The following is a 123,661-nucleotide window of genomic DNA, read 5'->3' as shown; positions in this document are numbered from 1 at the left end:
AGACTCTGTCTCATAAAAAAAAAAAAAGAAAGAAAGAAAGAAAAGAAAAGAGCTTGATCAAAACTTAATTAGATGTAAAGGTCCAAAGATGTTAAAATCCTTACTGAAAGAAAATCTCCAAACAAAAATTGAATTATGCTATTTGTTTCTGTACTAAGTTTGTATATCCTTACAAAACAATTATCTTACAAACTGTCCTATATTATTTTGGTTAGAAACTAGGCATCTCTTCTTCCAAATAAATGCACAAATTACATTTTTTTAAATTGCCATTTTTTTTTTCCAGAATATAACTTGGGGAAGATTTCACAATTTGATATATAATAATCGATTTTTTGTTAGGTCATTGGAAAATAGTACTTAGAATAGCATTATGTCCCAGGGTAGATATCTTGTTTAATCACAAAAATCCTGTTTTTTATGACAAAATTCACCAAGGTGTATCTAAAATTGAATTAGACTAAGTGAATTCAGCATTTCCGAGAATATTAGACTTTGACAGGGAGTTGTTTCTTCAGTAACAAAACCATGCAGGCAAGGAAGGAGCAATGGCCCTGTGTATTAGCCTTTCCTACTTTCAACATTTTAAAACATATTGACTAAATTAACTGAAAGGGGAAATAATTTGCTAAGGGATTAACTAACTCTTTTTTTCTTTATTGTGAGTAAAGGGACATAAGGAGAGGTTGACCAAGTTGTTGGGTAAAGAACTAAGAGCTGGCACTCCATTTGTGGGAGCCAAAAATTAAAACAATTGAACTAATGGAGATAGAGACTAGAGTGATGGTTACCAGAGGCTGGGAAGGCTAGTGGGGGATGGGGAAGTGGGAATGGTTAATGGGTAGAAAAATATATTTAGATAGAATTAATAACATCTAGTTTTGATAGCACAACAGGATGATTACAGTTAACATTTATTATACATTTTAAACTAAAAGAGAATAATTGGAATGTTTATAACACAAAGAAATAATAAATGCCTGAAGTGATGGATACTTCATTTACCCTGAAAGATTATTATGCATTATATGCCTATATCAAAATATTTCATGTACCCCATAAACATATACACCTACTATATACCCATTAAAATTAAAAAGAATAATACATAAAAATTTTAATAAGAACTGAGAGCTGGAGGGGTCATCTCTTCTCCCTTACTAGAGTCACTTCTTTCCTTCCAGTCAGAGGGAGGCAGTGAATTAGGCTAAGGAAAGATTAACCTCTGAGATACATGTTCAGACAAGATATTTACTGGGTTTTCCTTCACAGAAAAAGACATTTCCTTATGAACTAGGTATTAGGTAGTTATGTATAATAGCTGAAATGTTGACCTAAAATCTCATTTTCAGTGCTGTTTATGCCTCCATGAGTAAGACTAGCATGACTGATAGATAATAAGAGAGTCCAACGCTGTGCTATTTTAGGGCCAGTAGAGCAATTAGTTAATCTCTTGGGTCAGGAAACAGTTCAAGAAAGCAATATGGCACAGATGAAATACTATTAAGCATTTGTTGAAAAGGAAATCCATTTGAAATTCTCAAACCTTAAACAATTTATCTTTACCTATTTCTAAAAATTATTTACTTTCTGGATATTCATAATCTGAACATGCAACACATATATAATATATATTATACATACATTTATGTATATACATATATAATTCTCTTTATTACAAAAATAATTTCTGATGTTTTACAGTTCATAAAACATATATAGTCTCTAATTTGTATTCTATATATATAAACTCCATTTAATCCATCTCTTTCATGGATATTGGTAGGGTACATGAGAATATCACACTTGAGAGCACAGTGATTTGAGAATTATTGATTTTAAAAATTATTCTCATTGTTTCTCAAGATCTTTTCTAAGACGATGTCTCCCCTCTTAAGAAAATTTTAATATTCTCCCATATAAACACACATGAAGTTGAGACGTTTGTGTGGAAATTAGGCCTAAGTATGTTTTTTACTACAGTAACAAAGATTTTTTTCTCCTCTTTCTCTCCTAGTTTGGAATGCAAACTAAATTAACATTCTCTTAGCTTTAATTGCATACTGCCAATAGAAAAAAACTGAAAGAAGGCCGGGCACGGTGGCTCACGCCTGTGATTCCAGCACTTTGGGAGGCCGATGGGGGTGGATCACCTGAGGTCAGGAGTTCGAGACCAGCCTAACCAACATGGCAAAACCTCATCTCTACTAAAAATACGAAAATTAGCTGGGTGTGGTGGTGGGCACCTGCAGTCCCAGCTACTTGAGAGACTGAGGCAGGAGAATCACTTGAACCTGGGAGGCAGAGGTGGCAGTGAGCCTAGATTGTGCCATTGCACTCCAGCCTGGGCAACAGAGTGAGGCTCCATCCCCCCCAAAAAAAGAAAGAAAGAAAGAAAGAAAAGAAAAAGAAAAAACTGAAAGAAGTACCTTGACATTCTTAGTTTTTTACTTAAATGCCATATATTATTGACTTAATTGTCCATATGGCTTCCTGTCTTCTTGAATCCTTCCTCAGCCTTATCTGAAGGCTTGTGCCTAGTCTCAGACACTAGGACCAACTCTTACCCTTGAGAGCAGGGAGAGGTGAATGGTGGGAGTGAAATTTAAGTGGTTAGAGTTAGGTCTTCACCTAAGTGGCTCAATATCAAATCAAATTTCACGTTGATATTTTCCACACTTCAAGTAACTTACTTTCAACCTTCCTTGTACCACGATTCAGGTAACAAAATTTCTGTCTTGATCATTTTCCTCATAGACAATTCTTCATTCTCACAAGTCTCTCACTCCAGATGCTGAAAGCTTGTTCCTGCACTACAACCTCATTATCAGTTGGTAAACTGACCTACCTCCAGCTAAGTCCTATTTGAATCTCTAGTGTCCTTTGCTTCTAGAGTTCTCACTGCCATGCTCCTCCCCTAATATGGCTGTCTCTGGTTGTATGTATTGCAGACCACTTGCCTCGACTGCCAGCTGCTATCTGCATCCTTCTGTGTACCATGTTCTGCCTAACAACATCCTGGCATCACCCCCAGTCAGGTTTACCCTGGCCTTTAACCTGTCCTGTCGCTGCTAACCCTTTTGTGTGTAGCTGTTAGGAGATGTGACGTAAATGAAAGGCAACCTTATCTTGCATACAAAAAAAGCAAGAGCTTAGGAATAAAAGATTTTGGCAATAACTTCCATGACCACTATTATCTGTACATACAGGCTTAAAAAGTCTTAATGGGATGATGGAGTATGCTACTAATATGGCCAGCTATCAAAAAAACTTGCATGAGTTTGACACTCATGTGTCAGTCAGTCTGCTGAATTGAATGCAAACAAATGAAGAGATATGTGATGATTGTCAGAATTAATATGAGTACATAAGAAAGAAGTTTTAAAATTTTAAGAATATGGTCACTTATGAAAGTGAGGATAGTTCTTTGTTTGTGATAAACTCAGTAATGAAGATCATTTAATGCTGAGATGGGTTTTATATTCTAGCACAGAGGTTTGCAAACTTCTATAAAGGGCCAAATAGTACATATTTTAGTCTTTGTTGCATCCACCACTGTGGCTTGAAAGAAGCCATAGACAGAGAGTAAATGAATGGGTGTGACTGTTTTCCAATAAAACTTTATTTATAAACACAAAAATGAGAATTTTATATAATTTTCACAGGACAAAATATTCTTGTTTTGAAGTATTTTCAACCACTTTAAAAATGTAAAAATCATTCCTAGCTTAAGGGTCATATAAAATTAAGTGGCAGGCTAGATTTGGCCCACCAGTTGTAATTTGCCAACTTCTGTTCTAGCTTAATGCATATTTTCCTAAGCTTCTAATTGACTGGAAATGTGTATGTATGTTGGGGGCCAGCTGCTGGTGAACAAAACCGGCTGTAGCTACTGAGCATACTCAGTATGCTCACTTAGAAATCCCCAGAAGTTTCAGAATATATGACACTTCTGTAAGATTTCAGTAGATACCACAAGCAGAAGAGCAAGCAGAAAGGGAGATTTCCGAGAGTTTTAATGAGATGGGGGGCGGGGAGAGTGAAGAGCAAAAAAATGGTTTTTCCATATCCAAAAATATACCCAGCCCTGACTAAAAAAGTGCTCTTGGCTGGGCGTAGTGGCCCACGTCTATAATCGAGCACTTTGGGAGGCTAAGGCAGGTGGATCACTTGAGGCCAGGAGGTTGAGACCAGCCTGGCAAACATGGCAAAATCCATCTCTACTAAAAGTACAGAAATTAGCCAGGTATAGTAGGCGCACCCTTGTAATCCCAGCTACTCGGGCTGCTGAGGCACCAACCTGGGAGGCGGAGGCTGCAGTGAGCCGAGATTGTGCCACTGCACTCCAGCCTGGGTGACAGAGAGAGACTCTGTCTCATAAAAAAAAGCTTTTTACATTTTCAAAAATATGCAGAATTGTCCTTGACTGTTGAACAATTTAAATCCTCCATTATGGTTGTGAATAATTTTAAGACTCTTAGTTTTTATCAAATAACCAAATGGAAATAGGAAGTAGCCAGTAGATTATCTCTACAGCTAAACAAAACAAACAAAACAGAAACTTGCAAAAGACAAAGTATTCTTGAAAAATGAAGTAAGGTCCTAGAGAAGCTATTTCTACCATCCAACACCAGCTGAATTCCCAAATGGTTAAACTTTCACTATAAGTGCTACCCCACTCCAAGTAAAAACTAACACATGGGAGTAGTAAACATGAAACATTGCTCTCATTTATTTAATAGTCGTCACCTTGTAAATAAATATGAGTACATCAGATCTCCAGTTATGGGGCTGGAAGATTTTTAGCATAAGGACAAGTAGGATGCAGGGGAAAAAGGGAGAACGGCTAGAGGCATAGCAAATAATTATTTTCTGTAACACGGAAGACTTTTATCCTATTTATTTACAAGGGAAACCCTCAATTACAACTTGTCTATTAGGTTCTGAGACCTTATGTGAAAATCAGACCCCCAAAAAAGCCGGGGGTTGGGGGACCGAAAAACAGATCCAAGTGTATTTGATATTTGGCATTCTCCAGTGTCCCTCCCACTTGTCACTTTCTTTTCTGATCCGTTTCAGATTCATTCCATATCCTTTTCATATTCATTTTATGTTGATCCTCTTGTCCCTCCTCCCTCATTTCCGTGGTTCCTTCTCCCTCCTCGTCTCATTAAAACTCTTGGAAATCTCCCTTTCTGCTTGCTCTTCTGTTTGCGGTAGCTACTGAAATCTTACCGAAGTGATGTATATTCTGAAACTTCTGCGGGTTTCTAAGTGACATTGAGCATGCTCAGTAGCTAGAGCCGGTTTTGTTCGCTTGGAAATCTCCCTTTCTGCTTGCTCTTCTGTTTGCGGTATCTACTGAAATCTTACCGAAGTGATGTATATTCTGAAACTTCTGTGGGTTTCTAAGTGACACTGAGCATGCTCAGTAGCTAGAGCCGGTTTTGTTCGCCAGCAGATGGCCTGATTCGACCTCTCCAAAAATAGACATTTTAACTCTCTGAACTCCTGTTTAAGGAAGGATGTAATTCGCTTTGCTCTCTCCTCATTTTCAAGGTTCAAAGGGAAGCTGCGAGGATTCCAAGGTCCCACCGCCCTCACAGCCAATGAGGGGCCTGGGAGGGAGGAGCTTGGTGCAGCTTGAGCTTCTGAGAGAATCATTCCCGGTAGATGCAGCGGAGTCTGAGCTCTGCTGCATCTGTCACAGCAGAACATAATTAAAAACACAACAGTGGAAGAGAAACGCTGCAGACTATGGGACGCTGTAGGACTTTCTGAAACATTTGCTGGGGATTTCTGTGAAGCATGATCTTTTAAAACGAATTCTTTTGGAAGCCGGTTTGGGTAACTGGGAAAATGACACATATGCTAAATGCAGCAGCTGATCGAGTGAAATGGACCAGATCGAGTGCTGCTAAGAGGGCTGCCTGCCTGGTGGCTGCGGCATATGCTCTGAAAACCCTCTATCCCATCATTGGCAAGCGTTTAAAGCAATCTGGCCACGGGAAGAAAAAAGAAGCAGCTTACTCTGCTGCAGAGAACACAGAAATACTGCAGTGCACCGAGACCATTTGTGAAAAACCTTCGCCTGGAGTGAATGCAGATTTCTTCAAACAGCTATTAGAACTTCGGAAAATTTTGTTTCCAAAACTTGTGACCACTGAAACAGGGTGGCTCTGCCTGCACTCAGTGGCTCTAATCTCAAGAACCTTTCTTTCTATCTATGTGGCTGGTCTGGATGGAAAAATCGTGAAAAGCATTGTGGAAAAGAAGCCTCGGACTTTCATCATCAAATTAATCAAGTGGCTTATGATTGCCATCCCTGCTACCTTCGTCAACAGTGCAATAAGGTACCTGGAATGCAAATTGGCTTTGGCCTTCAGAACTCGCCTAGTAGACCACGCCTATGAAACCTATTTTACAAATCAGACTTATTATAAAGTGATCAATATGGATGGGAGGCTGGCAAACCCTGACCAATCTCTTACGGAGGATATTATGATGTTCTCCCAATCTGTGGCTCACTTGTATTCCAATCTGACCAAACCTATTTTAGATGTAATCCTGACCTCCTATACACTCATTCAAACTGCTACATCCAGAGGAGCAAGCCCAATTGGGCCCACCCTACTAGCAGGACTTGTGGTATATGCCACTGCTAAAGTGTTAAAAGCCTGTTCTCCCAAATTTGGCAAACTGGTGGCAGAGGAAGCTCATAGAAAAGGCTATTTGCGGTATGTGCACTCCAGAATTATAGCCAATGTAGAAGAAATTGCCTTTTACAGAGGACATAAGGTAAGATAGAAATTAAGGTGATGGGTGAAATGTGAGACTGTTCAAGCTGCCACTGCAGTGCCAGATACCATCTGTTGTCCTGTCGATGGACCCACTTCTTTAGTGTCTTAGATTCCTCTGACATCTAAACCTGAATTAAAATATATGCTTCATTACCCCTTTTAACTGTAACCAGTTAAAGAATTATAGGGTGCAAACTTTTCTAAAGTTTCAGAAGAATAAAATTTGCAACACTCTAAAAAAGTCTACTTAGCCTCAGTTACTCAAATATGCTCAGAATTATTTCTAACGCATTTTCTTAAAACTTAAATCCCAACTTGGTAGGTCGTCCTAAAGCACCTACCAGAAGAAAATATATATTTGGAAACTAAGACTAAACATATTTCCATTCAAATGGAAAATTTAGAATGATATTCTTCGTTGTTCCTTTGTTGTCCAAGAGGGGGGAAAAGCCAGGGTTTCTTATAGAAGACATTTTTAACAATTTTGCATGTCTGATCAATACGGAGCATCCCCATTCCCAAGACACGTAGGAGAGTGTCTCACAAAATGGCATTTCTACTACTCTTGGTTCATGTTCAGCACTGTATTTTGACAAAATGAAAGGAGGAAGTGAAATGAAATTTTGTCTAGCTTTGAACAAAAAAAGCTGAGATTAGAGAAGAAATGAGGAGTACAAAAGGAGTTTCAGAATGTTTTTAATTATTAAAGATTTTCAACATTAAGCAGATCCCTAAAACAATTAGCCCAATTATACATACTCACAGTGCATGAAGGTAACTTCAGAATATGAAATGACAGAAATTTCGAAGGCAATGCAATCTTAATTTAAATGACTTGGTGAATAAAATAAAGTATTCTACTGTTGAAGATGGCATGTCAATCACCAAGCAGAATTATTTAATTTTTAAAGCATCTGTAATTATCAGTGTCTTTAACAGCAGTAGCAACCTGAAAAAGAATATTTAAAGTAAATTTAGGAATCTTACTCCCACTTGAAAATTGACCTCATATATTGTATTATGTCATATTGATTTGTGATTCTTCTTGAACTATTGAATTCAATGATATAAATTATAGTGTGCTTAGACTTCTTGCATAAAAGACAAAATCCAACAAATTGAGTCAGTTCAAAAGTGGAGTCTGTACATATATATGTCATGTGTCCATTTTCAGATATTTTTGGTGTAATCAACAAGGACAAAGCTCTAATAATTTTTTATTCATGTCTTATATAATATCATTTAATTTTAACATCTCATACATAAAATTTAAATATCATAACTATAAATTACTTACATGTATTTTATACCTAACATTATGTCCACTGAGTAGCATAAACTTTTAAAAATAATACACATGTGACCAAAACTAAATAATAACTAATACTGGTATTAATCTGCATTTATTGGTTAAGATGCATAGATAATGCCATACTAAAAAAAAATAATAAGAAGAATATGTATATATCTTTAAAAAAAGTCCTCAACTCTTTTTCCTCTCTATAGGTAGAAATGAAACAACTTCAGAAAAGTTACAAAGCTTTAGCGGATCAGATGAACCTCATTTTATCCAAACGTTTGTGGTACATCATGATAGAACAGTTCCTGATGAAGTATGTTTGGAGCAGCAGTGGACTAATTATGGTGGCTATACCTATTATCACTGCAACTGGCTTTGCAGATGGTGGTAATGACATTTATGCTTAATCTCAAATATATTTTTAACATTATTTCTTTTGAAGTTGTCATTGCTAGTTTTATGTGAGCTAAACTGTGTACATAGTCATATTCTAGTTAACAATGGTCCGAAACAATGGCAGACTTTACAGCGTCCAGTGATAAGACCAGCAGTATGAAATAAGGAAACAGTGATTCAAAGACTTTCCCAGTTCTGAGCTATTTCAGAGATCTCTGATGCAGGGTTTCTGGGAGTTGACCGTGAGCAATTTTAATTATATTGCCTAATATAGGATGATTCTTTAGTTTACACTTAACCTCAGAACAAGTTAGTACCCTCAGAAAGAGTATAACGCAAGCTTTCCTCATGTGTTATAAACAATAGTTCTACACATCCCATACATTTAGTCTATAAATATTCTATAACTGAATTTGCCCTGCTTTGCGATTTCAAAAGTCAATTGACTACAATGGGCAAGCAGGAATATTGCTTCAGAGAATGCTTAAGTGCCATGGAATAAGGGCTCCTCTACTTGTGAATAATACAGATAACCTCTTATGCAGCATGATTTGGTGGTTTTGTAGGAATGGTGGTTGTCAAGCTGCAGCTGGCTAATTCTATCCTACCACTGTCTCAACAGTTTTTAATAACAGTTTTTATTCTTTGGAATAACAAAGAAAGATAAGGGCAAGGAAGAAAAGACAATGTTAAAATGTTGTATCATCCTTGGATGGGAGCTTGGATCTTAATCGGTTGGAACAGAGAAGAATTAACTGAAGAAGTATTTTCTACTCTTTTCCTAAAATAAGACATCCCTCCTTAAAAATCACTGGACTAAAATTGGCCATAAGCATAGGCTTTGTAGTGAAACAGAGTTTTGTCCAACTTTTGGTTCCCCCTCTTCCTACTTGTATCCTCTTAGTCTGTTTAATTAGAGTTGATTAAACTCCCTATACCTTAGTTTCCTCATTTGTAAAATGAGAACCAGAAAGGCTACTTCAGAGAATCGTTGTGAAGATTTAACTGAATAATGTTTATGAAGTACAGAGCATGTTATACTTGATATATGGTGACAATTATTGCCTAGAAAATAAAAGGTGACAATTATTACCTAGAAAACTAAGAATATTGTTACAGAATCTGCACTGTTTTATAGTTATTTTGTACAGAATTAAGGATGAATAGTTATTTGAAGTGATCTAATAAAAACAATAATTATAATATGCCTTAATGTTTTGAAACAGTGCTTCAATGTTTTAACCAATCCTTACAAAAACACTTGTCAACATTGAGTTATTCTTAACATAAATATGTTCATTTCAGTAAGTTAGTATTTGTCAGCCTTTCTTTGTGGCAAGTGCTATACATATATCAATTATACTTCACAACTGAACTGTGTAATAGACAGTATTTGTAGACCACTGAGAAAATTGAATTTTATTTGGTTTTATGTTTCAAAATTTATTAAAAAGAATTTAATTTTAAAAAGTTTATATTGAAAAAGGTATTGTTAGTAATAGTATTTTAGACATAATCCTTTCATAATGAAATAAAATTACTTTTTCAAGAGTATTAGAGAGAATGACACTTTAAAATCTACGGTTTTAATATTAGTTTTACCAAAAAAAGTCAAAATTATCAGATACTCACTTAAAAAGTCATTTCTTAAAATAACAATACTCATTTTAAAAGTTTAATATATAATGTATATTAGAGGCAACTCTATAGACAAGATTATGATGTAGTTTTGTTAGTCGGTGCTTGGACACACTGGTGTTATTAAAAAACCCTGGAGTATTCAGCATAGAACAGCAAAAATGCAGCTATTAAATGGTGACAAATTAACCCCACAGAGACCAGTAAGAAGTAAACAATGTATACAAAGAATCTAACAAGCTTATTTAACAAGATGTAATAATATATTTAAAAATAAATCCCACAAATCTTGAAAATACCATATTAAATTAAAGAAACATTAAAATTTTAGATTGAAATATAATAACCACATTGAGGCAGGTGAAACAAAGTATTTCTTAAAGCTTCTTTCAAAAGAAAATTTTTATATAGAGAAAAGTAATGTAAGAATTTCATAGACAGAAAAATGAATTCATATGACACTATTAATTGAGAATGTTCTTCAAAATCTGTAATATCAAGGGTTGCTATCTGTGCTTGTAATGTTTGCAGGTATATGTATGTATTTACTAAATATATTTGTCATACAAAGACTTAACACATGAAAATACTGAGTGACTTTACTTAGCCAAAAGAATTTTTTTAAGATAATAGTATATCTTTAAGGTTTTAGTTCTTGGAATTACATACCATGTATTTTAATCTAATCTTCAGTCATAGTTTACACTTATGCCTTTAGTTGTCCCTTATGTTAGAGGTAAAGTGCATGATGCTATATATTTTAAGGCAAAAAAAAAAAAGGTAGAAAAATAGGTGAGTCAGAAAGAAATGGCAAGGGGAAAATGTGAAGTAGAGGGGGAAAAAAGAGGATAGAATGAAGAAAAAAGAAGGCTGCTGTTCAAATGTTGGCTCCGCTATTTGATAGTTATCCTTTCCTGGGAAAGTTACAGACACTTTATGTACATCAGTTTTCCTATCTTAACTATAGGGATAATTATACACATCTTTCAAAATTTTTACGAAGTTACATGTAACATACTTAATGTGCTTTGAAACAGTCCTTGGCTAAGTAAGAACCTAGGTAGAAGCAATTGTTAATATTTATCATATTCTTACCCTGTGGCTCCTGAGTCAGATATCCTGGATCATATGCTGGCTTCTTTGCTTTCTAGACTGTGACCCTGGGCAAATCATGTAACCTTTTGTCCTTCAATTTCCACATTTCCAAAATGAGAGAAATGATAGCAGCGTTGTTACAAGCATTAAATAAGATCAGATATGTAAACCTTAGAACAAGGCCTGGCTCACAGATATTCAATAGATGTTTGCTAACGTGATCACTGCTGTAGCTTAAAGGAGCAAGTTCGAAAGTGATTAGGAATTCAGAGGTGAAAATGGAGAAAGGAAGAACCCGCATAATTTTTGTTGGAAGAGAAAGGAAAAATAATTCTATTGCAGATTTGCTGTACTATCCACCTAAAACTTTAAGTGAAATCTTATGGTAAGGACAGGATTATGTTTGTATTCAAATTCACATAATAAAATTACATATAGAACATGGCATTTTCACATCAAAAGAGGAGCTTAAAGGCCATCTGGTCTACAGCCCCAGCTTTGCCTAAAGTCACACAATTAGTTAGCGGAAGCTCTAAGGATGGAGGGCGTTATATAACTCCAGATGCACTGCTTTTTTCTACTGCATCATGCTGCCACCATATTAGCTACATTGGAACTTATTCTATAAGGAACATGGGTAAGTTTGAGGCAGAGTAATCATGGGACCAAATGGTTGGCAAAGAGGCATTGAAGTGTTAGATATGTAGAGTTTCTATTATATTATTTTTAAAGACTATCACCCCTTTCTTTACTTAGTATTAAGAGAATGAGTGAAATTATGTGAAGAAAATAGTTACCTGAGGTCTACAACCTCAATTCTTTAACATTAGTAGGCTGCCTTTCTTCTCTTGATATCAAAAGCTGTTCCGGGCAAGGAGGCCAGTGAAAGCTACGAGGTTACTCTGTCGATATCTTATCACAGACACCTAACAGGCAGGAAAAAAGAGTGTCTAAGCTACTAGCACTGCCAGTAATGTCCACGTTTGTGATCTGTGAGTCTGAAGCAGAATATCAGGAGTAACTGAAAAACACTGCATGTACTCCAGTAGCATGAGTGATGCTTTTATTCCTAAAATGTACTGCCAATAAGATTATAACCATAGCTTCAGCTTCTGCTGCATTATTGTCTCATATTCCAATGCCAAATTGTTGAAATGTTATTTTATATCGTGGGCCAATTTGGATATAATTGTACTCTTTTTGACCAATGAACATAGCAGTATCATCAATACATATCAAAGGCATACTTTAAAACTCTAATTAGGTATGCATATAAGTGACTATAATTGTTTAAAGTATAGCATATATGTCAATATGGGCATAATCATTAGTGTACCAGTTAATGAGTTGTCACAAAGTATAATGACCTTCTCACTATCAAGTAGTATTTGCTAGTTTGAAAATTACATAAATAGTATTATATAATACATACTCTTTTATGACTAGCTTCTTTGACTCAGTATTATGCTTATGAGCTTCATCAGTGTTACTGAGTATAACCACAGTATATTTATTGACTTTGCTATATAGCATCCCATTGTATGACTATACCATTTTATTTAACCATTCTGTTTTAGCAGACATTAGATTGTATCCAATTTAGTGGGTATTAGTAATAGTGCTGTTAAGAACATTTTTGTCCATATCTTTTAGTGTATATATATACATATCTGTGAGTACTTAACTAGAAGTAGAACTGCTAGATTACAGCCTATGCATAGGTTCAGCTTTAGCAGATTTTGTAAAACAGTTTTCCAAAAAAAGTTCTTTCAATTTACATTCCCAACAGCAATGTGTGAGGGTTCTATTTCCTCCACATCTTTGTCTGGCTTTTTCGTTTTAGACATTCTCATGAGTGTATAGTGGTACTTCACTGTGGTCTTAGTTTGCATTTCTCTAATGACTAATGAGGTTAAGCACTTTTATTTATTCATTGGACGTTTGGATAGCCTTTGTTATGATGTGCCTGTAAGTCTTTTGCTTATTTTTACATTGGTTTATCAGTTTTTTCTTATTGATTTGTAAAAGCTTTTATGTATCATGTAATGAGTCGTTTGTTGGATATATAATATACATGCACACCACACACACACACATACACATAAACACACACACATTTAATCTCAAATATATTTTCCCACCCTACATCTTGCCTTTTCACTCTCTTAATGGTGTCTAATAGAAATTCATACTTTTACTATAGTTTAATTCACCAATAATTTTCTTTATGGTTAGTGGTTTTATGTCCTATTTAAGAAATATCTGCCTAACTCAACATAATAAAGATATTCCTTATTTTATCTTCTATAAATTTCCTTGGTTTTTCATTTCACATTCAGATCTTCAGTCATTTAGAATGGATGTTTATATATGGTGGAGGATAGGCGCAGGTTATAAATTTTGTCAAGATTTGTCAAGATGACAAAGAGAAAGATAAATGAAGAGAAACTCAGATGATAAGCTTGAAAAAAGTAGAAGAATAAACTTACTTTTCATTTTTTAAAAATAATACACCTTATTTCTTTAGGTAAGTTTTAGGTTTACAAAAATTGATCAGAAGGTACAGTGGTCCTAAACACCCTCTCCCGCCATAGTTTCCCCTATGCCTTATATCTTGTATTAGTGTGGAACTTTCATTACAACTGATGAACCAATATCTATTCCTTATTAACCAAAGTTCATAATTTACATTAGGCTTCACTGTTTGTGATGTACATTTGCAAGGGTTATGATAAGTATATAAGGCATAACCTTAAGTTTAAAATTCTTTCCCATCTTTTCTGTGAAATAACAAGACATGTGACCAATTTTCAATATGTACTTGTTACTATCAGAGCTCCAAAGTAGCAGTAAAATGAACAGGTATAGTGTTAAATATGAAATCCTTAAATGAGGAACTTTTGACAAAATAGCTAAAATATTCAGTGAGGACAAAAAGAATGTATTGACCTAGAATAAAAACTGCTTAGTATTTTAGGTCATGGATTTATATCTCTGGCACTAAGGAATCTGGCCCTGTCTTAGAGGTCAGGCAGTTGGCTGTTGTGTGCCTGACAAAATACTACTGGCAATGCTCTCACAGTACCTGCCAAAGAACAACTAGTAGAATAAAAAGCCACATAAAATCTGCAGGAAGCTTTTGTTATTTTATTGCTAAAAACATTAAGAAGACCCAGTAAGCATTAATCTGCCAGAGCAAGACACAAATTATCATGCCGTATGAAACGCCAGTCCATCTGTGCAAATGTTTTTTCCTCTTAACAGAGGCTGTCGATGAAAACTACTATTCGAATCCCTTTTAACCCAAATTCATAAAATTCCATAATTATTTTAGATTGTCAGCCAGATTTTCTATGAGCCAAAACTATTCTTAGCATTTTAACTGATATAAGAATTTACTATTTTGGTACTCTTTTTGTGGCTATCTAAATTGTATCACACATTTACATGTCTTTAAGAATATCTATATTCTGTTCCCAGTCTATTTATGTAACCACATCTTTTGCTTCTCCCTCATACCAATGCTCATCAGCCTTTTTGTTTTCCTTCTTTAGGTAAACTAATTAATTAACTTCAAGGGGACTAACAGTAGTTCTCTAGAGCAGTGATTATCAGTAGGGCTAGGAGAGGACACATTGGACTATGGTAAAACATCTCCATGAACTCATGGTGATTCTGATAGTCCATGAAATCAGTGCTTGACATCAACCCATACAGTAAACTTAACCAGTTTGTCATTCAATTAGCATTACTTGACATGTCCCTTCTCTGTGCTATTGCTTATGCCGTACTTTTAATCTATTAAAATTTTATGCCATCTTCAAGACGTCTCTCAAAATCTACTCCTCCATGAAGCATTTTCTGTCTCTTGCAGCAAGTAATAATTTTTGCCCTCTCCAAACACCTTGCATTAACTCATCCAGGCTTCCCTACATAATTGTTTAGGAATTTGACATCTCTCTTCTACCAAGCTGCAAGCTCCCTCAGGAAAAAAAAAATCTGAAAATCACATTTTTTCCTGTTATATTCCACAGTATCTTGCCTAATTTCTTGCACATCTAGATGTCTAGTAAATACATGCTGGGTGAATTTTACCTTATATTGTGCAGGTATCCATTTCAAATAAGTTAAGCTGTCTATGTGCAAAAAAAGTAAAAATATCTGGTAATTACAGCAAGGCATAAAGTATATATTTGCACTGAAATCCTTTGAGATCAATTAGAGTGAACTAAAAATCAAAATGGGCCTATGGCTATCTATATCACTGCTACTTTCCTCCTTAGCTTATAATATCTAGTTTGGAAATTTGAAGATAATCTATAGAAGGATCTTTTCAAATTGATGAAAAGATTAAAGTAACAACCTGGAGAATGTAATTTTGGATACTAAAACTAAAATTGAGTGGATATACAATAATAGCAACGACAACTAGAAAAAATAATAACTGCTGATATTTAGAGCACTTACTGTGGGCCATGTATTGCACTAACGCTTTATTTGGTTTTCACCAATAACCCTTAGAACCCTAAAAGATAGGGCTGTTTGAGATAGTTATGTACCTCATTTTACAAGTGAGAAAACAGGTGTGGAGAGGTAAGTGTCTTGCCCTACTTACCTTACTACTTGCTTATAAGGAATAAAACCTAGATTCAAACCTAGTCTGATTCCTAACTCTTAACCATAATTTTCCATTGACAGTAATTTAGGATGTTCATCCATCCATCCATCCACTCATCCATCCATTCAATACACATTAAGGAGTACTATGTGTTAGACATTGTGCTGAATACTAGGAATAAAGAATAAAACACACAGTCTGGACCTTCAGAGAAATTATAGTCCACTGAAAGAGACAAGGATTCTTAGGAAAACATTTAGTAAAGTGTTAACTCTTAAAGAAGGAGAAAAAGTTAGGCAAGAAAGAAAGGAAAGTATATTAAAGTCCAGAGAAATCACATACACAAATGCCAGAGATTAACAGAGTATGTCACGTATGGGGTGCTGCTGGAGCGTACAGTGAAGGATGGTTGAGAAAGGTAGACAGAGGCTAGATTATGAGAATCAGCTAATTTGCATTTCTATTAAAGAAACCACACCATAAACGTTTGTTTATTAGTTAGTAGTATTAATATTTAATTACCAGATCAATACTATTTTATTGCCCAGTAGGTATTTTATTTTATTTTATCTTATTTTATTTTATTTTATTTGAGGCAGGGTCTCACTCTGTCACCCAGGCTGCAGTGTAGTGGTGTGATCTCCACTCACTGCAACCTTCACCTCCTGGGTTCAAGCGATTCTTATGCCTCAGCCTCCCAAGTAGCTGGGATTGCAGGAATCTGCCATCATGCCCAGCTAATTTTCGTTTTTTTTTTGGTAGAGATGGGTTTTCACCATGTTGGCCAGGCTGGTCTCAAACTCCTGGTCTCAAGTGATCTGCCTGCCTCAGCCTCCCAGAGTGGCAGGACTACAGGCATGAGCCACCACACCCGGCCACCCAGTAGTACATTATTGCTCCCTCCTAAGGGCAGGGAGTCCAATATGGAAAGGGTTGAAAGAATGCTAAATGAAAATAGTTTTAGTTCCTTTTGATTTATTTGTCCCAACTCTCATTTTGGAAAAAATAATAAAACAAGAGGAACTTTAAACAAAATCTGATACAAACACTTATTTCTCTCCTCTCCTCTCTCTTCTTTTCTTCTTTTTTTCCTTTCCTTTCTTCTTTTGAGAAGCGGTCTCACTCTGTGGCCCAGGCTGGAGTCCAGTGGCATGATCTCTGTTCACTGCAACCTCCACCTCCCAGGTTCAAGTGATCCTGCTGCCTCAGCCTCCCAAGGAGATGGGACTACAAGCACGCGCCACCACATCTGGCTTATTTTTGTGTTTTTAGTAGCGGCAAGGTTTCACCATACTGACCAAGCCAGTCTCAAATTCCTGACCTCAAGTGATCCGCCTGCCTAGGCCTCTCAAAGTGCTGGGATTATAGGCGTGAGCCACTGCATCCAGCCCAAACACTGAATTTTCAATGATTCGTTATATTTCTAGAAAATTGCTACTACTAATGAAAAATTAATATGTGGTTGTTTTAGCCACAATTTAGTTTGTATAATATAAAACATTAAGTTACTAAAAAAAAAAAACTCAGTAGTTTTGTAATTTGTTTTTATATCTAGAGGATGGCCAAAAGCAAGTTATGGTTAGTGAACGGACAGAAGCCTTTACCACTGCTCGAAATTTACTAGCCTCTGGAGCTGATGCTATTGAAAGGATTATGTCTTCATACAAAGAGGTACTTGCATTTCTTATTGTCAATTCAATTAAAATAAAATTTATGAAAATCAAGCAAAATGTCAATTACCAAGTATACTTAGTATTTTGGAAACATATCTTTTCTCTGCCAAAAATTGCTGAGTATAATCAAGATTAAGGGCAGCAACTCACAAGTGTAATGCTGCTAATATCCTTTGTTTTATAATACTATCAATTGTTACTTCTCTTTTTCTCTCTATAGTGTGATATCTTTGTTTTCACATTTTAAAGAAACCCTTAGGCATGAACTCTGGAGCCAGAGTGCCTAAATTTTCATTTTATGAATTTACAAATTATGTGACCTTGGGTCAAGGTCGCTAATGGGTCTGTGTCTCTGTTTCTTCATCTATAAAATGGGGATAATGATAACACTGACTTGTGGGGTTGTTGTGAGTTGATACATGTAGAATATTTAAAACAGCACATATTAAAGACTCAATAAATGTTAGCTAATAACATTCCTTATATATCTTGCAAACTTTTACCTTTCCTTCATTAAATGGGTAATACCTTCTTACCATTGGGCATTCTTCCTGCAGAGTTTGGGTCTTCCTGTTTTGTGTCCATCTCAGTGTATGTCTGATGTTTTACCATATTATAACTGTCTACATTGCCCGCATCACGCCACTTAGCTCCTTGAAGCAGGAACTGCCTTACTCATCTTTACATTTCTAATATCCATTTTCATACTTGGAATACTGTATGTGGTTAATAAATATTTGTTGACAAAATAGTAATAAGACCTGCAGATACCACAGGGCCAAGGTTAAAATTACTTAATTTAATTCAGATATTACACAATGTTCCCATAAAAGTTATTCTCACTACCAGTTACTCTTATGGCTATCATATCAATATAAATTCTAGAGCATCATTGTAAATTTAGCTGCATATTAAGTCAGCCTTGAATAAACTATATAAAAGAGTTACAAAGGGCTAGCAATCAACTCAATTTTTTTAAAAAGTTCAAATAGTAATTTTGATAATCTGGAGACACAGTCTTTGGGATAGATTTGTTGATGTAGTAAATTACTTAAAATTGAATGACAAATCAAAATTTTATTTATCTCACATTAAAATATTGTGCTATCTAGGTTAGAGAAATGATACCAATTAGTTTTTCTAAACTGTCTCCAACTCAACAAATGATTGCATTTTGCTTTATTTTGCCTGAATTTACTTTTAATCATAAAATGTTCACTTCTAAAAATTCTTGTACTGCTGTGACGGCACATGAAAGCACCCACCATGCCTTCTCTGCTAGCACCAGAGGGACCAAGTTTCCTTTGCGGAGTTAGGGTTCTAAGACAAATTCTCTGTCTTGTACCCCAAAGTAATTTGTCTACCGGCACATTCTTAGTTTTTGTCAGACACTTCCTGCCATCTTCACACTCCACCCTGGTCCACTGACTCATTGCCTCCTGCCTTTCTTGAATTGACCTCTACTTGTGGTTTCGGAATTTTTTTCTATGCAAATATTTATATTTGCCCAGGTTTCACTTGAATCCCTATTTTGTTAATCTTTAAATTTGTTTTCCTCTACTTGGCAACTCAAGAGGTTCTTCTAGATACCATTAGAAATCATCATTTAAATAGCTATAATATTAATGTATAGAAATGAAATAACAGTGTAATTACAGATCTCTCAGTAGAGATGTGTTGTAGAAGGCTTTTAATAATAATACCTACTTATTTACTGCTTATGTTTTCCATACAGAGAAATTTTACACAAATGTCAGCATTGTTGTATTTTTCCGCAATTTATTAAGAAACATTTATTTCTGAGATGCCTTGCTTATTCTTGTGCATTCTTGTGCAAGAACTATCCTTAGTTCTTGTGCATTCTCTTTCATTGAGAAACATGTTCTTGATAGGAAATGAGTCACCTTTCACAGTACGCTGATAGCAAGGTGTTCTCTTAATAGAAAAACAGCAGGAGGTTAACCAAAATGAACAGCTGACAGAATAGGAACAAGGCACCATTCCATTGAGCTTTGTGGACTAAATTAGATATTTAGCTCATCTTATAATCTTACCTAGAAAAAAATAATATATTTAATGTTTTTCTTTGGGCATATAAGTCATGTTTGGCTTCAAAAGAAGCTGGATTGTGGGAATTATACTGAAAAGGATTTGAAGCTTTTCATTTAGCTTGCTCTCAATATTGGTATCCTGCCAAATACAGGAATTTTGACAATCAATTTGGCTCGGAAACATTCATTTCATAATAGGACAAAAAGGTACTTTTCTCCTACTGAAAACTTCCTATTTTAAATAGAAAAAAGATACCAAAAATAAAAGATTATAATTTCATTGAATGACCTTAAGCTTTCCACAAAATTTATAATTTATTGGAAATGAATTTCATCATGTAAACAGAGGTCAAATCAGAAATTTGACTGAAAGATTCTTAAGTCTCATTAATATTCTGAAATCTGTATATTATGTTTTATATTTTCAATCAAACATATTATTGTGTTATAGTGCTCTTTTGTACTGTCATGTGTTTTAGTTTTCAGATGTATTATATATCTCTCATGTATAATACAATAGGATCTTTAACATTAAGTCAAGAAGCTTATCTGATTACATATTTATTTAAAATCTTGTCTTGGGTATAGTAACTCTATTTTATATCTCTGCGTTGCTTTTAGGTCACTGAATTAGCAGGCTACACTGCTCGAGTGTACAATATGTTTTGGGTCTTTGATGAAGTAAAAAGAGGCATTTATAAGAGAACTGCTGTCATTCAAGAGTCTGAAAGCCATAGCAAGAATGGAGCTAATGTAGAATTACCTCTCAGTGACACATTGGCAATTAAAGGTATTAAGCTCAAGTTCTTTTATATTTTCCTATATTTAAATGTCTATCAACAGAACCAAAGCTTAAGAAGGTAGCTTTTAGTAGTTACAAAGTACTACTAAATAGTAGTAGTAACTTTAAATAACCAACATTATTTAAACAGCAATCCCTAATATTAGTATTGCAATTTGAGAGGTGGTGACTAACATTACCATAAAAACACAGTGTTATGCTACTTTTATTTAGGACACAATTTTCCAAATTATTTTTGGAAACTGCACATATGGCATAATGAATCGTTTGCTTTTAAAATTCATCTAACAAATAGAATTCAAGCTAATGTCATGTTGTTCTTCATTATACTGTTTCTAAACTTAAATTTGGTTACATATTTTTTAAAATTGCATTATTCTACGTCTTATTTCCCTTTTTTGCAGCACTGTGTTTTTTTTTCTATAGGAAATGTTAATTTAGGGAAATAGAGTAGTTGTAAAAATTAAGGCTGGGTTATTTCAGATTGTATAGATTTGCTATTGTAATGATGTTGACATTCAATTATTATAAAATGTTTCTCAGAAAGATTTTCCAAGTATATGTGTCAATATGTACAAATTTGCATTACATTAAACTTTGCTTCAGGTCTGGATATCTATATTTACATTTGTTTCTGTGATTTATTACTGTGAATTATCTTTATAATTGAAATTACCTGTTATACTGCATAATAATTTAAGTTATTTAATCAGAAACCTGTGATAATGTTTGTATCTTACACTTTTTCTTAATTACAGGAAAAGTTATTGATGTGGATCATGGAATTATTTGTGAAAATGTTCCTATAATTACACCAGCAGGAGAAGTGGTGGCTTCCAGGCTAAACTTCAAAGTAAGATGATATTCAAGAATCTTCTGATTGTTGCCATCACACTAATACAAAACAACTCAGAATTCATGTACCTTATGTTAAATACTTGGAGGAGCATTTGGAAAGGGGAAATCAAGAAAGGTATGCACAGTGGCTCAATTACAGAAGCGGTTATTCCTCAGAAAGCAGAGAGAAAAGAGAAATTTGATTTCTACTGCTTTATTGCCAGGTTGAAAATCAAAATTATAGTGTACAAGGTAATTTTGGGGAACAATAGGAAATTTCGTCAGAAATTTGCACCTGGAAATATATTTTAATTTTTTGCCTTATAGAAATTACTTTTTGAAAAGCCAATACTGTAATATATTTACTAAAATATGAATAGAGGACATTAGCAAGTTTAATTTTGTCAATATACATAATTTGTTATTTAATATCTTATGTATTAATTACAAAAACTAAAACGTAAAAGTATGTAATAAACCTGAGTCTCTGACTTAAGGCATTATAAAATTCAAACACACATTTTGGGATTCAAGTACAAAATAATTTGCTGACAAGCATTAATGACACAATATAGCAAGTTGAGCTTAGTTCAAACAAAGAAATGGTTTGACTTGATAAAAGAATTACAAACATGATAACACATATGCTAATTAATGATTTTAGTATGGACTTTAGTCAAGGTTTAATTATTAAAGATGTATTTGCAAATATTTTGGGTTACAGAGAGTTGAAAGGAGAGGATGAGTAGCATTGAACAGGGTAAAATCCTGTGTCAGTAAATTTAAAGAAATTGTATTTTTAGCTGCAATTTGGTCAGACTTTATTTTTCCATGTATAGACCTATAGGATGATCTAATTACTAGGATCTGACCACAAGCACCAATTAGGTACTCATGGCACACACAGAGTATTTAACTATTTATTAATGGTTTCACAATTTATAATTTATCATTTTATAGAGAGGGTTTTTTGGTCTGGATACATTTTATAATATCGACTCTTGTTGCTCTATTTATTTAATAAATAGTGTACATGTCTTGAGCTTTGCTTACTAACTACATTAGTGTGGGCATATCACACTCTTTCTGCAGAAAAATTTAGAGCCATTTCTTTTACACAGAATAAACGAAACTAAAAATACTCAATCTAGTGAAAGTATCTTAGAAGGTCTGAAGTTGTACAAAGATATGCATTAGTAAAGTACACTTTCTTCATAATTATTCATTTCTAACTCAGACAGAGAACTATATTTAAATTCTCAGGTCCCTAAAATATAATAGGAAGTTCTGTTTCCTCTGCATAGATTGAAAAATAAGTTTCTAGAGGAAAGGATCTCATACCTTTGTTAGCCTTCAGGATTAAAAAACCATTTGCAGGCCGGGCGTGGTGGCTCACGCCTGTAATCTCAGCGCTTTGAGAGGCTGAGGTGGGCAGATCACCTGAGGTCAGGAGTTCGAGACCAGCCTGGCCAACGTGGTGAAACCCTGTCTCTACTAAAAAATACAAAAATTAGCCGGGCATTGCGGCGGGCACCTGTAATCCCAGTTACTCGGGAGTCTGAGGCACAAGAATCACTTGAACCCAGGAAGCAGAGGTTGTAGTGAGCCAAGATCATGCCACTGCACTCCAACCTGAGACAGAATAAGACTCAGTATAAAAAATAAATAAATAAATAAAATGCTTAAAAAATTAAAAATTATTTGCAGAAGAAAAGTTAGTGTGAGACAAAAAGAATTCTAAGCATCAGAGAACTTTATGCTGAGAAAAATATTAATATTAATGTAGAAAGTCTCCAATTACCCCTCAAAATGTGTTAAATTTCTGAGAATTCCTAATAGAGAATGGCCCTATTAAAATATTTTGCCAATGTGCTTTTCACCATGATATATATGTTATTTAAAAAATCATTTGGAAAATATTTATGCTTCTACAAAATTAAACCCTTAGCCTTTTCTCTAGTGAAAGAGCACAAGCAGATAACAAATTAATTTTTTCTAGCTTCTTCCTAAGATTTTCTTGGTATGCTAGCAATATAATAATACTCTTTCATCTTTGAGGTCCAGTATGATGTATTCTACATTATTGATACTTGAATATTGGTGTCCTTTCTATACAAAGCTAGATCTACAGACATCCTGTAAATTTCTGATATTTATTTTTTGGGTATCACTGATTATAAAATTTCATTTGCTCTAGGTAGAAGTAGATAAAAATTGTAAATGGTGTTTCTGTTGCTTGTTCTTCACAATACCCTTTAAATACCATAATAAGACAACTTCTTCATCCTATTGTGTGGAATGGGAACTCAAGAAATTTAACAGTTTAAATGTCAATAATAAGATAGAAAATAAAGGGAAGCATCCAATAGATAATAAATAAATAACCTGTTTTATTTATGAATATTATATATATATTATTCACATACATGTAATATTCTATGTGTGTGTGTGTTTTAATTCATCCCTAGACATGAGACTAAAACACAATCCTCTTGCTTTCCTCTATCCTTGGTTTGTTAAACATATTTTCTCCATCTGTGAATAAAGCAGAATTTGAATCATCTTCTCTCTCTGATTATGGGCTTTTGTGATTTTTGTAGCATTTCAGACTGCTGAAGTGTAAAATTAAACAGCCCAGCTGACTCCTTGGATAACTGTGCTTTGTAGCTATTAACTGCAGTTAATTTTCAGTTGTATTTGAATTCAATGTAAATTTAATCCAATATTAATATCAAAATATAATGTAATATATTTTTACTTAAATTTTTATGATTTGTCTTATTTCCCAGGCAGTTGTTTTTCTCTATGTGTATGTGGTATCTGATAACAAATTACAATTTTGGAAAGCCAGTGCCCATTTCAAGAAGATCCATTTTCTTTGGAATTGAATTATTTTATGGTGCTTTTAGCTTCAGAGAATAGTCAAAAGCCAAATTTGTTCTCAACCCTGAAATATTTTTCCTTGATCTCTTGCCCATCCTAGGTTATCATGTGTTTGAACATTTTTAAAAAATAATTTACTTTTAGGTGCTGCCAAAATAAATCATTTTAAACTATTGCAGTTTGTAATTTTATTTCTTACTTTAGGTAGAAGAAGGAATGCATCTTTTGATAACTGGTCCCAATGGTTGTGGGAAAAGTTCTCTCTTCAGAATTCTAAGTGGGCTCTGGCCTGTGTATGAAGGAGTCCTCTATAAACCACCTCCTCAACATATGTTTTATATTCCACAAAGGTAAGTATATCTTTTTATATTACAAGAAACAATTTCCTTTTGCTCTTGAATTGTCTTGATTCCTCAAGCTCCTCAGTTTATATATCTTTAAGAATGTTTTTATTAAGAGAAACTATTAAGGAAATAAAAATTCACTTAGCCCAAAATATTTTATTACTGCTTTGATTGTAATACTCTCCAGGACAATACCACTTCTTTTCATTTTCACATCTGTCTACATGTAATAAATACTCAAAGACTGCAGATGTTAGTCTCAAGGAATAACAAGCAGCCTGTTCCAGAGAATGATTAGATTGCCTGAGATGTCAGATTATCTCTTCTCACAGAAAAATAATAACACCTGGATAAGTATACAGCTCTCTCCATCAAGCTGCATACATTCATATATTCTAAAATTGTTCATTTATATTTGAGCCTCCATAAAATAGACTTTACAATTATGCTATATGATTATTTAGTGATGTGTAACTTTCTTAAGTAAATTTTTTTACTGTAAGAATGAGTATCATGTAAACATAGAAAAAGAACATTATTTCTTCAGAGCTCTTTACCTATTATCTTCCCTGAGAACAATTAGAAATGTCTAAAATTCAAAGTTATACACTAAGAATTTGTAATATTCATTGTGGATAAGAGAAGATGAAGTTTGAAGAACTTCCTCATGTTAATTGGACCCAGTAATTTTTCCATCTGTCATCATCCTGGATACATAGACATCCCATAGAGGACTCCTACTATGTCAGAGGACTGTTTTGTGGAATCTAACAAGTGCCTAGGCTGGAAGTATAGTACAAGTACAAACATAAAAGTCACATCAAGTATGGTGCTCTCATATGTCCCTTTTGTCCCTTTGCCTTTGCCTGAATGTACTGTACAATCCTGTCTACTGGCCTAATTTTTAGACCAGACATAGTAGTTAGGCAGATGAGGTTTTGTGGGTTTTTTTCTTTAAAGTAAGACATACAGTGGTAGTAGGAAGCTGCCTGGAATATAGGAGAATGAAGAACTGCATTGGCTGAAAATGCTGGACATGAGCAATGACATAGATATTTGTGTTTAACACAAAATAGATAACATTTTGTGACACCAGAAGCATTGTCCCTTTCTGTCTATGCTTTCAATTCCTTTGGGAAACATTCTGATTCTGAAAGCTAAATTATACTGCCAAAAGTTTCTGTTTTAGACATTAATGTGTTTAGTAGGTTGATTTTACTTTTTTATTTAGGTTAGAAGGCATAGAATTATAAAGAAAATTTTCTATTATATCATAGAATTCTATTCTCTTGATGCAAGTAAAATCACATAAATAAATTTTATATTTTTAGCTACAGTTGTTGAATATAACTTTGACCTGAACAATATAAAACATTTCCAGAGAATAAGAAAGTGAAGAAATTCTAGCCTTTGCCTGCAGAGATACTTGACTCTGTTACTTTGCAACAAACAAAAATCACTAGGAAACTTTTTCTTAGTTATGAAATTTACTGTTGCCTAAGCAAAAAAACCAACTGCAATCTAGTTAAGGAGAAAAATAACAATGAGAACTCTATTTTTCAGGCTAAAATGTATTTTAATAATTACTGTTAAAAGTCATTTACCTTGATTATATGGCTTTTAGAAACATGAACATTTGGGTATATGTTAGAAGTTTTATAGGACCATTATCCTTGCAAAAACCATAGAATTTATTTAAATCCATATGTAAACTGAGAATCTAAATGTAGTGTTTCTTACATTCTAAAAGCTATTTTTTCGAGTAAATTTAAAAAATAATCATACGTGTTTTTATGATGTAAAAGAAAGCTGCTATGCAACCTATTTCAAAATATTTATTAGTAGGTAACTGCCTTATGATATTCTCATTAGTAAATATAATCTGGCTGGGTGGGGTGGCTCATGCCTGTAATCCCAGCACTTTGGGAGGCTGAGGCAGGCAGATCACCTGAGGTCAGGAGTTCGAGACCAGCCTGACCAACATGGAGAAACCCTGTCTCTACTAAGAATACAAAATTAGCCAGGTATAGTGGTGCGTGCCTGTAATCCCAGCTACTCAAGAGACCGAGGAAGGAGAATCTCTTGAACCTGGGAGGCGGAGGTCACGGTGAGCCGAGATCGCGCCATTGCACTCCAGCCCGGGCAACAAGAGCAAAACTCCACCTCAAAAAATGTATATATAATCTAATTTATTGTATTAATTCATAATAATCAAATATAAGTTAACTACTAGTTTAGCAGCAAAAAAAAATGAAATTTCATTATAGAATTGACACTTACGTATGAACTTCACAAGTCATAAGACAGAGCTTTACAATAATCCCCCTGTATTCACTTTTTGTGATTGAAAGACTTCTGGGTAGAGGATGAGTCTCTTTAGGGATTGATCAGAATGTACATTAATTGTTACTTGCATGCGAGAAAAATAGAGTATATTTTGTAAAAGTGGATTTATAATGATGTCATGTAGTATACAGAAGAAAGAAGTGAACTACTAAGGAAAAATTATAATTAACTATATTAGGCCATTCATTTTTTTAACCAAATCTTCACAAAGAATGCTGCTATAGCTCAGTTCATAAGCTTGGAAAGCTGAATTCCTAATAAATTATGAAACCACCTCAATGTTTTCCCAGCTAGTGTTATCTAGTACTTTAGCAGTGTTAATAATGAGAACCAGATAAAAGAAAATCTCGGCTTCAGTTCAAGAATACACACACAAAAAAATGTTGGTAGATAAATTAGTTTCAAAACAGCTTCCCCTTATCCTATCTTCATTAATGATGACATATGATCATTAGTGGAGCATCAAATACGTTTTTGGAAAGAAATGTTTCATCAAAATGTAGATTAACCATTCTAAATCTATGGAATGGTGTATGTTAAATTGCTTAGTATTGCTCAGGTAATACTTTAAAACGGTATTCTGGAAATTTTAGGCTGTTTGAGTTTCTGAGCCATGTGAATGTACTCCTTAAGCTGATGATTGAAACTCACTGCTCTCTCCTATATTAGCCATCCTGACCTCAGGAAAAGTCTTTCATTTGGACATAGATCCTGAATTTCTTCTGTCAATTCTTGTTGCAGTTTATCTGTCTTCCCAAGTCCCTAAGGACAGATTTGTGATCCCCTGCTCTCACTTTCACAAATCCACTAATTTATAGCCTATTTGTTACCTCCTAATCCCCTGGTAAGTTTCTGTCTTCATCCATGAAAGCCCCTAAACCCACCCTTTTATTTGTTTATTTTGTTCACCTGCTAACAAAATTTTATAGTATGCTAGCAATCATCAAAATAATAAATTGGAATATTTAGTGGGAGTTGGGGGTAGAGGGAGAGTGGGAGAGAAGCAATAGGGGAAGGGAAAGAAGGAAGAAAGACAGATGATAATAGATATTTGCTGACAAAATATATTTTGCTCAGAGCAAAATCGTGCTTTCTTTTGTACTAGTTTTTAAAAATAATACTCCAGAAGATCATTTGCATACATCACATTACAGTCAGGCCTCTGTATCTGCAGCTTCCACAACCTTGGATTCAACCCACCATGAATAAAAAATATTTTTAAAATAAACACTAAAAACAACATAACCATAAAAAATCATACAAACAAAAAACCAATGCATAGTATTTGTATTGTGTTAGGTATTACAAGTAATCTAAAGATGATTTAAGGTATATAGGGGGATGTGTGTCGGTTATATGCAAATACTATGGCCATTTTATATAAAGGCATCTGCGGATTTTGGTGTTTTCTGGGGTCCTGGAACCAATTCCACCCTGGGCACCAACCCCTCATGTAATTCTAACATGTCTGCTCTTACTACCTACCCTTCCTTGGCAGAAATACCTTGAAAAAGAAATTTTAATTGTAATTTTCTTACTATTCAAACTTACTATGCAGGCCCAAATACTAAGGCCCACAAGATCTGAAATCGATTCAGGCTTCCCACAATGGTGTACAAAAAGGCAACTTGTATAAACTTCTGCCCATCCATGACTTTGGAGTCTGAGAAACAAAAGGTTCAGAAAGTGAAAGAAGGATTATATATAAGTATAGAATTAAATCTGATCAAATACTTTTTTTACAGAAAGAAAAAGAAAAAAAGGGAGAAATAGCTGGAGTATTGTGTTTCATGTCAGGGAAATACAATTTTTTTTTCATTTAGTCTTTTTAGGATAGACAATAATTAGGATATAATCTCATTATGATGTTTATGTATCATTTAGTTATAAATAAAAATATTCAACTAACTGAAATAAAAACCAGAAATAAGTGCCTCAAAAAGGCAAGAAATGCTATGGATGTTCAAAATGAGGAAAAAAATTGAACAGTGTGTCATTTGACCTGAGTTTTGAAAGTAACTCAGGATTTGAACAGTTGCCATGGATTGCATCACTTTCTCCAATTTCTAAATAGGTAAGAAATACCACAGATTCAAATAAGCAGAAGTTTTTGTTTTTTGGACACTTTTGGATAGCATAATGTTCTTTCCTACTCTCCTCTAACACACTATGCTGAGAAAAGAAAGCATTTCTTAGACTCATCTTCACTAATAAGAAGTCATCAGTACATACTGGAAATAATAGTGCTCATCCTCTCGGTCCTTACTCGTTGCTGCACTGCACTGTTTCTTTTAGCTGAAGTTCTTTAATTTAATTTTTTAAGGTTTTTTAGTACTTTGGATGTTTGCCATTTTCCCAGTCTCTAGCTAAGGAGCTCAATCTGCTCTCTATAAGTAAGTGACACAATTTTATATGTTAAATTGCTTCTCAAAAAGCATAATAAAAGATGACGGTAGCTTGCTTCCACAACACTCATTACTTTTTGTTTCCTGTTTTCAGAAGATATTCTGAAATTATGAGTAACATTTTACTTATCAGCCCAATATTTGTTTATTTCTAACTATTAACTACTACTTCATTTACAGGGTTGTGTGCACAAGTACCATGTTACTTAATCTCCTAGATTAAATATAAATACTACTTAATAAATAAAGTTATGAATCACATTTTAAAATTAAATGCAACATAAAAGTCTTAAATTTGATTGTAAGCAGGAATGGTAACATCACTAATTAGATTGTACAGGAAATTAAATATAGATAATAACTTTATTTCTATCTTGTTACGCATGAATAATACATATTAATTATGTTCTGTATAAGTTATGCTAAATAGAGTACTTTCAAGTAATTAAATTGAATTTCAAAGGGACTACAGACTTTACTTAGCGTTATATGGAATTTCAAAGCCAGAGTTAGACTATACCAAGTCTTTGAATACAAATCTTCTGTACTCACTGCCTCTCATTTTCAGATTAATAACATTATCACATTTAAGCATTTTCTTATGATGAAAAAAATCCTACTGTTTTTGATCTTGAATATTTTCTCAGATAATCATAATACAGTCTGTATTACTTTCCCAACTTACTGAGGAATAACAAAATATCATTCTTTATAATTTGTCTTCACTTTTCAAAAATGTCTGTATTCTTCAACTGTCTTCTTTTTTCTTTTTCTTGTTTTGAAACAGAGTGTCACTCTGTCACCCAGGCTGGAGTGCAGTGGCACAATCTCGGCTCACTGCAGCCTCTGCCTCCTGGGTTCACCATGGTACCACCATGCATGGCTAATTTTTTATTATTTGTATTGACAGGGTTTTCCTACGTTGCCAGGGCTAATCTTGAACTCCTGGCCTCAAGTGATCATCCCACCTCAGCTTCCCAAGTAACTGGGATTACAGGTGCCCACCACCAAACCCAGATAATTTTTGTATTTTTAGTGGAGTCGGGGTTTCATCACGTTGGCCAGGCCAGTCTCCAACTCCTGGCCTCAAGTGATCCACCCGCCTTGGCCTCCCAAAGTGCTGGGATTAAACGCATGAGCCACTCTACCTGTCCATTGTATTCTTCAACTGTTTTTCTAAGGAAGAAGAGCTTATGACATGAAATCTCAGCCTTTACAAGTACTAGTATATTTATGTTTTCTTTGGTATCTTTAATTGATATCTATATTTTCTTTGATGGCATTTCCACTTCTTCCCCTTAATGATACAGTGTGTGTGTTTTAAAAAATTATGTGAATTAAAACTGATTTTATCCTGAGAATGTTGTGACCTCTTGAGATAACTGATGGGTCCTAGGCATCCTGAACCAGGATTGAGCATCTCTAGGGTATTGTTATTTTTTGTAATTAACAATGTGTCCAACAATTAGTGTGTGCTAGTCACAATTCTACATATAAGTTTCTTATTTTTCTGTATGACAACCTATAAAGTTGGTATTAGTATCCCTATTTTGTGAGAAAACTTAAAGAGGTTTAAGTCCTCCAGTAGATAAATGCTGGAGCTAGAATTTGAACTCAGATGTGCCTTACCCTAAAGTCATTTTGCCTTATTGGTATCAACAGGGGCATGTGTATGAAAAATTACTACCCTTTATCCTGATCTTGCAAGTATCGCCAGCTAAGGTTGTTTTCTTGGTGTGCTGATCTGTACTAATATCAAGCTGTGGTTTGGAGGCAGAGGTCCTCATAATCCTGGATGTACAGGGCAATTAAGTCAATTTTAACATACATTTTAGCATAGGTACTTGGCCATCATTCAGATATGTTAAGGCGAAGGAAGCTATATTCTCATATGAAAGTGAAATTTTAAAAAATTTATTGGTGTTCAATTCATTTTCAAATTAAATTATATTCTCTACTCTTCCCTATTCTTCTAAAATTCATTTCTCTATAAATTTTAAAGAATTTTTCAAAAATAGTCCCTTAATTTTAAATCAGAATTCTTGTTGAGATATAAAACAAACCAACCTTAATTTTCAGGATGCAATATGGCATAAAAAGATCATGACTTACCCTTTATGTCATCAAAAGAAGAGATTGTCTCTTGCAACAGTGAAGACGGTGTTTTGTTTCAGGAAGTTCTGCAGAAAGGGCTTGAAGGACGATAATACCAACATTGGTACTAAGAAGTACTTGCACCAAATAAGCTTTATGGATATCTTAAAATATGAAGTTCTGGGCTGGGCCCGGTGGCTCACGACTGTAATCCCAGCACTTTAGGAGGCTGAGGTTGGATAATCACTTGAGGCCAGGAGTTTAAGATTAGCCCTGGCAACATAGGGGGACCCTGTCAATACAAATAATAAAAAACTAGGCTTGCATGGTGGTACTTGCCTGTAGTCCCAGCTACTTAAGAGGCTGAGGTGGGAGAGCTGCTTGAGTCCGGGAAGTTGAGGCTGCAGTGAGCCATGATTGCACCACTGCACTCTGGCCTGCGTAACAAGAGTGAGATGCTATCTCAACAGAATAAAAATAAAAATAAACCAAAAAAATAAAAGCTATGAAGTTCCATTTTCTATTGTTTCTATATGAATGACTTCCAAATCCAAGATTTCTTCTTTTTAGGGATCAGGGAATTCTGTGTTATGTATCAACATTGTTTAACCCACACATATAAAACCAGATGATGACTATTAACTAGAAAGCGTACGAGATCAGGTCAGAAGAACTGATTTGCCTCTTTTCTCTATGGAGGACAGAAAGGGTGCTGTTAAAGTATTCTCAGTGAGATCCTTGCTTTTTTTCTTTTTATCCAAGATCTCAGATTTTAAAAATGAGGATGTGGTCTGGAAAAGGATCTAAGCAAGAATCTGGGGTATGCTGTTTTAAATATCTTAATCTCAATTTTCCTATAGGTCTCTAGCTTTTGGACCTGTTGATTCTTAATGAATATCTAGCTGCCAAAAGGCAAACAGGGTGCACCTCTTGAGGACAAGGAGTGTGTTTATTTAAGAAAGAGGCAGACTAGCAGGCCACTGCTTGAGTGGAATATGGGTCTGTAAAAGCCACTGGAATAAAGGAGGAATGTGATGTGGCTTAATCCAGAGCTCCTCACAGAACTCTGTACCTATGTACTGTGCCAATGTGTATGTAGGTTACATATCTATTGTCCTGCTGCCCTCAAAGCAAAGAAATCTGGCTTTGGGAATAGGGGTTGTGCTGGAACAGACTTTGCCCATGTTGAGTCACTGTTGAACAAACTTTTATAGATTAAAAGCTAGAAAAGGCATACACATGTCTCTGTACAGCACTGGCAGGATCCTAGTAAATATATTGTAATTGTGCAATAAATATCTGATAAGTGATTGACTGAATGAATGAACATCTCCACAGATTTGGTTTCTACTGCCAAGTCAATCTGGTACCTTACACTAATTATGAGCAATCTATTTATTTTGCTGCTTGCAGTAGGTATGTTGCAAAATCCTCTTTATGATGGGGATAAATATCTGTCATTTAACATGTCCTTTTTTAGAAAATTATTTTAACCACAAGGAAGGCTTAGTAGCATTGCTGTAGCAAATTGACTTCTATTCCTTGCTTTCTGACTGTTAGACTTACAGCCAAGTAATCTTTGTATAAACATCTTTGGGCAGTCAGTTGACAGAAATATAAGTTGCACATTTTAGTTCCACCTGTGTATAGTAGTTGGTACAGTTCAGTTTTTTTAAATATCTTTTAAAGAGATCTATAAATGTAAACACAATTTTCTATAGCTTTCTATGGCTTGGAAGAATGCTAAAGATACTTTTTAAAATCTTTAACTTTTCTAAGGGCTCATTTATAAAAGTAATAATGAAAAAAACTCCCTTCTCACTCAAAAGTTTTTCTCATTTTATGAGTACTATTACATTAAACCATACGGAACTGCAATTTTTATAGGTCAAATATCAGCAATTTAAATGGTAATCTGATATAATGACAAACACTCTTAAAGTTGACTTTTAGAGAAATTTGCATTTTTAACAGCTTAGCAATACTTTAATTCTTCCACTAATAATATATTTATTTATTTATTTATTTACTTATTGAGACAGTGTCTCACTCTATTGCCCAGGCTGGAGTGCAGTGACACAATCTTGGCTCACTGCAACCTCTGTCTCCAAGGTTCAAGAGATTCTTCTGCCTCAGCCTCCCAAGTAGCTGGGATTACAGGTGTGTGCCACCACATCTGGCTAATTTTTGCATTTTTAGTAGAGATGGGGTTTCACCATGTTGAGCAGGCTGGTCTCAAACTTCCGACCTCAGGTAATTCACCCAGCTTGGCTTCCCAAAGTATGGGGATTACAGGCGTGAGCCACTGCACCTGGCCTAATATTATTTTTATTACTTGGAAATAAACCTTATCCCTGCTCTTAAGAGGCTATTCTCATCTCTGTTTTGGAATCTAGAAATATCTTATCCAAAAGATATAATTTCAGTAATAGTAAATATCTATTTTCACTTGAATATTTCTTATTATCACACATTTTTTAAGAATACTATAAATGACTCAAATCCATTTCTTTCTATGCATGAAAAACCCGATGCCGTGATTGGTTCCAGCATGTATAGTTATATGAATTATTGATAGTTAAATTTTATGCCTTTCAGATCTTCTTATTGCTACGACAACACAGCAGTACTTAGTGGTACATTATTCTTAAACTTAACACATCTCATGCCTTAAGTACAGTTAACATTGCTGCAAAATTGTTATCAATATTGTTCCAATTAAATTTTATATGATTACTTTAAAAATTTGTTTTCTCTGCATATAGGCCTTTCATGTTACACTTTTTTTTCTCCTCTGGATTTGAATTGGTTTTTTGCTCTCAATTTAGGAAATATTTAGAATTTTGTGTCATTCAGAAGCTCCAAGCACATAGATACAGCTAACACTTCTCAATGTTTTCCCGTTCTTTCTAGCTTTGTCTCAGAGAATAATAAAAAATAACTCTAACGAACATCAATACATTTTACCAAAAAAAAAAAAATCACTGTCAGATTATTTTGATGTTAATGCAGAAAAGTGGGAATATAATGCAAAGTATAAAAGCACCTTGAGACATTAGTAACAAAACTATAAAAAGCCATAATTATGGGGAATGAATTTTATCTCAAATAATTTTACTATTATAATTGAATTTTAACTATATATACACATTTGAAAGAATTGTAGATTCCCAAGAAAAACAATTATTATAATTATTATAATTGTTTAAATAAGGATTATTTGTTAAATGATCTGTGACACCTATGGATTTATTTTGCTATCTTTTCCAAAACATATAGAGACGATTCTGGGTTTTACTTATAGAAAGTAAATTAAAACTAGTTAATGTTTCTTTTTTGATAGCTACTAGTTAGGAGCAATCTGACCATTTCTTTTGTTGCTTATATTAGATATGTTGCATGATCTCCTTTATAATGAGCCAGAGCAAGTGAGCCAGTAATGTTCTAACATGGTAATTGATCTACCTGAAATATTTAGAAGACACTACCTGAATAGGTCTATATATCTAGAATATTTAGAAATATATATATCTATATATCTAGAAATATTTAGAAGACCTACCTGAATAGGTCTATATATCTAGAAAGGAAAGTTTAGTAAAGGGTACTTTGAGTGCTCATCTATTATGTATAATTTTGGTAGGACTACAGAAACTTGAACTGACTCAAAATGTTAAATTCCAGACCTTTGAGCTGGAAAGAGAATCACATGCAAACTAATTATATAAACGTTGGCTATAGGGTCCTCCATTTCCTTGTGCTTTCAGATTGAGTAAATGTCATCCCGAATTTTCTTGACACAGTCTTTCCAGAGAATTCAGTGGTGGCTTTAACATTTTAATAATATTTTAAAATCATCATTTTAATAAAAACCTAAGTGGCATTAGTTGCTAAGTACATCAAACATATAGAGAATGTATTATTTTTACCATTTCACGTGATCATAAAACAATAATTGACAAAAAATTGAACTTTAATAAAACAATATTTGATGAGTCCTCAATAAATATACAAGCTTATGAATACTTTTATATATATTCATCAACATTCTCATTCACATCAGTTTTCAAAGTCAGCAATTTTTATACTTCGTTACATCATTTAAATAACAATAGCTCAGATAGGGCTGGGTGCGTTGGCTCACACCTGTAATCCCAGCACTATAGGAGGCCGAGGTGGGCGGAACACGAGGTCAGGAGGTCGAGACCATCCTGGCTAACACGGTAAAACCCCGTCTCTACTAAAAATACAAAAAGTTAGCCAGGAGTGGGGACAGGCGCCTGTAGTCCCAGCTACTTGGGAGGCTGACAAGAGAACAGCGAGAACCCGGGAGGCGGAGCTTGCAGTGAGCCACCGAGATTGAGCCACTGCACTCCAGCCTGGGCAACAGAGCAAGACTCTAGCTCAAAAAAAAAAAAAAAAAAAAAAAAAAACTCAGATAGCAAATAATGTGAGCACATTTGCAGTTCTTTTAGCATCATATTATGACTTGGTGTTTTATTGAAATCTTGTCCTGATTAAATTTTTTTAAAAGGTAGCTAAATTTTTTTTTCTTTTTTTTGGTTTTGGTTTGATTTTTTTAATTACAGGAGTATATATTTTAGATATTATTATTAGGCTTTTATAATTTCAATAAGAAATTAAGCATTGCAAAACCATAATTTAATTATTTTGCTTTGCCTTATAATTAAAATCCCTTATGAGAAAAATGTCCATATCTGTTCATTAAAGAAAATTGTCTGATTTCAAAAGGCCTAAGGAAATTAAAAATAGTATTAAACTAGACTTTTGAAGAAATTACACAGTTTTGCTTCTCCAAATTCCTGTTACAAAGAAAACACTTGGCATCCTGGGACATTTTGATACTTTCAAGGCCCCAAAAATTGCTCCAGTAAACTATTAATACATGGTGTTCCAAGTATTTTTTTTAAATGCTTCTAGGTGAACGAGGTATTCTCATGAGTACTTAACAGAATATAATCTAAAATCTACATATCTAGGTACTTAATTCTTAATCATGTCAAGAACAATAAAAATTTACTATGGAATAAAAACCACCAGTCTCTTGTCTGGCTAAATAGAAATCTTTTTTATTCATTCTTTTTTAAGATGTTACATTTTTGCTTAAGTAGAGAACATAAGCATAAGTAGAAATGAACTTCTTTGTCTTCATAATGTCATTTATTGAGTGCCTACCATGTGCCTGTACTATAATAAGTGATCTGAGTACATTGCTTCACTTAGCTTCATAAAAACCCACTGCTTCATTTAGTACTTATAACGAATGAAATTATTAAAATAAGTTATTTTACAAATGAGGTACCTTTAGCTTGGAATTTGAGTGATATTACAATGATTCCCCAGAATCATTTCTCCAAAACCGTTTATCACAATCATGATTTTATAGTGCCTACCTTTTCTGAAATATAGATATAAAACCAAATTTCATTATCAAATATTGCCAATTAATCAAGTTTTCTGGTAGAATCCTGTAGAAACACTTGTGAAATGAATGCACTGATGTATTTTTATCACTGTGGTCTCAGTTGTGTATTGTGTCATGGCTACTCTTTGGACCTAATTACACAGGGGTTTTATGCTAAGGGGGGAGAATATCTGTGCTTCTGATTTATATTAAATTGGAGCTGATGTCACCTTGGAAGGCAGTAAAAGAACTCTCTCCTGAGATTCTATGTTATTTCTTCTTCTGAGTAGTCTCAGAGTACCTAATTAAAACTGCTCATTGGCTCTGATGACTAATTTCTATTTTATGCTATTATTATTTGATATTAATTTAAGATAATGTCATATTGTATGAGTGCTTATGACAATCTACACAAACAACTATGTATCCTGTTTTTTTTTAATATAGTTAGACTGGAGAGGGAAAAATAAAGAACAGGGCAGGAGGGAAAGCCTTAGAGAGAGATACCATACAAGAAATGTGACCAGAAATGGTATAGCCACTTCGTAAAAACAGTCTGGCAATTTCTCTAAAAATTATATGCTTCCGTATTTTCATTCTTTGGCATATATCCATTATTCATAACACAAAAAAGTGAAAACAACTAAAATATCCATCAACCGATGAGTGGATTAATCAAATATGGCCTACAGTGAAATATTATTCAGCCAAAAAAAGGAACTGTTACATGCTACAGCATGGATGAACCTGAAAACATTATACTAATGGAAAGAAGGCAATCACAAGGGACCGCACATTGTATGATTTCATATGTTTGAGATGTGCACAACAGGCAAATCCATGGAGACAGAAAACAGATTAATTGTTGCCAGGGGTTGAGATGAAGGAGGAATAGGAAATGCCTGCTATTGGGTATGAGATTTTTTCTGGAGGGAAGAAAATGATCTGGAATTAGTCGTGACGCTTACATTAACCTTGCAAATACACTAAAAACCACTGAATTGTGTGCTTTAAAAGGGTGAATTTTATGATATGTGAACCATATCGCAGTTTAAAAACATGACCAGGACGGGCGCAGTGGCTCACACCTGTAATCCCAGTACTTTGGGAGGCCGAGGCGGGAGGATGACAAGGTTAGGAGATCAAGGCCATCCTGGCTAACATGGTGAAACCCCGTCTCTACTAAAAATACAAAAAATTAGCCAGGCGTGGTGGCGGGCGGCTGTAGTCCCAGCTACTCGGGAGGCTGAGGCAGGAGAATGGCGTGAACCCTGGAGGCGGAGCTTGCAGTGAGCCGAGATCGCGCCACTGCACTCCAGCCTGGGCTACAGAGCGAGACTCCGTCTCAAAAAAAAAAAAAAAACCAAGACCAAAGATTCCTTATATTTGTAATAATTTCATTGCAAAGTCTTCTTATATGAACATACACATGTACAAGTAAAATATAAACATTTTGAATTCAAATAATAATTAAATATATTATAAAATAAGCTTGTGCTGTCTATCCTTCAACCTAATGGCTTGTGTACCATGGGAAAATAGGTAGATAATTCATCCACAAAACACATTTTGTATTTGAAAATCTCACCTTCTCTTTCTTTCTCTCTCCAGGCATACACAAACAATATACACCTTGTATTTTTTAATCAAGTTGTAGTAATCATAAATCTTTACCCCTAACTAATTTAGGGTATATTTTCAAAGAACAGGGATATTCTCTTAGGTAACTACAGTATACTTATCAAATTCAGGAAATCTGACATTGATATATTAGTATCTAAAATACAGTCCATATTTAAATTTCCGCAATTGTCATAACACTGTACTTTATAGAGCAACTTGTTTTTCCCAATCCATTGTCATGCACTGCACTTAGCTGCCATATTATAGTTTCTGTTATTCGAAAGAGTTTCTCAGCATTTCTTTATTTTATATGACATTGATATTTTTAAAGAGTGCAAGACTATTGCTTTTTTTTTTTTTTTAAGAGAATACCTCAATTTGGGTTTGTCTGATAGTTTCTCCGTGATGTGATTCAGGTTATAAACTTTTTACAGAAATACTACTTGTATTAGTTTCTAAGGGCTACAAATTACCAAACACTTGGTGGTTTGAACAACAGAAATTTATTTTCTCACATTCCTGAACACCGGAAGTCAGAGTATTGGCAATCCACGCCCTCTGAAGGCTCTTGGGGAGAATTATTTCCTGTCTCTTTTCCAGCTTCTGGTGGTGCCAAGCATTCCTTCGTTTGTGGCGGAATAACTCCCATCTCTGTCTCCTTCTTCACGTGGCTTTCTTTTCTTTCCTGCGTTTCTTCTTATTTGATAAGAGCATTTATTGGATTTAGGGCTCATCTGGTTAATCCAGGATGATCTCGTCTCAAGAACCTTAATTAAATCTGCAAAGACTCTGTTTCTAAATAAGATTTCATTTACAGATATGGGAGGTCTGGATTAAGATGGATCTTTTTGGGTCCACAATTGAATTTATGCATTACCGAAATGATGTTGTGTGCTTCTCAACGGATAATATTAGACTGTTCCAGATGTAGATAGGGCTAGAAATTTTACTATTAAAAAACATAAATTCATACTGATACTCAAATTAAAATTAGTTTTTCTCTTGCCTTCCCACACAGCATGTTTGTATCTTTCTTCTTTCACAGTGAGAACCCTTACTCCTAACATTACCAAACCATTTACTTACTTAACCAATCCTACAATATACATAAAATAGTTTCAGAATTGCTACCCTTATATCATTACCAAAAATAAACTTGCAAGTAAAGTTCAAAATTTCCGCCTGATTCTTTCTGTCTTTGACTGAAATTATATAGCCAAGTTCAAAAGTTACATGGCTTAATTCATCCCCACCTCCATCCCCTTTGCTGTGTGATTACTTTATCCTTTGGACATACTGTTCAGTTAAATTGTTTCTATTTGTATTCAATTTTAAGGTTTCTTCCTTCATTCTTGTTGGTTTAATTTTATTTATTTATTGAATAGTAACACTTTGAGGGATTCCAAAAGTAAAAACTTTATTAATAGAAAGGATACTTAGGCCTTTTCCTGCCTATCCATTCCACTTTGTTCCTCCCACCTCCTGTAGCTAACCAACTTCACTAGTTTCAGGTTTACTCTTCCTGTGTTTCCTTTTTTAAATATAAATGGGTATGTCTATATTTCATTTTGCTTTCTTTTTACATAGAAATGATTCTCAACTGGGAAGATTTTGTCCCCCAGGGACATTTGGCATTATCTGGAGACAATTATTTTTGTTCACTACAGGAAGGGGTGCTACTGACATCTAGTGGGTAGACATCAGGCATAATGCTAAACATCCTACTATACACAGGGTAGCCCTCGACAACAAAGAATTATCTGGTTCAATAAGCCAAAGTGCCGTTGTTGAGAAACCCTGCTATAAGTCTACTTTTGCATTTTGCTTTTCAACTTAACAATATATCATGGAAATCACTCTATATCAGTTTATAGAGGTCTTCCTCATCCTTTTTTTACAGCTGCATAGTGGATGTACTATATTCTGTCAGTCTTCTTTGTATGGGTATTTATGTTGTATTTCAGTATTTTGCTATTACAAAGAAGCTGTAATGAATAACCTCGTGCATCTTTTTTTGTATTTTTAGAAGTATATTTTCAGCGTGAATTCCCAGAAGGAGGTCAAAGGGCAAATGCTCTGTCAGTTTGCCAAATGCCCTCTGTAAGAGTTGTACCATTCTGCATTTTCACTGTAGTATGAGAACATTCCTTTACCCATAGGCCTGCCAGTGGAGTGAGTTACCAAGTTGTTGAATTTTTGCCAATCTGATAAGTAAGAAACTCAATGTAGTTTTAATTTGTGTTTTTCTTACTATGAATTAAATTTTTTTGTTTTGTTTGTTCACATTGCTGGGTCGAAACCCAAATTGTATAATACATAACCCAAATAATTATAGATGAATTACAGAAGCAATCTTTATCAAATACAGTGAAACAAAGTATATACAGTATTTCTCTGCTGAAAATGTTAAATGTGGCTGGGTTCTGTGGCTCACAACAGTAATCCCAGTGCTTTGGGAGGCCAAGTTAGGAGGAATCACTTGAGGCAGGTGTTTGAGACTAGCCTGGGAAAACATATCAAGACCCTGTCCCTACAAAATACAAAATAAAATATAATTTTTTAGAAAAAGAAAATGTCAGATGATTTCCTGGAGAAGCTTTTCTTGCGTCCATGTGTCAGTAAGCTTTTATGTAAACATAACGGTATTGTTTAGCAGTGCCTGAGGGAGAAGTACTCATCGCCAGGTAACAAATATCATCCTGGAAATGTAGTGTTTAAAGTCTTTGCTGATGTTTTCAGACTACCAAGATGTCACACTGAGTAAGTTATCATGACTTTCCACTAGGATTCTTGTGTGCTTGGTGTTTTACAGGCCATATATGTCTCTTGGAAGTCTTCGGGATCAAGTCATTTACCCTGATTCAGTGGATGATATGCATGATAAAGGTTATACAGACCAAGATCTGGAATGTATCCTACACAATGTCCATCTCTATCACATAGTTCAAAGAGAAGGCGGTAAAGTCTATCATTCTTTTTTAATGCATTTAACTTCACTTTTAAAAAGTAAGCTTGGGTATATATTTAGTCTGTGGTTTAATTTGAATATATGCTATAATCAGAAATAAGCACATAAGTGTAAAGATGGAGTTTTATTGCTGTTCCATTATTTACATTTCTTTTTCTGCTTGTGTTGTGTTTAATGCAACACACTAAGTTTTTATTAAGTCTCCATGTCAGTGCAGCTAACATTTAAAAACAGTTTTTTTCTTTTATATTCGAATGTACAAAGTCCCTGAGGCCATTGTCAGTCTAGATGTATGTAAAGTCTATGACAGAAATATTTGCCTTACAAGCTCTCAGCTCACATTAAATTAAATAATTTGAGAAGTAGATACCACAAAACTTCTTTTTTTGTTTTCAGACCCACAATCTGACCAGTATCTTTTTTTGCTCTCAAGCAGCACACAGGTAATTAAAGTTAGAAACTTCTATATTGTGGTTTTTCAGCATAAAACATTTTTGAAAGAGTATAAATAACATTTGTACATATAAGCTTAAAATAGAATTATTGTCTAATAATACTCTTTCTGTGTTTAGTGATACTTTCAAATAATTTAATAATAATAATCACACTTTAACTAGATAAGCCAGGCAAGAGAAAGAAATAAAGGGCATTCATATAGGAAGAGAGGAAGTCAAACTATCCCTGCTTGCAGACACATGATTCTATATCTAGAAAACCCCATAGTCTCACCTCAAAAGCTCCTTCAGCTGATAAACAACTTCAGCAAAGTTGCAGTGTACAAAATCAACATACAAAAATCACTAACATTGCTATACACCAACAACAGCCAAGCGAACAGCCAAATCAGGAAGGCAAACCCCTTCACAACTGCCACAAAAAGAATGAAATACCTAGGAATACAGCTAACCAGGAAGGTGAAAGATCTCTACAATGGGAATTACAAAACACTGCTCAAAGAAATCAGAGAAGACACAAATGGAAAACCATCCCATGTTCATGGATAGGAAGAATCAATATCATTAAAATGCCTATGCTGCCCAAAGCAATTTACATATTCAATGCTATTCCTATCAAACTACCAATGACATTCTTCACAGAACTAAGAAAAAAACTATTTTAAAATTTATTTGGAACCAAGAAAGGGCCTGAATAGCCAAGGTAATCCTAAGCAAAAGGAACAAAGCTGGAGGCATCATGCTGCCCCACTTCAAACTATACTACAAGTCTACAGTAACCAAAACAGCATAGTACTGCTACAAAAACAGGCACAGAGACCAATGAAACAGAATGGAGAGCACAGAAATAAGGCCGCACATCTACAACCATCTAATCTTCAACAAAGCTGACAAAAACAAGCAATGGGGAAAAGATTCCCTATTCAATAAATGGTGCTGTGATAACTGGCTGGCCATATGCAGAAGACTGAAGCTGGACCCCTTCTTTATACCATATACAAAAATCAACACAAGATGGATTAGGGACTTAAATGTAAAACCCCAAACTATAAAAACCCTGGAAGACAACCTAGGCAAAACTATCCTGGACATGGAAACACAAAGACTTCATGACAAAGATACCAAAAACAATCACAATGAAAGCAAAAATTGACAAGTGAGATCTAATTAAATTTAAGAGCTTCTGCACAGCAAAAGAAACTATCAACAGAGCAAACAGACAACCTACACAATGGGAGAAAATATTTGCAAACTATGCATCTGACAAAGGTCTAATATCCAGCATCTATAAGGTACTTAAACAAATTTACAAGAGAAAAACAAACAACACCATTACAAAGTGGGAAAATGACATGAACAGACACTTCTCAAAAGAAGACATATATGCAGCCAACAAGCATATGAGAAAAGCTCAGTATCACTGATCATTAGAGAAATGCACATCAAAACCACAATGAGGTACCATCTCACACCAGTCAAAATGACTATTAATAAAAAGTCAAAAAATAACAGATGTTGACAAGGTTGTGGGAAAAAGGGAACACTTATACACTGTTGGTGGGAGTGTAAATCAGTTCAACCACAGTGTGGCAATTCCTCAAAGAGCTAAAAATAGAACTACCATTTCACCCAACAATCTCATTACTGGGTTTATACTCAGAGGAATATAAAATCATCTGCCACAAAGACACACGCACACAAATGTTCATCACAGCACTATTCACAATAGCAAAAACATGGAATCAATGTAAATGCCCATCAATGACAGATTAGATAAAGAAAGTGTGGTAGACGTCCACCATGGAATATTATGCAGCTAGAAAAAAAGAATGAGATCACATATCTTGTAAGAACATGAATGGAGCTGGAGGCAATCATCCTTAGCAAACTAATGCAGGAACAGAAAACCATATACTTACTGCATGTTCTCACTTTTAAGTAGGAGCTAAATGATGAGAACTTACAAGCACAAAGAAGGAAACAACAGAGACTCAGGTCTACTTGAGGATTGGAGGGTGGGAGGAGGGAGAGGAGCAGAAAAGAAAATTATTGGGTACTGGGCTTAATACCTGGATGATGAAATAATATGTACAACAAATCCCCATGAAACGTGTTTACCTATGTAAGAAACCTTCACATGTGCCCCCAAGCCTAAAAGTTAAAAAATAAAATAAAATAAAACAAAAAATTATATTCACACTTTCAAATAATTTAATAATTCATATAATTTGATAGTTTAGAAAAATGACTGAAATAACAAATGAGACACCAATTTTAAATGTATTTTATGTTCTATTTTACAGCCCACTTACATTATTGGAAGTAGAGTAGTAGTACAGTGATTGAGAATATGGACTTTTAACTCAGAGTTCCGGAATCAAATCTTGATTAGCCCTGTTCTCTGTATCTTCAACTGTAAAATGGGATAAATATCTACCTTATAAGTTTTTTGTGAAGATTAAATAAGACTGTATGTAAAACATTAGCACAGTGGCATATGAGTACACAAGAATTAGTAGCTGCCCCGTCTGGCAGCTAACACCTGTAATCCCAGCACTTTGGGAGGCCGAGGAGGGTAAATAGCTTGAACCTAGGAGGTTGAAACCAGCCAGGACAACATGGTGAAACCACTTCTCTACAAAACATACAAAAATTATCCGGGAATGGTGGCACACCCCTGTAGTCTCAGCTATTTGGGAGTCTGAGGTGGGAGAATCACCTGAGCCCGCAAAGTCAAGGTTGGAGTGAGCTGTGATTGCATCACTGCACTCCAGCCTAGGCAACAAGAGTGAGACCCTGTCTAAAAAAAAAAAAAAAAAAAAAATTATTAGCTAATGGTAATATTAGTAGTTGTAATATTGATACTATACTTTGTGTGATAATGCTTGAAGTTTTATATAAAAGTATCACATACATTATTTCATTTGATCCTTACAATAAACAAATAAGGCAGGCAAGAAAAACACTTTTAATTTTTGGTATCTGTAATTCCTACTATATATGGAAAGCAGATTGGTTTTTTGTTTCATGTGGTCAACTCCTTGGAGTTTCAGAAGGCTGTGGTAGAATAAATGCTACATGTTTATCTTGGGCAAGTTATTTTGAGGACGTTTGAAATCTAATGATCCAAATGGAAATTTAGAATAAACATGAAATATTCTATTCTTCTAGAAGTCATCAAGAAGGTCTAGAACTCTTTCCAAGAATTTTCCAAACTTAAAAATGTAATCGTAATTGTTATGGGTTATTGAGTGCTTACTATGTGGAATTTACATATATCATCTTATTTAATATCCATAATAGTCCAATGATGTAGGTTTTACTATCTTCATCTTAAAGATTAATTTCAGAAATTTAGTAACTTACTCAGAGTCTCATGGCAAGTTGGGGGACAGGGATTCAAGCACAGATCTGACTTGAAAGTCAGTGTTCTATGCTAGGGTATGCCACTATAGTAAGGTAACTCCTAGCTTTTTAAACAATTAAAAAAAAAAAAAAAAAAAAGAAACCTAGTAGCTCTTGCAGGCAACTGTCTACCCTTCTCATTTTCAATCCTGTTCTCCAGAAGGTTCTTAATAAATTTATTCAGACTACGACTATAGTAAGGAAATTTAAAAAAAAAACTATAATAAAAACTATTATATCCTTGCACATAAAAAAAAACTTCAAGGAAACCTGTTTTACTTGCTTAATTCTTAAACCTGAAATGTTTAAGCAAGGCAGGAAAACACTTAAATTTGCAAGTACATTATTTAATTTGAAAGAAGCCTACTGAAGTTCCATTTAGACTAGCTAATCCTTTGGTTGGTATAATAAAAATGGAATTAAAAACTACATTCCATTCCATCAACTAGGTTACAAAACAGGAAAGCAGAAAAGGGTTAACAAGTGGACATGAACTAAAGAAGTGTATACATCTCTAGGAAGCAGGAAAATCATTCTCTTCTTTGCTGACTTTGTCTCACTAAATCAGGGTCGGAGGCAACATTATGACTCAGAGTTTTGATTTACGTGTTCCGTGATCATGCAATATTGCCTGCCTACAAAAACCTTTGGGTTTAGTAGAACAAAGAACATGATTTATTAAAATATGTAAAAGTTAAAGTGTCCTTTGACCCAAATACTTTTTTCTTGTGCCATGTTTTCAGGGGGCAGGGAAAAAAAAAAGGTAAGCCCAGAATATTTCTCCACTGCATAGTAATCCAAGTCTATTTTTCAAATCGTCACTTATATTTCATAAATACTATGAAATTCAATCACAGGGAAAGTTTTATTTCAACAGTTTTCCCTAGAAGCAAGAACTCTAAATCAGAATATATTTTAAGATTATTTTTCCTAACATAAAATTTTAAAGATTTGTCTATTTCCTATGTGTATTTTCTTATTTAAAAAATGACAATTTCTGGAAGTTTACCCAAGAAAATGAACAGTGATTCCTTCTGGAGAGTGAGATTTCAGGTGTCATTGAGAAATAGGGAAAGTCTCCTTCTCACTCCAGATATTTTTTATTGATAATTTTTCATATATTTTATTACCTTTATTGTATGTCTTTGCTTATTTAATTTTTGGAGTAACAATTTCACATAAGTCATAAATGAAAGAGCATTTTTAAATGTACTCTAAAAAATTCTTCCAATTCCTGTTTCCTTCCATCCAGTTGTGACCTATCCCCATCACACAACCATTGTTTTTAGTTTCTTTTTTATGCTTTTATACATTTTTTAATGCAATGTACTTTGTAGTGGTAATTTTAAAGGAAGAAGATGGTAAGAAACATAAAGATGTATTTTATGTTTAACAATTAATGTATGTTATTTCATCAAAGCCTCTGAACTTCTGGATTTCAAAAACAAGTCCAAATTTTTCTTCTCACCAGCAAAAGAATCAAATAATCATTTTTGATAATTTGACTTTTCAGATACACAGTACACATAAAGCAATGAGGGCTATTTTCTTTCCTATTGACCAAGATTATTTCAAAATTTTAGTGGTAAAAATTTCAAAATCTTAATGGTAAAAATTCAGCTGAGCAAGTAAAAAGATGACAGAGAACATGGATTTTTTCCAAAGATGAGAGTTAATCCCTGAACACTTAGGATTTAGAAATTTTGCTGTAAATATCTGTTAGGTTTTGGCATCATTTTCTTCTTTGAAAATCAGACTCTCCAGTAGTGGAAGTATGGTTTTATTTTTAAGTAATATTTTAAAAATCTAATTAAAAAATTAAGGTAGGCTTATTATAAAATTTTAGAATTTCATAAAAATGGATAACTTAGGAAATGAATCTAATTCTGTTCCTGGAAGTATATGTGTATGTGTTTATTTACAGAAAGACAATGATGATATATACAATTCTGAAACTTGATTTTTAATGTACAGATATTCTGGGCACATTTTCATATTAATATACAAGACCTACTCTATTTGTAAGAAAAATAGAATGCTTGTTTTTTGAATAAATATCAAACAGAAAGTCAACAGTTAAGATGTTTTAAGAGATAGCATGCATGGAAAAACTATAAAAGCATCAGATAGACCTAAATATAAATCCCAGTTCTGACATCTCAAGATGTCACAAGAATTAGTAGCTGGCCCCATCCGACAGCTCACACCTGTAGTCCCAGCACTTTGGGAGGCTTAGGAGGGTAAATAGCTCGAACCTAGGAAGTTGAAAACAGACATGTGTAAACCTAGACATGTCAATTACTCCATGAACTGTAGGTTGCTCATTTATAAAATGCAAGAAATAAAATCTGTCTTACAAAACTGTGAAATATATGATGAGAGAACTCACATAAAGTGCTAGGCACAGGGGAGCCACCTAAATTCGTTCCTTTCTTACCCTTTGTAGACTTTGTAATTGACATACGAAAATTTGTTGGGTCTTTTCTCCCATCTCCCTCCAAGATAAGTATAAGCCTATCAACCCACTGGAGACACTGAGAAACAAACACAGTTTTTAAAGTGTCAGTGTTTAGAATTCTTGTAAGATCATTTGTCAGTATAAGAAGTTATTACCATCAAAAGAATATCAAATCTAAAACAAAATGTTTATACATGAGGCTCTGTAGTTTATCCAAGCATATATTCTATAAAATACCAAGTTCTTCATGTTGACAATTTGAATTTGTCAGGAATCACTTGTCTAGGGTAGAAATAGTAACAATTAAACAAATGATTTATAAAAATGTATATTTTTTTATTTTCTTAAGGATGGGATGCTGTTATGGACTGGAAAGATGTCCTGTCAGGAGGGGAAAAGCAAAGAATGGGCATGGCTCGTATGTTTTATCATAAGTAAGTATACTAAATTCAGGTAACTACAAGTCCATTGTTGCAACCAAACCAAGCAAGAACCAGAACAACAAAAGTTTGGACAGGATTTATTGTCTTCATCTTTAGCTTAAAAATATCTTACTACAAAATTAGTGCATAGAGTTCACAGTTGGTTTTTTTGTTTGTTTGTTTGTTTGTTTTTGAGACAGAGTCTTGCTCTGTCAGCCAGGCTGGAGTGCAGTGGCACGATCTTGGCTCACTGCAACCTCCGTCTCCCAGGCCCAAGCAATTCTCCTGTCTCAGCCTCCCAAGTAGCTGGAATTACAGGCGTGTGCCACCACTTCCGGCTAATTTTTGTGTTTTTAGTAGAGACAGGGTTTCACCATGTTGGCCAGGCTGGTCTTGAACTCCTGACTTCACGTGATCCACCCGCCTTGGCCTCCCAAAGTGCTGGGATTATAGGCGTGAGCCACCGTGACTGGCCAAATTATTTTTTCTTATAGTAGAATCTCCAAGTATTTGTTTTTCTATTTCTTTCATGTTGAGTAATGTTAGATGAAATAATGTGTACAAAGGACTAAATTAAATTTTTATGTATCCTAAGTTTGAAATAATGATTATTAATTTTAAAATATGAAGACTATACAATCACACGATACTTGTGTAAATCCAATAGGTAGACATTCAATAAAACTTTCTGAATTAAATTATTAAATTCAAGGTAAGTCAACTTTTTAACCATTCAGCAGCCTATTAAATCAGTAATGCTCTCCCCCTTGAAATTCAAAGCTATAGCCAATGGAAAGGGACCATTCTGCGTAGGTTTCAATGGATTGAGAAAAATTAAGAGGCAGGAAATAATTGCTTCTGATAAAACATTTTTAATTGTAAACAGCTTCACAGCCTTTTGAGTTTAAGGATATCAAGCACAAGACATGGGAAGGAAATATCAAAGCCCTTCTGATTCTCCTGATTCATTCCATTCCCCCTCCCAACCCCCTTGGATCTCTGGCAATGAGAACCTGAGTTGTGCAGCACAGAAGGTTGTCAGAAACTATGTTACTCACTTTTTTTTTTTTTTTTTGAGACGGAGTCTTGCTCTGTCGCCCAGGCTAGAGTGCAGTGGCACCATCTCGGCTCACTGCAAGCTCCGCCTCCTGGGTTTACGCCATTCTCCTGCGTCAGCATCCTGAGTAGCTGGAACTACAGGCGCCCGCCACCAAGCCCGGTTATTTTTCGTATTTTTAGTAGAGACGGGGTTTCACCGTGTTAGCCAGGATGGTCTCCATCTCCTGACCTCATGATCCACCCGCCTCGGCCTCCCAAAGTGTTGGGATTACAGGCGTAAGCCACCGCACCTGGCCCTCACTTTTAATAATTAAGTCTTGGGCAAAAAGGACCAAATAGTTATGTACATGAATTCATGAATGGGCCATAAATGATGGCAGATGCAGCACTCTTGTGTGAGTTGCTGTGAAAGTAGTAACATTTTATAGAGAACTTTAAAAATTATGTCAAGTATGTATTATCGAACACCTAGCAATTAGTTGGCCCACACTAAACACTCAGTTGGCTATTCATTTTTTTAAAAGCCTTTAATTATGGAAAAAAAGTCAAACTTCATCAAAAAAGAAATTGTTGTAAGAACCCCATATTCTCATTACACTGATTTAACAAGTCTAATGTTTTGTTACACTTGATTTATCTACTCATTTTTTAAATTTCTAAAGTATTTTAAAGCAAATCACAGGTATTATGATATTTTTCCCTAAATACTTTGAGAACAGTCTCTGAAATATTAGGATATATTCTTACATAATAACATGTCACAATAATACCTAATTAAATTGGTAATAATTATTTAAAGTTATTTAATATATGGTTCATGTTCAAAGTTTCCCTAATTGTCTCAAAAATATCTTTTTACACTTGATTTGTTCAAACCTGGATCTAAACAAGTTTCACACATTGCATTTTATTGTTACATCTCTTAATTCCTTTTTAATCTAAAGAGTCTCTCCTCCTCCCAGGCCCCACCTACCTTTTATACCTTTGACTTGCTGAAGGAATTGGGTTAATTGTCCTGTAGAATGTTGCCTATTCTAGATTTACCTCATTGCTACCTTATCAGGTAAATCTAGGTAGGGGTCCTTTATCTTGTTCCCCAATCTCCCATTTTTTTCTGTAAACTGGAAATTAGAGCAAAGAGCTTGATGAGATTTAGGTTCAGCCTTTTGAATAAGAACATAGCATAAAAAATGATTTAAATAATTTTATTAAAATATAATATGTTCATTTTATAAAAGTAGAAAATGTATGTAAGTAAAAAGAAGAAAAAATCTGATATCTCATTAGAGATCATCTCATTAGCTGTTATCTTATTAGCACAGTTAAAATTTTGGACATTTTAAATTATTCAAATTTTAAATTACTGTAACATTTAAACACTATTAAAATTTTGGGATTTTTTTCCCAGTCTTGGTAATATGCAAAAATTGGTTGTTATTTTTATTATTTTCATGTAGCTATTTTCATAAAGCATATTATAATTTATACCATTCTTTTTATTTCATATGTAATTATGTGCTTTTCTGTATTACTATATAGTAGTTAACCAGGGCTTATTGTTATTGTACTAAAGTTTATATATCAAATACACATAATTTTAGGTATACAATTGGATGACTTTTATAAATGTTTCTACATTATGTAACCAATACCCCAATCAAGATAAAAAACATTTCTGTTACCCTGGGAAGTTTACTCATCCTCCTTTCCAATCCAGTCCATTCTAGACATTTCTGTTCTGATTTCTGTCACCATAAATTGGTTTTGCTTGTTGTATAACTTCAGGTAGATTAAATCACACACTAAATATTATTTTTGTGTTTAGCTGGGATTTTTAGTGAGAAAAATTATTAGTTGTGTTCATAACATGTTATTTATAATAAAGTATATTTAAGAATATGGCTAGCTAAAAATATAAACTAAATTTTGCTAATTTGGGATTTTTAGTGACGTGTATTTTGGGATACCCCTTTCTCAGAAGAGGTAGTGAAATTCAAGAGTAAACTTTACAGCTTGAGCCCGGGCGCGGTGGATCACGCCTATAATCCCAGCACTTCGGGAGGGCGAGGCGGGTGGATCATGAGGACAGGAGATCCAGACCATCCTGGCCAACATGGTGAAACCCCGTCTCTACAAAAATTAAAAAAATTAGCCAGGCATGGTGGCGGGCACCTATAGACCCAGCTACTCGGGAGGCTGAGGCAGCTGAATCACTTGAACCCAGGAGGCGGAGATTGCAGTGAGCCAAGATGGTGCCACTGCACTCCAACCTGGCAATAGGGTGAGATTCTATCTCAAAAACAACAACAACAACAACAAAAACTTTACAGCTTGGCATTTATGACCAGCTGTTACCCACTATCACCCTGAATCTGTTTGGGTCTAGGCCGTAAGTACCCAGTAATATGATCACCAGCACAGAAATATAATATGGTGGAATGTAAAATTTAGCCATAAATTTCTCACTGTATCAGTGTGTTAATAAAATAAACCTTGTAATAAATAGCAAGTGGCATTAATAAATGTTGTTAACCCAAAGAGATTTCACATATCTGTAACCTGAAATAAATACTTGGTGTTTGTGTAACTAAAATATTTTGGATATAATGTGATAATGAGTGAAGATAAGTCACAAGTATATCAGTGGAAAGAAAATTTAGTGAGCCATATAAAGATCAATGAAGAAGAGCAAGTAGTTGAAAAGCACAATCTTTTGACAAAAGATAAAAGGAATTTTAGGTATTCAATCTAGTGAAGAGAAAGTTTAACAATAGGAAACTGCCTTCCCTCATTCTCAAAGGATTTAAAGTTTGAATTGTGATGTGAAAGACTTGAGCTGTCAAAAATCAAGAACTTTAGCAGGAAGTGCTAAGCATCACAATAGTATTCTCTTTTGGAGAGGATTTTAAATGTTTTAATAGCTCAAGAATGATTGAAAAAGTCCTGTCTTAAGGGGGATAGATTAAATCCTTCAGAAAGCCCATTCTGCTGATGATACACAAAGCAAAAAGGAAAGGAAATCTGAGAAACAATATTACCTAATGCTTTTTTTTACTTATATCAGTATCAGATTCTAGCTATTGCTTGATATATTCAAGTACACACACACACACACACACACACACACACACCAGTTCTGCCAAGGAAACGAAAACATGTGATCTTACATCTGCTAGACTAGAGGTTGCTATGACAACAGAGTGTAAGATGCATAATTTTTCTAATTCTAAAATGGTATATTTTCTCTGTTTCGATCAAGACACTCTGAAAAATAAGCCAAAATGCAATAAACATGTTAATCACTGGAAAGAGCATTACACAAAAGGAAAATTTTACTCAACCTTTCACTTTTATACTTCCTTTACTTCTTCCTCTTGTTCACTTAAAAATATCATTCATCCACAAAACAGAAAATAACTCTGAGACAAAGAAGTAATGCTTAATATTTAAACCAGAACAGTAACCAAACGTCAAGCAGTGACACTACTTCCGTTGATGTTGTCATGAAGAACATGCACTGATCCTTTATTCTTTGCATAGAGAGCAGTTTTAGAGTCTTTGACGCCTGTATCTATTAGCCCTGACTACCTGACCTGTGGTAGGTAACTGGATTCTATTAATAAGCAAATCCATTTTACGACAGTAACTTACAGGGCAAATAATGATTTATTCTGATAAGAAATTACTGATTTTCATTTTTTTAAACTTTTTTGTCATTTTATTTTTTAAAATCAGAATATTTTTTGTAAAGGAAATTGTCCTGGCAAATACTTGATACTGATTTTCAACTCCAAATTGAATAGTAAATGACAGTATAAGAGTTGACTTTGTTCCCATTAACTAAGCTAAGTCATGCTAAGTACCAACAGTCCAGAGAGACTTGAAAGAAGAAAGGGAAAGGACAAAGAAAAGTAAGAGCAGGGGGTGAGATGAGAGGGAGAAAGGATAAGCAGAGGGAAACAATGGCAAGTGATAAGATGCCTCTGATAACAGACAGGCATTATCAAAGTAAAAAATAAGCTTAAAAAATTGTCCAATATACTTAGAAAAATATTTACTTTTTCTCCTAAGAATTTGATTCTAGAGTATGGTTCCAATATTATGAGGTTAAATATGTGCTATAAATTTGTAAGATGAGCCACATTCACTCTCGCAGTCTTATAGTGATGAAATTCCATTAGTAATGCCTAGGTATTCATATTGCTGATAAAATAATCTTCTCATTAAATCTTTGCTAACAGGGCCGTGGCCTGTTTGATAATTAGCTATTGCAGTGTATTTTTCATGTAGTTAGTCAGACCCTTCTCACCAAGAATGAACCTGCTTTCTGCAGGAAAATGTACTCAGTGACCTGCCTCATCTTTCCTATGTCTCATATTTATGATTCATTCATCTACAAGACAATAAAGCTTATTGTATTATTAGAAAGCATCAGAAAATCTATTTAAATGTATTAAAAATGTGATATTGTAGTCTAAAGAGGGGGACAACTACTTTTTTGCTTTATCATTTATTGCCTTTAATAATGTCATATTCTTTTTTGCTCCTTTAAAATTGTTAGCAATGTAACTCATATTGTCCAAAGAAAAACTTATAATTCATATAGCAAAATAATTAATTTTTGTGTGTACTTTTTAAAAGACCAAAATATGCCTTGCTGGATGAATGTACCAGTGCTGTCAGCATTGATGTCGAAGGAAAGATATTTCAGGCTGCAAAAGGGGCTGGAATTTCCTTACTGTCTATAACACACAGGCCTTCTCTTTGGTAAGTGTTTCTAGTGCTAATTTGTGGTAGATGGTTTTTCCTTAAATTTCTCAAAAAATAACTTTGCTAAATGTTTCACAGTACAGGGTAGGGTATTTCACTTATTTTCTACCCATATTTCTCTTAAGTTGCACATTAGTAGCTTAGATACTCCCTACCTAATATCATTAACATATTATTTGAATTATCATCACTTTCCAGTAATTCTTAAAAGACATGGAAAAATCCAGTGATTTATTTTAATGGAAAATATTTATCATTACCCAGTCACATGTACTGGGAAAAATATATTTATATATTTGTACATCATTCTTTTAGTCCTTTCTTTCAAACCCAGGAAAGTAAAATCTGGGGAAAAAATATATGTACACACAACTTGATATTCCCCCAAAGGATTAAGTGGAGAAAACACAGGTGGTGGTGGGGAAGGGGGAAGGGTTTATTTTTATTTGGTTTAAAGAAAAATCAGCTAAATTTTTTTAGAAATAATATCTCATAAAACCATATAGAATTTCCCCTTCAAATAAAGATGCTAATTTTACAATTCCCCTACGTTTCCACTGATTCATCATCATCATAATAGTTGAGCACTTATTCTGTTCCAGGTACATCTTATTTAAGCCTTACAACAGCCCTATGGAATTTAGGAAATCTAATCTTCCTATTTTACAGATGAAGAAACTGAGAACTAGAAAAGTGAGATACTTCCATGATCACATACTCTGTACTACAGCACATGGCTCTCATTATAAGGAACTCAAAGTGTATCTCATTTACTAACCATAAATACTACATTCTCTACTTTTGCATTTCTATTTAATCAATGAAAATTTTTTCTTTTGACTTCTTGGTAACTATAACTGTCTCTATATATGCTTTGGCCTCCTGTTTTCTAAAGGACTGCACAGGATTCCTCCTCTCTCTCTTTCTGGCTACAGCATTCTGTGGCAGGTGGCTGATCAGATTTCATGCCAAAGTTGTCATCATGTACATGGCTTCAAATCTAGCCTAGTAGCAAACATTATTGGAATTAATCCTTGAAGCCCTTCTAGACCTTTGACCTTATAAAGCATGTTTACATTAAAATTGTTAGCAAACAGTATCATCTAATCAGGCTTTTATTGTTCAAAATTCTTTGACTCTGAGTTTCATTAATATTGAAAAGATTATCTATTTTCACACTCAATTTAAACATTCAGATTTTTCAGAATTTTTTAAAAATATACTTTCTGGATCTAGTCCAGCATGAGTTAGGATCCATGCCAATGAATATGCTTCCTCTGACTTTTATCCTGAAGAAGACCAACAGGACCTAGGTCTTTAAGACAATAATGACATTTGCCTGTAAATCCTCTGAATCAAGGACAACACAAAGCTAGGCCAGAACCCTTGAGCCCTTTTTGGTATGAACCTTAATTTCCAGACTTTCTCCCAAATTAATCACATGTTGGGACATATTAGGCTTGGAGTTTTTCTGACCTGTGTTAATGGATTTATTATGCTATCCTGCCATTCAGTTCCTTACTCAAGTAGCCTTAGGAGGCATTGAAAGCACATATAGCCATTGTTTCCTCAATTGAGGGAACAAATATTCTTTTAAGTAAATAACAAAATCTGTAAGGCTATGCCTTTTGACAAGAAACACATTTTTAATTGCAGCTACCCAAGTACATTTCTCCACAAAACAAAACAATATGTTAGTTCTGATTTTTTTATTTAGCTTTGCCATTTTAGGTTGTCATTTCTGATTATTCTTTCTCTCAGGGAAAATAAAAATTTCATTTTCCCTGAATAGATTTCAGAAGTGGGGAAAGATGTGTCATATTTTTCCTATAACAACAAATGAGTAATTGTTGATTGTAAAGATTAAAATCAATACTAGTGTCTGAAGAAGTAAAAATTTATAGAAGCTTATTAAAATTTCTGATTCCTGGGTAGAATTATAGCTGTATAACCATCACTTTCCTAAGCTTTTTCCTATTTGTGAAGGAAGTTTAAAGATTATCTCAAATGAGTTTCAGTTAAAATAGATAAACCCTGAAATATTATCTCAGCTTGTAATATAGAACATGCCTTTGAATCTCAGGGTATGAAACACCTACACAGTTGGTTCCTCCCATGTAGAAATCAAATAATGTTGTAAGACCAGAGTGATGAGCCAAACCATCATTATACATTGAAGGTGGGGTTTGCCCAATATATGAATGACCATGTATGAGTGAGATCATGTGGTATTTGTCTTTCTGTGCCTAGCTTATTTCACTTACTGTAATGTCCTCCAGGTTCTTCCATATTTTCGTAAGTGGCGGGATTTTATTCTTTTTTACAGTGGAGTAATATTCCATCATGTATATATATAACATTCTTTACCTTTTCATCCATTGATGGACACTAGGGTTGATTCCATATGTTGGCTGTAAAAATAGTCCTGCAATAAACATGCGAGTGCATGTTTATTGATATACTGAGATCATTTCCTTTGCATATATTCCCAGTGGGGGATTGCTGGATCATTTTGTAGTTCTATTTTTAATATTTTGAGAAACCTCCTTACTGTTTTCCATGATGGCTGTACTAATTTATATTCCCACCAAAGGTTTGTAAGAGTTCCCTTTTTTCCACATCCTCACCAACACTTTCTGTCATTTTCTTAATAGCCATTCTAACAAGAGTGAGGGGATTTGAATTTACCTAATGATTAGTGTTGTTGAGCATTTTTTGATATGCCTGTTTGTCATTTGTCTATATCTTCTTTTGAGAAATGTTCATTCAGATCTTCTGTCCATTTTGTAATCAGGTTATTCATTTTCTTGCTATCTAGTTGTTCGAATTTCTTATATATGTTGGCTGTTATCAGATATATAGTTTCCAAATATTTTCTCCAATTTGATAGGTATCTCTTCATTCTGTTGATTGTTTTCTTTGTTGCACAGAAGCTTTTGAGTTTGATGTAATCCCATTTGTCTGTTTTTACTTTTGTTGCCTATGCTCTTGAGGTCATATCCAAAACTCATTGCCCAAATTTCATTGTCATTTCAAACTTATATCCAAATTTCATTGTCATGAAATTTTTGCCCTATGTATTCTTCTAATAATTTCAGGTCTTGCATTGAAGTCTTTAATCCATTTTGAGTTGGTTTTGTATATGGTGAGCAATAAGGGTCAAATTTCATTCTTCTACCTGTGGATATACAGTTTGCCACAATTTATTGAGGATACTGCCCTTTCCCAATAGTGTGTTCTTGGCAACTTTGTTGAAAATCAGGTGACTATAAATACAAGGATTTATTTCTGGGTTCTCTATTCTGTTCCTTAAGTCTGTGTGTCTGTTTTTGTGTCAGTGCCATGCTTTTGAGTTGCTACAGTTTTGTAGTATATTTTGACACCAGGTAGTGTGATGGCTCCAGCTTTGTACTTTATGCTCAAGAATTTTTTCATTATTCTGGGTGTTTTGCAGTTGCACACAAATTTTAGAATTTTTTTTCTATTTCTCTGAAGAGTATCATTGGCATTTTCATAGGGATTGAATTGAATATGTAGATCACATCGGGTAGTATTGACATTTTAACAATATTAATTCTTCCAATTCATAAACATGAGATATCATTTTATTTATGTATGTGTGTCCTCTTTGATTCCTTACATTAATGTTTTATAGTTTCATTGTGGAGACCTTACACCTCCTTGCTTATATTTATACCTAAGTGTTTAACTTTTTCTAGCTATTGTAAATGGGATTATTTCCTTGATTTTTTTTCACATAATTTGCTGTCAGTGTAGAGAAATGCTACTGATTTTTACATACTGATTTAGTATCTTGCAACTTTACTGAATTCATTTATAAATCTAATGTTTTTTGATGGAGTCTTTACGGCTTTCTATATATAAATGTGGTACATAACATTAACAAAATGAAGGATAAGAACATGTTATCTGGGGGAGTGGAGCCAAGACAGCCGAATAGGAACAGCTCCAGTCTACAGATCCCAGCGTCAGCGACGCAGAAGACAGGTGATTTTTCATTTCCAACTGAGGTACCGGGTTCATCTCACTGGGGAGTGTCGGAAAGTGGGTGCAGGACAGTGGGTGCAGACCACCACACGTGAGACGAAGCAGGGTGAGGCATTGCCTCACCCAGTAGGCACAAGGGGTCAGGGAATTCCCTTTCCTACTCAAAGAAAGGGGAGACAGATGGCACCTGGAAAATCGGGTCACTCCCACCCTAATACTGTGCTTTTCCAACAGTCTTAGCAAATGGCACACCAGGAGATTATATCCCGTGCCTGGCTTGGAGGGTCCTACACCCACGGAGCTTCGCTCATGGCTAGCACAGCAGTCTGAGATCAAACTGCAAGGTGGCAGCGAGGCTGGGGGAGGGGTGTCTGCCATTGCCGAGGCTTGAGTAGCTAAACAAAGTGGCAGGGAAGCTCGAACTGGGTGGAGCCCACCACAGCTCAAGGAGGCCTGCTTGCCTCTGTAGACTCAACCTCTGGGGGTAGGGCATAGACAAACGAAAGGCAACAGAATCCTCTGCACACTTAAATGTCCCTGTCTGATAGCTTTGAAGAGAGTAGTGGTTCTCCCAGCACGCAGCTGGAGATCTGAGAACTGACAGACTGCCTCCTCAAGTGGGTCCCTGACCCCCGAGTAGTCTAACTGGGATGCACCCCCTAGTAGGGGCAGACTGACACCTCGCACGGCCAGGTACTCCTCTGAGAAAAAACTTCCAGAGGAACGAACAGGCAGCAACATTTGCTGTTTAGGAATATTCACTGTTCTGCAGCCTCCACTGCTGATACCCAGGCAAACAGGGTCTGGAGTGGACCTCCAGCAAACTCCAACAGACCTGCAGCTGAGGGTCCTGACTGTTAGCAGGAAAACTAACAAACAGAAAGGACATCCACAACAAAACCCCATCTGTACATCACCAACATCAAAGAACAAAGGTAGATAAAACCACAAAGATGGGGAAAAAACAGAGCAGAAAAACTGGAAACTCTAAAAATCAGAGCACCTCTCCTACTCCAAAGGAATGCAGCTCCTCACCAGCAACGGAACAAAGCTGGGTGGAGAATGACTTTGATGAGTTGAGAGAAGAAGGCTTCAGACGATCAAACTACTCCAAGCTAAAGGAGGATGTTCGAACCCAGGGCAAAGAAGTAAAAAACTTGAAAAAAAATTATACGAATGGCTAACTAGAATAACCAATGCAGAGAAGTCCTTAAAGGACCTGAAGTAGCTGAAAACCACAGCACAAGAACTACGTGACGAACGCACAAGCCTCAGTAGCCGATTCGATCAACTGGAAGAAAGAGTATCAGCGACGGAAGATCAAATGAATGAAATGAAGCAAGAAGAGAAGTTTAGAGAAAAAAGAATAGAAAGAAACAAACAAAGCCTCCAAGAAATATGGGACTATGTGAAAAGACAAAATCTACGTCTGATTGGTGTACCTCAAAGTGACAGGGAGAATGGAACCCAGTTGGAAAACACTCTGCAGGATATTATCCAGAACTTCCTCAATCTAGCAAGGCAGGCCAACATGCAAATTCAGGAAATACAGAGAATGCCACAAAGATACTCCTTGAGAAGAGCAACTCCAAGACACATAATTGTCAGATTCACCAAAGTTAAAATGAAGGAAAAAATGTTAAGGGCAGCCAGAGAGAAAGGTCGGGTTACCCACAAAGGGAAGCCCATCAGACTAACAGCTGACCTCTCGGCAGAAACGCTACAAGTCAGAAGAGAGTGGGAGCCAATATTCAACATTCTTAAAGAAAAGAATTTTCAACCCAGAATTTCATATCCAGCCAAACTAAGCTTCATAAGTGAAGGAGAAATAAAATCCTTTACAGACAAGCAAATGCTGAGAAATTTTGTCACCACCAGGCCTGCCCTAAAAGAGCTCCTGAAGGAAGCACTAAACATGGAAAGGAACAACCGGTACCAGCCACTGCAAAAACATGCCAAATTGTAAAGACCATCGAGGCTAGGAAGAAACTGCATCAACTAACGAGCAAAATAACCGGCTAACAAATAATGACAGGATCAAATTCACACATAACAATATTACCCTTAAATGTAAATGGGCTAAATGCCCCAATTAAAAGACAGAAACTGGCAAATTGGATAAAGAGTCAAGACCCATCAGTGTGCTGTATTCAGGAGACCCATCACACGTTCAGAGACACACATAGGCTCTAAATAAAGGGATGGAGGAAGATCTACCAAGCAAATGGAAAACAAAAAAAGGCAGGGGTTGCAATCCTAGTCTCTGATAAAACAGACTTTAAACCAACAAAGATCAAAAGAGACAAAGAAGGCCATTACATAATGGTAAAGGGATCAATTTAACAAGAAGAGCTAACTATCCTAAATATATATGCATCCAATACAGGAGCACCAGATTCATAAAGCAAGTCCTCAGAGACCTAGAAAGAGACTTAGACTCCCACACAATAATAATGGGAGAGATTAACACCCCACTGTCACATTAGACAGATCAAGGAGACAGAAAGTTAACAAGGATATGAAAGAATTTAACTCAGCTCTGCACCAAGCAGACCTAATACACATCCACAGAACTCCCCACCCCAAATCAACAGAATATACATTCTTCTCAGCACCACACCACACCTATTCCAAAATTGACCACATAGTTGGAAGTAAAGCACTCCTCAGCAAATGTAAAAGAACAGAAATTATAACAAACTGTCTCTCAGACCACAGTGCAATCAAACTAGAACTCAGGATTAAGAAACTCACTCAAAACCACTCAACTACACGGAAACTGAACAACCTGCTCCTGAAGGACTACTGGGTACATAACGAAATGAAGGCAGAAATAAAGATGTTCTTTGAAACCAGCGAGAACAAAGACACAACATACAAGAATCTCTGGGATGCATTCAAAGCAGTGTGTAGAAGAAAATTTATAGCACTAAATACCCACAAAAGAAAGCAGGAAAGATCTAAAATTGACACCCTAACATCACAATTAAAAGAACTAGAGAAGCAAGAGCAAACACATTCAAAAGCTAGCAGAAGGCAAGAAATAACTAAGATCAGAGCAGAACTGAAAGAAATAGAGACACAAAAAACCCTTCAAAATATCAATGAATCCAGGAGCTGGCTTTTTGAAAAGATCGAAAAAATTGATAGACTGCTAGCAAGACTAATAAAGAAAAGAGAAAAGAATCAAATAGATGCAAGAAAAAATGATAAAGGGGATATCACCACCAATCCCACAGAAATACAAACTACCATCAGAGAATACTATAAACACCTCCATGCAAATAAACTAGAAAATCTAGAAGAAATGGATAAATTCCTCGACACATACACTCTCCCAAGACTAAACCAGGAAGAAGTTGAATCTCTGAATAAATCAATAACAGGAGCTGAAATTGTGGCAATAATCAACAGCTTACCAACCAAAAAAAGTCCAGGATCAGATGGATTCACAGCCAAATTCTACCAGAGGTACAAGGAGGAGCTGGTACCATTCCTTCTGAAACTATTCCAATCAATAGAAAAAGAGGGAATTCTCCCTAACTCATTTTATGAGGCCAGCGTCATCCTGATACCAAAGCCTGGCAGAGACACAACAAAAAAAGAGCATTTTAGACCAATATCCCTGATGAACATTGATGAAAAAATCCTCAATAAAATACTGGAAACCCAAATCCAGCAGCACATCAAAAAGCTTATCCACCATGATCAAGTTGGCTTCATCCCTGGGATGCAAGGCTGGTTCAACATATGTAAATCAATAAATGTAATCCAGCATATAAACAGAACCAAGGACAAAAACCATATGATTATCTCAATAGATGCAGAAAAGGCCTTTGACAAAATTCAACAACCCTTCATGCTAAAAACTCTCAATCAATTAGGTATTGATGGGATGCATCTCAAAATAATAAGAGCTATCTATGACAAACCCACAGCCAATATCATACTGAGTGGACAAAAACTGGAAGCATTCCCTTTGAAAATGGGCACAAGACAGGGATGCCGTCTCTCACCACTCCTATTCAACATAGTGTTGGAAGTTCTGGCCAGGGCAATTAGGCAGGAGAAGGAAATAAAGGGTATTCTACTAGTAAAAGAGGAAGTCACGTTGTCCCTGTTTACAGATGACATGATTGTATATCTAGAAAACCCCAGCGTCTCAGCCTAAAATCTCCTTAAGCTGATAGGCAACTTCAGCAAAGTCTCAGGATACAAAATCAGTGTGCAAAAATCACAAGCATTCTTATACACCAATAACAGACAAACAGAGAGCCAAATCATGAGTGAACTCCCATTCACAATTGCTTCAAAGAGAATAAAATACCTAGGAATCCAACTTACAAGGGATGTGAAGGACCTCTTCAAGGAGAACTACAAACCACTGCTCAATAAAATAAAAGAGGATTCAAAGAAATGGAAGAACATTCCATGCTCATGGGTAGGAAGAATCAACATCGTGAAAATGGCCATACTGCCCAAGGTAATTTATAGATTCAATGCCATCCCCATCAAGCTACCAATGACTTTCTTCACAGAATTGGAAAAACTACTTTAAAGTTCATATGGAACCAAAAAAGAGCCCGCATCGGCAAGTCAATCCTAAGCCAAAAGAACAAAGCTGGAGGCATCACACTACCTCACTTCAAACTATACTACAAGGCTACAGTATCCAAAACAGCATGGTACTGATACCAAAACAGAGATATAGACCAATGGAACAGAACAGAGCCCTCAGAAATAATGCCGCATATCTACAACCATCTGATCTTTGACAAACCTGACAAAAACAAGAAATGGGGAAACGATTCCCTATTTAATAAATGGTGCTGGGAAAGCTGGCTAGCCATATGTAGAAAGCTGAAACTGGATCCCTTCCTTACACCTTATACAAAAATTAATTCAAGATGGATTAAAGACTTAAATGTTAGACCTAAAACCATAAAAACCCTAGAAGAAAACCTAGGCAATACCATTCAGGACATAGGCATGGACAAGGACTTCATGTCTAAAACACCAAAAGCAATGGTAACAAAAGCCAAAATTGACAAATGGTATCTAATTAAACTAAAGAGCTCCTGCACAGCAAAAGAAACTACCATCAGAGTGAACAGGCAACCTACAAAATGGGAGAGAAAATTTTTGCAATGTACTCATCTGACAAAGGGCTAATATCCAGAATCTAGAATGAACTCCAACAAATTTACAAGAAAAAAACAAACAACCCCATCAAAAAGTGGGCGAAGGATATGAACAGACACTTCTCAAAAGAAGACATTTATGCAGCCAAAAGACACACGAAAAAATGCTCATCATCACTGGCCATCAGAGCAATACAAATCAAAACCACAGGGAGATACCATCTCACACCTGTTAGAATGGTGATTATTAAAAAGTCAGGAAACAACAGATGCTGGAGAGGATGTGGAGAAATAGGAACACTTTTACACTGTTGGTGGGACTGTAAACTCTTTCAACCATTGTGAAAGTCAGTATGGCAATTCCTCAGGGATCTAGAACTAGAAATACCATTTGACCCAGCAATCCCATTACTGGGTATATACCCAAAGGATTATAAATCATGCTGCTATACAGACACATGCACATATATGTTTATTGTGGCACTATTCACAATAGCAAAGACTTGGAATCAAGCCAAATGTCCAACAATGATAGACTGGATTAAGCAAATGTGGCATATATACACCATGGAATACTACGCAGCCATAAAAAATGATGAGTTCATGTCCTTTTTAAGGACATGGATGAAGCTGGAAAGCATCATTCTCAGCAAACTATTGCAAGGACAAAAAAACCAAACACTGCATGTTCTCACTCATAGGTGGGAATTGAACAATGAGAACACATGGACACAGGAAGGGGAACATCACACACAGGGGCCTGTTGTGGGGTGGGGAGAGAGGGGAGGGATAGTATTAGGAGATATAACTAATGTTAAATGACGAGTTAATGGGTGCAGCACACCAACATGGCACATGTATACATATGTAACTAACGTGCACATTGTGCACATGTACCCTAAAAGTTAAAGTATAATTAAAAAAAAAAAGAAAGAACATGTTATCTGCAGCCAGGAACAATTTTTCTTTTTCCTTTATTTAACTTTTTCCTTTATTTATCTTTTTCCTTTCAAATTCAGATGCCTTTTATTTCTTTTTCTTGCCTAATAGCTCTGAGTAGGACTTTCAGTAGTATGCTGAATGTAAGTGGCAAAAGTGAGCATTCTTGTTCTGTATCTTACAGAAAACATGTTATTTTTGTTTGTTTGTTTGTTTAGAGTCAGAGTCTCCTCTGTCACCCAGGCTGGACTACAGAGGTGTGATCATATCTCACTGCAACCAAAAAACCCCTAGGATCAAGTGATCCTCCCACCTTGGCCTCCCAAAGTACTAAGATTTACAGGCATGAGCCACCATGCCTGGTTGTAGAGGGAAAGTTTTAAACTTTTCCCTTTTAAGTATAGATGTTAGCTATGGGCTTGTTATGTATGGTCTTTATTATGTTGAGCTATGTTCCTCCTATGCTTAGTTTGTTGAATGTTCTTAGCAGAAAAGGATGTTCAATTTTATCAAATGGTTGTTCTGTGTCAATTAAGGTAATCATATTTTTTGTCCTTCATTTTGTTAATGTTATGTACCACATTTTTTGCTTTGCATATGTTCAACCATTCTTGCATCTCCAGGATGAATTCCACATGATCATGGTGAATGACCTTTTTAAAGTGCTGTTGAATTCAGTTTGCTGGTATTTTGTTGATGATTTTTGCATCTATGTTCAGCAGGGATATTGGCCTGTAGTTTTCTTTTTCTTGTTGTCTTTTTGTTTGGTTTCAGTATCAGGGTAATGCTGGCCTTGTAGAATAAGTTTGGAAGTATTCCTTCCTCTTCAATTTTTGGAATAGTTTGAGAACTAATATTAGTTCTTTAAATATTGGGTAGAATTTGGTAGTTAAGCCATCAGATTCTGGGCCTTTCTTGATATGATTCCATTTCCTTATTTGTTAATTGTCTGTTGACATTTTCTGTTTCTTCATAGTTCAATCTTTGTAGGTTGTATGTGTTCAAAATTTATTCATTTCTTCTAGGTTAATCAATTTGTTGGTTTATAATTGTTTACAACAGTCTCATCATGCTTTGTATTTCTGTAGTATGAATTATAATTTCTCTTTTTTCATCTCTGAATTTATTTATTTGAATCTTCTTTCTTTTTTCTTATTCTAGATAAACATTTGTCAAATTTGGTTATCTTTGAAAAAATCAACTATTCATTTTTGCTGATATTTTATGTTGTTTTTCCAGGCTCTATTTTATTTGTTTCCACTCTGATGTATATTATTTCCTTTCTTTTACTAGTTTTGGTTTGGATTTGTTCTTGTTTTCCAGTTCCTTGACCGACAATATTAGGTTGTTTATTTGACATTTTTAATCTATTTTGATGCAGGTATTTGTTGCTATAAATTTTCCTGTTTAAATTGCTTTTGCTGTATTCTACAGATTTTGGTATGTTGTGTTTCCATTTTTGTTTTCAGAAGAAAATTTTTTAAATTTTTCTTTTAATTTCTTTATTGACCCATTGGTTAATCAATATCATGTTGTTTAATTTCCATGTATTTGTAAGTTTCCAAAGTTCTTGCTGTTTATTGATTTCTAGGTTTATATCATTCAGGAGAGAAAAGACACTTGATATAATTTCAATCTTCTTAAATTTTTGAAGACTTGTTTTATGGCATTACATGTGATCTATCCTGGAGAATGTTCCATGTGTAGTTGAGAAGAATGTATATTCTGAAGCTTTTCGATGAAATTTTCTATAAATGTTTGTTAGATCCGTTTGGTTTAGAATACAGCTTAAATCTGGTGTTTCTTTCTTGATTTTCTGTCTGGATGATCTAATTGCTGAAAGTAGGGTGTTGAAGTCTCCTACTCGTATTGTAGTTCACTTCTTTCAGATCCAGGAGTATTTGACTTATACATGTATGTGCTCTGATGTTGGGTTCAAATATATTCAGAATTATCATATCTTCTTGCTGAATTGACCTGTTTATTATTATATAATAACATTCTTGGCCTCTTTTATAGCTTTCACTTAAAGTCTATTTTACCTGACATGAAGTGAGTCTCCTGTAAGCAGCGCACAGTTGGGTCTTGCTTTTTAATCCAGACACTGTGTCTTTTTTTTTTTTTTTTTTTTTTTTTTTGAGACAGAGTCTTGCTTTGAAGCCCAGGCTGGAGTGCAGTGGTGTGATCTCAGCTCACTGCAACCTCCACTTCCAGGTTCAAGTGATTCTCCTGCCTCAGCCTCCTGAGTAGCTAGGATTACAGGGGTCCACCACAAAACCCAGCTAATTTTTTTTTTTTTTAGTAGAGACGGGGTTTCACCATGTTGGCCAGGCTGGTCTCAAACTCCTGACCTCAAGTGATCTGCCCACCTCGCCCTCCAAAAGCACTGAGATTACAGACGTGAGCCACTGCACCTGGCCCAGAAACTCTGTGTTTTAATTGGAGAACTTAATCCATTAACATTCAAGGTAATTATTAATAGGTAAGGAACTACTCCTGTCATTTTGTTAATTGCTTTCTAGTTGTTTTGTAGATATTTTCTTCCTTTTTTCCTCTCACAGTCTTTCTTTGTGGGTAAGTGATTTTCTTTAGTAATATGTTTTGATTCCTTGCTTTTTATTTTTAGTGCGTCTACTACAGGTTTTTGCTCTGTAGGCTTACAAAAAGCATCTTATAGTTAAACATGTTATTTTTGTACCTATTATATGTTTTTGCTTAATGGTTACCATGAGGCTTATAAAAACATCTTATAACATGTTATTTTAAGTTCATAACAACTTTAATTTAATTGCAAAAAAGGCACAATCTTTACCCTTTATCTCCCCATTTGAATTTTCAATATCACAATTTACATCTTTTTATATTGTATATATGTTAACAAATTATTTTAGTTGTTAAAGTATATACAAATTGCAAAAAAACACAACCTTTACCCTTCATCTCCCCATTTTGAATTTTTAGTGTCACAATTTACATCTTTTTATATTGTATATACTTTAACAAATTATTTTAATGGTTATTATTTTTAATAGTTTTGTCTTTTTATCTTCATACTAAAGAAATAAGTGATTTACCAATAGCAAAGACTTGGAACCAACCCAAATGTCCATCAATGATAGACTGGATTAAGAAAATGTGGCACATATACACCATGGAATACTATGAAGCCATAAAAAAGGATGAGTTCATGTCCTTTGTAGGGACATGGATGAAGCTGGAAACCATCATTCTCAGCAAACTATCGCAAGGACAAAAAACCAAACACCACATGTTCTCACTCATAGGTGGAAATTGAACAATAAGAACACTTGGACACAGGAAGGGGAACATCACACACCATGGCCCGTTGTGGGGTGGAGGCAGCAGGGAGAGATAGCATTAGGAGATATACCTAATGTAAATGACGAGTTAATGGGTGCGGCACACCAACATGGCACATGTATACGTATGTAACAAACCTGCACATTGTGAACATGTACCCTAGAACTTAAAGTATAATAAAAAAAAGAAATAGGTGATTTACATACCCCCATTATATTACTTGAGTATTCTGAATTTGACTGTTTACTTGCTTTTACCAGTGAGTTTTATACTTTCCAATGTTTTCTTATTACTCGTTAGCATCATATCCTTCAATGTGAAGAATTCCCTTTAGTACTCCTTGTAAGACATGTCTGGTGGTGATAAAGCCCCTCAGCTTTAGTTTGTGTGGGAAAGTCTATCTCTTTCATTTCCAAAGGACAATTTTGCTAAGAACAGAATTCTCGGCTGAAAGGTTTTTTCCCTTCAGCACATTGAATATGTAATTCCATTCTCGCCTGGCCTGTGAGGTTTCTGCTGAAAAAGCTGGCAACAGACATATTAGAACTCCCTTATATGTTATTTTTTTCTTCCTTTCAGGTTTCTCTCTTTGTCTTTGGTTTTTGGCAGTTTGATTGTAATATATCATAGGGTAGTCTTAATTTGGATTGAGTATGATTGAAGACTTTTGACCTTCCTGTACCTAGATATTTATATCTGTCTCCAGATTTTGAAATGTTTCTGCTATGATTTATTTAAATAAGCTTTATAAATCTTTATGTTTCTTAACTCCTTCTTGAATACCAACAACTCATATATTTGCTTTTTTTTGTTTTGTTTTGTTTTGGAGCTGGAGTCTCACTCTTGTCACCCAGGCTGGAGTGCAATGGTGTGATCTTAGCTCACTGCAACCTCTGCTTCCTGGGTTCAAGCAATTCTCCTGTCTCAGCATCCCAAATAGCTGAGAGTACAGGCACACACCACCATGCTGGGCTAATTTTGTATTTTTAGTAGAGATGGGGTTTCACCAGGTTGGTCAGGCTGGTCTTGAACTCCTGACCTCACATTATCCACCCACCTCAGCCTCCCGAAGTGATGGGATTACAGGCATGAGCCACCATGTCCAGGCAACATTTGCTCTTTTGATGCTATTCCATAAGTCCCATAAGCTTTCTTCATTCCTTTTCATTCTTTCTTCGTATCATAACGTAAGTTTGTAAGTAACCTGTTTTCAAGTTCACATATTTTTTCTTCTGTTTGATAAATTCTGCTATTGATGTCTCCATTGCATTTTTAATTTTTTTCATTGTATTTTTCAGCATTTCTGGCTTTTTTCCCATTATTTCATATCTGTGGCATTTCTCTAATAGATTTCTGAATTGTTTCTCTGTATTTTATTGAAGTGTGCTGTATTAGTCCATTTTCATACTGCTATAAAGAACTTCCTGAGACTGGGTAATTTATAAAGAAAAGAGGCTTAATTGACTCACAGTTCAGGATGGCTGGGGAGGGCTCAGAAAACTTATGATCGTGGCAGAAGGTGAGGGGGAAGCAAAGCACCTTATTCACAAGTTGGCAGGAAGGAGAATGAACTCACGAGGAACTACCAAACACTTATAATACCATCAGATCTCATGAGAATTCAATCACTATCATGAGAACAACATGGGGGAAACCCCATCATGATCCAATTGCCTCCACCTGGTCTTTCCCTTGACACGTGGAGATTATGGGGAATACAATTCAAGATGAAATTTTGGGTAAGGAAACAGCCAAACTGTATCATTTTGCCCTGGCCCCTCCCAAATCTTATGTCCTCACTTTCAAAACACAATCATGCCCTTCCAACAGCCCCTCAACATCTTAACTCATTCCAGCAATAACCCAAGAGTCCAAGTCCAAAGTTAGTTACTTCCTAGATATAATGGGGGTACATGAAATGGGCAAATACACCCATTCCAAATAGGAGAAATTGGCCAAAAAGAAGGGGCTACAGGCCCTGTGCAAATCCTAAATTCAGGGGATCAGTCAAATCTTAAAGCTCTGAAATAATCTTTAACTCCATGTCTTACATCCAGGTGCTGCTGATGCAAGAGGTGGGCTCCCATAGCCTTGGGCTGCTCACCCCTGTAGCTTTGCAGTGTATGGCTGCTTTCATGGGCTGGCATTGAGTGTCTGCTGCTTTTCCAGGTGCATGGTGCAAGCTGTTAGTGGATCTACAATTCTGGGGTCTGGAGGATGGTGGCCCTCTTCTCACAGCTCCACTAGGCAATGCCCCAGTGGGGACTCTGTGTGGGGGCTCTGACCTCACATTTTCCTTCTGCACTGCCCTAGCAATGGTTCTCCATAAGGGCTCTGACCCTGCAGCAAACTTCTGCCTGGACATCCAGGTGTTTCCATACATCCTCTGAAATCTAGGCAGAGCTTCCCAAACCTCAATTCTTGACTTCTGTGCACCACAGGTCCAACCACCAAGGATTGGGGCTTGTACCCTCAGAAGGAATGGCCTGAGCTGTACATTGGCCCATTTTAGCCACAGCTGGGACATAGGGCACCAAGTCCTGAGACTGCACAAAACAGCAAGTTCCTGGACCTGGCCCAGGAAACCATTTTTACCTCCTATGCCTCCAGGGATGCCATGAAGACCACTTACATGCCTTGGAGACATTTTCCCCATTGTCTTGGTGATTAACATTTGGTTCCTCATTACTTATGCAAATTTCTGCAGCTGGCTTGAATTTCTCCCAAGAAAAGGGGATTTTCTTTTCCATTGTATCGCCAGGCTGTAAATTTTCTAAACTTTAATGCTCTGCTTTCCTTTCAAACATAAGTTCCAATTCCAAATCATCTCTTTGTGAAGCATAAAACTGAACACTTTTAAGAGCACCCAGGTTACATCTTAAATGCTTTGCTGCTTAGAAATTTCTTCTGCCTAAATCATCTCTCTCAAGTTCAAAGTTCTGCAGATCTCTAGGGCACGGGCAAAATGCCACCAGTCTCTGCTAAAACAGCAAGAGTCAGCTTTGCTTTAGTTCCCAAGAAGATTCTCATCTTCATCTGAGACTACTTCAGCCTGGCCCTCATTGCTCATATTACTATCAGCATTTTGGTCAAAGCAATTCAATAAGTCCCTAGGAAATTCCAAACTTTCCCACATCTTCCCATCTTCTGAGCCCTCAAAACTGTTTCAATCTCTGCCTGTTACCCAGTTCCAAAGTCACTTCCACATTTTTGGGTATCTTTTTCTTTTTTTTTTTTTTTTTTTGAGACAGAGTCTCACTCTGTCACCCAGGTTGGAGTACAGTGGTGTGATCTCAGCTCACTGCAACATCACCTCCTGGGTTCAAGCAATTCCCTGCTTCAGCCTCCTGAGTAGCTGGGATTACAGGCACCTGCCATCATGCCCAGCTACTTTTTGTATGTTTTGTAGAGATGGGGTTTCACCATCTTGGCCAGGCTGGTCTTGAACTCCTGACCTCATGATCCACCTGCCTCAGACTCCCAAAGTTCTGGGATTACAGGCATGAGCCACCATGCTAGGCCTGGGTATCTTTATAGCAGTACCCCACTCTACCAGTACCAATTTACTGTATTAGTCTGTTTTCATATTGCTATAAAGAACTGCCCTAGACTGGGTAATTTATAAAGGAAAAAGGGTTTAATTGACTCACAGTTCAGCATGGTTGGGGAGGCTTCAGGAAACTTACAATCATGGTGGAAGTCAAACGGGAAGAAAGGCACCTTCTTCACAAGGCAGCAGGAAAGAGAAAGAACACAGGAGGAACTACCAAACACTTACAAAACCTCCAGATCTCATGAAAACTCACTCATTATTATGAGAACAGCATGGGGAAAACCATCCCCATGATCCAACTGCCTACACCTTGTCTCTTCCTTGACACATGGGGCTTATGGGGATTACAATTCAAAATGAGATTTTGGGTGGGGATGCAGGCAAACCATATTATTCATTAAGCTTACTTAAAAAACAACTATTTTAATTTTTTTGTCAGGCAGGTCAAACATCTTCATCTTTTTAGAGTCAGTCACTGGCACTTTATTCTGTCCATTTGGTGAGGCCCATTTCCCGGATTGTTCTTCATCCTTGTGGTCATGAGCTGATGTCTACACATTAAAGACCTAGAAATTTATTCCAGTTTGCATAGTCTAGCTTTGTCTGGGAAAGTTCTTTGACAGTAAGCCTATCCAGAAATTCTAGGCAGGTCACCTTTTGTGGTTTCTAAGATAGTGATTGCTGCAGCTATTGCAACACCAAGAGCACTCTAAGCCCAGGACCATGGTGGATGGTGCAGTGTCAGGGTGGAATCCCTTGGCCACCAAGGCTGGCACAGTGCTGAGCTGAAATCTGAGCCCCCAGCCACTGAGTCCTGCCTGCCACTGTGGGCTATTTGGAGCCCATGGCTTCTATAGTTAATTGGTTCGTGGTGATGCAGACCAGAAATTAAGTTTGTCTGGCAGGGACAACAGGTTTCTGTCTGGCACTGAGGCAGGTTCAGAGGCTCAGTCTGCAGGTACCAGCAGAAGTGAGGGGCTATAGGAGTCTGTCTAGTGCTGGGTTTTACTGTGGCAGGCCTGGTAGTGTGTTCCAATGCAAAGTCTTATGCTTACATCCCTCTCTTTTCCCCAAGTAGATGGTATTTCTCTCTGAGCTGTGCACTTTGTGGTTGGGACATGGGTGACTTGGAGAATGTAAAACTGCTCTTCCTACCCACTTCAATGACTATTTTCTTATTATTATTCTATAACCAGATACTGTGAACTCTTGCCTGGTTTCCTTTTCTTCTGCAGAGGTATTTTTGTGTGTAGATGGTTGCTCAATTTGATGTTTTCCTGCAAGCGGATGATCACTGTAGAGTCCTATTCCACCATCTTCCTCCACCCTCTGTGCGTTGAAATCATTTGTATAAGTAAAAGAAGTCAGTCACAAAAGGCCACATATTCTATAATTCCATGTATATGAAATGTCTGTAATAGAGAAATCTATAGAGATAGAGAGGAGATTAGTGGTTGTCAGGGGCTGGGTGGAAAGGGAAATGGAGAAAGACTGCTGATGGGTAATGGGTTTCTTCTGGGGTTGAAGAGAATGTTCTGAAATTACTGGTGATGGTTGCATGAGCTTGTGAGTATGCTAAGAATCATTGAATTTTACGCTTTAAAGGATGAACTTATGGTATGTGAATTATATCTCAATTTTTTAAAAAGCAGGAGGAAACTGCTTGAAAAAAGCCCACCGATCATAGTTAACAATGACAGACGAGATCTTAAAAGGAAGCAAGAAGTGAGAAAAACTATAGAGGAAGGCAGAAAAATTGAGGACACATAAGAATATAGGCCAGTTCAGCAGTGAAAAAATGCAGGTGGCTCAGCCATGCAGGACCAGCTCTGCCAACTTTTCTTTCACCAAATATCCCCTACAAAGCCCACAGAATGGTGACCTCAGCCTCATTTAGGACAAGGTGGATCATCTCCTATCTCATCAGTAAAATAATCTCTGTACCTCTGTGAAGTTCCTAATTATGAAACTGAGCCCTAAGAAAGAGATTAAATTATATAAAAATGTGGAAGTATCTTTAAAACATTTCTTCTATCAAAGGGTTGTTTTTTAAAATGTTTTTAAACTATATTTATTATTGAGAAAATTTTACTTATGTAGAAGAACTCTTTCCCAAAGGATGGTGTATTAATGAATTGCTATTGTATTTCCTTTATTTTCCTTAGTTTTTCTATGACCTTTTAATGTTGATTTTCTTTCCTCAGCTTCCTTTCCTTACTCCCATCCTAAGAATGCCTTACTATTTATTCAGGAGCCAAATTGAGTTATGAAGATAAATTAAATACATGCAACAGCATGTCTTCCTTTACAGTTAAAATACATCCAGAATATGAAAAAAATAATAATATTTTCCTAAAGATCAGATTAATGACTTTTGGGTTTTAAAAAAACACAGTATTTAACTTCTTGATATGTCCTTAAAACTCAAATGTAAAATAGCACCTACTTAAAATTTGCCTTTCAGTATCAATTCGAATGATAAACCTACAACTAAAATGATTTTTCAACATTATGGCTAATAATATTATTTCATTTTAATTATGCAGGAAATACCACACACATTTATTACAGTTTGATGGTGAAGGAGGTTGGCGCTTTGAACAATTGGATACTGCTATCCGTTTGACATTGAGTGAAGAAAAACAAAAGCTAGAATCTCAGCTAGCTGGAATTCCCAAAATGCAGCAGAGACTCAATGAACTATGTAAAATTTTGGGAGAAGACTCAGTGCTGAAAACAGTTAAAAATGAAGATGAGACATCTTAATTTGTTTTGACATATTTTTAAAGTTAATTATTAGATAAAGGCTCAAAGACATTCTGTTATACTGCATGAAGTATGTTAAGCTAAGCACAGAGAAAAAAAGGCAGCAAGACATGTTTTATAAGATTTTAGCATTAAGGAAGTATATGATCTGACTTTTCAGAAGAAAATAAACAAATGCATTATGTAAAGTCAGTCATTATAACTTATACTAATTCCTAGTGAAGGCCTAATGCACTTGTAAAACAGGATTTTCTAGGTGAATTCATGATGAATATGAGATTTACTATGTATATGTGGTGTGTCTGAAGTTCTTAATAAACATGGCAGATATTCTGGAAATGAAACAAGTTAAACTGAGCAGCATTTGGGTTGATACCAAGTGCATAAAATTCAAACTTTGAGTGACATTTAGTCCATTTATGGTTGATATTAGGTTTAATAGCTAGAATTCAAATTGATTATTGCTGGTGGCCAACTAAACCTGTACAAAATAGCTGACAGTTTTATAAATAATTTCAATATAAAAATTGTTTTAATGGCATTTGTTGAAAGAAAAAAGCATGGCTAAAATGTATAAAATGCCATATTTTTAAATTTTGGACTTAAAGCATCTTAATGAGGGCATATAACAAATTAATTTTAGTATGAATCTTAAATATTTTTAATAAACCCTTTCATTTTAAAAAGAGAATTGCCAATATAGAAAAGGAGTATCCAAACAATGTCTCAACCTGATAATTTCCTTAGCAGAATTACCTATTGCAACTTCTGTTCGGAAATACACAGCTTGTTTTTTTGCCCAAGGATGAGTCTACATTTTAAGAACTGCAGTGGTATAAAAGACTTAAGGATTCTGAGAATCATATTAGTAACATATATTGGAATAGTACTTTATAATTTACAATCCCCATTTACATCATTTCACCTTAATGTTTATGACAATGTTTTGAGAGAAATACTATTTTTCCTACTTTGCTTTTGAGAAAATTGACACTCAGACTTGCCCTAATCATGCACTTTACTTAAGGAAAGATCGAGAAATCAAATGAAGTTCTCCTGACTCCCTGGTTTAGTGCTCTTTTGCTATTATCCTTTAAATCAAACTGGGCTATAATAGCAATAAAAGTTAGATGAGGTGTAGAAAATAAAATAAATTTCATAATGTTAGTCTTATTGTTATTTGGTTATTGTTTACAAGAAATGAAAATTAAGTACAAAGTGCAAAGATCATTGTTCTGTGGTTTAAAATGAAATGAGAAAGTTAGTAAATCATTCAGCAACTATGCAGTCTTACTCAATATTAATGTACCTCTAAGGCATTAGCAATGAGAAGGGCAAATAATTATGGTTTTGGTAAATTTAATATTTATTGAACATAATGAGAAATAATCTATATGGACTAGTCATATGAAATAGATTTTATTCTATTTGTGTGCACTGGAGTTGGAAAGCCAAGACTGAAACTTTATCTCTTGCTGCCTATGATACCACGTTGATATACCAGAAGAATATTGGAATGATCAGTTGTTAGTGGCCTAGGATTTTATTTGCCCATTGAGACAGCCATAATAGATGTTAAGTCTGTGATTCTTAGACTTTTCAGGTGATAGAGTACCTGAAGTCATTCATAATGATCGTTATAGAACATCATAACATTTCTACATTTTCAATTCTGCCGTGATAACTAGTGCATTTTTAATTTTCAATAAATGTAACCAACTTACATGAAGGAATGCAATATAAAATTATGATCAGTACATTTGTCCAATGTTTTCTGTTAGTATTATCACCTACTTATTCATCAGTTACTAATATTTCCTGTTAGAAAAGTGAGGCAGGAATTAAAGATTTTTTTTAAGAAGCATGGAACCAAAACTTAAACTTGCTAAAAATTATTCGTTAATCTTTTCTACATAAGTGATTATCCAGTTTATACTGCTACAAGGGGAAAAGTCTGAGCCAAGTGTTTTAAGTTAACTTTTAAAGGTACAAGAAGAAAATGAAAAATCCTCATGTGAAGGATGTATATAATTTTCATGCCTTAATTTTCATAATACAAAAATAAAACATAATTTTTAAAAACCTGATAATTTTGTTTTGAAACATTGAAAAGAATGCCAAAACAAATATTAGATTTATAATTAGTCATTATTTAATATATTTTACCCATGAGCTAAAGCAAAAAAGACTCATTATTTATGACGTACAGGATTCAAAGATGCCTAAAATTCTGTATTAAAAACTATGTACACTATAATTTAAATGTTAAAGTTCTAATATGCACATGTTTTCCATGAGCTTTTTGTGCCTATTTGTTTTCTGAATTTATTTTTCAGGACCAATATCCTTAACTTGGAGGGGAAAACATCTCTGATTTGAACTTGTATTTATCTACCATTCAATTGTTTCCAAATGGTCCGATGGGTATACCATATTTTACTACTCTTATATTTTACGGAAAACATGAAAAAGACTGAGAAACTAGCCATTTTTGAATACAGCAAGGGATAGATGAGGAAAGGAAAAAAGAAAGAATATTTCAAGTTTCAAACTGCTTTTACCATGTTATATCTATTTGCCCAAACGTTTGACATATTTTTGGTCAAACAAAATGCCATAAGTTTATGGAGCTTGAGTTTAAAATGTGCATTCTTTAGGTTAACTCTTAAACTTGAAAAATAAGTTGCATTCTATGAAAACGTTGCATTATATTTCTACAGCATGTAATGTTATGCCAAGCATGAGTCTAAAACAGTTTGTGTTCTTGTAAGCAGGATAATGTGTAATAATCCCTCTCAAATAATCTCAAGAAGAATGATATACCTTAAAACTCAACTCAAATTTACATTTGTTTACAGTGGGAATGGTTTTCTCTTGATAGAAATTTGGTTTTTGTCTCAAGTTTTGGTCTGTCAGTAAAGGCATAAATGAATATGCTAGCTTTTATTTGAAACATTGGTTCCAAGTATAGTTTCATATTTGGCAATAGATTCATCCTATTCTAATATGTTTGGAATAGCTTTTTGATTCAATAAGTCTAGAAAAATCTGTTACACATTGAAACCCAAGTCCAGAGAATGTTACACACTTCTGATATATGCATAAAATGATGGTAAAGTTTATTAAATCATTGATTTAAAAAGATGACTTTGATATAATTACTTTATGGGCAAAATTGTCCTCATTTAGAAGTGAAAAGCACTTTCACATAGCCTAGGCTATTTACAGTTCCGATTATATACATTTAGATATGTTGAATATGTTTTGGGGTTGTACTTCTAATGTTTGCCACATGAGCGCTTTCAGGTGGATGTATATAATATTTTTTTAAAAACCAATTTCTTCTTCATTGTTGATGCTTTTCCTGACTACCAAGTTCAGGGCTGGTTTACATTTTATATTGTGAAATTTTCAAAACCAATGGTCTATTTATAAGCCAGAATTGTATTAATGAAAATGAATGAGAAAAATGTCCTTAAAGGTAAAAATCATTATGTAGCTAAATGAGATTGTGGCTGTGTGTGAGTACATTATAATATAATTTCCATCTGATGTGTATTTACTTGAACTCATCATTCCTTATGAATTCCTTAACCATTAAGAAAAAGACTAGATTAATCAAAGGAATTACAAATTATTCCATTTTTACAAAATACCCTGTTTCTATACTTTAAATGGCCATGTTGGGTATATGTCTATATACACCTTACTTATACATTGTATTGTATATAACCATGTGTAGAACTATAGACAATAGTCACCAAATAGTTATTTAAATATTAATTTTCTTTATTAATACAACACATTTATTAAGTACCTACCTATGCCAGGCACTGTGCTAAGTTCTATTACTAAATAAAATTTGGTCCCTGTCTGAAGATGCTTGTGACCATTGAAAATTAGGAAAATGAATGCCCTTAGTCACAAAAAGTCAACAGCTGTAGGCACAAATCATTGCATTTACAGACCCACCAAATCTTCACAAAATGCTAATTTAATAAAAAAGGAAAATGAGGAGAGAAAGGTTAAGTAATTAATCCAACCTCATACAATACCCAAACTACAGATCTGAAATTTGACACGAGCAATATTTGATTATAAAGCCTATGTAAGTCCACATAACCTTCTTTTAATTAGTTTAGGTCATTTTTCATTATTACTATTTTTAACATAAATATTAAGTATAATTTTTACTGACTCAAGGTTTCTGGTTAACCAAACAGATAGATGCACCTTTCATCTAAAAAGGGAATTTATGTTACACTTCATATTTGTATTTTTTTTATTGTAAATTATGGGTGTGGTCGTATGGGAAAGGGAGAATATAAGGCAAATTTTCAAAAGTTTTGAGGCTCTGGTTGTCATTATTCATTCACTGATTCAGTAAATACTTGTTGACACTTCCATGTACCAGTTACTATGCTAGGGATTCAGAGATTAACAAGACAGTCCTTGTCAGAGCCCTCATGAAATATTTTACTATATCAATATTAAACAAATGTATGCCTGTTAGATGTTGTGGCTCCATATAAATGACTTACTTGTTTTGTAGTATCTTCTCAGCTCTTGTATTTTCTATCTAAGACCACTCTGTTGCAATTTAAGTGATAAGCATATTCTGGCAGCAGGATTCCCTCAAAAATACCCTTTTGGGCTTCACAATCCTCATGATCTTTAACTTGGGCTATTACAAGTTCCAATAAAACCAGTCCATAGGACTATATCATCCTTCCCCAGTAGATGGTCCCATGTATTTAGCATGTTGTCTTGAAACCTAAGAAACAGCTTCTCAAGTTCAGATCATGTAAAACGAGCCAGTTTTATACATTCAAAGGTAAGTCTCTTATGTTACCACAAAATGCAGATAAACATAGCAGGAAAGTTCTAAAAAGCAAAAGAAAAATAAACAATTATAGTTGTATAATAAACAAGAATTCCAAAGTTAATAATATTTAAAGTTACATAATTTGTCTCAGTACTTGTGACCCAATATAGAAACAAAAAGATTAAGTATTCACTTGTGAGTTTTTATGTGATTTAATATTATACCTAAAAATAGATTATGTAGCAATGAAGCAATGAAATATTGATAAACATGAAATAATATTAACTTGGCTATATCATTTAATTTTAGTTAGTTTAATCCATATAAATAAGGAGTAACTTTATATGTGAAGTATATTTAATTTGTATATATTAAATATATTAGATTTAATTAAAATGCATTGGACCTACAAATGTAGAAAACTAAAGAATTGTCTGATGACTCACCTGGGAAGGTGCAAAAGAGGTCTTATAATCAGGTGACATCTTATGGAAAGCTAATATAATGAGAGCTTTTTCAACATGCAGATGCTGTTATTTCTAGAGTGACAAAGACTGATGAAGCAATTGTCAAAGTCCCCTTTTTTAGGCTAGCTCATTGTTTATATGAGACAAGTTTCCAAGACTCACATAGGTAGGGTATAGATAAATGAGGTTAATGTAGATCCAAGCAGCTACAGATGCTCCTTGACTTAAGAGAGGGTTACATTTTGATAAACAGATAGTAAGTTGAAAATATCGTAAATCAAAAGTACATTTAATATACCTAACCTGCCAAACATCATAGTTTAGTCTCGCCTACCTTAAATGTGCTCAGTTGCATTACATTAGCCTACAGTTGGGCAAAATCATCTAGCATCATAGTGCACTGTAGAGTATTAGTTGTTTACCCTTCTGATCAGTGGCTGACTGGGAACTGAGGCTCACTGATGCTGCCTAGCAGTGCAAGAGAGTATCATACTGCATATCTCTAGCCCAGGAAAAGATCAAAGTTCAAAATTGGAAACTGGAAGTACAGTTTCTACTGGACACATATCACTTCCACACAATGGCAAAGTTGAAAAATCCTAGGTCAAACTCTCATAAGGCAGGGACCTTCTATACATATATTTTACTACAACCTAACACACATACACACATGCACATGCACATACACATATACACACACAACCCCTTAGAAGTTTATTACAAAGCAGCATAAATATTTTGAGGACTTAAGTTACTGAATTCTTTTTTATTTTGGTAAAAAACACGTAACATAAAATTTACCATCTTTAACATTTTTATGTGTACAGTTCAGTAATGTTAACTATATTCACATTGTTGTGAAGCAGATGTTCAGAACTTTATCTGGCAGATCTGAAACTCTATATCCATTAAACTCTCCTTTTTCTCCAACCCCTAGTTCCAAGTAACCACCAGTCTACTTTCTGTTTCTCTGAATTTGACAACTTTGGATACATTATATAAGTGGAATTATACAGTATTTGCTTTTTTGTGACTGGCTTATTTCATTTAGCATAATGTCCACAAGATTCCTCCATGTTGTAGCATGTGATAGAATTTCCTTCCTTTTTAAAGCTGAATAACAGTCCAGTACATGTATATACCATATTTTGCCTAATCATTTACTTGGGTTGCTTCAGCCTCTTGGCTATTGTGAATAGTGCTGTGTGAATATGGTTGTACGATTATCTCTTTGAGACCATGTTTTCAGTTCTTTTGGATATATACCTAGAAACGAATTGCTGAGTTTTTATTTGCGTGTGTGTGGAATCTCCAACCTGTTTTTCCTAGTTGCTGCACTATTTTACAGTCCTACTAACAGTGCACAAGGGCTCCAATTTCTCCACATCCTTACCAACACTTGTTATTTCCTACTTTTTGGATAGGAGTCAATCTAATGAGTATGATGTGATATCTCATTGTAGTTTTGATTAGCATTTCTCTCATGATTAGTGATAGTGAGCATCCTTTCATATGTTGTTGGTCATTTGTATATCATCTTTAGACAAATGTCTTTTCAAGCCTTAGCCTGAAAAAAATGTTTTTAATTAAAACTTGTTTCATGGTATTTAAGGCCCACCATGATCTGGCCTCAATTTGTTTTCTCTGCTTCCAAATAGCTGTTTCCCCTTATCCCTCCTCCATTCCTGTGTTCTTCATTCCCTTGACTGGACACAGTGGGTGTTCCCTTTTGCTTTTCCTCTTACTCATTTTATTTTCTCAGCCAACAATGCCCTTACCCTACCATCTTCATCTATCAAAACCCTATCTAGTTTCAAGGACATTTAAAATTTTTTTCCAGTTGTATATTTTCCTTTATTATGACCATAGAGGACTTTATTTCAAATCTTACCATTATATTTATCATATGCTACCTTTTATCATGTATCTTCCCTAATCACTCATTCATTCATTCAATCAGTCACTATTTATTTGTCACATAATCTCAGACTATTCAATCTAAAATACTCCCCCAACCAGTCCTTCTTCAACACATTACCCAGTTGTATTGTTCATGTAACTTATTATTATCTCCATTTATCTTATTTATTTATATGACAATTGATTCTAACTTCATATAACCTCCACCCTTCTTAGACTATAAGCTCTGTGGGGTAGGAATCTTGCTTGTCTTATTTAGTTAGTATTCATGGCACCTAGAACAATACATGGCAGATAGGGGACACTTGAAAAGTATTTATTCAATAGATGCATAAATGCATGAGTGAACAAATGAATACAAATGGAGCAAAAAATAAAAATATGAATGAAAAAATAAAGGTTAATTTCTGAGAATGAATAAAATTACTGTAGGAGAGGAATATTAAAAAGTGCACTCACTCCTTCATATTTTTGTGTATTAAACCCACATTATTAAGTAAAATTATAATGTGCAGTTTTTTCTTTTCTGCTGAACAGAAAAATTAGGCATCTTGGGAATTTCATAATATTTATTTCATCTACTTTCTTTCCTCCTCTCCAGAATAAATTAAGAATTAACCCACTGGTTTAAATATTCCAAACAGAATGGTGATAATAAAAGTTTTACAAACATGTCTTCTAATTCTTGATTCAATAGAAATTAGATATTACAATAACTATATAAGTGGACTATCTAGCTCCATGTTTTCCTCTCTCTTTGAGTCCCCAAACTGTATATCCTTCCTCTTTCTGCTTCTTTGGGTAGCTCTCAACATCCCTCAAGTCAGGTGGACTAGGTCCAGGAATTCATAGATCCTATACTCTTACTATTATCAAGCCAATTTTCTTAAAGAGGTCTTTCCTCAAATTAAAGTCTTTTTACTTTCTTTTTGTGTTTGTATAAAAAAAACTCAATGCCAACAGAACAACCTTACCCTAATGGCCACAAGACCTGATCACAACAACGAAAAGGTCAATTCACAGCAGAAAGCAAATTTTCACCAATAATAAAGCCTGTTAGAAATACAGCACCTCTTCTCACCACCAGCCTTAGGTATTGGCTTGAGTGATGATTAGGTACACTAGCTTTGGAGAAAGACTGCTTGGTGGGGTCTTGCCTCTGTCATCTCCCTGCTGAGAATGTTATATAACCTCTTCATGCCTCAGGTTTCTCATTTTTAAAATGGAGATAATAATGGCACTTACTTCATTGAATGTTGTGGGGACTAAATGTATTAATATGTATACGAGAGAGAGGTTGGCATATGGTTATAGTTATCCGAGAGAAGAGGAATTTGCCCAACTCACAGGTATTTGAGAGTACAAACCCATGGCTGGGCTTGGCTTTTAAAAAATCTTATCTGAGGCCGGGCGCAGTGGCTCACGCCTGTAATCCCAGCACTTTGGGAAGCTGAGGAGGGTGGATCACCTGTGGTCAGGAGTTCGAGACCAGCCTGACCAACATGGTGAAACCCCATCTCTACTAAAAATACAAAAATTAGCCTGCCATGGTTGCAGGCACCTGTAATCTCAGCTACTCGGGAGGCTGAGGCAAGAGAATCGCTTGAACCCGGGAGGTGGTGTTTACAGTGAGCCAAGATTATGCCATTGCACTCCAGCCTGGGTGACAAGAGCGAGACTTCATCTCAAAAAAAAATCTTATCTGAGATTCCTCATGGAACAGACTCCTATCTAAGCCAAATTTTTAAAGGCTTTATTTTTAGGCTTTGTTAGTCTAAGTGAAAAATAATTACTCTTGCTGCACTTCATGCAAATAATCAGGCCAAGTACAGTAAGACTAAAGTTTATTTTGTAAACAAATTAGTTCTACCAAGATTTGTTTTTAATAAAAATGGGGACTAGAGAGACAAAAATTATGCTTCAAAAGAAAAACTATAGTACACTGTTGTTAGCTGTTCTTGAGGTGTTTTTCTGCAGTGTAAGCTAAATTCTAAATTCTTTGTGGATTAGAAGTCCCCAAACTAATGCTTTCAAATCTTTGCTTTTAAAATTGGAAATTGTACTACTCATCCTAGGACTCGTTATTTACCTTACAGTAGGCTGTTCACTTAAACACTGTAGTAAAACTGTAGATAAGAGTACTAATGTTTCTGCCATGCAAGCCTTGGAAGCTCAACCAGGCCTGCATGAGTACACTCAGACAGTTGCAAAGAGGTTCCACTCTTCTCACCTTGGGGTTCACTCCCATTCCCACTATGTCTCCTGTCAGCAGGAAGAAGCCAGAGCGATCCACAGCGTTTTCCTATCTTCATAATCTACACCTTAAGATTAAGGTGTTATAAAACCCAAAGGGAGGGATTGAAACCACCTTTGCAAAATTATGATGGAGACAGTGAAAGAGATCCAACTTAGCTGACTCCATCTTGCTTCTAACCTCCAAGCTGTCCTTGTTCATTCCTGGGTGTAGGCTGAAATAACTTTGGGAGAAACTTAGTTTATACTTTACACAAAGACAGTAACAGCCCTTTCCCAAAGCAGACCTCCTTCTTGCCTGGGGACTAGATTGTCTTTGTAGGATGAACATTAGCCACAAGATTAGAAACTATGGTTTAGGAGTCATGCAGCTGGAGGCTACAAGATTCTGACCCTCCCTAAACTGCTCCTGAGATCAGTGCTTGAGACATTTTGCAGACCCTGCACTTGATGGATCAGCTGGCATCACCCAGATCAATAAACTGGCTAATCTGATCTCGTGGCCCCCACCCAGGAACTGACTCAGCACAAGAAGACAGCTTCGACTCTATGATTTCATCCCTGACCAATCAGCACTTCTGGCTCACTGGCTTCCTCCCACCCACCAAGTTATCTTTAAAAACTCTGCCCTCTGAATGCTCTGGGAGACTGATTTGAATAATGATAAAACTCCAGTCTCCCACACAGCCGGCTGTGCATGAATTACTCTTTCTCTACTGCAATTTCCCTGTCTTGATGAATTGGCTCTGTCTAGGCAGCGGGCAAGGTGAGCTCCTTGGATGGTTATATCATTAGAGAAGGAAGTATAATTTTGTGGGAGAGGTAGTCCTTTCATACAATCCCCACAAAGGAAAAGGACATAGGAGAGCAAGGGACTTGGAAAAAAAGAATAATAAATAGAAAGATAAGGAAATGAAAGAGAGATGGTAATATGTGACTGTATTGGCAACAGAAATTATACTTAAAGAGGAGAGGAGTAATTCTGGAGACCTATGACCTATGACCAAGGGTCCAAATGTCACACTGGCTTCCCTCATCTCTCTCTCATCTTCTCGGGTGAATGTCCATGTTTTCAGGAAACTCTGGGCAGGTGAATATTGAAAATTCTCTGTCCTTATAATGGCATGAAAAATTGGATTTTATCACAATCTTTCATTGATATTTTGACTTAATATGATAAGTCAAAAACTATACTGATCATACCCATCTGGCAAAATTCCAATCATGTGTGATCCTAATCACTGATTCTCTTCATACATGGAAAAGAGCAGCTGAGTGCTGCTGGAGCAAGTCACTCTTCGAGGTAAAATGTTCACTATAAATTCATGATGATCAACTTCAAAAGAGTTGTCAGCACCATTCAGCAATCCTCCTGTATTTCTTTAGTTCTCTCACTGTTCCACTCTGCACAACTGGTCTCAAACTTTTCCTGCTCTCTGAACAAGCCCAGTCCTCCCCTCCCTGCTTTTCTCACAGCTGATCATTGGCTGACCCTTTACATTTCTGCCACCAAACATTAAAAACTTACCCTTATCCTCATTCATTCTATACTTTGTCCCTTTTCATAAACATAGCACTGCCTCTTTGCCTACCTAACTCAGTCACCCCTAGAACTCATCCATGACATCTTCTCGCCCTTCATACTCCACAGACAATTCACCATCAAATCCTATTCATTGTGACCCCTAAATAACAGCCCTTGAATAAGTCCTCTTCTCTCCATCTTCACCATTATTAGCAAGGTTCAAGAATAAATGTTTTCTCTGACCTGGACTATTGCCATTGCTTTCTAACTAATCTCTCTACATCCATTCATTAACTCTACCAATTTATTCCTTTCTTTTTTTTTTGAGACGGAGTCTCACTCTGTCACCCAGGCTGGAGTGCAGTGGTGTGATCTCAGCTCACTGCAACCTCCACCTCTCAGGTTCAAGTGATTCTCTTGCCTCAGCCTCCTGAGTAGCTGGGACTACAGGCTCATGCCACCACACCTGGCTAATTTTTTGTATTTTTAGTAGAGATAGGGTTTCCCCATGTTAGCCAGGATTGTCTAGATCTCCAGACCCCATGATCCACCCGCCTCGGCCTCCCAAAGTGCTGGGATTACAGGCATGATCCACCATGCCTGGCAAGTTATTCTTTAAAATTTCTTAAATATTTTAAAATGTTATATTACACATATACGAAAACTTCATGAAACATAAACATCCGGCTCAATGCATTATCACAAATCCTGTTTAACCACCACCCAGGTTAAGAAATAGAGCATTTGCCAGCACTGCAGAGGCCCACTCTATGCTGCTTTCCTTTCAATTACCAGCCCTTCCCACTCCTAGTGTCATCACTATCCTGTCTTCTAACACCAAGTTAGTTTTGCCTGCTTTAAACTTTATGCAGATAGGATCATATTGTTTACATCTTTCTGTCTGTATTCTTTTACTTAATGTTATGTGCATGAAGTTCATTCATGTTGTAGCGTGTAGTTGTTTGTTCATCCTCATACTATATGGTAATACTTTTATAGCACAACGTATTTATTCACTCTACTCTTGATAATCCTTTGATCTGGTTCTAGTTTAGGGCTATTAAGAGGAGCATACTGCTGTGAACATTTTTATCCATGTCACGTGCTGCACATGTGCACACATTTCTCTTGAGCTCATCCATTCAAGTCGCAGTAGCCAGTGACCTTTTCCCAGTGCAAATCTAATCCTGTGATTGTTCTCTCAATTACTTTTCATAACTCTTGGGAAAGACTAAAATATTTAACTTTGTCCATAAGCCCCTACATAATCTGAATTCCCTTCTTCCCAAGCCTCTTCTTGAAGCACACTTTCTGTGCTTCAGGTCCTTCTTTCCTTTCCTGAAATGGGAGATGCTCCTCGCATCACAAGAGTCTTTCATAGGTCATTACATTTGCCTGGAAAGCTGCCCCCTCACCGACTTTACTCGTATTTTCTTCAGATTGCAGTTCTTTCTTCAATTCTACAGGGAAGCTTTCTTGAACTCTCTTTTCCAGTTTAATTCTCATAACAGCACTGTCTTCTTTATATCATTTATATCATAGATGTAATTTTACTTTTCTTTGACAAACATCTATTAGGTTGGTGCAAAAGTAATTGCAGTTTTGCTATTGCTTTTTAATATTTCCAATCTCTCATTTCTATTTACACTAGATCATCGGTTTCATGTGGACAAGCACTATGGGATTTGTTTGTTTGGCTCTAGATTTTCTGTTAGCCTTTTGCCTGGTCCACAGTAGGAACTCAAGAAATATTTGTTCAATTGTTCATGAAAACAGTCTGTAAAATATTTGAAGAGATTTATTCTGAACCAAATATGAGTGACCATGGCCCATGATACAGCCTTCAGGAGGTCCTGAGAACATGTGCCCAAGGCGGTTGGGTGCAGCTTGGTTTTTAGGGTGCAGCTCATTTTAGGGAGGCATGAGCCATCAATCAAGTACATTTAAGAAATACATTGGTTTGGTCCAGAAAGGCAGGACAATTCAAGGTGGTGGGGGAAGGGAGGGTGTTTAGGTAATTTAAACATTTTCTGGTTGACAATTGGTTGAGTTTGTCTAAAGACCTGGGATCATAGAAAGGAAATGTTCAGGTTAAGACAAAAGATTGTGGAGACCAAGGTTCTTTTGAAGTCTCATAGTGGCTGCCCTTAGAGACAATAGATGACAAATGTTTCCTATTCTGAACTTTAAAAAATGCTAGACTCTCAGTTAATCTCTTCAGAATTGGGAGGGCCTAGAAGAAAAATATCTAGTGCTGTCAATAGAGATTCTTTACAGATGCAAATTTTTTTCCCACAAAGGACAGCTTTGTAGGGCCATTTCAAAATATGGCAAAGAAACATGTTTTGGGTAGAATAATTTGATTTTCTTCTTTGTCACGTAATGCTATGCCAGAGTCAGATCAGAAAGTAAGTCACGATATATAGGGTTAAATAAAACCCATCTGATGAGAATTTATGGTTTGTAAGGTATGACTCCCCAGACCCCTTAGGTGGGAATTTGGGCAAGATAAGAAAAATCAGAGCTTAGTCCTCAGAATGAATGAATTAATCAGATTACCACTCTTCACTATGTGCAAGGGCTATAAGTAAGAATTAAGGTTAAGTATCAGAGAATTGGTGTACAGTCACTAAAATGTTTTCTAAGGGGATTATTAAAAACAACAACAACAGCCCTTGCTGGATGGCTGGCTGTTAGGTGGGCCAGACGATGTGGTCTGACAGACCAACTGTCTGCGAGCACTGAGTGCACAGGAAGCCTGGAGCAATGCTCCACAGAGGCAGGAGACAGGCAATACTATGGTGTGAAGTGAACCTGGATTTGAGTCATCACTCAATCTCTGTGTGACTTTGGAAAAATTAGAAGGCAGGAAACCTTGGTGGCAAGATAAGCTGGGATCTGGCTCTTGACTGTAGCTGTCAGTGTGTTATAATGCTGTCATTATAACAGCCTGGCTGCTGGAACCCCCAGTAGTAAAGTGAAATAGTCAAGGCTCCCCAGCACAGAGAATAGCTACATTGACCTTGAATTTAAGAAAAGCCCTCCTATGATCTCTTATAAAGCACTGCACTTGGCACTGTGATGTTTTTGATTAATGCCTTTCTCATTATCATAGGCTCCCTCTTGCTGGTCCACTACATCAGCAAGGGTGGGGCAAGTGTCGTTCCAGTCCTGCTCCTTGGCATTCTGGCGTTCCCACTGAGATTTTAACTCCTACAATAACTTTCCAGATTTTGATGACTAGCACCCACCTCAGCCCTGAGGAAAAGAGTCTTAGTGGGACTGCCCCAACTTTAAGATATTGAGCAGAAACTATAGCTAAAGGGCTAAGGAATCCTGTAGTTTGCATATGTTTAACAGAACAATAACTAGATTTTACGGGCCCATCCCAAAGATATTAACTGAGCTTACAATTAGCTAATTAGGACATGTTCTGTTTTCTATCTCTTGGCCCTGGCAAAAGCTCCTGCCAAGTTTTTCAATAGGAATATGCATGATGGAAGAATAGAAATACTAACTATGAAAATGAGAAGTTATTCTGTGTAGAAAGTGTTTGCTGTCACCACCCTCTTTAGAGTTAAGCATTTCTTTTATTCTGCGCTGTCAATTTGTTTTTGTACCAAATGGAAGAACGCAGTATGTCTACTTTCTTATTAAGAGGTAACTGACTTTTGAAATGTCTAAGTATCTTATTGAAGAGTTCTTGTATAAGTTCGAACCCTGAGAGCGCACCAGCAGGCAACAGGAGATGGTGTGGAGCAACATGCTGTTTTAATGAGCGCCTGGGTTCAGGCCGGCTGAGGCCTAAAATGGTGTCAGCCCCAAGTGAGGAAGGGACAGGGGTTTTATAGTCCTCTGTAAACAGGAAGTGTCCCAGTCTGACGTGACTGCTGCATAGTACCCGCACGGCCTCTTTCTTGATCTTCAGATCTTCAGGGGTACGTGTCTTCCAGCCGGGGTAGGTGTCTTCAGGCCAGGGTAGGTGTCTTCCCACAGGCTCTCTTCCTGCTTCTGCTGTCTTGCTGACGCACCCTTCTGACGCAAGTAGCCTTGCACCTTGGGACTGGGCCTGCGAAGGGAGGAGTTATTCATCCCTTCAAGCTTTCAGGCCCCGGGGAGAATTTTTCACTTATCCCCTATACTTATCTCTACTTTCATGTTTTAGTGGAAGACCTTGGCAAAATCAAGTATCAGTGTGGGTTTTTTTACCAGTGGAAGGTTTCCAGATTCTTGGCGTCTTGAACAAAGAACTGGACAAAATGCACAAACAAAGCAAGGAAAGAATGAAGCAACAAAAGCAGAGATTCATTGAAAATGAAAGTACACATGCCTGTAATCACAGCTCTTTGGGAGGCCAAGGCAGACAGATCACTTGGGGCCAGGAGTTTGAGACCAGACTGGCCAACACGGTGAAAGCCCATCTCTACTAAAAATAAAAATAAAAAAAAATAGCCAGTCATGGCAGCAGGCGCCTGTAGTCCTAGCTACTACTCGGGAGGCTGAGACAGGAGAATTGCTTGAACCCTGGAGGTGGAGGTTGCAGTGAGACGAGATGGCTCCACTGCACTCCAGCCTGGGAGACACAGCGAGACTCCATCTCACAAAAACAAAAAGAAAGAAAATGAAAGTACACTCCACAGTGTGGGAGTGGCCCAAGCATAGGGGCTCAAGAGCCCCATTCCAGTTACAGAATTTTGGGGGGTTTAAATACCCTCTAGAGGTTTTCATTGGCTACTTAGTATACACACTATGTAAATGGAGAGGATATTTCCTGTCACAGCTGAAGTTTTTCCATTTGATTTAGTTATAGGAAGTCCTTAGGTTCCCTGCCTCCAGACCCTATTCTCCTGCCTCATTCTGATTCATCTGTAATATTTTTTACTTACTTTCTTATTGATAGCAACCAGGAATTTTTTATCCCACAGAGCAAGTTTTTAAAATGTAAACACTTTCTCTGTTTACCAGTTCGTTGTCAGCTCTGGATCTGGTCTACCAATAGGTTGAACACATATAATTTGCATCATTTTGTCCTTGTAAATCAAGGTGTTCTGTAGATCATGCATTTAAGGACTGGACTTTTGGTTGTTTCCTAATGAAAAATGTAGATAAGTGGTTATTATTCTGAGTTTATAACCTTATTGCTAGCACCTAGTTTTATGATGTCATTCTGATAATGATTGAAAGACTCAGCCTGGATCCTTGGATCCCTGGAGGACCAGATTGTTTTGTTTTGATTCTGTTTCTTAGCTTGTAAAAAGGTGACATATTCAAAAGAAATGAAATTGCCAAACTCTAAATCCTAGATTTAAAATGAGTTAACTTTAAACATTTCAGACATCATTTTAATGATTTTATGATATATTCAATCCTAATATCCAAATCTATCTAAATTTTTAGGTAGCTGGCATTATGGGTCACACTCTGCTGTCCAGTCATTCTTTTACTCAGTTTATAGACTTGCGCAACTAGAAGCCTGGATATACCATCAACTGAGATTTGGAAGGCTATGGTAGAGCAAGTTTTAGGGGGAAGATGAGTTCAATTTCGAACAAGTTTAATTTTAGGTGTCTACTTGATATCCAAGTGGAGCTTTTGAAGAGGTAGGTGCAATGCACGTGTGTGTCTAGAGGGTGGAGGGGGTCTAGGAAATTTGGACAATCTCCTAAGGGTCAGAGGGCAGGGTGAGATCACCAGTGGAGTGAGTGCACACAGAGAAAAAAAAAAAGAGGACTCAGGAAATGAGGCACAAAGAGAGGGCGGCCTGAAGCAGCCTCCAAATTTAGGCACATTTGGTAATGGAGGGTAGCCTGGGGAGTCCAGTATTAGTCACATCTACTTGACAATGAAGATGTGAGATAATATACATAAAGTTTTATCATGGGTAGTGTTTGCAATGCAAGGCTCAAACCAGAAGGTTTTTAGCCTAACCAAATTAAATTAACCTTTTTATAAAGGTGATGCTGCTGGCCAAAAAACAAACATACACGCTCAATCAAAATGGAACACAGGGGTATAAAATGAAAAGTAAACATTTAAGGGGATGGAGAGTGAACGTTTTCTCCTTCAGCTCACCTCTCAAGGTTGTCCAATTAAGTTTCTTGTATACGATTCCTAAAATGCTCTAAGCACCTAAACATATATCTGTTTAACAAACAACAACAACAACAACAAAACTCTCCTCCCCATTTTACTAAAGCCAAGAATTCCACAGTATAGTCATTCGTTCCCATTAAAATCAGAATTTAGCATGTTCAATGTATATGAAAATGTTAGCTTAATTTTGCCAAATGTAAGAACCAGTTTATGAACAATTTATATGTGACTTTTCTTAAAATGTAACTTAAGCATGATAATATATTTGACCCTTCCATATTTGGGAGCTTCTGGCTGCTCAGGCCTGTCTCCTGAAGATCTAAGACACAGACAAAACTCTCACTGCCACCAGAGTTTCTGTGGTAGAATTGTCTGGGGTCTGATACATTCTCAAAAATATCAAAGCAACATTTTTTAAATGAGAGAGTGATGTAGGGAACAAATAAAAGTGAAATAGAAAACATCTTTCTGGACACATGGCCTCTGTGTATATGTGTGAAAAGTAGATGAACAAATATATAAGGTTTCTTCTGGACTGTGTATTTTACATGGAATTTTCATTTCATTCTTTATTTTATTTTATTTATTTATTTTTGAGACGGAGTCTCACTCTGTCGCCCAGGCTGGAGTGCAGTGACGCGATCTCAGCTCACTGCAGCCTCTGCCTCCCAGGTTCAAGCGATTTCCGGCTAATTTTTGTATTTTTAGTAGAGACAGGGTTTCACCATGTTGGCCAGGCTGATCTCAAACTGGTGACCTCAAGTGATCTGCCTGCCTCCGCCTCCCAAAGTGCTGGGATTACAGGCAAGAGCCAACCTGCCTGGCCTCATTTCTTTATTGTTTAAATTTTTAATTTATACTTTCAATAGCATGTAATATTTACTTAAGGCTATTTTTCAACTATGGCATTATATTTTGTATTAGTTTCTAGGTAAGTATAAACACTTGGCATAGTTTGTGTATATTTTAGAATGAATAAGTTTTGAAAATTAAGAGATTACAGTATCAAGTTGCTTGGATATCTAAGTACAGACAAATTTCAATTTGTTGAATGTTAAAGCAAAAAAACTTATCTAAGATATTTCAAATTTAGAGATTATACATTTTTAATTGAATATGTTGACTATGTAGATTTATTTTGGACTTTATTTGTAGATTTTATGTAGATTTATATTTGGACTTTATTTGAAATGAATTATCAAAAATAATCTACAAACTACCTTTGATACTAGTGGCGATTTATTTGTCCTCACATATGTCTTTTTTAATAAGTAGTTTGAAAGTCAGAAAACTTTTAAAAAAACATAAAATTTATTTTTTAACTATAGATTTATAGAGAGGCCTAGTGATTTGAAAAACATAACAATTACCTGTTTGTGCTTATTTAAATATCTAGTTTCCTTATTCTTAAAGTTAGGAGTTAGATTAGATGCTTTTTAAAGTCTTTTCAACATTTTGTGATTACTTAATCCCACCATCTGATTCCAAATGTGGTCAGGGAGAGTGGATTGGATCTTGTTTGATAGCCCTCTAGTGGCTATAACTTTAAAGGGGCACAATATTTAAGAAAGAAAAATTGTTCGGAGAAAAGAAAATCCATTTAGAGAAGCAAAAAGGCCAGGAAGGATGGAAAGGAAGTTAACTAGATAGTGAGACAAGCATTAAATTAGAGGCCAGTGTCAGACAGCGCAAGCCAGGTAGACGACGAGATATAAAGTCAATATTTTCTCTTTGTTTCCTCTTTCTTTCTTTCTTCCTTTTTCTTTCTTTCTTTCTTTCTTTTTCTTTCTTTCCTTCTTTCTTTCCTTCCTTCCTTCCTTCCTTCCCTTCCCTTCCTTCCTTCCCTTCCCTTCCCTCCTTCCCTTCCCTTCCCTTTCCTTCCTTCCTTCCTTCCTTCCTTCTCTCTCTCTCTCTCTTTCTTTCTTTCTTTCTTTCTTCTTTTCTTTCTTTCTTTCTTGGTCTCCCTGTGTTGCCCACATTGGTCTCAAACTCCTGGGCTCAAGGGATCCTTCTGCCTTGGCCTTCCAAAATGCTAGGATTACAAGTGTGAGCTGCCATGCCCGGCCTAGAGTCAATATTTTCTGAGCATGCTTTGTACTAGAAGGTTTTCACATATTTTCTCACTTTATCTTTACAAAAACTCTATGAAGATGGTGTAAGCGCTATTTTTACAGGCAGAGAAACTAATGATAGGAGGGGAAAATAACATTCCAAATCATACAATTAGAAACTCTAAAGCTGGGATTTGATTCCAAAGTCAATGACCTTACAATATCATGTAACAAGTGAAGTTTCAAATTGTGTTTAACTGAAGATAAGAAGTTGGGTAGAAGTTGTCCTTTATTCCTTATAGCATTGCAGCCTCCTGTTGGCTCAACAACTGGACTGGCAGGGGCATGATGGATGTGACAGGGCCACCACCCTACTGCACACCTATCCACCAACTTATGGTTCTTGTGAAACTGGAAGTAAGGGGTGGAGTTCACTGATGACTCCCAGGTTCATAGCTGCTAACATAATGCATTAGCTTAAAATGGGTGGAGAAAAAAAAACAAGAATACTATCACAATTTGTGATGAAGGAATGGTTTCTATACCCCAGGTTCTGCAAAGCACAATATTCACATGCACCAATTTTTTATCACTTTTGTTGAGATTCATTCCTATCATATGCCTTCTGTTTCTTATTTTTCTTTATCTATTTTCATAACATGTAATACTGTATCTATAGCCAAAGGCTAGAGATGGGCTGTGTTTGGTAAAACACTACACTGGTTCCAGGCAGCACCTAAAGACGCTGTGAATAGTTTTAGGGATACTTCTTGGACAATGAAACAAGACATGTTAGGGAGTGCCTATTAATTTCTAAAGACTGTTTTACAATTGTTACAAAACTAGAGATTATGATATTCAAAAGTAATTTTTAAAAAATATTTGAATATACCCCTAACACAGGGGTTAAAGAAGAAAATTTTCCACAAGGTAGATCTCACTATAGAAAAACCTCTACATGAACATCTGAATGAAAATGTGAATGGTTTTTTTTTTTCCTTAGAAATACTATGAGGTATGAGAAAAATTCTAAGAGCTCTTAATTTAGATTATGTTCTCGAGAAACTATTAATTCATTCATCTCTTTCAGGGCTCATCAATTGTTCTGCCTTTTAATTTATTTGAATACTTCTATTATCCCTTTACAAAAAAAATGTAATCTCTTTTGAGGAAATGGATTGTTTTGCTCATTATGAAAGTTTTATTTTCAATGGTAAAAGTAATAAGCATACTTAAAACAGGTTTTAAAAAAGTCAAGATGTATAAGGAAAGCACTCATAATCTCTCTTCTCTTCAATCTTATATCCCATGTGAACAAATTGGTAAGCATTCATACCTTTCTCTATTTTCTTTTTTTTTTTTTTTGAGACAGAGTTGTGCTCTTGTCACCCAGGCTGGAGTGCAATGACACGATCTTGGCTCACTGCAACCTCCGCCTCCCAGGTTCAAGCGATTCTCCTGCCTCAGCCTCCCGAATAGCTGTGATTACAGGCGCCTGCCACCACCCCTGGCTAATTTTTGTATTTTTTTTTTTCAGTAGAGTTGGGGATTTGCCATGTTGGCCAGGTTGGTGTCAAATTCCTGACCTCGTGATCCACCCACCTCGGCTTCCCAAAGTGCTGGGATTACAGGTGTGAGCCACTGCATATGGCCCTTTTTCTATTTACATACAAACATGTATAGAATTTATTTACTTCTGTTTACTCCACATAATTCTGTAACTTAAAAACATTTTACCTAATATATTATAGATATTTTCTTTTAAAACATTTGTTTCTAACTTGTTCTTTTTGTAAGTGCCTACTACTTTATAAGGTGGTGCACTGTTCCACTGTTGATCGGTATCTTAATTGTTTCTAGTTTTTTGTAATACTGCTATCAAGACTGCAATAGACAGCTTTGTCTATGTGGCTTCCATGCTGCTAAGTGTATTTCTGCAGAATAGCTTCTCAAAAGTGGGATGGAAGAATTAATACACATTGCCAGATCTTCTTCCAAAAAGATCGTAGCATTTCCTACAGTAATGCATGAGTGTCAATTTGTCTCCTTTGTCCCCAGTAGGTAATATATATTATCAATCTTTTAAGTTTATCAAACTGGCAAAAAAAATAGAACCCAATTATTCTTTACTTTGTATTTTTGTGATTATTGGAGATGTTGAACAGCTTTTCAAATATCAGATGTCAGCTTCACGTTTTAAAGTTCTATTACCTAGCACAATTCTCTTTCATTTCAAGCCCTGCCACTATTCTGAGTCTTTTCAATCCACATATGAATAACTCATCTAACTACATGGGTCGTTTTATGCCTTGACCTTTTCATCTCTAATGATATTCGTCTCCACCCACATGAGCCATTCACTTCCATGGCCACAGTTGAACTTTGTCATCCTCTAGAACTGCTTGAACTTCTTAACTTAAAGTCAGATACCTCATTTTGATGCCTTCTTTCTACACTTCTCTTTCTCAGGTACTCCCACAATACCTGTTAATCCACCTAATTGAGGTTTCCAGTCCCATCCATCTATTCTCTGTAAGTAGATCATCCTATAAGCAAGAAAAAAATCTTTCAACACTGTGGCAGTCAAAGCTTTAGAAAACAGTGCTCTCCTCAATCTTCTTTGGGAATATGTAACCTTCAGCAATTTTTCAATCCAAGCACCCCGGGCGGCATTTATGAATATGTGGGTTGTTTGGGGTTGTCACAAAGACAAGAGGTTACTACTTGCATTTAAATATTGTACAGAATTCCAAAGATGCTACATGTCTTGCAAAACCTGGGATAGCCCTTCACAAAAAAGCATGATTCCACCCAAAATAGCAACAATGGCCTTAGCTAAGAAAGACTGAACTCCCTTAATAATCTGATCAAAGAGAGGAATGCAGATGTATATAAAATTTTCTTTATAATGTAAAAGGTTCTACTGATCCCTGAAGCCCAGCCAGAGAGAGCAGATTAAAAACTCCTGCCTAAACTGTGTACTGTATAAAAATATGGTTGGCAGCATTTACCTGTTTCAAAACTTCCTCCCATTAGTCTTTCTGTCATATAAGAAGCTGCAAAATAAACTGCTCCTCCTTTTCTGGTAGAAGGTCAAAACAGTCTAACAAGTTCCTTCAACCCTCCTTCCTAAGGGCATTAATCCCATTCATGAGGTCTCTGCTCTCATGATTTAATCACCTCCCAAAGACCCTCATCTTTTAATACCATCACTTGGGTGATTAGGTTTTAACACAGGAATTTTAGAGGAACATAAACATTCAAACCATAGCAGAAACTAACTCATTTTATTAATGGACACCAAAGACAGAGCTGACCACTCTCCTGATGACAGAAAAATCCTATAAAATGCAACCCTCCTACCCGCACTAGAATGTAAGCTCAACAGGGCAGGTTTTGTTCATGGCGGTATCCCTATATATAGAAAAGTGCCTGGAATTGAAGCTTGATAAATATTTGTTGAATAATTTGATAATATATGTGATTAAGATGCTGCTTGAATCTATGTGTTGCAAAAGTAAGTTTTTATTTCACATTCAGAAGTCACTGAATTGTAGATATTAAACTAACTGTTAACCTGGCTGGGTGCAGTGGTTCACTCCTGTAATTCCAGTACTTTGGGAGGCCAAGGCAGGTGGATCACTTGAGGTCAAGAGTTTGAGACCAGCCTGGCCAACACAGTGAAACCCCCATCTCTACAAAAAATACAAAAAATTAGCTGGGCGCCTGTAATCCCAGCTACTTGGGAGGCTGAGGCAGGAGAATCACTTGAACCTGGGAGGCAGAGGTTGCAGTGAGCCAAGATCGCACCATTGCACTCCAGCCTGGGCAACAGCAGTGAAATTTCATTTCAAAAAATTAATAAATAAGTAAGTAAGTAAACGAACTACTAAACAGCCCAATAAAACTTTGCTTTAGCTTGGCAGCATGATAAAATTATTTTGACCAGGGTTTTAAAAGAACTAGGAAGGACAGTAAATTAAGGGCTTCAACAAATCTTAAAAATCTTATTTTAAAGGTTAATGTGGATTTTTTTCTGATGCAAGAAAACCATTTGCTATACAGAACAGTGAGGTATTATGGAAATTCTTAAATCTTAACTCTTAAATCCACTATTTGAATTATACAAAAACACTTACAATAACACACTTGCTATTGAATAACACTGCGAAGCCCATAAGAGAATGCATACCTTGAAAGAAGATAACTGAATCAAGGAGTTTATTATGATGATGTATTGTGAAAAAAATCAGGCAGTATTGGTTATGAATCCCATCCAGTACTGTCCATATTTTTTCCTTCAGTTAAAGGTAAATGTCTGATGAAGAATACATTTTTTAGCAAAATTTGCAACATGTTAGCATTTTAAAATATCTGACCCATAATTCAACTTTTAAAAATCATATTTTCTCATACACTTGTAGGATTTTCAGGCATGAATTTTCAAAGACACACTGTGCCACTGTTGAAAAACTAATGCTTTCCTGACTAATGTTGGCTCATTGGAAATGCTCTATTAAGAACAATGGGTTCAGGAAGGGGCACAAAGTATGGGTCAACTGGCTCTGTTCTGTTTATAATCTTGCCACCATCCAAAGAAGAAAGTAATCTGGGCTGAGTGCGGTGGCTCATGCCTGTAATCCCAGCACCTTGGGAGACCAAGGAGGGTGGATCACCTGAGATCAGGTGTTCAACATCAGCCTGGTCAACATGGTGAAACCCGGTCTCTACTAAAAATGCAAAAATTAGCCAGGCGTGGTGGCTCATACCGGTAATCCCAGCTACTCGGGAGGCTCAGGCAGGAGAATCTCTTGAACCCGGGAGGCAGAGGTTTCATTGTGCCGCCACACTCCAGTCTGGGTAACGGAGTGAGACTCCGTCTCAAAAAAAAAAAAAAAAAAAAGGAAAGAAAGAAAGAAAGTAATCTGCTTCTAATATGCCAAATGTTAACATCTATCAGATTTGGAGGGTTATGTTATCTTTGTACAAAGTGATGGAATCATGAAGCACTTAAGAACCCAAACTAGGCCAGGTGCGGTGGCTCATGCCTTTAATCCCAGCACTTTGGGAGGCCAAGGTGGGCGGGTCACAAGGTCAGGAGATCGAGACCATCCTGGCTAACACAGTGAAACCCTGTCTCTACTAAAAATAAAAAATAAAAAAATTAGCCGGGCGTGGTGGCAGGCGCCTGTAGTCCCAGCTACTTGGTAGGCTGAGGCAGGAGAATGGCATGAACCCAGGAGGCGGAGCTTGCAGTGAGCCGAGATCGTGCCACTGCACTCCAGCCTGGGTGACAGAGCAAGACTCTGTCTCAAAAAAAAAAAAAAAAGTACCCAAACTAGAGCCAAACAAGCTGCATTCAAATTCCAGTTCTGCCACTTACTAGCTGTGTAACTTTAGGCTTCACTTTCTCACCTGTAAAATGAGGAAAATTGGTGTATTAAAATGGTTATTGTAAAAATGCAGTGGCTTAAAAGAACAAAGCTGGAGGCATCACACTACCTGACTTCAAGCTATACTACAAGGCTACAGTAACCAAAACAGCATGGTACTGGTACCAACACAGAGATATAGATCAATGGAACAGAACAGAGCCATCAGAAATAATGCCACATATCTACAACTATCTGATCTTTGACAAACCTGACAAAAACAAGAAATGGGGAAAGGATTCCCTATTTAATAAATGGTGCTGGGAAAACTGGCTAGCCATAAGTAGAAAGCTGAAACTGGATCCCTTCCTTACACCTTATACAAAAATCAATTCAAGATGGATTAAAGACTTAAATGTTAGACCTAAAACCATAAAAACCCTAGAAGAAAACCTAGGCAATACCATTCAGGACATAGGCATGGGCAACGACTTCATGTCTAAAACACCAAAAGCAATGGCAACAAAAGCCAAAATTGACAAATGGGATCTAATTAAACTAAAGAGCTTCTGCACAGCAAAGGAAACTACCATCAGAGTGAACAGGCAACCTACAAAATGGGAGAAAATTTTCGCAACCTACTCATCTGACAAAGGGCTAATATCCAGAATCTACAATGAACTCCAACAAATTTACAGGAAAAAAACAAACAACCCCATCAAAAAGTGGGCGAAGGACATGAACAGACACTTCTCAAAAGAAGACATTTATGCAGCCAAAAAACACATGAAAAAATGCTCACCATCACTGGCCATCAGAGAAATGCAAATCAAAACCACAATGAGATACCATCTCACACCAGTTAGAATGGCAATCATTAAAAAGTCAGGAAACAACAGGTGCTGGAGAGGATGTGGAGAAATAGGAACACTTTTACACTGTTGGTGGGACTGTAAACTAGTTCAACCCTTGTGGAAGTCAGTGTGGCGATTCCTCAGGGATCTAGAACTAGAAATTCCATTTGACCCAGCCATCCCATTACTGGGTATATACCCAAAGGACTATAAATCATGCTGCTATAAAGACACATGCACACGTATGTTTATTGCGGCATTATTCATAATAGCAAAGACTTGGAACCAACCCAAATGTCCAACAATGATAGACTGGATTAAGAAAATGTGGCACATATACACCATGGAATACTATGCAGCCATAAAAAATGATGAGTTCATGTCCTTTGTAGGGACATGGATGAAATTGGAAATCATCATTCTCAGTAAACTATCGCAAGAACAAAAAACCAAACACTGCATATTCTCACTCATAGGTGGGAATTGAACAATGAGAACACATGGACACAGGAAGGGGAACATCACACTTCGGGGACTGTTGTGGGGTGGGGGGAGGGGGGAGGGATAGCATTGGGAGATATACCTAATGCTAGATGACGAGTTGGTGGGTGCAGTGCACCAGCATGGCACATGTATACATATGTAACTTACCTGCACGTTGCGCACATGTACCATAGAGCCTAAAGTATTATAATAATAATAATAATAATAATAAAAAGAAAAAAAAATGCAGTGGCTTGATACATGTAAAGTGCCTAGGACAAAACCTGGCACACATACTGGTATGAGTATTTGCTATTATTATTATTTTACTATAAGTTTAAAATCTCTCATAACTTGAAAAATAAAAGGAAAGGAAATGCCATGTAAAGTTAAACTTTCTCCACTGACTCTGATAATTGAAGGCGAAGTTAAGTTTTCTGAGAGGAAATTTTGTGGTTATAGATGAGCACTCAAAACACATCTTGCCCTTATTGCTAGAGGTTTTAAACAAGATATAATGGATTTTTTAAAACTCAGTAAAATAATTTGTGTCCTGCATATGGAAAATGCACATGTCTACTAGGGGCTTAATATATTACAACTAAATTACATCGAAGTTTACTCAAAATATATGCTTCATCTTAGAAGCCACAAGAATTTCGGTGGTTGCATAAAAGTTTCTTATTGGCTATCATGGGCATAACTTTGTACCCCTTTTTGGTTTTGACATACCACTTCACCTTTGGTAACAACAAATATTTACATCCTATCCCCTGCAGCCCCACTTAGGTTTATAAAGAATTCCTGTGCATTATCCTATAGGATCCTCAGACCACATGATGTAATAAGAGGGAAGCTTCATGGTGGATGAAAGAGTAGGGGAATTGGGTTGAAGGAAGGGGCCCAGTAATTCAACAGGGCCCCCAGTGCCAACTATGTTATGTATCAGTAAATAGCTTACGTGCAGATATTTAGCAGGACATATCTTGTTGTGATCTTTAACCTACTTACTGCAACATTTGAGGAAAATGAATGGTTAAGGAGGCTCTCCAATCTTACACAGTGAAGCTGGGCCTTAAACAGCAGTTCTTGGACTGTGAAACCAGTGCTCTTTGGCCATGTCCCCCACCCAAATCTCATCTTGAATTGTAGCTCCCATAATTCCCATGTGTTGTGAGAGGGACCCGGTGGGAGATAATTGAATCATGGAGGGTGGTTCCCCCATCCTGTTCTCATGGTAGTGAATAAGCCTCACGAGATCTGATGGTTTTATAAGGGGAAACCCCTTTCACTTGGTTCTCATTCTCTCTTGTCTGCCTCCATGTAAGACAAACCTTTCACCTTCCACCATGATTGTGAGGCCTTCCCAGCCACCCGAAACTGTGAGTCCATTAAACCTTTTTTTCTCTGTAAATTACTCAGTCTTGGGCATGTCTTTATCGGCAGCATGAGAACAAACTAATACAATGAATTGGTACTGGGTAGTGGGGCACTGCTGTAAAAATACTTAAAAACATAGAAATGACTTTGGAACTGCATACAGACAGAGGCTGGAACAGTTTGGAGGGCTCAGAAGAAGACAGGAAAATGTGGGGAAGTTTGTAACTTCCTAGAGACTTTTTGACTTGCTTTGACTAAAATGCTGATAATGATATAGACAATGAAATCCAGGCTGAGGTGGTCTCAGATGGAGATGAGAAACTTGTTGGGAACTGAAGTAAAGGTGACTCTTGCTGTGTTTTAGCAAAGAGGCTGGTGGCATTTTGCCCCTGCCCTAGAACTTTGTGGAACTTTGAACTTGAGGGAGATGATTTAAAGTATCTGGCAGAAGAAATTTCTAAGCAGCAGAGCATTCAAGAGGTCACTTAGGTGCTATTTAAAGCATTCAGTTTTAAAAGGGAAACAGCATAAAAGTTCAGAAAATTGGCAGCCTGACAATGAGATAGAAAAGAAAAATTCATTTTCTGAGGAGAAATTCAAGCCGGCTGCCGAACTTTGCATAAGTAACGAGAAACCAAATGTTAATCGCCAAGACAATGGGGAAAATGTCTCCAGGGCATGTCAGAGGTCTTCACAGCAGCCCTTCCCATCACAGGCCCAGAGGCATAAGAGGGAAACATGGTTTCATGGGCCAGGCCCAGGGACTCCTGCTACATGCAGCCTAGCGACTTGGTGCCCTGCATCCCAGCACTCTAGCCATGGCTAAAATGGGTCAAGGTGTAGCTCAGGCTGTGGCTTCAGAGAGTGCAAGCCACAAGGCTTGGCAGCTTCCACATGGTGTTGAGCCTGTGGGTGCACAGAAGTCAAGAATTGAGGTTTGGGAAGGTCTGCCTAGATTTAAGAGGACATATGGAAATGTCTGGATGCCCAGGCAGAAGTTTGCTGCAGGGGTGGGGCCCTTATGGAGAACCTCTGCTAGGGCAGTGTGAAAGGGAAATGTGGGGTGGGAGCCCCCACAGAGATTCCCCACTGGGGCACTGCCTAGTAAAACTCTGAGAAGAGGACCACCATCCTCCAGACCCCAGAATGGTAGATTCATCAACAGCTTGCGCTGTGCACATGGAAAAGCCACAGACACTCAATATCAGCCCATGAAAGCAGCCAGTAGGGAGGCTGTACCCTCCAAAGCCACAGGGCTGGAGCTGCCCAAGACCATGGGAGCCCACCTCTTGCATCAGCATGACTTGGATATGAGACATGGAGTTGAAGGAGATCATTTTGGAGCTTTATGATTTGACTTCCCTGCTGGATTTTGGACTTGCATGGGGCCTTTAGCCCCTTCATTTTGGCCAATTTCTCCCATTGGAATGGGTGTATTTAACCAATGCCTGTCCCCCATTGTATCTAAGAAGTAGCTAACCTGCTTTTGATTTTACTGGCTCACAGGCAGAAGGGACTTGCCTTGTCTCAGATGAGACTTTGGACTGTGGACTTTTGAGTTAATGCTGAAATGAGTTAAGAATTTGGGGGACTGTTGGGAAGGCATGATTGGTTTTGAAATGTGAGGACATGAGATTTGGGAGGGGCCAGGGGTGGAATGATATGGTTTGGCTTTGTCCCCACCCAAATCTCATTTTGAATTGTAGCTCCCATAATTCCCACGTGTTGTAGGAGGTACCCAGTGAGAGATAATTGAATCATGGGGGTAGTTTTCTCCATACTGTTCTTGTGGTAGTGAATAAGTCTCAAGAGATCTGATGGTTTTATAAGGGGAAGCCTCTTTCACTTGGCATTCATTCACTCTTGTCTGCCTCCATGTAAGATGTGCCTTTCGCCTTCTGCCATGGTTGTGAGGCCTTCCCAGCCATGTGGAACTGTGAGTCCATTAAACTTCTTTTTCTTTATAAATTACCCAGTCTCAGGTGTGTCTTTATCAGCACCATGAGAATCTACTAGTACAACAATATTTACTTCTCTGGTTAGATATCATCCAAAAGATAATTGGGTTAAAGGAATATGTCAACAATGGAACCAGAATGAAAATAGTTTTTCTATTATATCTGGTTCAGGCTAAGATAGCTGGTAGCTCTTGTCTAATTTATTTCCACAAATATTTTTGGGTGGCGTTATTTCATTCCCCAGTAATTTCAGTTCAAAATAGTCATTAGTACATTCTGAGAGACTTTATGGGTCACATAGAATATACATGTGTAGGTATGTGTGTTTTTACAATCTAAGATGTGTGCAAACATACCCATGTATTTGTATATGTATGCATACCTTACAATGTAAATCTCATTATTTTCTCTACACCTCTCCTGTCATCTCCTTTATTCCCCTCCATACGTATCAGAAAATAGATACATAGTCATAGAATCATGACAGTCTAGTGAATGTCTAGCAAGTTCTTAAATTAGACAGAAGAAAGGAGCTCTACATACAATGGGGTGGCATTTAAAAAAAAAATCAGAAATAATAATAATTATAAAACATAAAAAACAATATTTTAGCCCAAAAACTGGGATAAAGAAGATTAATGATTTCTAGGAATAACACAATCAGAGCTGTGGATTCTAATCTCAATTTTCCATAACTCACTTGTATGACTTTGGGCATGTCATGGAACCACTCTGCATTTTATTTTCTCATTGACAAAACAAGATTGACAATACTCACCCTACTTCATAGGAAAGATATTTGGATTATTTAATTAGTGATTGTAGAGTGTTATTAAGACACACTATGTAATTATTATTGAACTGGTATCTCTTCCTATGTATTCAGTGGAAATTTTATTATTACCTCTCTAATTATGGTTGAAGATTTCATATAAAGCTTTCCACTTGCTCTTCTTTCTCATGAAAGAGACTTTGCAATATGATCTTTGTGTTAAATATAGTAGTTTATTTTTTCTAACTACACCTTGAGAAAGAATTGTTGAAACCAATAAATAATACCTCTGTGTGGACACATTAAGATCTGTAATAAGATGTTCCCTCCTACTTCAGGCCTCAATTAATTAGCACCTCCACCCAATTCAGTAAAACCTTCTGTAAAGGAGCTATCACATTTGATTTTGGAAAAACATGAAAAGGTTTCAGTCAGATAATATTTCCCTACTACATACAAATTGTGATCAAATCACCTTACAGTGAAAATATTAGACTTAAAATTATGAAGTGAATTGAGAATTGGAAATCAAAATCTAACTTCAATAGTTGATATCTGTATATTTAGGTAAGTAATTTCTTAATGTTGTCCTTTTTGTTTTATTTTTGATTATAGATATCAAACTAAATAAAATAAGGTTTCTCAAAACTTGAACTTTAAGTCCACATTTGCAATTTTTTTTTTTTGAGTCGGAGTCTTGTACTATCACCAGGCTATATAGTGCAATGGCACCATCTCAGCTCACCGCAACTTGCACCTCCCAGGTTCAAGTGATTCTCCTGCCTCAGCTTCCCGAGTAGCTGGGGTTACAGGCACCCACCACCACGCCTGGCTAATTTTCTGTATTTTTAGTAGAAACAGGGTTTCACTATGCCGGCCAGGCTAGTCTCAAACTCCTGACGTTGTTGTGATCCACCCACCTTTGCCTCCCAAAATGCTGGGATTACAGGTGTGAACCACTGCACCAGGTGTGCAGTGCTTTTTATAAATTATAAAGTTTTGCATAAAGGTCACATTATTATTATTATTGTTATTGTCTTGTCATTGCTGTGCCCCAAAAAATCCTGCTAAGGGGTATAGTCTATTTCCCTCTGTCAGTCTCCCAGAGATCAATTGACTTTTTAAAATTGTGCATCATATAATGCAATGTCTTGCTCTGAATGGTAATCTGGAGTCTATCAAAGGAGGTGATGCTCCTTTATAGAATACATCTCAGAATGTGTGACCAACATTGAGTCCAGAGAATACAAGCATTACAAAAGTACCTAAAATAAATACATTACATGGACTTGGGAAGGGCTTCAGGAATCTTCACTGCCATTTCTTACAAGTGAAGCAATTTCATTTGTTTTCTCTACTTTACAATCCAATTCACGTTCATTGACACCCCAGAGCTGAGTCTTATCCAATTAAGGATGCAGGGAAGTGTCCATGAATCCACCTTGCCTGCCAGAGCAGAAAACTGCAGAGTCAGGATTAGGGTTGTGGCCTCTTGGTGGCATATAGCTCTCCAGAATAGGATTAGAGAACCACTAACGGGAACATGAAGGTAAGTGGAGTTTGCAAGTTGTGCCTCAGGTTGCACTGAGTCTCAGTTCGCTCATAGCCTGGTGATATTTTCAGAGGTTAGACATATTGTTTATGAATCAACATAGGCTTAGTTATTTGCTTTTTCAATGTGTTTATAAGTCTTACAGAGAATGTTAACACCTGTCTATTTTTTCATTAAAGAGATTATTTAAATTAGCATACTAGCTTTGTGTATAGCTGGAGGGTAACCTCTATACCAGGTCTAGAGATGCACACAGGTGTAAAGAAGGAGCTCAGGTAATGATTCACCCACAAGTTCTTTACTTGGTTACTTTGAGACATTTTGCAGTCGTGGTGTCTTTCACGTCACAAAAGTTAGTAGAACGCCAGCAACCTATACAAAATTCTAATGGCCTCAAAATTAGCCTATTAACACAGTCACCAGGACCTTTTAAAAAAAATGTACATTTCTAGGTTCCACTCCCTGGAGTTCTATCTTAATAGGTAGAGGGTGAAGCCTGAGAACTGATGAGCCAGTTGTAGAAAACACTGCTCTATTCTTGCCTTGCTTTCTCCGAAATAGTATCATCATCATCACCAAGATCAGCACCATTTATTGACAGTTTATTATATGCAATATACTATGTAAAGTACTTTTCATTTAAATACGTGAAATCCTGACTGGTATTAACACATATTTTATCCATTTAATAATAAGAAAACTGAAGAACAAAGATTAAATAATACAGAAGCCAAATGATGGACCTAGAATTAAAACTCTAGTTTGTTCAACTTCAGAGCTTTTGTTCTTTAATGCCACTTCATACTTGACTCTGAACAGAAGTTTTTATTTCATCAGTCTTGCTACTGCTCTTTTTTTTTCCAGCTTCTTTCTTTCTTAGGAAATTTTAGCTTAGCTTTTCCAAGCAGTTTTGCAAACATTTCAAATAAGTTTGTTAAAATAATTTTCTTTATATTATACTTTCTTTAAGTTCTGGGATACGTGTGCAAAACAGGAAGGTTTGTTACATAGGTATACATGTGCCACATGGTTTGCTGCACCCATCAACCCATCATCTACATTAGGTATTTCTCCTAATGCTATCCCTCCCATAGGTCCCCCACCCCTTGACAGGCCCCAGTGTGTGATGTTCCCCTCCCTGTGTCCATGTTTTCTCATTGTTCAGCTCCCACTTATGAGTGAGAACATGTGGTGTTTGGTTTTCTATTCCTATGTTAATTTGCTGAGAATGATGGTTTCCAGCTTCATCCATGTCCCTGCAAATGACATGAATTCATCCTTTTTTATGGCTGCATAGTATTCCATGGTGTATATGTGCCACATTTTCTTTATCCAGTCTATCATTGATGGGCATTTGGGTTGTTTCCAAGTCTTTGCTATTGTCAATAGTGCGGCAATAAACATACATGTGCACGTGTCTTTATAGTAGAATGATTTATAATCCTTTGGGTATATACCCAGTAATGGGATTGCTGGGTCAAATGGTATTTCTGGTTCTAGATCCTTGAGGAATCACCACACTGTCTTCCACAATGGTTGAAGTAATTTACACCCCCACCAACAGTGTAAAAGCTGTTCCTATTTCTCCACATCCTCTCCAGCATCTGTTGTTTCCTGACTTTTTAATGATTGCCATTGTAACTGGCATGAGATGGTATCTCACTGTGGTTTTGATTTGCATTTCTCTAATGACCAGTGATGATGAGCTTTTTTTCATATGTTTGTTGGCCACATAAATGTCTTCTTTTGAGAAGTGTCTGTTCATATCCTTCACCCACTTTTTGATGGCATTGTTTTTTTCTCATAAATTTGTTTAAGTTCTTTGTAGATTCTGGATATTAGCCGTTTGTCAGATGGATAGATTATAAAAATTTTCTGCCATTCTGTAGGTTGCCTGTTCACCCTGATGATAGTTTCTTTTGCTGTGCAGGAGCTCTTTAGTTTAATTAGATCCCATTTGTCAATGTTGACTTCTGTTGCCATTGCTTTTGGTGTTTCAGTCATGAAGTCTTTGCCCATGCCTATGTGCTGAATGGTATTGCCTAGGTTTTCTTCTCTACTCCAGAAAACTGGTCACAAAACCTTGAAAATAGGTATTTTTTGAGTTGATGAGATGTATTCTAGGTCAGAGTTTTTTTATGCTTACTTTCCCCCAATTTTCTCCTTTGAAAGTAGTTATTATGCTAATCTCATATATATCTTAAAAGTCTCGGCCAGGCGCAGTGGCTCACACCTGTAATCCCAGCACTTTGGGAGGCCGAGGTGGGTGGATCACGATGTCAGGAGATCGAGACCATGCTGGCTAACATGGTGAAATCCCGTCTCTACTGAAAATACAAAAAAATTAGCTGGGCGTGGTGGTGGTCGCCTGTAGTCCCAGCTACTCAGGAGGCTTAGGCAGGAGAATGTTGTGAATCCGGGAGGTGGAGCTTGCAGTGATCCAAGATCACACCACTGCATTCCAGCCTGGGCAACAGAGTGAGACTCTGTCTCAAAAAAAAAAAAAAAGTCTCATGGCACACACAATACTTCTCTTCTGTGTATTGCATGGCACACACAATACTTCTATTCTGTGTGTTGCAATGTTAAAGCCAAAAGAAAACATTTCTGTTCATAAGTGGTACCAAAACTCAGGTTCTTTTCTGGTGAGATTTATAGTAGAGGTAGCTAATAAAAATGTGTCTTAAATTGTTATGATCATGATTAAAGTACAAATGTTAGTTACTGATATTTAACTGTGTGTTCTACTGGGCCTTGGAAGGCTTAAGCCTGTTCTCAAAAACTCCTCCCCACATAACAAATTGTATTAAGAGCAAAAGATAATAAGATAATTCTTTTTTTAATTTTTTTTATTTTTTTGAGGTGGAGTCTCACTCTGTTGCCCAGGCTGGAGTGCAGTGGCACAGTCTCGGCTCACTGCAACCTCCACCTCCCAAGTTCAAGCAATTCTCCTGCCTCAGCCTCCTGAGTAGCTGGGACTACAGGCACACGCCGGCATGCCTGGATAATTTTTTGTATTTTAGTAGAGATGGGGTTGCACCATGTTGCCCAGGCTGGTTGTGAACTCCTGAGTTCAGGCAGTCCACCTGCCTCGTCCTTCCAAAGTGCTGGGATTACAGGCGTGAGCCACTGCGCCCAGCCAGTAATAAGACAATTGTTAAACTTTTTGCTACATCTTTGAGAATTAAAAAACCAAAATACTGGTTCCAGCTTTTTGAAAAAGAAAAATAACACACACACACACACACACATATTGATGCATACAGAATAAGGATTTTAAACTTGTCTTTGTTGCGTAATTTTTGTTAATACATATATTCATACATATTTATGTAGTATATGTGATATTTTGTTACATGCAAGCAATGTGTAAGAATTAAGTCAGTTTTAAAAATATCTATCACTTGAATATTTATCATTTCTGTGTGCATTTACCAATTTATGGAATAAATTAGGAAGAATTCCTTCCTCTTCAATTTTGTGGAATAGTTTTGAGAATTGGTCTTAGATATTGTTCATAAGTTTGATAGAATTCAGCAATAAAGCCATTTAGTCCTGGGCTTCACTTTGTTGGGAGACTCTATTACTGATTCAATCTTGTTACTTCTTATTGATTTGTTCAGGTTTTCTCTTTCTTTCTGATTCAATCTTGGTAGGTTGTATATGTCCATAAATAGAATTTAGCCATTTCCTCTGGGTTTTCCAGTTTGTTAGCATCTAGCTGTTCATGGTAGTCTTTGATGACCTTTTGTATTTCTGTGGTATCTGTTGTAATGTATCCTTTTTTGTTTCTGATTTTGTATATTTGGGTCTTCCCTCCTTTTTTCGTGGTGGGTGTAGCTAGCAGTCTATTGATTTTCTTTTCATCTTTTCACAAAACAACCTTTCATTTCATTGATACTTTGTATGTTTTTTAGTCTCAATTTTGTTTAGTTTTACTCTGATCTTTATTATTTCTTTCCTTGTACTAATTTTGTGTTTGGTTTTTTCTTGCTTTTCTAGTTCCTTGAGGTGCATTGTTAGGTTGTTTATTTGAAATTTTTCCCTTTTTTTTTTAAAATATAGGCATGTATTACTATAAACTTCCCTGTTGGCACTGCTTTTGATGTATCCCATAGGTTTTGGTATGTTGTGTCTTCATTTTCATTTGTTCAAGAATGTTTTTAAAATTTCCTTCTTAATTTCTTCACTGACCCAATGGTCATTCAGGAGTATGTTGTTTAATTTACATATTTTACAGTTTTCAAAGTTCTTCTGTTATTGATTTCTCCTTTTATTCCATTGTGGTCTGAAAAGATATTTGATATTATTTTAATTGTTTAAAATGTGTTCAGACTAGTTTTGTGGCATAACATATGTTCTGTCCTAGAGAATGTTCCATGTGCTGATGAGAAGAATCTTTATTCAGGATATTACGGATAAAATGTTCTGTAAATATCTGTTAGGTTCATTTGGCCTAAAGTGCCATTTAAACACCATGTTTCTTTGTTGATTCTTTGTCAAGGTCATCTGTCTAATGCTGAAAGTGGGGTCTTGAAGTCCCCAACTATTATTGTATTGAAGTCTTTTCCTTTAGATCGGATAACATTAACTATATGAATCTGGGTGCTCTGGTGTTGGGTGCATATATATTTAGAATTGTTATATCCTTCTGTTGAATTAATTTCTTTTTTTTTTTTTGAAATGGGGTTTCTGTCTTGTTGCCAAGGTAGGAGTGCAACGGGAGAATCCTGACTCACTGCAACCTCCGCCTCCCAGTTTTAAGCAATTCTCCTGCCTCCGCTTCCCAAGTAGCTGGGATTACAGGCATGTGCCACGATACCCTGTTAATTTTGTATTTTTAGTAGAGATGGGGTTTCTCCATGTTGGTCAGGCTGGTCTCAAACTCCCGACCTCAGGTGATCCACCAGCCTCGGCCTCCCAAAGTGCTGGGATTACAGGCATAAACCACCGCACCCAGCTGAATTAATTTCTTTATCATTATATAATGACCTTATTTGCCTCTTTTCACTGTTTTTAACTTAAAGTCTGTTTTATCTGATATAATTATAACTACTACTGCTCATTTTTGAGTTTCATTAATGTGGATTAACTTTTTCCATCTTTAAATTTATATGTGTTTTATAGGTAAATTAAGTTTCTTGTAGGCAGCATGTAGTTCAGTCATTTAAAAAATTTTTTTAAGCCAGTTTATATCTTTTAAGTGGAATTTTTATTTACATTCAAGATTACTGATATGGGAGAACTTGTTCCTGTGATTTTGTTCATTATTTTCTAGTTGTTTTGTATGTGCTTTGTTCCTTTGTTTCTCTCTTACTGTTTATCATTGCAGGTTGGTGGTTTTCTATAGTGGTAATGGTTGAGTCCTTTCTCTTTTTCATATGTGTGTTTGTTCTACCAGTGACTTTATATTTTTGTGTGTTTTCATGATGGTAGATATCATCCTTTCACTTCCAGATATAGGATTCCCTTGAGCATTTCTTGTAGAGCTGATCTAGTGGTGATGAGTTCCCTCTGTTTTGATTGTCTGGCAAATATTTTTTTCTCCTTTATTTTTGCAGGATAGTTTTGCTGGGGATCATATTCTTGGCTAATAGTTTTTTTAATTTTAATTTTTTTTCTTTTAGCACATTGAATATATCATCCATTCTCTTCTGACCTACAAGGTTTCTAATGACAAATCCACTTTTAGTCTGATGGAGTTCCTTTATATGTGACTACTGTCTTACTGTCTTTAGAATTATCTGTCTTTGACTTCTGACAGTTTTACTATAATGTGCCTTGAAGACCTTTTTGGGTTGTTTCCATTTGGGGGGATCAGATATCTGGATGTCTAAATCCCTTTTGATTGCTTTTTGGCATCCCATGTGTCACATAGGCTTTCTTCAATTTTGTAGAACCACATCTTCAATTTTGTAGAACCACATTTTCTTCATCATTTCTTCAATGTTGTATGAACCACATTTTCTTCATCTATTCATCTGTTGATGGACACTTAAGTTGCTTCCAAATCTTAGCTATTGTGAACAGTGCTGCAACAAACAGGAGTGCACATATCTCTTCAATATCCTGATTTCCTTTCTTTTTTCTTTTTTTTTCTCTTTTTTTTTTTTTTTTTTTTTTTTTTTTTTGAGACAGAGTCTCACCCTGTCGCCCAGGCTGGAGTGCAATGGTGTGATCTCGGCTCACTGCAACCTCTGCCTCCCGGGTTCAAGTGATTCTCTTGCCTCAGCCTCCTGAGTAGCTGGGATTACAGGCTCATGCCACCATGCCTGGCTAATTTTTTCTGTCTTTAGTAGAGACAGGGTTTCACCATGTTGGCTAGGCTGGTCTCGAACTCCTGACCTCATGATCTGCCCACCTCAGCCTCCCATAGTACTAGAATTACAGGTGCGAGCTACTGCGTCTGGCCCTGATTTCCTTTCTTTTGGGTATATAATCAGCAGTGGGATTGCTGGATCACATGGTAGCTATATTTTTAGTTTCTCAAGGAACCTCCGAACTGTTCTCCATAGTGGTTATACTAATTTACTTTCCCACCAACAGTGTACAAGGCTTCACTTTTCTCCATATCCTCAGTAGCATTTGTTATTGCCTCTCTTTTGGATATAAGCCATTTTAAATGGGGTGAGATGATATCTCATTGTACTTTTGACTTGCATTTCTCTGATGATCAATGATGTTGAGCATCTTTTCATATGCCTGTTTGCCATTTGTATGTCTTCTTTTGAGAAATGTGTATTCAAATGTTTTGCTTATTTTTTTAAATCAGAATATTACATTTTTTTCCTATAGAGTTCTTTGAGCTCCTTATATATTCTGGTTATTAACCCCTTGTTAGATGAGTAGTTTGCAAATATTTTCTCCCATTCTGTGGTTTGTCTCTCCACTTTGTTGATTGTTTTCTTTGCTGCACGGAAGCTTTTAAACTTGATGTGATCCCGCTAGTCCATGTTTGCTTTGGTTGCCTGTGCTTGTGGAGTGTTGTTCAAGAAATTTTTGCCCATCCAATGTGTTGGAGATTTTCCCCAGTGTTTTCTTATAGTAGTTGCATAGTTCAAGGTCTTATATTTAAGCCTTTAATTAATTTTGATTTGATTTTTGTATATGGTAAGAGACAGATATCTAGATGCATTTTTCTGCACATGGATGTCCTGTTTTTCTGGTATCATTTATTGAAAAGGCTGTCTTTCCCCAGTGTATATTCTTGGCAACTTTGTGGAAAATGGGTTTTCTGTAAGTGTGTTGATTTGTTTCTGGGTTCTCTATTCTGTTTCATTGGTGTATGTGTCTTTTTTTATGCCATTACCATACTGTTTTGATTACTATAGCTCTGTAGTATAATTCGAAGTCAGGTAATGTGATTCCTCCAGTTTTGTTCTTTTTGCTTAGAATAGCCTTAGCTATTCAGGGTCTTTTGCAGTTCCATATGAAGTTTAGGATTGGTTTTCTATATCTGTGAAGAATATCATTGGTATTTTGATGGCAATTGCATTAAATTTGTAGATTGCTTTGGGTAGTACAGACATCTTAACAATATTGAATATTGATTAGTCCAATCCATGAACACAGAACATTTTTTCATTTTGGTGTCCTCTTCAATTTCCTTCACCAGTGTTTTATAGTTTTCATTATAGAGAGATCTTTCACTTCTTTGGTTAATTCCTAGCTATGTAATTATATTTGTTGTGATTGTAAATGAGATTACAGTTTAAATTTTTTTCAGATTGTTCACTGTTGGCATATAGAAATGCTACTGATTTTTGTATGTTGATCTTGTATCCTGCAGCTTTACTAAATTTATCAGTTCTAATAGTTTTTTGGTGGTGTCTTTAGGTTTTAACAAATATAAGATTATATCACCTGCAAACAAGGACAATGTAACTTCTTCCTTTCCAATTTGGATGCCATTTATTTATTTCTCTTGTCTCACTGCTGTAGCTAGGACTTTCCATACTGTGTTGATGTAACAGTGGCGGCATTGGACATCTTTGTCATGCTCCAAATCTTCGGGGAAAGATTTCCAGTGTTTCTCCATCCATTATGATACTAGCTGTGGGTCTGTTGTATATGGCTTTTATTATGTTGAAGTATGTTCCTTCTAGCCCCAGTTTTTTAACAGGTTTTATCATGAAGGGATGTTGAATTTTATCAAATGCTTTTATCAGCATCAACTGAAATGATTTTTATCATATGGGTTTTATCCTTCATTCTGTTTATATAATGTATCACATTGATTGATTTGCATATGTTGATCCACATTTGCATCCCAGGGATAAATCCCACTTGGTCATAATGAATGATATTTTTAATATATTGTTGAATTCAGTTTGCTAGTATTTTGTTGAGGATTTTTGTATCAATATTTATCAGGGATATTGGCCTGTAGTTTACCTTTTTTTAAATGTGTCTTTGTCTGGTTTTCGTGTCAGGGTAATAATGGCTGCATACAATGAGTTTGGAAATATCCCCTCCTTCTCTATTTTTTGGAATAGTATGAGTAGGATTAATAGTCGTTCTTTAAATGTTTTGTAGAATTCAGCAGTGAAGCCATAGGGTCTCAGGCTTTTCTTTGCTGAGGGACTTTTTATGACAGCTTTGATCTCAGTTATTGGTCTGCTCAGGTTTTGGATTTCTTCCTGGTTCAGTCTTGGTAGATGGTATGTATCTAACGATTTGTCCATCTCTTCTCAATTTTCCAATTTATGGGCATATAGTTGCTCATAGTAGCAACTAATAATTCTTTGAATTTCTGCAGCATCAGTTGTAATGTCTCCTTTTTCATTTCTGATTTTTTAAATCTTCTCTTTTTTTTTCTTAGTCTAGCTAAAGGTTTGCCAATTTTAACTTTCCAGAAAACCAAACTTTTGTTTCATTGATCTTTTATATTGTTTTCTTCATTTCAATTTCATTTATTTTTGCTCTCATCTTTATTATTTCTTTTCTTCTACTAATTTTGGGTTTAGTTTGCTCTTGCTTTTTTAATTCTGTAAGATACATTGTTAGATTTTTTATTTGCAGTTTTTCTTCTTCTTTGATGTAGGCACTTTTAGCTACAAACTTCCCTCTTAGTACTGCTTTCACTGTATCTCATAGGTTTTGGTATGTTGTGTTTCTCTTACCATTTGTTTCAAGAAATTTTTCAATTTCCTTTTTAATTTCTTCATTGACTCACTGGACATTCAGGAACATATTGTTTAATATCTATATATCTCTATGGTTTCCAAAATTTCTCTTGTTATTAATTTCTAGTTTTATTCTATTGTAGTCAGAGAAGATGCTTGATATTATTTCAAATTTTTTGAATGTTTTAAAATTTGTTTTGTGACCTAACATATGGTCTATCCTTGAGAGTGATCCATGTACTGAGGAAAGGAATGTGTATTCTACAGTCATTGGATGAAATGTTCTGTAATTATCTATTAGATCCATTTGGTCTATAAGTGCAGATTAAGTCCATTGTTTCTTCACTGATTTCCTGTCTGGGACATATGTCCAATGTCGAAAGTGGAGTGTTGAAGTCTACAGCTATCACTGTGTTGGGGCCTATCTCTCTCTCTTTAGCTCTAATAATATTTACTTTATATGTCTGGGTGCTCCAGTGCTGGGTGCATATATATTTAAAATTGTTATATCCTCTTGCTGAATTGACCCATTTACCATTGTATGGTGACTTTTTTTTTTTTTTTGCCTCTTCTTTTAGTTTTTGTTGTGAAATCTATTTGGTCTGATATAAGTATAGCTACTACTGCTCTTTTTGGTTCCCATTTGTATGGAATATCTTTTTTCATCCTTCTCTTTTCAGTCTATGTGTGTCTTTATAGGTGAAGTGTTTTTCATGTAGGTAATACATCAATGAGTCTTGATTTTCATCCATTCAGTCACTCTCCGTCTTTTGATTGGAGAGTTTAGTACATTTACATTCAATGTTATTATTGATAAGTAAGGACCTACTTCTGGCCATTTTGTCGTTTTCTGGTTGTTTTGTGGTGTTCCCTCCATCCTTCCTTCCTTCCCTCCCTCCTTCCCTCCCTTCCTTCCTTCCCTTCTTCCTTCTCTTTTCTTTCCTTCCTTTCTTTCTTTTACTTTCCTTCCTTCCTTCCTTTTTCTTTCCTTCCTTCCTCCCTCCCTCTTTCTTTTTTCTGTTCTTTTCTTTTCTTTTCTCTCTCTCTTTCTTTCTTTCTCTCTCTCTTTTTCTTTCCTTCCTGTCTTCCTTTAGTGAAAGTGATTTTCTCTGGTGACATGGTTTAGTTTCTTGCTTTTTACTTTTTGTGTATCCATTGTATGTTTTTTGGTTTGAGATTACCATGAGGCTTGCAAACACTATCTTATAACCTATTATTTTAACCTGATAGGAACTTAACATAGTTTGCATAAAAAGACAAACAAGTAAAAAGAAAATAATAAAAATTCTACACTTTAACTTTATCCCCTCACTTTTAAACTTTGTTTTTTCTGTTTATATTTTATTGTATGCACTATGTCTTAAAACCTGTAGTTATTATTTTTTATTGGTTCATCGTTTAGTCTTTCTACTTAGGATAAAAGTAGTTTACATTGACAATTACAGTGTTATAATATTCTGTGTTTTTCTGTTTATTTATGATTATCACTGAGTTTTGTATCTTCAAGTGATTCCTTATTGCTCACTAATGTCCTTTTCTTTCTGATTGAAGTACTCCCTTTAGCATTTTTTGTAGAACAGGTCTGGTGTTGATAAAACCCTTCAGCTTTTCTTTGGGTATCTCTTTATTTCTCCTTCGTGTTTGAAGGTTATTTTCACTGGATATACTATTCTAGTGTAAAACTTTTTTTTTTCCTTCAGCACTTTAAATATGGCATGTAACTTCCTCCTGGCTTATAATGTTTCCACTGAAAAGACTCCTGCCAGATGTATTGGAGCTCCATTGTATGTTGTTTCTTTTCCCTTGCTGCTTTTAGGATCTTTTTTTCTATACTTGACCTTTGGAAGTTTGATTATTAAATGACTTGAGGTAGTCTTCTTTGGGTTAAATCTGCTTGGTGTTCTGCAACCTTCTTGTATTTGGATACTGATACATTTTTCAAGATTTTGGAAGTTCTCTGTTATTATCCCTTTGATTAAACTTTCTACCCCTATCTCTTTCTCTACCTCCTTTTCAAGGTCAATAACTCTTAGATTTGCGTGAGGCTGTTTTTTAGATGCTGTAGGTGTGTGCTTCATTGGTTTTTATTATTTTTTATTTTGTCCCCTCTGACTGTGTATTTTCAAATAGCCCGCCTTCAAGCTCACTAATTCTTTCTCTTTTTTTTAAATTTTACTTTAAGTTCTGGGATACGTGTGCAGAATGTACAGGTTTGTTACATAGGTATACATGTGCCATGGTGGTTTGCTGCACCTATCAACCTGTCATCTAGGTTTTAAGCCCCGCAAGCATTAGGTATTTGTCCTAATGCTCTCCCTACCCTTTCCTGCAAACCCCCAACAGGCTCTGGTGTAGGAGATCTGTCAGAGTAGTGGGAAAAATTGCAGAAAGATGCAAACCTTCTCGGAAGGCCAGAAGGTTTTACAAAAGCTTCGGAAAAGGATTTGGCTGAAGGCAGCCAGATTCTCTTATCAGAAGCCTAAAAGCTTAGGGCATAGACACAAGGGAATGTAGAGGAGTTTTTCAAAAAAGGTTGTTTACTCATGTTGTCTCTACTTTGGGGGTCGGCAATGTTATTAACCCACAAAGAATGTTGACTCAAGCCTTTGTCATTAAATCTGTACTAAATAAATGCCCACAGCACCAGCTAGTCAGGGCTGCTGCTGCTGAGTCTTTACAGCACCCTTCTCGGTGTCTGTAGGTGGCCCGGTCCCCTAGCCCGCTCTTTCACTAGGTCTGTGTCTGAGTGCATTTGTTCATCTGTCATTTGGCCAGGGTCTGCTGGTCGGACCTGGCACTCCAGTGTGTGATGTTCCCCTCCTTGTGTCCAATTGTTCTCATTGTTCAACTCCCACTTATGAGTGAGAACATGTGGTATTTGGTTTTCTGTTCCTAGTTCTTTCTTAAGTTAATAAATTCTGCTATTAAAAGACTCTGATGCATTCTTCAGTATGGCAATTGCATTTTTCAGCTCCAGAATTTGTGCTTGATTCTTTTTAATTATTTCAGTTTCTTTGTTAAATTTATCTGGTAGATTTCTGAATTCCTCCTCTGTGTTATCTTCAATTTCTTTGAGTTTCCTCAACACAGCTATTCTGAATTATCTGTCTGAAAGGTCCCATATCTCTGTTTCTCCAGGATTGTTTTCTAGTGCCTTATTTAATTCATCTGGTGAGGTCATGTTTTTCTGGATGGTGTTGATGCTAGTAGATGTTCTTTGTTGTCTCAGCATTGAGGAGTTTGGTATTTATTTTAGTCTGCACTATCTGGGCTTCTTTGTGCCCATCCTTCTTGGGAAGGCTTTCCAGATATTGTCAAGAACTTGGGTGTTGTGATCTAAGCTGTAGCTGCTTTAGGGGTCACCCCCAGCCCAGTAATGGTATGTTTCTTTCAGACTCATAAAAGTACCACCTTTATGGTCTTGGACAAGGTTCAGAAGAATTTTCTGGATTACCAGGCAGAAACTCTTGTTCTCTTTTGGTATTTTTTTGTTGATATCTGCACATGTTGTGTAATAGTGGCTTCTTTCAATTTTTTGAAGTGGCTTTCATAGGGAATGATTTTTTCCTGAAGATCTATCTATGGTGTTAGTTAGTAGGACACTTTAACTTTGATTCTGTGTCTATATAGTCATGTAGTCTCCACACTATTTCTTCAGCTGTAAATATCATTAGTGGTGTCTGTGATTTCCTCAGTGGCTTAGGCTGCAGTTGTTAGCAGAGGCTGTAGTGAGTCTTTGCTGGGGACAGGGATACCAGGTGGGTCAGTCCTCAAGACTCAGTGGTGACAGGGCCAAGTGTACCTGTCATTGGGCCTCCAAGTGGTGTATGCAGGCACCAGTGTTAATGGGTTCAAGCAGACTAATTCTTGGGCCTCCAGACAGCTTGCTTGGATTCCAACAGTCATATTGGTGGGTTCGGCATGTGGGTGGGTCCTTGGGTACCTGGACAGCAGGTATGGCATGGGCAATGGCAGTAACAGTAGCAAGACAATACTAAGGCTCCCAGGCAGCATATGCTGATGTTATCAATGGCTGCAATCAAATGGGCAGGCCAATGTTCAACCCCCCCAGGTAATGTGTATGGTGGCAACAGGCTGGGTGAACCCATCCTCAGGTCCCTGGAAAGAGTGCACTGATGCCAGAGGTGGTAGATGGGGTGGGGAGATCTCCAGGCCTCCAGACAGCAGGCTTGGGTCTCAGCAGTTGTTCTGGGCCTGTTGTAAGGTTTCCTGGTGGTCTGCGCACACACCTGACTCAACCAATGGAATTGGGAGATCCCCAGGTGGCATGCCTGGGCACTGAGGGGTGGTGCCAGGCTGAGAGGGCTTATTCTCAGGTCCCCTAGTGGTGCACATGGGTTGTGTTGTGCAGAATGGGGCTGTCCCCAGGTTCTTGGGCAGCAAGTTCAGGAGGCGATGGGTAGAGGGAGCCTGTCCTCAGGGCATGTACAAGTATACTGCAGCTGTCTCCTGTGGGAGGTGAGAGGCAGTGTTACTGTCAATGGCAGTGGTCCTAGGCAGGTGGCTTTCAAGCTCTGGAGAGCAGGTGCTTCTGCTTCCAGTGGCTGTGATGGCAGCAGCAGCAGTGGGTAGGGCAACCCTGTCCTTGGCTCTCTTTGTCCCAGGAGCAGCCACAAGGTGTGCTGCATCACCCATTTCCCAGAATGTAGGACACTGTGTGGGAGAGAGTGCTGGGGACCAGGCCACACTACTGGGTCCAAACAGCATCATGCTACTGCAGCCCTCCAGGTAGACACAAGGGGATGTCAGTGGGGCTCCAAGGATTAGTACATGCAGGAGATGCTGGGCCTCAGGGGAGATGCAGCCTGGTGGGAGCTGGGCTCTCAAAATGTTGGTGTGCTGCAGCTGTTTGGGTCTCAAGGCATGTGTGGGACCTAATGTGAACTCTCTATCTGGAGCAATGCTGTCATGCAGACTCCAGGCAGCTTCCTATACTAGCCTCAGACTCCCCAAAGGTCAAGGAGCTCTCCCATGGCTAGAAGTGCAAGAGTCCATAGTGGGAATGTAGACCACTGGGGATCACTCACTTACCCTTTCCCTGTACTGAAAAGTCTCTCTGGATCCCAGCTGATCTTGCCCCAGCAGACTTCCTTACTTCCCTCTCCTTCCTGGTGTCAAGTGTTTCCTCTGCTAAATTCCAGTGTTCTCCCTTAGATTCTCCATTTGAAGCATAGTTATTTTAGTTCTTATTTGTGCAGGAGGTGAGTGTCAGGTACCTCTAGTCAGCCATTTTCTATGTAAAATTTAAATGACTGGATTATTTGTTTGTATTATGGCTCGTATAATATGTGAATGTAATAGAACTCTTGAAGCAATGGCCCAGAAAAATTGGCTGTTATGACAGAAGAGCCATTGAATCAATGAAAATTTCTTTTAAATGGGAAGACATCTTTTCCATTCTGGCTTTCATGACCCTGAACTGTCCTTATAAGCCATTTTTTTTTTTTGGTTAAGAAGTATTTATTGATCTCTATGTATGAAGCTTTACCATAAATTCTGCTTAAATTAACTAGGTCAGTAAAAAAAGGAACAAAACTTTGCAATTCTTATGTTGTTTTTAATATTAATCTAAAGCACAATGACATGGTTAAAGGAATGTCTTTTTTTTCTATCTACTTATCCTACTTATTTTTTTCTATATACTTATCTACTTTATAGCTTTTTAATTTTTTTGTACAAGGACAAAGAATTCATTGATTAGTGTAAATCTAGTAATAAAATATCATTTCAGTAGAACAAAGAATTTTAAAAGTAGTCATTTCAGCAAATGGCAAAGAAAAAGTTGCTGTACCTGTCAAGGCTTCCATCTTATTTCTCAATGTTTTTACCTTTAAGACCCCAAAGCAAATATCACTTATTCGAATAACTGAAAATTAAACAATAAATTTTCATCAGATGTTTTCTGTTTTAGGTGAGCACTAGATAACATGTATGGAAGAACTATCTGACATTATTACTAGATAATTTCTCCATAGTTTGCCCACTTTTGTCTACATAGTATAATTTGAAGGAAGGAGCCTGTATTAATTGGGGTTCTTTGTCACAAACAACAAAGCTCATTTTAACCATTTTTTTTTTTTTTTTGAGACAGAGTCTTGCTCTGTGGCCCAGGCTAAAGTGCAGTGGCACAATCTCAACTAACTGCAACCTTGGCCTCCCAGGTTCAAGCAGTTCTCGTGACTGAGCCACCTGAATAGCTGGGATTACAGGCGTGTGCCACCATGCCTGGCTAATTGTGTATTTTTAATAGAGACAGGGTTTTGCCATGTTGGCCAGGCTGGTCTCAAACTCCTGACCTCAGGTAATCCACCTGCCTTGGCCTCCCAAAGTGCTGGGATTACAGGGTGAGCCACTGCGCCAGGCCCATTCTAACCAAATTTAAATAGCAAGAAATATATTAACATATCTTAGAAAGGGCATAGAATCTCTATGACAGTCAGAGAGCCTAAATCACATTGTAGAGTTACGCCAATAAAGATCCCATGGCTCTCTTATTGGGCATAGACAACCCCAACTTACACTACTGACCTTGGACACCATATACCCGAAATTCTATAATTGCTAGCCCCAAAAACCGCATGCTTCTGCAACCATCTTCTCTAGAAAATGTATTTTAAGTGGTGCCTGCCACTTCACATTATTCTTTTCTAACTGAGAGTTTCACATAAGTACACATGATTAGCAAAGCCAAGGTGGCTTGGCTGTGACCTAGATTTCTAACTTGAGGAAGGATGTCAAAAATAATGAAGGTCAAAACATGGGAAGTATATATTATAGACCTTTTCCTGACCTGCCTGTCATAGGCTGCATTTATTGCTTTGTGTTGAATATCTTCTTGACATTGTTAGGTCCTCTTTCCAAAGCAAACACCCATTGAAGAGGTAACATAAAATCATGTATAACTTAGTGCATTTTTTTCTCAGTTTCCTTTGCTTGAATGAGAAATTCTGGATGGTATGGGAACAAAGAATATATGAGAAAGAATGAAAACCCATCCACTGGTACAGAATAGTAAGGCAGGATAAATTTTGATTTCCCAAATTGTTTAGAATCTTGGATCCTAGAAGGGTGAAGGAAGCCCTACAATCTTTCTCCCCATATCATTTGAAAATGTATCAATGTATTTGTGCATTCAGTTGTTAGAAAATATTCTTCCAGTGGCTTGTAAAGGTTATACCACTTTCACATCACAGAGCAAGTAGCTGGTTTTTTGTTTAGGTAACAACAGATAGTAAGATCTTGAGGAGCCCACTGAGTTACAGTGATCTTATAGTCCTAAACTTTACTAACTATAAAAATTCTATTCATAGGCTGGGTGCAGTGGCTCACACCTGTAATCCCAGCAGTTTGGGAGGCTGAGGGAGGAGGATCACTTGAACCCAGGAGTTTAAGACCAGCCTGGGCAAAATAGAGAGACCCCCGTCTCTACAAAAAAATTTTAAAATTAGCCATTCATGGTGGCCCTCAGCTGAAGTCCTGGATACTTGGGAAGCTGAGGTGGGAGGATTACTTGAGCCCAGGAGTGAGAGGTTACAGTGAGTTTTAATCACATCACTGCACTCCAGCCTGAGTGACAGAGTGAGACCTTATCTCAAAAAAAAAAAAAAAAAAATCCATCCACTATGACTGTAATAGCAGCAGAATATCCATTTTTCCAGGAAACTGCTGAGTAGAGCTCTGTGCCACAGTTCAGGCTCCCCAAGGAAGCCAAGGACAGCCAAGAATAGCCACAGAACAAATTGTGTCCTCTGATGCCTTCATCTCCCTTTCTGCATCCTTAAAACCCAGAGATTTCTCTTTTATCCATCGGAAGCACCCGGTGGTCTTTCACAGATATGTCCACCACAATCAAAAACACATTTTCAGGGCAGGATCTAGTGTTCATTCTATGGCAGTGACCTCCAAACTTTTTGACTGTGTTCTTCCATAAAGAATATATTTTACCTCATGTCCCAGTATATACATATGTAATTTAAATTAAAATATCATTAAATAATACCTTCCCTTACTAAGAAGGAAAAACACAAATATTTTCCATTCTATTTTATTTCATTTATTTTGTGTTTAAGCCAAGACCCAATAAATTGATTTCATAAACTTGTAGCTTAAAAACACTTGTCTCTGATGGTATAAATGCTTAATAGAATTAATGTTTCCCCATTTAGTTATATTTTCATTTTAGCAAAAGATGCAAAGTAAGGACAAAGAAATGTATCTCGGCCACATGGTGGTTCACGCGTGTAATTCCACATTTTGGAAGGCCAAGGTGGATGGATCACCTGAGGTCAGGAGTTCGAGACCAGCCTGAACAACTTGGTGAAATCACCTCTCTACTAAAAATACAAAAATTAGCCAGGTATGGTGGTGGGCACCTGTAATCTCAGCTACTTGGGAGGCTGAGGCAGGGAGAATTGCTTGAACCCAGGAGGCGGAGGTTGCAGTGAGCCAAGATGGCGCCACTGCACTGCAGCCTGGGTGACAGAGGACAGAGCCAGACTCCATCTCAAAAAAAAAAAAAAAGAAAAAGAAAAAGAAAAAAGAAATATATCTCTAACTGTGAAATTTTAGATACCAATAAACTTATTCCAAAGGTAGTTTTGGAGAAGCAGGAAAAAAATTTCACTATTTCTGAATTCCCAGCATATAAGTTATCTCTTTTGCCTGTTCTATTTTTTATTAAAGTTTTTAGTTACAAAAGTAATATATTTTTAAATAAGAAACCTAGAAAATACCAAATAACTACAAAGTTATAAAACAAAGTTCACCATAATCTTACCACCCAAAATAACCACTGTCAACATTTTGCTTTCATCTGTCTAGTTATTTGTTATATATGTACTTACATATAAAATAAAAAGTTTAAATAGCATGCATTTTAAAAGAGTATATAATAAATGTTTACGTGTTAATAATAATGATGCTAATATCCCATTACAATTTAATTTTTAGCTGATAACAGTCTATCGTATGGATATATAATGTTAATTAAGATTGTTCCCAGTTTTTGAATTTTACAAAAAATAAACCATCAGTGTGAGCATGTTTCTGAATACTTCCTTGGGTTAAATTCCTAGAAGAGGTGCTTAGGGGTGAAGGATCCATACATTTAAAGTCTCTGACTTGGATATTGTCCTTGGGTTTGTGAGGTCAATAACACAAAATTCTTTATAGCAACTGGACCATCTTGAGTAGTGCTCAGCTTTCAAAACAAATAGTCCATTTGTTGACATTTGGATTGTTATTAATAACTGAATCTCAAAGGCAGTTCTAAAAGGTAAAAGAAAAAAATGAGAAACCACAAATCCTTAATAAGCAACTGAGATAGGCATGTGGAAAGGAGTGTGGTTGCTGAGCAACCATCAACAATGCAGAGCTCATTACAGGGGATTGGGGCTGGGAAGGTATGAGCTGCCTC

General features: G+C 36.2%; 1 protein-coding gene across 2 annotated transcripts; it reads left to right on the top strand.

Annotated features, from left to right (window-relative positions):
- The first annotated feature begins 5,477 nt into the window (after positions 1-5,477).
- ABCD2 (ATP binding cassette subfamily D member 2) lies at positions 5,478-76,737 on the top strand. Of its 2 annotated transcripts, none has more exons than XM_054442876.2 (10): positions 5,478-6,798; positions 8,307-8,487; positions 17,403-17,518; positions 20,193-20,361; positions 21,132-21,226; positions 24,298-24,443; positions 41,143-41,288; positions 47,966-48,050; positions 53,739-53,864; positions 54,470-54,809. In XM_054442876.2, the coding sequence occupies exons 1-10, from the start codon at positions 5,860-5,862 to the stop codon at positions 54,642-54,644; spliced, it is 2,178 nt and encodes a 725-aa protein (XP_054298851.1). In that variant the 5' UTR covers positions 5,478-5,859; the 3' UTR covers positions 54,645-54,809. The 2 variants fall into 2 exon arrangements, with proteins under 2 accessions (XP_054298851.1, XP_054298850.1); XM_054442875.2 differs by lacking the exon at positions 54,470-54,809 and adding an exon at positions 73,376-76,737 and having other exon boundaries at positions 5,479-6,798.
- Positions 76,738-123,661: the final 46,924 nt, after the last annotated feature.

This window comes from Pongo pygmaeus, chromosome 10 (genome assembly GCF_028885625.2).
Source record: "Pongo pygmaeus isolate AG05252 chromosome 10, NHGRI_mPonPyg2-v2.0_pri, whole genome shotgun sequence".
NCBI lineage: Eukaryota > Metazoa > Chordata > Mammalia > Primates > Hominidae > Pongo > Pongo pygmaeus.
Note: the sequence above shows the minus strand (reverse complement) of the source record. Positions and strands in the feature narration are given on the sequence as shown.

What these genes read in the sequence shown, in the direction of transcription:
- ABCD2 (XM_054442875.2), top strand. Translation starts at nt 5,860, where the DNA reads ATGACACATATGCTAAATGCAGCAGCTGATCGAGTGAAATGGACCAGA. An exon ending in TTATGTCTTCATACAAAGAG is followed by an intron (nt 17,519 to 20,192) that starts GTACTTGCATTT and finishes CGTTGCTTTTAG; the next exon opens with GTCACTGAATTAGCAGGCTA. An exon ending in GCTCGTATGTTTTATCATAA is followed by an intron (nt 48,051 to 53,738) that starts GTAAGTATACTA and finishes ACTTTTTAAAAG; the next exon opens with ACCAAAATATGCCTTGCTGG.